This window comes from Phyllostomus discolor, chromosome 1, assembly GCF_004126475.2.
Source record: "Phyllostomus discolor isolate MPI-MPIP mPhyDis1 chromosome 1, mPhyDis1.pri.v3, whole genome shotgun sequence".
Taxonomy (NCBI): Eukaryota; Metazoa; Chordata; class Mammalia; order Chiroptera; family Phyllostomidae; genus Phyllostomus; species Phyllostomus discolor.
Window position 1 is genome coordinate 58,046,622 of NC_040903.2, and position 144,179 is coordinate 58,190,800.

Here is a 144,179-nt window from a genome sequence, read left to right on the forward strand (position 1 = left end):
CAAACCATTGATTCGATTCCTGGCTTCCTTCCTGTCACTGTTGAGTCACTGTACATTTTTCTTTATTTCACTTTTCATAGGCTTCACTTCTTCCTCTATTCTGTGACCATACTCAATCATTTCTGTGAGCATCCTGATTACCAGTGTTGTGAACTGTGCACCTGATAGGTTGGCTATCTCTTCATTACTTAGTTTTATTTTGAGAGCTTTGATCTGTTCTTTTATTTGGGCCATATATTTTTTTTTTGTCTCAGCAGGCCTATTATATAGTAAGGGGTGGAGCCTTAGGTATTCGCCAGGGGAGGGCAAACCACATTGTTGCACTGTGATGCTGTATGTGGGGGAGGGGTCCTAGATGGAATAATGCCACTTGCTCAGTTCTGGGCTGGCTTTCACTCACTTCCTCTGCTACCTACAAGCCAGCTGGGCCCTTCTGATGCTGATTCCCCATGTGCGTGGGTTTCTGTACATTCTAGGACCCTGTGGGTCTCTCTCCAAGAAACTCTCCGGTGAGGCTGGGGGTTTCTCCTTCTGCCCGAATCCTCACAGGCTTTACATTCAGAGGTTCTGAGGCTTTATTTCTTCACACTGGATCTCTGGGTTATGTAGTCTGTCTCACTCCCTAGTTGCTCCTCCCAGTTTATCAGTCCACAGATATGGGACCACCCAGTCCTCCAGCCACCACTTCACCTGGTCTGCTAGCCACTGCTTTGTCATGCATGCTCTCCACCCCAGCTGCCTCTCTCCTCCCCTGTGACTAGTCTGGATGAATGCTTCTTCTTTAACTCCTTGGTTGTCCAACTTCCATACAGTTCAATTTTCTGGCATTTCTGGTCATTTTTTTTTAAATTTGTTGTTGTCCTTTTGGTTGTGTGAGGAGCCAAAGTGTATCTACCTATGCCTCCATCTTGACCTGAAGTTCCAAAGCTATTTTTTGAAAAATTCCTTTGCACACCCTTTGGGGAATTAAAATACAGTGATAAAGCCTAAAAGACTCTGTTTTTTCTAAATATATTTTATAACATAAAAAGTAAAATAAAGAATGCACCAACATTCTAAGTTTTCACATTTTCTAATTATTTCAGCATGAGCCAAACAAGTTGATGACTATTGACCCTTATGCTTTTTAAAATGAAATAATATGGCAAATTCTCAAAAAGGAAAAATATAAACCAAGAGCCTTAATAGTATAATCTTACTTATAAAAGATACATTATTCTATCATTTGTTAGTCTTATGGTTCTAGTATTGTAAGTTTAAGTATATTTTATGTAATTATATGGTATTAACCCATCATAAGTATGTGGTTTTTTTAAGAACTCAGGTATTTTTCATGAAAATAGAATGGATGTATAGTAGGTGTGCAGATTGATATTATAATCCTGTTAATAAATACATTGAGGCTAATTTTCTTAAAATAGATTTTTAAACTATTCAAAATTTTTAGATTCTTTTCGAAATTCTTTTCAATAGTTATATCAGAATTCATATGTTCCAGATTATTTTTCCAGTGCTAAAGAGAAATTAATTATAAAATTATTTTATTTGCTAACCAATATTTTTCTGATGATTTTTGTCTCATATTGAACGTCTGCTTTTATATTTTATATTCTTAAGATTATATTTACCTCATCTTTCTCACATACCCATATCTCAATAAATCCAAGAAGCCATCATAATAGGACATCTCGTTATCTTATATATCTCATAAGAAAGAAAAAACTGTCACAGTACTTTGTTATCACTAAGAATTTTTATTTCAGACGTCTTAAAAGAGATTTTTTTGACTTAGGTGTAAATTTTTTTCATGTATTCCTATGTGACATAAAGAGATGAAGGTTAAGGTAATCTTAAAATGTCTTTGTATTCAGAGCTAAACTCATCTCTATGACTTTTCTATGCAGAATTTCAATGTTCCCATCTTACCATTTCCTGTGCTGTCAGCAGTATGGGTGATACATTAGACACAAGAGGTCTGAGATTTTATTCCCAGTCACTGACTCCTCTTCTGCAAGTTTTGATGATATTGGACTTTCATCCAATGACAACCACTTACTTCAACTAATATAATATCAAACTGGCCACTCTGCTCTGTTTCCATACCTTTCTATATATACAAAATTTTTATTTCAGGGATTAATGGTAGTCAAAATTTTTGTATGACATTTTAAGTGTCTATTAAACTCAACATACGTAGATCCAACAATGTACAGAACTCAGCTGAAGTGACCACGAGCAAGTTCGTGTGCATGTGTGTGACCTCACATCACAATTGCTACCTCGTTTATAGTGACTATGAGACACCATCAAATCTAAGTCAGCCTCATTTCAGAGCTGTTCAAATGTGAAAAACATACATCTTAAGACAGATGAAATATGGTAGTAGGCCTTCTATCAAAACATCCCTCTGCTTCCTTTATGTTACTTATCTTTTAAAATCTGGCTCAAATCCAGTTCATTCTGGAAGCCTCTATGATTACTGACCCACTCAACATATGGCATTGCTCACAGAACTCTACCATGCACCTATGCAGTGGTATGACACTTCTGCTTTTTTTCAGAATAAGTTCTTATGAACCAGTCTTAATCCTGTCTAATATTGCTTAGCTGAGAGCTAGGGCAATGCTCTCCTAGGAAATTAGAGCAGAATAAAAAGCAGTGGGCATCAAAGTGCCCATTTTGACAGATTATTTAAAGCAAATTTATAGTTTGATTGTTGGGTGTGCAAACATTTCTCTTACATTATAGCTGTTATTCTCCCCTTCTACTACCTGCCTATTAAATTCACAGTCTGTTGGATTTGACTCCCAACTGATGTTTAATTTGTGTAGCTTAGATATTTGTGTGGAAATTTACTACCATGATTACCCTTCCATCTAATGGGGGAAAGTTTTGTTTCTATGGTAACTGTTTTAGAAGAGTGTATACTTACTATACTTCTAAAATATTCAACCCGTCCTTATGGGAGTACACATCATCTTGAAAGGATTTTCCCCTTTCAATAAACATCATTTTTTTTCCTGTTCACCTGATTTCAGAATAAAATAAAACTTTGTTTGTGAGAATTGCTAAGGAAGACCTTCAGGAAATGAGGCCCACGGGTGAGCCTGGCCCTTTGCAGTTGTCATGGGAGAGCAGCAACACGGTCCTCAAGTGGCTTCTGGGAACACATGGCCTGTCTCTCTGTGGCTGTATTTCTCCCAGACCCTCTATTTCCCAGCATCATCATCATGTTTTCTGTGTCTGGGATGTTGCTATGCAAAATAATAATAAAAGGATGGTTTTGTTCCCTAAGACAATCAAGCTTAACAAATGCTACTTTAGAATGATGCAAAATTTGCTTAGAAAAATTTTTAGAATTCCTTGGGGAATGATCTAAGAATGTTAATGATAAGAAATGATAAATGTCAATGATGGCCTAAAATGTTATCCCACATGATAAAATTCATCCATTCCAGGGGTTTTGTAACTATTGATACTACACAAACTGCAATTTTAAAAAGTACTCTTATTTGTATTTTTGCAAATAAAAAGCTTTCTCCATCTTTCTCTTCAAACTCATTGGCCTCTATGAATTTTTCCCTTTAAAAATTATATGACACAATTTTATTAAAGCTCGAATGCACCTAACTTCAACCTTTAGTGTTTGTTAGAAAAAGACCTATGGATTCTGTAGCTCTGTGACAGAAATGTAGAAGAGAAGTTATAAAACATGTTCATATCTTAAGCACATAAAGCCCATCCTCAGCAAATATGACTTGGAGATGCTAAAATGATGAGTCTTCATATCTAACAGGGCAGCATAGGCTTACTTAAAAATTGGAAACATCTTGATATTTAAAAAGAAGTTGAAATTCAAGGGTTGGGAGAGAAGAGTGAGTGATCAGACCTGATTCAACTTTTGTGCCCCTCAAAGCAGCAGTCCCTGTGTGAGGTGAACCCTGAGCAGGATCCAGGCTTCCTAGGTGATATTATGGGTTCCCAAGGATCCTGCCTGCCACCATCAAAATGCTATAATATCTGAAATTCCACCATCAAGTCTATATCAGGTAATACTGAATTAGATTTCCCAAATAGATAGTAGAGACCCTGATGACGGAGTCAGAGGCACATAAAAGAGGAGTGGCAGCACAGGAGACTTAAAAGAGTGTTGGGTGTGCAGACTTTTCTGACATCCATTCAAAGTAGATCTGGGTATAGCACCACTAAGGGAGATTGAATAGAAGATATTATAAAAGATGTTAGAAGAGATTGGTAAAGAACCTGGAAACTTTTCCTATTTTCTTAAAAAGCAATTTACTTATTTATTTTTAGAGAGAGGGGAAGGGAGGGAAAAGGGAGAGAAACATTATGTGTGGTTGCCTTTCACACACCCCTTACTAGGCACCTGGCCTGAAACCCAGGCATATGTCTTGACTGGGAATTGAACCAGCAACCCTTTGCTTCACAAGCCCATGCTCAATCCACTGAGCTACACCACCCAGGGCAACTTTTCCTGTTTTGTTAGTTTGCCTTGTTGGCTCTGCAGGACAACTTAGAGCCGTGTCAGACCTCATGGGCAGGAACACCTCAGAATGACTGGGCTTAAGCCTCATTTTCTTTGTTCACTAGTTCTGGGAAAGGATTCTTGTCAGAGAAAAAGAAAGTGGAGTTCTTTTTCCTCCTGGGCCTGAGCAACCCCACTCCCTATACCAGGATGAGAAGGAAGAAGGAATAGCAGCCCAACATCTTATTTCCTTGTCTTAGTGATGATATAGCTTGATAGCCAGCAGTACTGGAAGGCTGGTCTATAGGCTATTGAAATCATTTTTCTACCCTGACTAGTGTGCCTCATTTGGTTGGGAGTCATGCTACAAGGTGAAGGGTTGCTGGTTCAATTCCCAGTCAGAGCAAACACCTGGGATGTGGGTTTGGGTCCCCGGTCAGGCAAGTGTGAGAGGCAGCCCATTGACATTTCTGTCTAATATCAATGTTTCTCTCCCTCCCTTTCTCCCCCACTTCCTTTCTCTCTAAAAACAGATGAAATCTTTTAAAAAATCATTCTTCTATAAGTTACAAGTTGCTTTACTACATTTCCTTATATCAGGTGAAACATATGTGTATATACACACATATATTTACATATAGGTGTCACTACTATTCAAGGGGATAAGACAGGGTCAGGATCATGATGAGACTGTTAAAAAGTCTCTTGTAAAATATTTGTTCAGGGGCCTAAATACAGAATTAAGCAAATAGTAATTTAATAAGAAATACTGGGGCTTAACCAAAAGGAAAAAATAGAATTCATGACTTTTCATGTCCTACCTCCACCATGAGTATTCAGTTCATTTGGAGGGATATTTTCATTTGTAAGTGCCAAAGGCTCTCATCACTTCTGGGTCTGGCATCCATTAAGGCAGACCAGGTGGTAGCAGCTGCATGTAATGAAAGAAATCACACGGTTTCGTTATGTAGAATAGTGACAGAAGAATGGACAATCTAAACCAGCTGGTTCCATCTCTGCCACTGTTTCAGCATGTGTGAGCCCTCCCACCCCATACACACGCACACTCCAGAAAAAGGACTCAGAAGCTCTGAATTTGTAGAGGCAGAAACTGAACCTGGTACCCATAGAATCTAAAATCTTCTTTGTTTGTTACGATGAGCGGACCAAGAGCAGTGGGTCTTGCTCATAGTAAAGAGTAAATCTGCTTATTAAATTAGGTAAAATAAAAACTCACTTAAATTATTATATGACTTTTCAAAGCCATGAATAAGCAATAAAATAAGAAACATATATTGCCACATGTTCTTCTCTATAATACTAATAATAGCAAACATATATAGCAGTCCTGGGGTCTCTGTTGTTCTTCACGCTTAACTTAAATGAATTCAATCTTCATAATAACATTAAGATATAAGTATGATTATTATCCCCTTTTAGCAACAGGAAAACTGAGGTACAGAGAGGTTAGGTAACTGTCCGAGATCTCACCATTTATGACTGGCACTGAAGTGCTGGGAGTGAGGAGTGTTTTTATTTTTGCCAAAAAATAAGGGCATACACTTAGGCACCTGAAGAGTAAATGGCATACCCCACACAAAGATTTCACTTAATCTCTAATATTTTTCTGGTACCATATTTTATCCACTTTAATGCCTGTATGTGTGGGGCAGCCCATTCTAACAGAGTACAATTGCATGATAGAAAAGGCACCCAGGGAATCGGGCTGGCAGCACAGGATGCTCAGTTAATGTCTGGAAGTGTCTCAGAGGAAAGTGTGTCTCATGTCCAGAAAAAGTCCATGACACTGGGAGAAAGGATGGAAGCTGAAGATACCAGAGGGTTTTATTATTTAAAGGAGAGTTTGCACTGTTTTTTAAAGTTAATGATAACATTGCACATACCACATATAATGGGCTTTCTTTTTTATTAGCCACTTTAGTAATAAGGGCTTTGCACATAGTTCATTTTTCTTCTCTAATGACAAAGGTGACATAGATGCCCATATGCAAATTACATGAATCATGTTCAAGTTTCTTCTGCTATTTTCTGGGCATATCATGGAGTTTCCAATTCATACTCACCTTGAGAGAGTGTTTAGCACTTAGTTTTCTGGAGGAGACTGTGAATCTGAATGTATTCTGGGGAAAGAATTCTTATGGGCATTCTTATTTGCATCCTAATACTGCAGACAAAACCAAATATAACTCATTTTCTCTTCTTGTTAGGGCTCTTATTCTGAAGTTTTGATGGCCATACTCATTGTAAACCTTTTATCTGAAGGTTCTGTAGTCTTTCTAGTTACATAACCCCCATTCAATGCAAGAAAGAAGACAAGGTTTCAGGTGGTTGTGTGACTGTAAAATGCAGCAAATGTATAGCCCAAGACGTATGGATAGCTGGGTAGCTCACTAGCGAACAAGAAAGGCAACACAACCACTATTGTTCCAGAAGAAAACCCAAAGGTACAGGTAGGACAATATCAGAACTTTCCAACAACTAGAATTTCTTAAAATAGAAATGAGGTGCCTACAAGGATCAAGTAGCTATAAGTGAAAGATTCTCAGCCACATATAAGGAGGGATATCTTAGGACTCCTCGCTGGACTAGAGGACCTCTAGGGTTCCTCCTACCCCAGCTCTCAGGCTTTGATAATTATTTTCACAGAGAATCTAATTTTTTATATTCATAGACACATAAGCACTTGGACATTTAATGAAAGAATTTTAAGTAGTAAGAAATTGAAAGAGAGACAGAGCTCTCGGTTAATTTTAGGAAGCCCGTGGACTTAATTTTCCAAAACCCCAGGTAGGTGTTGGCCAGCTCTGCCCTGCTGGGCCTCAGAATTGGACTGCGTGAGTACGCTGGACTGCAACCCCTGAGGGCCTGGGCATGCGCAAGGACAGACACAAGCAGAGGGGAATGAAGGGAAAGGAGGAAAAGTGCAAGAATTTGAATGACAGGGATTGTGATAGTAATGTAACCATTACAATAATCACATCAATTAATCCTGGTTGTTCCCATTTCACACAGATGAACTGATTGGCAGGGACATGAGTCCCAAGATCAAGTGTCAGAGGCAGGGCACAGATGTCAGTGCTGTGACTCCTGCTTCCAGGTGTGCCCATGTTATCCAGCGGCTCATCTGCCCAGTGGCTGCCTGAGCCTCACAGGAGCAGCTCTATATAAAAGGCCTAAGAAGGGATGCTCACTTCTGAATCCTTCCCTAAGCCTGATGGATTTGAAATAGCACTACTTTGGGCAGGCTTAGTGCCCTTGCTCAGCCTCCCCTGAGACTCATATTTCTTTATATGAAATGGAAATAATAAGCCTTAGAGGATATTAATATTATAAACTCAAATTCCTAATTTGAAGGACTAGGAGAAAATGGAAAACAATCCATTGAGTCTATATTGAAAAGAACGTGCAGCCCTAGCTGGTGTGGCTCAATGGATTGAGCACAGATCTGTGAACCAAAGGGTTGTTGGTTTGATTCCCAGTCAAGGAACATGCCTGAGTTGAGGGCCAGGTCGCCAGTAGGGACATCAAGAGGCAACCACACATTTATGTTTCTCTGCCACCCTTTCTCCCTCTCTTCCCTTCTCTAAAAATAAATAAATAAATTCTTAATAAAAAAAAGAAAGAAAAGAAAGTGCAGAAACCAAATTTTGGTTTGGGTTTTGACCTGAACTTTGATTTATATTTCTCTTTGTTTGAAACATATTCAATATTTTCATATGTTTGGTTATGTTTTGCTATTACAGAAAGTATAAATGAAAGAAAACCCTTCCACAAACTTTTCTCACATCAGTCCACAGCCAAGGAAGCTACAGACTTACTGTCTTTTCGCTGTTGAACGAATGGTTTCTGTTACGTCTTCAAAAAAGAGTCAGAAGCAATTGAGGCCAGCATAAGAGCTGTTACTCTCAGAAGGTGGTTCTTATCTGAAAGTGCTTTTGTACCCCCTCCCCCGTGGGGACATTTGGCACTTTCTGCAGATATTTATGATGACCAAAACTGGAAGTGCTACTGGCTTTTAAAGGGTAAAAGTGAGGGATGCTGATAAACATCCTTCATGCACAGAACAGCCCTGGCCACACTTATTCAGCCCCAAATGTTGATACAGCTGAGGCTGGGAAACGCTGATCTAAGGCCACATGAAAGCATGAGAGCTTGCATGCTTGGGCAACACTATTGGCAAAATCTAGGCCCCCAAACCTAGGCAATCTCAGCAAGGTGGTGTTGCCTAGAGTTTTTCACAAATGGAGAGGGAACATCTTCCCTGCATTCTCTACTAATTTTCACAAGTTTATAGGATGGGCTGTGTGAAATGGGAAGAGGGGGTGTTTGTTAGGTTATTATATCCACCATCTTCTTCCTCTATTTTGCTCATTATTCAAAGCAAACTGACTTTGGAGAATTTTTGCTCCACTGTCATTTTATATCATTTTCATGGTTTTCTTTAAGAGCAGAATTTTCCTTTTTTATTATGCTTTTATAAGAAGAAGAAAATGTGGAAAATTTGGAAAATCTTTTTTAAATGTCCAATCTCTCTAAAAATAAAAGCATTGGAAACCTGTGTTTCAGTTTTTCTGAATTATAAAGAACAGGGTTTTTGTTTTGTTTTGTTTTTTAAAGATTTTATTTATTTTATTTTATTTTTTTTAGAGAGGGAAGGGAGGGAGAAAGAGAGAGAGAGAGAAATATCAATGTGTGGTTGCTGGGGGTCATGGTCTGCAACCCAGGAATGTACCCTGACTGGGAATCGAACCTGCGACACTTTGGTTCGCAGCCCATGCTCAATCCACTGAGCTACACCAGCCAGGGTGAAAGAACAGGTTTTTTAATAACTACCAAATGATGACTTTTGTAACCAATCTCAATATTTATCACTTTTAAAGTTTTTATTTATTTAAAATCTATTTTAAAAAATTGAATGCAGTTGATTAGACAGCTGTACTGAACCCAGGAAATATGCCTAAAGCAAGAACTTAGAAACACAAACAAGTTTTAAGACCTAGAAAAAAATGTTGAAAAAGAATGCAGAGAGGTCACACGTAACCAAAAAAGTCATAATGTAAAAGGTAACATAACTTGACTATCAAGGTAAAAAGGTGATGAGTACGAAGTCCAGGTATGACATTTACAATTTCAAAGACAGTCTGTCTATATCACTGAAGCTTTGGCAAAATCCCCAGACTCATGAGAAGACTGAATCGCTCATCTTTCATTACCTTATGCTCTGTAAAAGCTGACCTGGGTATATATTCTACGAATGACTCTGCTGAATATGCTGAGAAATTTGAGAATAAGAAGGCAATGAGACCAATCCTAAAGTCAAAGGGAAATGATTTCTTGGTTAGCATTTGGCCTTACCATACAAACTAGGTTTCTCTGGTCTTTTATTCCTTTGAATGACCTTAATTTAAAGATGTGTTGAAAATTTTTCACTTTTGTGACTTTTAGGATTGTTTGCTATTTCTGTGTTTGGTAAGAACCTGAAGGTTATTTCTCGAGCCAAAGGACAAAGTTACATAATGACAACGTTGGCCTGAGCTTCAAGTTCAAAAAGATCACAATAGTTTTGCTGAGCTACAAAATAGTGGAGAATTTGAGGTACAGTGAGTGCTAAAGCAAAAAAAAATAAAAATAAAATCCACTAACCACAGTAACCAAATAGCATCCTAAATGGCCCATGGAAACAGAATACTGCTTCACCCAAATACCCAATACAATGCCCATTTCTGCATAGCGGGACAACTTTTCAGTATAAGGCTTTTCCCTATTGCTGCTTAGAGAAACACTTATAGAAAAATGTTGTGTTTTCTAAAAGAATTTGATCCATTTATACTTGTTCCTTAAGTATAAAGTATAAATATTGATATTTTTATGTACTTATGTTTGAGGTAAGCTTATTTGAAGCATATTCATTAATTTTGAAGTAAATTTTTATTTTTTTCCTTAATTTTCCAAACTTTAAAATCATTAGGTCAAGCTAATTTTTTCTTTCTAGTGTGAAATTTTTTAATAAAACAATAAATTAAAAAGTTGACTAATTCAGAATCCATCACTATTTTATTAACAGGGGCTTTTCTTAGAAATTTTGTTTAACACATACACAAACACACAATATAGAGAACAGGTTTATAACACAACAAATATAATTTCATGGAAAATATTAGCTCATTTACATGAAGAAACTTGTGTAGATTTTAGGTTTAGTTATTTAAAACTATTCAGCCGATCTGTTTACTACTTCAGAAATTCCTACTGAATTCTGAATTATAAATTCAGAAATTCTAAATTCTATTTAAAATTATTCTATTTTAGTAACAGATAAAATGTATTGGGCACTCCTTAGGTACTCAGTACTCTGAGCACATAATTTTATTTAAGTCTCAGATTATCCCTAAGAAATAGGAACTAACATTATCTTCACTAAACAGATACATAAAATAAAGCAAAGAAGATAAGACAGTTGCGTCAAGTTACGTGGTAGTTGGTGAAGTCTGAGTTTAAAGCTGAGTCTGCCTGACTTGGAGCCAAAATCCTGAAATAGAATGCCATAAACTTTTCATTAGTCTGGGGATTACTTTATGGACTACAATAATAAAAGCGCATTGTTTAAAGTAGTCTGTAGTTAAGAATTAATCACAAATTCAAACTGACTTTCCTTATTAGTTCTAATTACTCAGCTTTTAAAATGTTAACTAGTGCTCTTCTCCCTCAAACCTCAAGGTGTTTTACAATAAAATTTTATTCATGTTCAGTTAAAAATTTCATAAGGTTGACTATAACTTTTCATTGAGCACAGAAATTATTACTATAAGCTAAATTTAGCAATACATATATATCAAGAGCCTTAAAATATTTATACCCTCTTAGAAATTTCACTTCTGGAGAATTTATCCTCCAGAAATTGTTAAAATACATATAAGTGTTTTATTACAAACATTTATTTATACATATTTATAAAATCAAAACTTGGAAGTAATAAAATACATTGGGGAGTAATTAAATAAATAATGGCATTAATATTTCAGGTGATGTTTATTTAGAGCTTATTATACATTGGAAAAGCACCTGTGGTATAAGCTTATTGTACGTAAAGTATGAAGCGGAGAAGCAGGATATAGAAATACAGAACAAACATTTAGTCATAACTATGTATGATAAACTTTTTGGAAGCAGAAAATTGGAAATGACCAAAACATGTTTAAGATGCCTTTATATTTTACTTCTCTTTTTCTATATTTCCCAATTTAAAAAACACACACAAGTGGGACTACATAAAATTAAAAAGCCCTGCACAACAAAAGAAACAATAAACAAAATGAAAAAGTGACCTATAGAATAAGGGAGATTATTTGCAAACCATTATTGGGCAAGGGTCTAATTTCTGAAATATATAAGGAACTCATACAACTCAATAGCAAAAAACAAATGACTTGATTAAAAAATGGGCAAAAGACCTGAATAGATGTTTTTCCAAAAAAGGCATGTAAGTGGCTAACAGGTATGAAAAGATGCTCAACATTATTAATCATCAGGGAAATGCAAATTGAAACCACAATGAAATACCACCTCATACATGTTAGAATGAGTGATAGAAAAAAAGAGAGAGATAAATGTCAAGGATGTGAAAAAAATCAAATTCTTGTACACTGTTGGTGGGAATGTAAACTGATACAGTCATTACAGAAAACAATATGGAGGTTCCTCAAAATATTAAAAATGGAAGTATCACATGATCCAGCCATCCCATTTCTTGGTATATATCCAAGATAAACAAAATCAGTATCTCAAAAGATATCTACACTCCTGTGTTCATTCAAAAAACAGCGAGATATGGAAAAAACCTGTGTTCATTGAAAGATAAGTGGATAAAAAATGTGATATGTACATATGTGTATATATATGTGTGTGGGTATTTCAGCCATAAAAAAAGGAAACCCTGCTATTTGATGCAACATGCATGAACCTGGAGTATAGTATGCTAAGTTAAATAAGACAGAAACAGAAAGACAAATACTATATGTTCTCACTTACCTGTAGAATCTAAAAAAGTCAAATTCACAAAAGCAGAAAATAGACAATGATATCCAAGGGCTTGGGGCTGGGCAGATATGTTGGTCAAAAGGTAAAAACTTTCAATTATAAAACAAATAAGTTCTTGGATCTTACGTACACCATGGTAACTATAGTTAATAAGATTGTGTAAGCAAGGATCTACAACCAACACTACTTTACCCAGCAAGGCTATTACTTAAATTTGAAGGAGAAATAAAGAGTTTCCCAGAAAAGAAAAAGCTAAAGGAATTCATTACCAACAAACCAGTGTTACAAGAAATGTTAAAAGGGTCTTCTTTAAGAAGAAGAAGAAAAAACAGGGGAACATAAAGAATAAAATGGCATTAAATGTATACCTATCAATAATTACATTAAGTGTAAATGACTTAAATGCTCCAATCGAAGCACACAGGATAGCTGAATGGATAACAAAGTAAGAGACCCATAAATATGCTATCTACAAGAAGCCCACCTCAGGATGAAAGATACACATAGATTAAAAGTAAAGGGATGGAAAAAGATTTTATGCAAATGAAAATACCAAAAATCCATGCTGGCAATATTTATATCATACAAATTAGACTTTAAAATAAAAGCTATAATAAGAGACAAAGAAGGACACTGTATAATGATAGAGATCAATCCAACAAGAGGGTAGAACCTTTGTAAACATGTATGCATCCAACACAGGAGCACCTAAATATATAAAGCAAATCATGATGGATATAAAGGAGAGATCAACAGTAATACAGTCAAGGGAACTTTAACACCACTTTGACATCAATGGATGGATATCCTGACAGAAAATCAACAAGGAAACACTGGGCTTAAATGACACACCAGATCAGGTATAATTGATATCTTCGGAGCATTTCAACCCAAAGCAACAGAATATAGATTCTTTTCAAGTGCTATTGGTGGGAATGCAGTTTGGTGTACCTGCTGTAGAATCCTCAAAAAATTAAAAATGGAACTGCTATATGAGTCTGTGATTCCACTGGGGCAATATATCCAAAGAAACCCTAAACACTAATTTGAAAGAATATATGCACCCCTATGTTCATTTAGTGTTATTTACAACAGCCAAGATTTGGAAGCAGCCCAAGTGCCCATCCGTAGATGAGCAGATAAAAAAAGCTGTGGTACATGTACACAATGGAATACTACTCCACTGTAAAAAAAGAAGGAAGTCTTGCCTTTCATGACAGCATGGATTAACCTGGACAGTATTGTGCTAAATGAAATGAGTCAGTTAGAAAAAGACGAAAACCATATGATTTCAATTATTTGTGGAATCTAATGAACAAAATAAGCAAACAAACCAAACAGAAATTGACTCGTAGATACAGAGAACAGACTGACAGCTGTCAGAGGGAAGTAGGGCTGGATGGTTGGGTATAAGGTGAAGGGATTAAGCAAAAAAACAAAAACAAAACAAAACACCTCATAGACATAGACAACACTATGGTGATTATCAGAGGGAAGTGGGGTTGGGGGAAGTAGAATAGGGTAAAGGAGGGATAAGTGGTGACAGAAGGAGACTTCAGTTTGGGTGGCGAAAACACAGTACAATGTACATATAATATATTATGGAATTGCACACCTGCAATCTATATAATTTTATTAGACAATGTGACCCCAATAAATTCAATAAAAACTTAAAAAGAAAAAATTTGCTAGGAGAGTAAATATCAAATGTTCTCTCTCACACAAACATAACCATGTGATACTTATGTGGATATGGTAATTATTTCACAATGTATAGCTATATTATCACTTTATACACCTTAAGTGTATATAATTTTATGTCAATTATACCTCAATAAAACTGGAACAAAGCATTTATAAAATGCCTTTATTTATAAAAGGCATAAACAGAATTGCTGAAATTTATAAAATTTGCTCCTCTATAAGTTGGGCTTGACTTGCCATGAATCCTATAGATACAGCTGAGGTAGTGTAGTTGAGAGATACTGAGTCAGAAAACACCAAGAACATAGTTTCTTCAAGAACAAATCACAGGATTATTAATGCGAGTGCTGTCACAGATTCCCACTGACCTAGATGTGACAGAGAGCTCCTTAAAACAACCAGGAGCCCAGTGTGCCCACGTCCTTGCATGGCTTGCCATATCACATCCCAACTTTGCTTCTTGGTTCATGGGGATATTCTATCTCAATATATGCTGGCAATGTCTAAAAATAATTACCTTTGAAAGCCACCACACTATCATCGAGAGGGACAAAATGTAATAGACACAATGAAATGACTTTCATCTTTCTTGCTACCCAGAAGGCTGTTCTTTTGTTCATACCTGGAGGAAAAGGAGAAAGTACAAATGGAGGTGGGTGAGAGTAAGTTCCTTGTCTTCTAAGTTTCCTGTCAACTTGAAGAATGGCACAAATTGCAAAGCCAGGGCCTTTCAGAGGTAGAAAAAGACCTTAGCCATGTCCATTAAATTCTTACTGCATATTTTTGAAAAGGAAAAAAACAGTAATTCACACTTTGAAAATAATGTTATATTTAAAATATTTAGTCCTCTCAATATATTTTAAGACCATTAAAATCTCCTACTTTAAGATAACACTAAGGCATAAATTTAAATATTTCATAATTATGTAATTTTTTAAAATCTTTATAAACTCCTCCTAAAATGGTTTCTAAGATCAAAAACATTTGGGAAACACTGTACTCTGCCAGTCTTCTTGAATACCGGCAGTGCACACTGGCATTGGCTTCCAGAAGTCCTACAAACATAGATGTGTGTTTAACTTCATTTATCTTATCATTTCTCAAACTTAACAAATCACACAACATCATCTTTTTCAAATATAAAGAAAGTGAATCAAAACATACTTTGGAACCCTGGCTGGCGTAGCTCAGTGGATTGAGCATGGGCTGCGAACCAAAGCATCGCAGGTTCGATTCCCAGTCATGGCACATGCCTGGGTTGCAGGCCACGGCCCCCAGCAACCGCACATTGATGTTTCTCTCTCTCTCTATCTCCCTCCCTTCCCTCTCTAAAAATAAATAAATAAAATCTTTAAAAAAAACACACACACTTTGGGAAGTATTGCTCCAGGTAGATTAGTGTTGAGTCTCTTTTTCTTCTCAGTCTCTTTCTCCATGTGAGACAGCTCGAGACTTCAAACCACATTTCCCCAACATCTCTCCCAACTGCCCCAACCTCAACCCTAAAATACACCTGAGGGCCTGGCAATAACTCGATCAATTCCTGGGTTATTGCCAGTGGATGTTGTATATCAGCTTTGATCTGAAGAGAATCTAGGTACAGTTACAAGAACAAACAGCTCAGTTCCCATTCCAGTTGGTCCCCCCACAACCCAGCCACGGTCTTTGTTGACTAAGGGGGTCCCTCGGGTTTTGTTTTTTTGTGCTTTTTTTTTAAGTGAACATCTTTCCATTAGAAACTCAGCACTGGATGAAGCACCAATTAATTTTGCATAAGCTGCCACAGCACCATTAGATGCTAATCCACTCATTCATAACCGCAAGGTATTGTGTTAGGGTCATGTACATGACTTGTGCCTCCAGCCCTGTGGATTTATTTAGTGCTTAGTGGCTAGTTCCTGCAGCTGTGTCCTTTCAATGACTGCTTTATGGTGGCCAAGAGAGTTGAGGTTGGCTGCCAGGACTCTGAGATCTGGAGGAACACATGGACACATTATTCTTTTGCTCTGAAGTTACCCAATTCCTGTTCCGGTCAGATGGGGAAAGATTGTGGGAGAATATTTCTGAAGCAGCCCAGTACTTAACTGTGGATGGTATTACTCATGCCTGATATTATTGCAATCTTTTGGATTAAATCTACTCTGCAGTGGAAGATTGATTACTAATGAAAGTGTAATAATACAAAATATAATTCTGAGTTTAGCTCCTGGCTTTATGTGTAAGAACTACTATGGAGCCATTACTTTCTTTACTCTAAAACTACATATTGGATTCAATCTGCTTCACACAAGAGGCCGGGAAAGAGGGCTTACTATGCTAATTGAATACTAATGAGGCTTTTGCTTAAGTTGCTTTGTGTTACAGTTATTTGCAACTAGATTTCTTCCGTATCTATGTAGAGGGAAAAAAATACCTCAAAGGTAGCAAGATTCTTACTTATCCTGAACATTTGGAAGAAAGCACCTCACAACTTTTTCTTTTGTATTTGTAACATTTGTAAAGGGTTTGTTCAGTACTAAGGAAAAGCAAAATATCATCATCATTACGGCTGGCCTTTGTCCACAGTGGATTTCATCCAGCCCAACCAGTGACTCTGTGACTAACCATCTGAGTCACTAAGTTTCATATGTTTGTGTATTTCAACACAGTTTTCAGGCTGAGAGTTTTTTAAAAATTTATTTTCATGTTTTAGGACTCAAAGAATGAAATGCCCTTTTGTATTTTGAGTCCAGTGTCACTGGGAGACTGGCTTTGAGCAACTCAGTGCATAAATTGAATTGTGCCTTCAATATTTGCTGAAGTCAAAGAATTACCAGACTGTCAAAAGATTAGTATATACTTCCAGGACAAAAGTCTTCAGCCTAGTAGATAATTCATGTAAATATAAATATTTGTGTTTTCACCATGGTAGTGGCACAAGACAATTTCAGAATTTAAAATGCTGGGAACCAACAGCTAAAAGGGGATAAAGAGAATGACAGGGGAAAAAAATTTTAGTGTATTTACTGGTTATTAACTTTGTAAAAATGTATGAGTTTACTCTTACAGTTTCTTCAAAGGAATATCAGAAAATTGCTGAGCTAAAATACCTATCTTTATGGAAAAATTCTATCATTTCAGTAACTTTCTCATTTTACTGAATTCATTCTTATACTAGCCCAGATTATAACTGTCCCTGATTGATCACCCTGAACCCATTTTGAAAAAACAATTACCCTGCCATTTTCACACGGAGAGACTTTACAAACATTTGGTCATACATTTTCACAGCATCTCAAATTAATAACATCTTACAGTTAGTTTTATAGCATTTTTGAAAGGATTCTCTTGCTTGTTATCTCCACATCACATGCAGTAGAGCAGAAATGTACTGCCCCCTCTTACAGATGAGAAAATTGAGGTGTATTGTACTGATGCAATTGGCTTAGCCTCATTGGCTAAGGTCATATGGATTGTTACTAGAAAAAATTGGAATCCTAGTCCAAAGCTATTTCACTAGACACATAACAGAAATTTGAGATCTAAAAATAATTTTTTGTCTAAGACCTCATAATGCAAAATTAAGAATAACACCTAAACAGATGAGTTGTTATTCTCGGATATTGGCCCTTACAAATATTATTTGTGACATTATTATGTCTTATTGTCTTACAGTAAATGCTGTCCAAAGTATAGAAGTGTAATTAAATCACAAATGTTATCAACATATAAAAAGATAATAATAAAATGAATTTAATTTTAAAAAACAGTTTGCTCATCGTAAGATTCCTGTTGCCATCCAAGCAGTTATGTATTTTTCCATGTGAACCTATTAGGTTTCACATTGAAATTAATGACCTTTCTAAGGACTGAAGATTTACCATTTCCCTTATATCTTCCATGGTGCCTGGACGGGGTGCACAGTTGTTGCTATTTGACCTGCAATAGCAGCTACATTTGTAACTTATTTTGAAGTCTCATACGGTAATCTGGCCCAATCACCCACACCAGCCTCTTATGAGTGAGTCTGATTTTCTGGGAATAAGATGGAAATAAGACGGTAAAGTGGGATACCTGAGTCACACTCACCTGAGTGTCTTAGCAGTTCAGATTCCTGAACCCCACTAGCAGCTTCTCCACTAAAGCCTGCAGGTGCCTGGTAAGGTGGTGGCCAGCTCCCTAAGAGAGTCTTAGGAACCCTAAAATTTCATCATCAGCACAGTGACAGCACTTTTCACTCCTGAAGGTTTCAGTGACATTGGTTGTAAAAATGGATCCTGGGCTTCATCTTTGGTAATGAACATAAAAGATGGTCCTTTACGTTTGGAAAGAGAAGTGGGACTAAGACTACATAAATGACCCCAAACAAGAATTTCTGACAATTCTTAGAGAAAATGTTTACTTGTGAGCTAGGAAGCAATATCATCCAGGTTTATCGGATCCGGTGGACTCGCCTGGTGCTAAATCTGAGCAAAGCACGGAGCAGTCTCCTTCCACTGCCTGGAATTTAGGAGGGACTAAGTCCAAACGGTGTGCTGAGCACTGCCAGGGACCAAATCTGAAGGACATGATATTTTTCCAACCTAGAGCGACATTAACTGATTGATAACAATTTGCGCTAAAACCAGGCAAAATCAGCATTCCTTTCCTTGCCCTGTGCCAGAACCCAAACATGAACAAAATCGCCTTTTAGAGACACCCAAGTCAGAGGCCTCATTCGGCTCAGGGCTTCAAACCGGTAGCAGGGCCGTAAACGATGCGGCAGGATAACAGACTAGAGAATTGAATGCATATATAATGTAGGAAAGCAGGACCCTTGAGGAGCGGACAAAGACGTGGGACATTCGGTTCGGGGAAAGCTGGGATTAGGGTTGAATTAACAAGATTCATAAAAGGATTTCTAATCTGAGGAGAGTGATTGCTAAAACTGCAACCTGAATCAAAATCTAACCATATATTCTTACAGAAAGTGGTAAAACAGATACTTTGCAGAAGTCTCCCCCCCCACCCCCACCCCACCCCCGCCAACACCCGAGTGCTGTTAGGGAAAGGCTCTGTTTCCAAGTCGGGATTCTTAAGCGTCCAAGGTAAAAGCCAGCTCCTGGCTCTTTCAAACTCACGGCTTGACGGTTTGAGGATGTGAAAACACGTCGTGCACAGCCCTACTTTCTAGACCGCAGGCTCCTTCATGGATTTACTTAAGATAAAGAGCCCATAAAATTTAGCAAGGACATTGTTAGCCCGGAGGTGGGACGACAGTTCAGGGGGGCAGGGACCAGGGAACACTTTCTCTTCCTGCAGAAATCGAGCCTCGGGCAGCCTCGTTACCCCGGCGAGGAACGCGCCCAGGGCCTGCGATCTGGTGGAGCGGGCACTGTTCTGCCGCAGCTCCCAGTGCTCCAACCCAGCGTTCTGGACCCTGCAGCCCAGCCCAGACAACCGCCGGGGAAGGAGATCGGGGAGGGGGCGCAGCGGCGCAGACGCTGGAGTCAGGCCAGGCGGCGGGTCCGCAGCGCGTGCCCCTCTCAGCCTGCGGCCAGAGGCGGGGCCGGGCGGCCTCAGCCCCAGCCCCTGCCCCAGCCCCATCCCCCACCCCACCCCGCTTCAAGATTCTTCCCGCTCCAGTCTTTCCATCCCGCTTTTTCTGGGAGAAACATGGCCGGGAGCAGTGAGGAGGCGCCAGACCACGGGCGAGGCGTAGTGGTAAATCCCCATTGATTTCGGGGCTGAGTCGTGCGCTCTCCGCGCCCTCCCCTCCCCTCCCTTCTTGGCACACTCCTCTTAGATTCAGTGCCTGAAGTGCATTCGGGTGAGGGCGGGCCACTGCTTTGTTCTTCCCTGCAGGCGGGGATCGCTTCCATCCTCAAACCCCGACCTCCCTCTTCCCGCTTCCCACTCCCCGCGCTCCGCCTAACAAACACTTAACATCCCTGCACCTGATGTTCTCAGTGTCCTCCCTCTATCACCCCATTCGGGTCCCGGAATCCACTCCTCCAGCGTTAAGCCTGTGTCATGCTGGTCCCCACTCCTGCCAGCCTCCAAGAGTCACCCGTGGGAGAGGGTTGGGTCTGTGAAGACCTCAACTGGCGACTTTTGGGGGTCTTTCCTTCCCTTTGTGCTTCCTACTGAGCTCTCCGGTATGGGCCTCTCATTTTGTTTTCCAAAAAATACTGAGGATTCTCGAGGACAGCTAGGAAATAAAGTAGCTCAAGCAGATGGTGTTTGAGGTTTGAAACTGCGCTGGGACCCTGTCTATGGGGGCTCCGCCCAAGCTCCAAACAAGCTAGTGCCTCTAGAGTGTCAGTTTCCTCCTCTGCAAAAGGGACACAGCTCCAGAGGTCCGTTGAGTATCTGGAGAGGATATATGTAAAATATGTTGTAGTGTGACCTCAGGGGAGGATGTGGGAAGATGGTTCTCAGACCAGAGCGTCAGTATCCCTGATCATTTTTCCAGGAGTCGACCAGAGGGCACCCTTCTTTGAATATCCTGGAATCAAATCAGGTCTTGCTCTGTGGCCACAGGCGTCCACTGGTGGCTCCAGTGGAAAATGATTTCTGTAGAAGGTGATGGTTGTTACTGTGTCGGGTTTCATGTAAAACAGTGGTGAGGGTGGCATGGTGGAGGGGCAATTTACTACATTAAAATATTTACAAATTAAAATAATATTTAATTAAATTACATATTAAAATATTTTTTCAGAGATCACCCAGATAATCTGTGATTATGAGTATACTGCATGAGTAAGTGGGTTGGGAAAGGAAGCACCTCACACTAAAACAGAACTCTTCAGGTTAAAATGTCTTGCTCAGTTCTTAATTTAACAGCAGGGCCTCTGTTCTTAAAGGAGTTGAAGTTCATTTTTGTATTCATTCCACACACACATTGATTGGTCTGCAGGACTCCTGGCAGTGTTTTAGGCTCTAGGGACACAGCAGGGAACAGGACATGAAAGCCCGGTCTTCATGGAGTTTACATTCTAGAGAAAGGACGTAGGCAGGCAGCATGAAAGCAAATAAATAAAGGGATAATGTCAGACAGTAATATGTGCAATAAGAAGGAAAGAGGAGAACAAAGAGATAGTGATGGAAGGAGGGCTGGGGAGCATTGCTTTTGCTCAGGCGGCCAAGATGGCCTCTTTTCCATGACATTTGAGCCACCTTCTGAGGAGTAAGCAGGATGTAGCCCTGAGAAGGCTCTGAAGCAGAATACTCAAGACAGCAGACACCAAGTGCTAAGAAATCATTACATCCTGAGAAGAAATTATTATACCCAGTTTATGCTTTTAAAATGTCATTCCATGGAAGCAGATTTGACTTGGGATGATGAACACACTATACAACATGCAGATGATGTATTATAAAAAGGTACACCTGAAACATATAATTTTATTAACCAATATCACGCCAATAAATTCAATTAAAAAATAAATAATATTTTTAAAAAGTCACTCCAGTTGCCATGGAGAGAATGGTCTGGCCTGGACTTGGGGTTGGGGCGAGGGGGATGAAAATGTAAAAGGAAAAATAAGTTCCTTTCTGGACAGATGAAGTCTGTAGTGACCATAGGGCCTGTAGGTCAAGATGCATTGTAGGCAATTTGAAGTTCATATCTGGAATTTAGGAGAGTGAGTGAGTATATTTGGAAATCATCAGCAAGTAGAAAAATATCTGATTCTTGGGATTGGATAGGGATGCCCAATGAAAATGTAAAAAAAATTAAAAACTACCATTACAGGTAGAAACCTGGAAAGTCCCAAATGTAAGAGGCACAATGTCCAGGAGACAGATAGAGACACCAAGAATGGAGAGCAAAGTAGAAAAGAGCAGGAAGGCTGGTAGGTGCCTGGAGGGTGAGAGGCAAAGAGGTCATTAAGAGTGTCAGAGACTATGAAAGGCTAGTAGGATCAAGATGGAAAAGTGGCCATTGCATTTAACATTTACAAAGCGATTAGTTAAAAAAAAAAAGCCATCCATCCCATCGGTAGAATGGTGAAACTAATAGCACTACTATTTAATAATAGATACTCTTAAAAAGTAATGAGGTAGATTGTTAAAGTCTAGAAAGCAAATGATGGAACTGTGTAAATAACCCAATCTATTTGTGTCAAAAGAAGACCTCTCAAAAGGAAGGTAATTTTGTGGAAGATGCAGAGAGGCAGTGAGAGGGCCCACCTTGGTTGGAAATAATCAATGTATAATAGAAATATTTCCTGCATTTACATCATTTTCTCTCATAGATTTCAGGATAATTAGATTAACCTCAAGTTGAATATAGTCAGACAGGGCAAGCTCAGAGTTCAGTGTGCTGATGTTCAGGTGTGGGTTTCTTGGAAACAGAGCTGAGGGCCTAGACTCCCTTCCTCTTTGATGGTGGAGAGGTAGCTGTGAGCCTGAAATCGGCAGCAGCCATAGTGGCTGCCTGAAGGAGAGCGTGGGATCCAATGTGAGGGTTGTAGCAAGAGAGAAGAGCAGAAATTCACATTTTATATGTTTACAAACTATTTTCCTCCTGGTGGAAACCACTTGAAAAATAATGCAAGAAATACTCTAATAAAAAATTAAAAATGTTAAAAAGTATATATGTATACTTTTTAATGACTTAGAAAGAAGGTTTTCAATATATCTTCAAATGAGAAAAAGAGAATTGGAATGAGTTCCGGAATTTGATGTTGTATAAAATGGCTCAGTTGATGTGTTTGTCACTTCTCCAGCTTGGCTGTGTTTTTCATCTTTGAACAGAGAAAACATTGTTCTGAATAAAATTAGAGCATGTTATCTGTGATACTGAAACTATTTAAAGACTTCTTGTTTTGATTTTTTTAAAAAGCAGATTAATAACATAATTATCTACAGTTCACAGTGGTTTCCATTCCCTCAGGTTTATGACTAATTTACAATTCAATTTGCATGCAACATTAAGGAAACAAAGGTAAACCAGTAGTTCCTTTATCTCTAGTTGTCTCTTATCTCAATGAGGAAAATTCTCTATGCCAGACTCATTGGAAATTAGGACAGTTTTGATTATAGAATAGCTTTAGAGGAATAAATTTCTTCTGCTTTTACATTTACAGCTTTAACCAGAGTAATGAGACTTCAACAAGTAGATTTGAGGCACTTCTTTGAATTTGTTAAAACATATCATTTGTAAGTAAATGATTGATGTTTCAGTACACCTAAATGGTTAATATTTATTGCATAAGTACCATGCACTATATATGGATATAAGAGCTTTATACCATTATTTATCTCATTTCCTCCCCACAGTAACCATATGAGGCAGGCATTGATGCCATTTTATAGATGAGTACTTTGGGACTCAGAAGTTGAAGTGCCTAAGGTCTTATAATTAGTAAACTCACTTCCAGGTGTGCTAGACCTGTAAGTCTATGCTCTTGACTATTACTCCATCTGCCTCTGAGCTATGGATTACCATTACAGTTTTTATCTATAGGTTGGTTTAATTTGTAATTTTCTTATCATTCTTTTTTTGGCATCATTTATTAAGCACATACATCAGGAAGTACTAAGAATTCTATGTCCATTATCTGTTCTAAGCTTTAATCCTCACAACTACCCTGTCCACAGGCTTTATACGAGAGTATGTCTTATTTAAAGGAGGGGAAAACTGAATCTCAGAGAGGGTAAGCAATTTCCCTAACATGATAGCTTGTGAGTGTCAGGGGTGAGCTCTAGAACATGGAGTGGTGTGTCATCACTGAGATTTAGCCAGAGCAGAGGGCAGTAGAGGATTTGCCTGGTGGGAGGAATGGGTTCAGGTGACAATTAGTTAATGATGGCACCACATAGGAGGGCTCCCAGAAGTAGAGTGGTTAGTATGTGATCTGGAAAAGGAGCCAGAAAGTGTTGTGCAGTTGGATGATCTCCCTGGTGCTGGTCACAATCCCTGTCTGGTCTTTACCTTGACCTGCCAGTGGATCTTCTGGAAGCTGTTCATGAACAGCTGGTGGTTCCAGCTCTGAACAGCACTGTGCTATTGATGCTTACAGCAGGTCCAAGGGGTTCTCAAGGGTGGAAGCCAGAGCTGCTCTGTGCAAAGTCAACAGTTACACCGAGTTTGTTGGTGGAGGCAGAGCAAATGTGATACTCTTCAAATATGCAGATGACATGCACCTTTTGGTATTAGTCTGCCCCTGGTAGGTATGAATTTTCAGATCCTTGAACAATGGTGTACTTTATCACAGGCAAACAAGCAAGCATTGAGGTTGGAGGTCAGGTAGTGGGTAATCCATGGTGGAGACTGTGTCATTCATACACTCATTTAACATTTTTGAATACCTACCATATTCCAGGTCAGTGTTCTGGGCACTGGAGATTCCACCATGAATAAGACAAAGTCTTTGCCAAAAGGAGCTAATATTCCAGTGGGGGGAGATAAGACAAAACACATACACACACACGTCATATCCAGTGGGAATACATGCTATGAAGGAAAGTAAGGCTGGACAAGAGACAGATAAGGATGAGTGGGGAGGAGGTAGGTGCTATTTTATATAGGTGGTCAGGGCTGACCTCTCTGTGTAGGGGACATCTGCCTGGAGACTTGAAGGAAGCAAAAGGTAAGTCATGTGGATATCTGGGGGGAGTATATAGTAGGGAAAAGAAAGTATGTGCAATACTCTTGAGGCAGAAGCATGTTTGACACATGTAAGGATCAGCAAGGAGGACAGTGGCTGAAGCAGAGTGAGGGATGAAGAGTGAGCCTGGGGACAAGTCAGAGAGGGAAGCACAGTGAGAACTCTGGATTGTACTCAGTGAAATGGGAAGCCCTTGAAAAAATCTGAGCAGAAGATTGCTACAATATGAAGTACATTTTTGTTTGTTTGTTTTAATCCTCATTGCTTCTAGAGAGAGAGTAAGAGAGGGAGGGAGGACGGGAGAGAGAAAAAGAAAAAAACATTGATGTGAGAGGGAAACATTAATTGGTTGCCTGCCATACACATCCTGAGTGGGGATTGAACCCACAACTTTTTGGTGCATGGGTTGATGTTCCAACCAACAGAGCCACCCAGCCAGGGTTTGATGTGCATTTTTGAAGGAGCGCTCCAGCTGCCATGTGGGTGGGGATATGCATATCAAGGTGGAAGCAGGGAGGTGAGTTTGCAGCTCTGGCAATAGTCCCAGGAGACATAAGGTTGGCACAGACAGAGGGGAAACAATAAAGATGCTGAGGGGTGGTCCTGGTTACATTTTTAAGGAATTGACAATAGGATTTGTTAATGGGTTGCATGAAGGAGATGAAAGAATGGAGTCGATAACTCAGGTTTTGATCTGAGCAACTGGAAAAATGAGTTGTCATTTCCTGAGAGAGAAAAGGATAATTTTGAGGGAGCCATTACAAGTTTGGTTTGACTGGCATTCCAGAGCCCAGCATGGATGGGAGCAGGTGGGGGCTGGACCATAAGTTGCCTTTCCAAAACTTGAGCAAAAGAGAACTGGTTTCAAGTCTTGAGTGAGGAGGAGGGAAAGCATGAGAATGTCCCAGCTAATGAAGTTCAAGTGGGTTCTAAAACAACAAAAACCAAACCAGACTGAGTGAGCCAGAGGCTGGAAGGCACAGTCATCTTCTCAAGGAGGCTGAATGGGAGTCTCTAGGAAAACAGATAGCTACGAGGAGCACCAAGAGTCCAAGAAAGAAGATCAGAGGATGGGAGCGGACATCAAAGCCTCCAGAAAGAAGTGGGGCCTGACCTGAGCTTCCCCAGAGAGAGCTGATCTTGGCATACAGAGACAGAGGAGGAAGAGAGGGAGAGGGTATAGATGCAAGACAGATGAATAGGACTCAGAGCTGGGAAGGAAGATGACTGAAGACTAATCTGAGGGCAGGAAGAAGGTAGTTTAGGGAATTGGGCTGGAAAATTAAGGTAGGTCTACATTATGAAAGTCCTGGAAAGCTGAAAGCTGGACAGAAGAGTCTGGTGGAAGGGCAGGAGTAATTAAAGAGCCAGAATTAGCAGTGCAGTCATGGTATTGTTTGAGTGCATTAAAACTATCATGTTGCATCCTTTCCTGAAGATCCAAAAGTAAAAATAACACCCTCACCTTCATTGTCTCTTTCACCTCTTTACCATTTTAACCAGGAAACTTGTACATCCCTTACTAAACAAGAGGAAGACTTGCTAGCAGTCTTCCCAGTGCCTGAATACGCCAGTTTTTTTGAGCAACAGTTTCCCAATAAGACTAACTTCAGATTCCACCATAGCACATCCTATAGAAGTCTTGAGTAGAAGGACTAGATGACATAGAAGTGCGGGGCTACACTAATCCCTGGAAACATGTAATTTTGATAGGTAATCTTTTCCAGGCACATGAGGCATATACAATGCTTAGAAATGTAATAGTATAGATAATAATGTAGTAATATATGATATAGTATAGGTATTAATATAATTATAAATATAATGTTACATAAACTCATACTCATGGTAACATAATTTAAGTATAGATTTTATATATATATATGTGGTTTTTCAAACAATACTATCAGGTTAGCTATAAGACACTGAGTATATATTTTTACTGTCTGATACCAAGGGTTCAGAATGGAGTATATACTCTGTTCGGTTCCAGTACTAGGTCCTTTATCAGGCTGAATGAAACAGCCCGCTAAGCTTTTCATAGGTTGTCCTACTGAGCTTTTCATAGGTTGACAGAATATAATTTAATGCCATTGATCATAGGACCCACTCTCTTTTCAGTGTTATTGTTTTTCAAATGCCACTTTTTAGTATTTATGTTTTAAAAATAAATTACCAATGAAAAATACCAAAACCAAAATATTTTGATTTGCAGATAATGGATGATTGGCCAGGGTATGACTTGAATTTATTCACATACCCACAGCACTATTATGGAGATTTGGAATATGTCCTCATACCTCATGGCATCATTGTGGACAGGTGAGTGTTACTTCCTTTGTCGGGCTTTGTCCTGCCTTGGGCCAGCTGTGTCTTGCATGAGTCATGCAATATACCTTAGGGCCCTATTCCTGGATCTCTTTCATGCAGTGGTGGACAGCACTTTTTAGGACAGAGAATTTGAAAGAAAAAGAATCTGTGTTCTAACTGAACTGTTTACCTGGACATTGGTTCAGGAAAGACAGTAAAAAGGATACATATACACATAAAGTATTAATACTATAAAAGCCTCAAGACAACAATGTGCTGGACAAAACTGATGAAAATGCTTCTCACACAAGGACCTTTGTCTCATATTTTTTAAACTCTTGAGTTAACCAGGGAGAGTTAAGAGATGACCTTTGTCCTCATAGGACACACCCCTAAAGCGATGGCTTTTCCTGCAACTTGCATTTATTTTCGAGCAAGTAAGGTATCATAGGCTGACCAGTCTGTGCACAATTTTATTTTCCATCCAGGGGTAAAGTTTCAGGAATAGATATATTTGCAGTTTAAAAAGATCTGCATAAAACTCTTTCTGGCATACTATTTCTAGTTCTTTCTGATCTGTCTACACAGATATCCTCTGGCTCCTTCCTAACTGACTGGTTTTCCTAAAGCCAACATTTTCCCTCCTGTTCTAAGCCCCTAAGTCACCCCTGCTTGACCACTGGTTTCGAGAGCCCCTACAGTTCAGCCACCACAAGTGCCAGGATTTATAGGTCATGTCCCTTTCAGAAAATAGTCCTAATGGCCAAACAATTACATTTCCATGTACCTCTAAATTCTGTACAAAGGTCAAATACTTAAGCCTTCACATTTATATCGAAAGCAAGCTTCATGAATTTCACAGTGCATTCCCAGGAATCAGAGATTCTTCAGAGATCCCAAAATTGGGGTGAGGGAGTCCCTGGGGAGTAGGAACAAATAGGGGCTTTGGGTTCCCACCCTACCTTTTCCTTAAACATAAATGTCTGGCCCTACTTTTTTAATCTGTTATGTTCTTCTGAGTTAAAATTTAACTTTATGAAATAGGTCCTCAGCCAGAAGAAAGGTTGAAATAGACTAGGTGATTACTATTCCCAGGATATTATTCTTCTATCAATTTCTATCTGTAAGCAAAAGGAAATGGCATTCTTCCACTCAAATTCTAAAATCTTGCACTGGATAAGACTTGAATGTTATGTGTTTTCTCTCAAGCTACAGTATATTATTAAAATAAGGTCCAGTTTGGCATCTTTTGTGGCCCAAGATGGCTTTCTATGGAATAAAAGTTCTGATTGCCAGAGGGCAAAAAATGTTTAATGATCAAATAAACTTGAAAACTTTGCACCTCCCAGATTGCTAAATCTTTCTAATGACAATTCATATTTAAATACATGGAAATTAGGAAAAAAGGAAAGAAATCTGATTGACTTTAACAATTAAACCAATTTTTGCTGTGCCCTGGGCATTGTTATACTTACTCACTTCACCATTTAATGCCTCTCAGAAGAGTTTTCCCTCATCATCAGTTTTGAAACCCCCTGGCTTAAACAAATTCCTACTTTTCTCACCTGAATTTTATTATTTAAATTACTTGCATCCTGATCTAGCACATGATTGATGCCTGGTAAGGTGATCTGAAGCCAGATCCCTGTACAGGAGAATCACTCAGTGAACTTGTTAAAATGAATATTCTTAAGCTTTATGTCCAGCAACTCTGATTCAGAGGTCTGGGGTGGGGCCCAGGATTGTCCATCCCCCCCTTTAAAATGAATTAATTATGATACAATTTACATACACCAGAATTTACCCACTGTAGATAAAAGATGTAATGATTTTTTTAGTAAAATTTTAAAGTTGGGCAGGCATTGCTACTATCATTTTACAATATTTCTATCATTTCAAAGAATTTGCTCTTTGCTCCTACCTTCACATTAGACAGTCACTACTCTGATTTATTTCTCTATAAACTTACCTTTTCTAGGACATTTCTTATAAATTAAATTATAGAATATTTGATTATTGATGCACCAGTTGATAGACATTTGGCTTTCTAGTTTTTGGCTATTATGAATAATGCTTCTATGAACATTCTTTGTGTGGATATGTCTTTTCATTTCTCTTGGATGTATTCCTTGGAGTGGAATTCTGAGTTTTATGGTAAGTGTGAGAAACTGTCAATTGTTTCCCAGAATGGCTCTACCATTTTACATTGCACCAGCAATGTATGAGGTTGCTCGTTTCTCCACACAGTTGCCAACATTAGCATTGTCAGTCCTTCTGATTATAGCCAGTCAAGTGGATATACAAGAGCATCTCATGGTTTTAATTTGCATGTTCCTAATGATTAGTGTGCATGTTAGTTATTTATGTCTTCTTTGGAGAAATGTCTATTTAAGTCTTTTGCCCATTTTTAAGTTGGGTGGTTTGTCATCTTATTGAGTTAGTTGTAGGAGTTCTTTATATTTTCTGGATGCATATCCTTTATCTCCTGTGGCTTGTCTTTATTTTTTATTGACATCTTTTGAGAAGAATGTTAGGTGGAGTATTCTATAAATGTCAATTATATCCAGCTGGTATGGTATTTTTCAGTTAGTTACTGAGATCAGGGTTTTGAAGTCTCCAAATGCAACAGTAGATTCATCTACTTCTCCTTGAAATTCTGTGAGTGTTTTGACACTCTGTTATTAGGATTGTTATGTCTTCTTGGAGAATTGACCTCATTATTACATAATGTTTCTCTTTATTCCTGTTAATTTCCTTGCTGTGAAGATTGATTTGTCTGAAATTAAGATAGCAACTGCAGCTTCCTTTTGATTAATGTTAGTGTGGTATATCTTTTTCTATCTTTTTACATTTAGTCTATCTGTGTCTTTGTATTTAAGATGTGTTTCTTGTAGACAACATATATTAATGTTTGTTTTATTATCTACTCTGACAGCCTCTGCCTTTTAATTGCTGTATTTAGAACATTCACATTTAAAATGACTATTGTTACATTTGGTTTAATATCTACATATATGTAACTATTTCCTGTTAATTGCCCTTGTACTTTGTTTTTTTCCTTTTGTCTTCTACTTTGTGAAATATATCTCCCCCACAATGTGTGGCCTTTGATGATGTACAGTTTATTTCTCATTTTCTTTGTTTTTTTCTTTTTCTTTTTTCTTTGTTTTTTGTTTTTATCCTGACCCGAGGACATGCTTATTGATTTTACAGAGAGGAGAAGGGAGGGAGAAGGTGAGGGAGGGAAACATTGATGTGAGAGGGAAACATTGATTTACCTGTCTCTTGCACACACCCCTAACAGGGACTGAACCCACAACCTAGGCATGTACCCTGAATGGGAATCAAACCTGTAACATTCGGTTTACAGGACAACACTCCAACCAAGTGAGCCACACCAGCCAGGGCCTTGTTTTTATTTTTAAGACTCACTTACTTGGGTTCACCCCTGTGACTGAATAGCTTAGTTTTCAGCCTGAGATTGCTTAGAAATTGTACTTTAACAGCTTGAGCCAGTAAGGCTCTCTGCTGATGAATGTGTATGGGGGTTGGCAAACATTCAAATTTCTAGTCTTCTTCAAGTCTTCCTGGCTTTTGCATTCCACTGGGCTTTCTGTGTCTCCTCTGCACATACTTACAGGCTCCATCATCCAGAGATGTGTGGGTAGCTTAGGCCCATTCTAGACTCTGCTAGACATACACATAGCCCTGGTCAGTTTGGGATAAGCAAAGAGTTTATTGTGTAGCCCTCTCCTATGACTCTAACCTCCTGGAATTACCTATCAAATCCCAGACTGGTCTAACCAGTTGCTCAAACAGGACTGCAAATACTGGAAAATGGGAGCTACTGGCCCTCCCTGCTCACATGCTGCCAAGATAGCCATTTCGGCTGACAATGCTCCCAGTCAGGTGAACTCTCTCTGGCAGTGCCCCACCCTGGCTGAACTCCCTGGTTGAACAGCAGAGTTGGTGGGGAGGCCAAGGGGCACAATGGGGGCTTTCTTGGGCAAGAATCCATAGCCTTGCTCTGTTTCTACCCAGTGTTCAATGTTTTCACGTACAAATGGTTCTCACGTTGTTGTACGCGTTTGGTTGATTTCCAGAGTCCTGAGATGTTTGTTGGGGTTTTCTTGATCCTGTTGTCCAGCTTTATAGTTACTGTTTGTGGAGAGGATGCGTTGACCTTCTCACTCCATCATGCTGGAAACAAATGTCCCTTTACATAGAATATCTGGCATGCTCATCTACATTTTTTGATGATCATATTATGAGCCTGAAACCGTGTGTATACACACAATTATGTAAGCATTTATAATAGGGTAAAAATGGTGGAGGGATTAAGAAGTAAAAATTGCCAGTTATTAAAACAGTCACAGGAATGTAAAGTACAGCATTGGGAGTGTAGTCAATAATATTGAAATAATTATGCATTACAATACATAGTGTCAGATGGGTACTAGACTTAAGGGGTGATCACCTTGTAAATTACATAAACATGTAATCACTATGTTGTACACCTGAAACTGATGTAATATTTTGTGTCAGCTGTAATTGAAAAATATTTTGACCTAAAATTTTTCAAAAATAAAACAAGAGATCTGCCCTGGCTGGCGTAGCTCAGTGGATTGAGCTCGGGCTGGGAACCAAAGTGTCCCAGGTTCGATTCCCAGCCAGGGTACATTCCTGGGTTGCAGGCCATAACCCCCAGCAACTGCACATTAATGTCTCTCTCTGTCTCTCTCTCCCCCTCTCTCTCTCTCTTTCTCTCTCTCTCTCCCCCCCTTCCCTCCCTAAAAGTAAATAAATAAAATCTTAAAAAAAAAATAAAAAAAAATAAAACAAGAGATCTAATATATAATATATAAAAATGTATTATGTAATTATATATATAGATTATATGTAATATAGAGATATATATATATACACATATATGTATATATACACACACACATATGTTTAGATCATTCACTTCATTTACTTTAAATCTATTTCTATTTGGTGTGCCAGTGGGATTTTTTTTAAGTATATACCTTAGATCCTGCCTCTGTTCAAGGTTTAATTTTTTTTTAATTTTATTTTAATCATTGTTCAAGTACAGTTTTCTCCCTTTTACTCTCATTCCAGCCCACCCACCCAACCCTCCCCACTTCCCTCCCATTACCACCCTACCCCTAGCTTTTGTCCATGTGTCCTTTAAATTTGTTCCTGTAAACTCTTCCCATTCTCCCCTGAAATTCCCTCTTCTCTCCCCTCTGGTCATTGTCAGTCTGTCCCGTATTTCAGTGTCTTTGGTTATATTTTGCTTGTTTCTTTGTTTTGTTGATTAAGTTCTTGTTAAAGGTGAGATCATATGGTATTTGTCTTTCACTGCCTGGCTTGTTTCTCTTAGCATAATGCTTTCCAGCTCCATCCATGCTGTTGCAAAAGGTAGGAGTTCCTTCTTTCTTTCTGCTGCATAGAATTCCATTGTGTAAATGTACCATAGTTTTTTGATCCATTCATTTACTGATGGGCATCTAGGTTGCTTCCAGCACCTAGCTATTGTAAATTGTGCTGCTATGAACATCGGGGTGCAAAGGTTCTTTTGTATTGGTGTTTTAGTGTTCTTAGGATAGAGTCCCAGCAGTGGAATTGCAGGGTCAAAAGACAGATCCAGTTTTAGTTTTCTGAGGAAGTTCCATACTGCTTTCCATAGTGGTTGTACCAGTCTGCAGTCCCACCAACAGTGCACTAGGGTCCTCTTTTCTCCACAACCTCTCCAACACTTGTTTGTTGCTTTGTTTATCATGGTCATTCTGACTGGTGTGAAGTGGTATCTCACTGTGGTTTTAATTTGCATCTCTCTGATAGCTAGTGATATTGAACATCATTTCATGTGTCTTTGGATTTTCTGTATGTCCTCCTTGGAGAAGTAAAGTGTATGTTCAAGTCCTTTGCCCATTTTTTAATTGGGTTAGTTGTCTTCTTAGAGTGGAGTCGTGTAAGTTCTTTATATATTTTGGAGATTAAACCCTTGTCTGAGGTATCATTGGCAAATATGTTTTCCCATACAGTTGGTTCTCTTTTTATTTTGATACTGTTTTCTTTAGCTGTGCAAAAGCTTTTAATTTTGATGAGGTCCCATTTGTTTATTCTTTCCTTTATGTCCCTTGCTCTAGGAGACATGTCAGTAAAAAAGTTTCTGCTTGAAATATCTGAGATTTTCCTACCTATGTTCTCCTCTAGGACTTTAATGATGTCACGGTTTATATTTAAGCCTTTTATCCACCTTGAGTTTATTTTTGTATAAGGTATAAGTTGGTGCTCGAGTTTCATTTTTTTGCACATAGCTGTCCAGTTCTCCCAACACCATTTGTTGAAGAGGCTATTTTTATTCCATTTTATGTTGCTGCTTCCTTTGTCAAATATTAATTGACCATAGAGACTTGGGTTTATTTCTGGGCTCCCTGTTCTGTTCCATTGGTCCATGTGCCTGTTTTATGCCAGTACCAGGCTGTTTTGATTACAGTGGTCTTGTAGGATAGTTTAGTGTCAGGTATTGTGATCCCTCCTACTTTACTCTTCTTTCTCAAAATTGCAGCAGCTATTCGGGGTCATTTATGGTTCCATATAAATTTTTGAAGTGTTGTTCTATGTCTGTGAAATAAGCCATTGGTACTTTAATAGGTATTGCATTGAATGTGTAAATTGCTTTTGATAGTATGGACATTTTGATGATATTAATTCTTCCAATCCATGAACACAGTATATGTTTCCATTTGTTTGAGTCTTCCCTGATTTCTTTCCTCAGTGTTGTGTAGTTTTCTGAATACAGGTCTTTTACCTCTTTGGTTAGGTTTATTCCTAGGTATTTTATTTTTCTTTTTGCTATTTCAAGTGGGATTTTTTTCTTGTTTTCTGCTTCTGCTGTTTCATTGTTGGTATACAGAAATGCCTTTGATTTCTGGATATTGACTTTGTATCCCGCTGTTTTGCCAAATTCATTTATTAGGTCAAGAAGTTTTTTGGTGGAGTCCATAGGATTTTCTATGTACACTATCATGTCATCTGCAAACAGTGACAGTTTTGTTTCCTCCTTTCCAATTTGGATGCCTTTTATTTCTTTTTCTTGTCTGATTGCTGTGGCTAAAACTTCCAGTGCTATATTGAATAGAAGTGGTGACAGTGGACATCCTTGTCTTGTTCCTGATTTTAGTGGAAAAGATTTTAATTTTTGTCCATTGAGTATGATGTTGGCTGTAGGTCTCTCATATATGGCCTTTATTATGTTGAGGAATGCTCCCTCTATTCCCACTTTGCTGAGTGTTTTTATCATAAATGGGTGCTGTACCTTATCAAATGCTTTTTCTGCATCTATTGATATGATCATGTGGTTTTTGTCTTTGCTTTTGTTTATGTAATGTATTACATTTACTGATTTGCGAGTATTGTACCATCCTTGCATCCCTGGAATGAATCCCACTTGGTCATGGTGTATGATCTTTTTAATGTACTGTTGGATGTGGTTTGCCAGTATTTTGTTGAGGATTTCAGCATCAATGTTCATCAGCGATATTGGCCTGAGTTTTCTTTTTTTGTTGTGTGTCTTTATCTGATTTTGGAATTAGGATGATGTTGGCCTCATACAAAGAGTTTGGGAGTCTTCCATGTTTTTGGATTTTTTGAAATAGTCTGTGAAGGATAGGGGTTAGTTCTTCCTTAAATGCTTTGTAGAATTCTCCTGTGAAACCATCTGGTCCAGGGCTTTTGTGTGTTGGGAGTTTTTTGATTACTGCTTTAATTTCTTTTGTTGTTATTGGTCTGTTCAGACTTTCTGCTTCTTTTCCACTGAGTTTTGGAAGATTATATTTTTCTAGAAAGTTGTCCATTTCATCTAGGTTTTCAAATTTCTTGGCATACAGTTCTTCATAGTAATTTCTTACAATCCTTTGTATTTCTGTGGTATCTGTTGTAATCTCTCCTCTTTCATTTCTGATTGTGTTTATTTGGGTTTTCTCTGTTTTTTCCTTGATGAGTCTGCTTAAAGGCTTGTTGATTTTGTTTGTCTTTTCAAAGAACCAGCTCTTGGATTCATTGATCCTTAGAATTGTGCTTTTAGTCTCTATGTCATTTAACTCTGCTCTGATCTTGGTTATTTCCTTCCTTCTGCTTCCTCTGGGCTGTCCTTGTTGTTGTTCCTCGAGTTCTTGTAGATGTAGGGTTAGGTTGTTTGTTTGGAATGTTTCTAACATTTTTGGGTGGGCCTGTATCGCTATGAACTTCCCTCTCAGGACTGCCTTGGCTGTGTCCCATCAATTTGGGTTGTTGTGAGTTCGTTTTCATTTGTTTCCCAAAACCATTTGATTTCTTCCCTAATATCATTCTTGACCCATTCATTGTTTAATAGCATGCTGTTTAATCTCCACGATTTTGAGTGTTTTGGGTTTTTTTCCTTGGGGTTGGTTTCTAGCTTCAGTCCCTTGTGATCCAAGAAAATGCTTGGTATGATTTCAATTTTTTTGAAATTGTTAAGGCTTGTTTTGTGTCCTATCATGTGGTCAATCTTTGAAAATGTTCCATGTACATTTGAAAAGAATGTGTATTTATCTTCTTTGGGGTGGAGGGTTCTGTATATATCAGTAAAGCCCATTTCATCTAGGGTATTGTTCAATGCCACAATATCTTTGTTATTTTGTTTGGAAGATCTGTCCATTTTTGATAGTGGGATCCAAAATCCCCCACAATAATTGTGTTGCTGTCCATATCTTTCTTGAAGTTCTCTAAGATTTTCTTTATGTATTTGGGTGCTCCTATGTTGGGTGCATTTATATTTACAATATTTATGTCTTCTTGGTGGATTCTTCCCTTGAGTATTATGAAATGACCTTCTGAATCTCTCTTTATGGTCCTTTTTTGGAAGTCTATTTTGTCAGATATGAGTATTGCTATCCCAGCTTTTTTTTTCCTGTCCATTTGCTTGGAAAATTTGTTTCCAGCCCTTCATTTTCAGCCTGTGCAGATCTTTTATCCTGAGGTGGGTCTCTTGTAGGCAGCATATGTGTGGTTCATGTTTTCTTATCCAATCAGCTATTCTATGTCTTTTGATTGGAGCATTTAATCCATTTACATTTAAGGTTACTATTGATAGGTACTTATTCATTGCCTTTTATGTCCGTGTGTTCCTCTTTCACTCTCTCTTTTCCTTTCTTTCCTTAAAGCAGTCCCTTTAGCATCTCTTGCAGAGCTGGTTTAGTGGAGGTGTATTCTTTTAGACTTCTTTTGTCTGAGAAGCTTCTTATTTGGCCTTCTATCTTGATTGAGAGCCTTGCTGGGTAAAGTAGCCTTGGTTGCAGACCTCTGGTTCTCATTACTTGGAATATTTCTTGCCATTCTCTTCTGGCTTGGAGTGTTTCCATTGAGAAGTCAGCTGTTAGCCTTATTGGGGCTCCCTTGTATGTTACTTCCTGTTTCTCCCTTGCTTCCTTTAAGATTCTCTCTTTGTCTTGAAATTTTGCCATTTTAATTACGATGTGTCTTGAGGTGGGTCTCTTTGGGTTCCTCTTGATTGGGACTGTCTGTGTTTCTTGGATTTGTGTGACTTTTTCTCTCATCAAATTAGAGAAGTTTTCCATCATTACTTTTTCAAATAGGTTTTCTGTCCCTTGCTCTTCTTCTTCTCCTTCTGGTATCCCTATTATATGGATATTATTATGTTTGTATTGTCTTGCATTTCTCTTAATCCCTCTTCACTCTTTCTGAGCCTCTTTTCCTTTTCTTGCTCTTTCTGGGTGTTTTCTTCTACTTTGTCCTCTAGTTCGCTGATCTGATCTTCTGCTTCATCAATCCTGCTTTTCATTCCTTCTACTGTGTTCTTCAGTTCAGAAATTGTATTCTTCATTTCCTCTTGGCCCTTGTTGAGAGTTTCTATTTCCTTTTTCATGCTGATGTAGTTTTCAGTGAATTCATTGTAGCTTCCCTGTAGTTTCTGGTAGCTCATTGTGAGCTCATTGAGGTTCCTGACGATCGTTGCTTTGAACTCAATATCTGACAGTTGAATTGCCTCTATTTCATTTAGCATTCTTTCTGAGGCTTCCTCCTTTCCTTTCATTTGGGGATTGTTTCTTTGTCTTCCCATTGTTCGTGAGACTCTTCTTGTTAGCCTCAGCTTCTTAAATTGATCTGTTCTGGTTCCCTGGGTTTGTGGTGTGAATTTCTTTAGTAGAATAGCAGTGAGTTTCAATGGTGCAGTTTCCTTGATCTCCCAAGCTCACTGGTCTTTGGCTGTCATTTAAGTTGGCTTTGTGTTTGCCTTTGGGTTTTGATTGTTGTTGAGTCTTTCTTTGGTGGTTCCTTCCCACCAGCTGGTTAAATGAAGGTCACTCTGTCCACCACCTTCTGTATTTTGTTGTGCTGGTGAGGGCAGGTTGTGTTGAAGCTGGTTCTGTGTGTATAAGGTTTAAAGAATTCTCTCTTTCTCTTGTTCAATTGTTTGTATTGAGTACTGTCTCTACTGTTTAGTTGTATTTCCAGATAGGTCCTGATTTGAGGTTTGTGTGGTTACTACTCCCTCCTTCACCTTCTTCTGTTGTTATCTGTTAGTGGTTCCTTTGTTGTTGGGTTTCCTCTTCCAGTGGGTATCCTGGTGTTCACCACCTCCACCTGTTCTTTTTTGTCATCAGTTGGAGGGGTAAGGCAAAATGGTTTAAGACAGCAACAGAGAATTCTATGATATTTACAGTAGTAGCAAGTAGGGAAGAGATAGGAGGTCCTTTGACTATGTATAGTGTTAACCATGACCTTCTACCCAGCCAGCTGATTTTTAGAAAGGATGGAAAGAAGATAAGACTCTTGTTGGGGAAGGAAGGATTGTGAGTTGGATCTATAAAGCAGGTAGGTTGTGGGAGGTCAGATTCTGAGGTAAGGTGAGAGTAAAGGATAGTAAATAGGTGTAGTGTGTGGGAGAATAGAGTTAACCCCTACAGTAATAGAGTTCAGGAAACTTTGAAATGGGCTAAGATCTGGGGGTGGGGGGGGGGGGAGTAATTACAATTGCATGGAACAGCAGTTATTTACAATAATATTATGTCAACAATCATATGACATAATCTATGAGATCTAGGTAACAAGAATAGGGAGTACAGAACCTCAAGTAGTGTGCTAATGAGACACAGGTGAGTTAAAGGACAGTAGATTAGCAATACAGTATGGAAAGAGATATCAGGGGAAAGCTGTCAGGTCATACAATATATCCAGCCTAGCAAAGCAGACTACACAAAAAGAAGAGGGATACAAAAATACTATTAAAAAAAGATGTAGGAATACTGGAAAAATAATAATAATACAAATATGCAATAACTTGCAGGTTCTCTGTAATAGCAGAGTGAAATTTATCTCACTGTCCCAGATGTTGTGATGCCCCTTCTTTGGGTTCAATTTTGATCTTTTCACAGATCCAGGATTTTGTCTCACTTGTAGGTATTTAGAAAAAAATTTAAAAAGTAAAAATAGAAAAGGCAGACGAAGAAGAGATAAAATTGGAGGAAAGGAAGGAGGAAGGAATAAAACAAGAAATCAGGAAAGAGAGGAAAAAGAAATCAAAAGAGAATCAAAAACAATAAAAATTAAAAAATTAAAAATTGTTAAAAAAATAGAATCAAATTAAAAAGTCTCTTGGTTTCAAAGTGGCCAAACCAGTTTTTCTGCTCTTGCTGGCTGCAGCAGGCTGAGGGGTGATTGGTATGGCTTTTCTTCCTCAGCCAGCAGAGCTGGCACTGTCTCCTCAGCCTTGCATCTTGGGTGTGGGAATCAGGTCTTTCCCCAGGGTTATTGCTGTGGACTGGGGTGGGGGGATGCTCTGTCTGCACGTGCACCCGTGCGCCCATGGCTGGGTGGCAGGGAGGCTGGAGCGACTGATCAATTTAGGAGAATTCCCTAAACAGTGTCTGTCTATTCACTCCTTCCTCTTGAGAAATTCCTCCTTTTCAAGCCTGCTACTCCCCACAGTGGCCTGGCTTCTCCCGCCGCCGAACTCTCCAGCCAGACAGGTGATTGTAGGGGTTGGGGCCTGCTTTGAGACCCAGCCTCTCTGGTGTCCACAGCCTCCAAAGGTGCTCACAGCCCTTGTGTGTTTGCTAGCACCTAGATTCCTCCCAGTGCCACTCAGACCTTGTTTGGCTGGGGAGAGAGCAGTTGTCCTGGCTCTCTCCCAAGGACTCTGTGGCAAACCCAGCAGCGGGCCCTGGGCCTGGGGTTGCAGCCCCTGGACCACATGTTGATCCCTGGGACCCTACCTTGTTGCAGCACCCTTCTTAGGGTCCGGTTTTTCGGTTCCATCACAATCCTTGGTCCCATATTTTCACATATGCTGAAGTATGTTGGTTGCTTGCTTCTCTACTCCATAGATCAGTCAGGATTTTCTCCTCTGAGCAGAGGGAAGCCGAATCTGCTCCTTCCTACTCCGACGCCATCTTAGCCCCCCTCAAGGTTTAATATTGAACAGGTACATGGGCAATGGATTTCTAGACATGAAACAACTAGAACAAAACACAATGGCAGTTCTGGATTGGGTACTGGGTGCCAACCCAAGGTTTCATCATTGGGTAACTCCAGGAGGCATTGTTCACTTTGCAACCCATGGAAACTGTGCCTGCTGGGATGGTATTCTGGGGAAACTTTTACATAGATAATGTGCTATCTTTGTGAAATAAAAGGCAAATGTTATTATCTTGATAGTTACTGAGGGCTTGACTTTTCCTCCATTCTCCTCTAACATTGTAAGGTGGATGAGTCATCCTCCATTTCCTTTTTCTCTGCTATAAAACAAGCATACTATCAGCATACGCCATCACAGCATTAAGGTTAATGACCAGGCTTGGTGGTAGTGATAAAATAACAGCATCCATGATCTTTGACTTTATGTATTATACCTTAATCATTTTTGCGACACACAGGAGCAATGCTGTGCTATTGATGATGTGATTATCAAAAATATGTTTTGAATACTTCCTCTTTGTCCAACTTTAACAACACTTCTTTATCTGTAGGCTTCTGTCTCCCCAGCTCTTCTCCACATTCCCTTGTGTAATCTAATACGTATCATACATCATGTGTTTTGCTAAAAGGAACAAAAATACTTAGCAGTAGGTATGCTTTAATACATCTTTTTAATTCCTTCTTTCAGAACTGAACGGCTGGCTAAGGATATTATGAAAGACATAGGCTGCTGTGACATCATGGTGCTGTGTGTGCTTAAAGGAGGGTACAAGTTCTGTGCTGATCTCGTAGAACACCTGAAGAACATCAGTCGAAATTCAGATAGATTCGTCGCTATGAAGGTTGATTTCATCAGACTAAAAAGTTACAAGGTAAGTTATTTGTTCTATTTTCATTATAAGACCTTTAGAATGAACAACTTTATGGAATAAAGGAATTAATAATACAATGAAAGTAACAATTGTAATTTTTTTTTAATTTGCAAGATACCACAACCTGTCATTCAAGTAGTGTTCTGTGAGGTGAGGGGGTGGGGCTCCTGCTATTTTCACCTATATGCAAAGATGCTTCAGGAATGATTCATGCTTTCTTTCGTGGTTGTAAAGTTGAGTGGTTATTTCCTGGTGCCCAGCTTCACAAGTAAGTGGGTTAAGAATGAGTGTTAAGAAAGTCTGGTGAACACCAGGGTATCTCTGCCCTGGTTGTTACTGTTAGCCTGGGGACCTGTGCAGTCATGGCCTTGAAGTAGAGAAGGGAAGGAGGCCTGTAGGGACAATGAGTCAGCATGTGGGATAGACAAGCCCAGGGACCTGCAGTGGAAGGCCCCTCCAGTAGTCTGTGCCTGGCTCTCTTGGCCACCACTGAACTGAATTGAAGGAGATTATTCTCCAAAGACATCACCCCTTAGCCTTTCCCTCTTCTTTCTACGATGTTACCTTTTGTGATGCTTTTTGATTCAATGTATGTAAGTTATTTACACTGGCTCACAATCAGGTGAGGAGCTGTTGGAGTCAAAACCATGAGAGTATTCACACTGATTAAACTGGCTTGCACATTTTAATTCCCTCTTTGAATTGGTTTTCTACAGCTCCATGACAAAACCACCATGAACCTAGTGGCTTAAACCAGCACTCATTGATCTTATAGTTTCTCTAGGTCAGAAGCCTGGGCATGGGTTCTCGTCTCAAAGTTTTCCCAAGCTGAAATCAAGGTGTTAGCCTGGACTTTGATCTCATCTGAGGTTTGGAGTCCTTTTCCAAGATCACTGGTTTTTGGCAGAATTCAGTTTCTGTTTCCCTGCTGACTTGAGGCTGGAGACCTCTCAGCTCCCAGAGGCTGCCCTGGGTCTTTACCTGGAGACTCCCCCATGGCAGTCCACAGCATGGCCGGAGACCCTCTTTCGAAGGCCAGCCTGGTTAGGGCAAGCTTAGCCAGGATAAGCTCCCTTCTGATGAACTCTGAGTCAGTTCAGTAGTCTCCTAATCATGGTAGTAAATTCCCTTGGTATTTACAAGTCTCATCCACACTCAATGGAGGAGATTATAGAGCGGGTGTATACCAGGGGACAGGAATGGAGTGGGGACATTTTAGAATTTTGCCCAGCCCTCTCTGTAACTCAGTTTCCTCAGCTATAGAGCCACTGGCAAATTATTTCCAATTTTCCAGGCCATGATGAAGCTGTCTTTTGCAGACACCTTAACCATAATTTATTATTACCATTGTCTCTTTAAAAACCTTCCTTTTCTTTAGGTTCCTTTCATCCTGGATTAAGTAGCTGTGCTTCCTTCTTATAAGTTTTTTTTTTAACTCATTTACTTGGCTCTGATCCTCAATATATTTTTCCAAGTAAACAGGTTTCTAAAAAATCTTTTTAAATCTTTTTAAAATTAAGGTCAGCTTTATTGAGGTATAATTTACATGCAGGAGAATTCATCTCTTTTAGTTAATAGTTCTGAGGTTTGACAAGAGCATGTGGTCATGTAAATCACCACAATCAAGATATAGAACAGTTTCTTACCACAAGAAGAATACCCTTGTGTTCTTTGAAGTCAACCCCTCCGCTAACTCCCAGGCCCTGGCAACCACTGATATATTTTCTGTCCTTAGAGTTTTGCTCTTCCCAGAATATCATATAATATAATCATATGCCATGTAGTCTTAGTAAATCTTTATCTTAGCACAATTCATTTGAGATTCATTCATGTCCTTACATGTACCAGCAGTTCATTTCTTCTTATTGTCAAGTAGGATTTCATTACATGGATATACCACAGTATAAACTCAAAGATATTTAGTTTATTTCCTTGTCAAGGTCAGTATGAATAAAGCTGCTATAAATATTCACACAGAGGTTTTTGTGTGCATTTATGTCTTATATTCTCTTGAGATTGCTGGTCATATGATGAGTGTATAAAGAAATTTCCAAACTCTTTTCCTGAGGGGTTGAATAATTTTGCATTCCCAACCTCAGTATACAAGATTTCCAACTCTTCCACGGTTTCAGCAGTACTTAGTATTGCCATTTTTTCTTTATTTTTGGTTATTTTCTTTATCTTACTCATTCCAATAGATAATGGTATCTCATTTTGGTTTTAATTTGCTTTTCCCCCTTGAATGATAATATTGAGGATAATTTTATTTGCCTATTTGCTATTCATCAAGCTCCTTTGATGAAGTGTTTGTTCAAATACCTTACTTCTTGTTAAAACTGGGTGGTTTATTTTCTTATTGTTGACTTTTGAAAGTTGTTTATATATTTTTGGCCACAAATACTTTATTAGATAAAGGAATATTATACATCTGAGCGTATTTTGAATACATTTTCCAGCTGGTGGGTTGTTTTTTCATTTTTATAACAGTGCTTTTAATTCAAAGAGAATGCTTTAAAAATTTTATTAACTCCAGTTATCAATTTTCCCTTTGTGGATCATGCTTTTTTTAATGTATCTATGTAACCTGTGCTTAATTCAAGGCCACAGAGATGTTCTCTGTTTTCTTTGAGAAGTTTCATGTTTTTAGATTTAAAACTAAGTCTGTGGTTCATATTGTGTTAGTTCATATGGTAGAGGTCAAGGTTCTCTTTTTTTTTTCAAGTGAATGTCCAATTATTCTAGGATCATTTGACATTCACCTGACTATGTGTGGGGGTCTATTTCTGAACATTCTCTCCAGTTCTGTTCAGGCCTGTGCTTATGCTTTCATCAGTATCCCACTATTTAGATTATTATAGCTGTATAATGAGTCTGAGAATCAGGTAGTATGTGTTCTCCCAACTTGGTTTTCATAACTGTTTTAGTTATTCTACTTCTTTGCCTTTCCATATACATTTTAAATGTCAATTTCTACAAAATAACCTGTTAGAATTTTTGTTGCTTTGATTCTGCAGATCAATTTAGGGAGAATTAAAACCTTAACACTATTTAGTCTTCCAATCTATGGACAAGGTATACTTTCTAACTTATTTAGGTCTTATTAATATCAGTTGTTTTCTAGTTTTCAAGAGTCAGATCTTAGACATACTTCTTAGGCTTATACTTAAATGTTTATTTTTTTTGGTCCTATTATATTTGGTAAGTTCTTCTTTGAATTTTAATTTCTGATTGTTTATTGCTAGTCTATATTGTAGAAATACTGTTGATTTTTTATATTGAAAACTGACTTTTCAAAATTCTTACTAGTGCCAATAGTGTTTTTGTAGAATCCTTTGGATTTTTTATAAAGAAAATAATTTCTTCTGTGAATAGAGATGGTTTTACTTCTTCCTTTCCAATTTATATAGTTTTAATTTCTTTTTATTGCCTTACTGTACTGGCTAGTATTTCCTATACAATATGATCAGTGCTGCTGAAACTAACAGCATTGTAATCCATGTCAGATTAAACAATACTGCTATAATCTCTCACTGTCTATTTCTTTAAACATCCTATTTTGTCAATGTTTTAATTTAAAGGCACACATTCTAACATTTATTAACAGTCATTAAGACTTATTAACACTTAATACTGCTCTTCACTCATGTTTATGTGATACTAGTTCAGAACAAACATTTGCATTTCTAAAACTCCAGTAACATTGTGATCATTATTGCTGCATCTAGATTGATATTTTCAAATCAACATATTTTTCCTGGGGATATGGAACCTCACCCAGGGTTCTGATGGAGATAAACAATTCTAGACTTAAAATCTTCCCCAGCTGCATCCATTCTACAGTGTATTTTAGCTTTCATCCCACACTTGCATCTTGTAGGATGCAGGAATGATGTGGTGTCTTTCTCTTCCCTGCTAACAAAATGTCTATCACCAGAGTGACACAGATCATTTCCTAAGAGATTACCTGACACAAAAGCCTACCTGTCTGTTCTCTGGAGAAAACTTTTCTGCTAATTAAATATCCATAGAAATGATGGAAAAATCATAAGCATAATCTAGGGTAAGAAGGGAACAGTTTTTTTCTCATAGAACATAAACTGTCCTTATCCAGAGATGAATTAATTGCTCTATTTGGTTAGGCTTGAGCTGACCTTCTTTAACATACTTGAGCAATTTCAACATTCCTGAGGGCAGAGGCCTATTAAAAAAAAACAACTAATAAACATCACCAAATAAGGGGAGCAAGACTAGGTCATTTTCCTCTGAGGCTGATTGGTGCTCCTGCATACCTTCAAACCTATTCATAGGAAGCAGACATCTCCAAAACATCTCATCAGGAACAATGGCCACTAAAGTTTTCTTTTTCTTCCTTTAGAAATTTCTGGAGGGAGATCAGGATGCTGTGTACTGTTATGGATTCTGTTAAAAAGCAATGGGTAGTTTTACTCTCTCCTACCCTTCTGCTCTGTGGTTCTTTCTAAATTTCTTTTTTGAGGGGAGGAAAAGATAAAGTTCAGTTTACTTAGAGGCACAATTTCTCTCATTGCAGCCATAGCATTAGGAGCTCTTGCCCCAGTAGAGTCTCATTGTTCGATGCCCTTCACTGTTTACTAAGGGACCTTCCTGGGGGATGGACGGCTCCAAACATCTCGGGGCCTTAGGCAATGTGACTTGTCTTTTTGTTAACTTCCCATAAGACAGGAAATAAATTTACATAAATGATAGCAATCTAGACAAAGAGTATTTAGAAATTAGCATTGGGCTAATTCATTTCAGAGTGGGGGGGCAACTTTCTCCTATTCTTTAATGAAAATGAGAGGCACTGGCAACCTGAATTCCTTAATATTTCAAGATTTTCTTCCCCCCTTCCTCTTTTTCTGTTTCCTTCTGTCTTTCTACTAATGTTGATTCAGCATTTGCTAGATGAATTTATTATCTCATTTAATCTGGACTACAAATCCTGCCAACATATCTCTCATCTCTTCTTTTATTGATGAAGAAAAGGAGGCTCAGAGAAGATAACTGGCTCGCCTAGTGTGACACAGCAATAAACAGGAGAAATGGCGTCAGAGCCCAAACTCACCAGCCTCTCAAGCCTGTGCCCTTTGCACCACGTCAACATTTCCAGCAGAATTTTCATGTCAATATGTTTGTTAACATTGATAAAGGAGTTGGTTATATTTTCCACCAAAATACATGTCAGAGAAATTTTAAGTACCTGCATACAATTATTATTCTCATTATGTAATAATTTGTCTTTACAAAATGGTGACCTTAATTGAGAAAATCTGCAAGTTGTAGGTGAGAGAGAACTAATTACATGTATGACATCTCATAGGCACGTAAGTGGCTACAGTTTGGAACTTGTCTTATAAGATCAGCAAATTTTTAAAAGTATTTCATGTTTATTTAGAAAATAATCAAATGCCATTTTTCTCATCAGGATGTATTTAGCTATGGGACCTAATTTTTCAGCAGCTCTAATCCAAGGATGCATTGCATCTCATGAATACCTATTTGTGTTAGCACTACATTGCACACTTGAAAAAAATTTTTTTCCTACAGTAATACATTCATGTGGATTAACAGATCAAAAAGAGACTTTGATTGTGGCAAGTTTATGGAACAGACAACTTGAAAACCTCTTGCTACAAAAATGCTATGTGATATATAATTTAAAGGCCTTTTCAATGCTTGCTGGAGTTCACACCAAGGTAAAGGGTACCTTAGAGGTGGAAATGAAGTATCTGAGAATCAAAATGTAAGTGTGCACTGTTGCCTCCCAGGAATAGGGCTGGAGAGGAGTGTTAGCCTCAGTAATCTGGTTTTCACACCCATGCAGAGGCAGATGATAGAGCCTTGGACCCACATGAAGTGGGAAGTTCGGTGAGACCCTTATGTAAAGCCCATGCCTTCAGAGATGTATGCCCTTGGGGAAAAAATTCACCCATTAGTAATGAGATGTGCAAAGAAACTGGCTTGTCCTTCACATGGGCTGTAGTGGAAAAGTAAACTGTCACAGTAAACTGTCACCCTTGGGAATTTTTAAACATGATTCTGTACCACATGTGAATTTGAGATTTTTAATTTACTTTACCTGCATAGCTTGGGAAACCCCCACCAGAGTATTTACTATTAAAATTGATCTCAGACTGAAATAACCCCCACCCCAGGTGCCTGGTAGAAGCAAGTTGCGAGCCTGCCTAGAGAGAGAGCACCACAACCTCAGCAGGATTCCTACAGATAAGCTTCACTTAACTTGAACTCACATACCCAAAGCAAAAAGGATGAGTGAAAGCAATCCACATGGGCAAGATCGGCTACCTAAAATAAATAGCAGAAATAGATAAACAAACTGTCTTAACGAGAATGTAAAATAATTCTACCTAACATGGTTAAAGATATAAATGTCAGTATTTAAAGAAAAGGTAAGATAACATGAGAAGAAGAGATAAAAGGACTTTTAGAGCTCTGACCAGTATGGCTCAGTTGGTTGGGTGTTTCCTCATGAGGCAAAAGGTTGCAGATTTGATTCCTGGTCAGGGCACACACCTACCTGGGTTGAGGGTTTGGTCCCTGATAAGGGCATGTATGATAGGCAGCCAGTCAATGTTTTTGTCTCACATCAATGTTTCTCTCCCTGTCTCGCTCTCTCCCTTCCCCCTCTCTAAAATAAATACCATATTTTGTTGTGTATAATGCACACTTTTTTGCCCAAATTTTTGAGGGAAAAATAAGGACATGTATTATATATGGGAATTAGTACAAAATATGGGTGTGTATTATACACAGCAAAACATGGTAAATAAAATCTTTTTAAAAAGAATTTTTAGAAGTAATGAATGTCTAGCAATGAAAAAGGTAGTAACTGAATGGATAGGATATGCAACAACAACTCAAGCAACAGGATATGCAGAAGATTGAATGTTATTATGGATGTGAATTTTGAACTGGAAGATAAATCTGAGAAAAACTATTCAGAAAGCAGCATGGATATAAGAGACAGAAGATAGAAGATATGAAAGATTAAATGAAAAGACCCAAAATGTGTCAATAGGCATTCTAATAAGGAAAGACTATAGAGAATTGAGTAATTTTTTTAAAAGCTAAGGCCTAATCATATTCTAGAGTTGATGAATATTCAGATTCAGGAAGTATAGTGAGACCACACCTAGACCCGACAGTTGAACTGAAAAAAAAAAAAAGAGTCAAATAATAGGTTGTAAAGACAAACAAGGAGAAAAGAAAAATTGCCTCTATAGGTGTTACCACTATCCAATCAACAGTCTTATCAAAGGCAATAATGGAAATCAGAAGGCAGGGTGTAGTATTGTCAACAATACTGAGAGAAAGTAACTTAACTAAAGTGTGAGTGCCAGCGAAAGACATCAGTAGTCTCATTCTGAAGGAGTTCTTTGATAGCAGATGCTGGCTAAAAGCACCTCCCGAGGGGTATATGTTAGTAAGAATAAAATTGAACCCCAGAGAATGAATGTGATGCAAAGAAATTAACAAGCACATAGGTAAATCAAAAAAGTTTTGATTGTTTAAAATAATAATTGATGAAACAATAATACTGATTATGATGCATTTTGGTGGTAAAACAAAGAAGACAGAATTAAAATACCAGTTCCACTCAGTTGTAAATGATCAGAGTAAAAACATTCTACTGTCCTTTCACTCTTTAAGAGAAGCATAGAGATATTGATGACTTCTGAACTTTAACATAGGCATACCTTTAAAAGTTTAAGGATAACCAATGGAAGAATAGAAATATTGTGTATGTTATGTTTAACCTCCAAGTAGGTAGAGCATGGAAAGTAATATGGCAAACTTAAAACTTGATTGATTTTTCAATATTAGACAGAAAATAAGAAACAATTAGGTAGCCTTGTTATACCCATTCTACAGATGAAGAAACTGAAACCTGAAATGTTAAGTAACATGTCCAAAGTGAAAAGGCTTGTAAATGGAGGATCTAATATCCAAGTTCAACTCCAGAACCCAAGACTGAGACCATTAAAACATTCTGTCTCTGTAGAGATCTGTTGATATGTTGGGATGTATTAGGCTGAAGGAGGAAATTTTCACCAAATGAATCAGGATTCTTTTTTCCTGAACTTAATTTTGATACTTATTGAACCTGGTTAAGCCAGCTCCCATAATTTCTGGATGAATGGCAATATCTCTAAATAAATAACTGCTCATTTTTCTGAGATATTTTATATGTTATATTAGTAAACTATGGAGAATTACCTTCCAAGAAAATAAATAATATTGACACTTGGTTTTCCTGTAAGTTATGGGAGACTAGAACTTTCTTTTCATCTTTCCCCCTACACCATGGGGGTCTTCCAAAGATATGAACCTTGGTGACACTTGCTGCCTCTCTGGGTTCATTTCAAACTGCTGCTCTTGGGAAACCAAACCCAGCAGAAGCGCACAGGAGCCTTGAGAGCCAAGCTTCCTACCAACTCCCAAGGTCTAGAAACCTGAATGAAAGAGAAACAGGTGTAATTCAGCTGCCCCTTGGCTACCCAATTTAGGATGTTTTGAGAAAGCTCTTTTGGGGAAGGGATGGGAGGCCTTTTGGAATATCTATGCTAAGGGGTTTGGGAATAGAGAACTACGAGGATTTCAGAAGTTGGCAGAGAGTAGGTGCCAGCACATGACTTCTCAGCCATCCTCATGACAAATTTTTGTATGGGGATGTATTTTTTGCTAACCCCCCCCCCCCCCGCTTTATTCCCTCTTAAACATCACCCTCAATTAAAGGTTTATTACACACAAGCCAGTGTGAGGATAAATTATAAGTCAGGATGCAGTGCTTACATTTCTTTGCTTTCCACCAGTTTTGCTCTGAGCAAAATAAAATCTTCATCAAACTTCGAGGCTTTAAAAAACTGAAGAAAAGTTTTATTTTAAGCAGCTGCTGTTGCCCTGGATCCCTCCCTCATGCTGTTGGAACATGCACTGCTTTGTATTAATTGATACTTCCTGTGTGTTGGCAGCACCAAGAGAACGCTTTCTGGAGATAAAATACAATCCAAAATGTGGCTGCAGTAAGATTGAGATTTGCCATGCCAGGGATGAGGGCCCCTGGGGAAGCTGGCATCTCCATTAAAGAAGTTCATGAGAGCTAAGGGTTGGCTACAAACCTAATCCCTTGAGGGAAGAGAAAAGCTAAAATATATGTTTTTTTCTCTCTCATCCCCACAGTTCAGAACAAAGGGTCTATGCCAATGCTTGATGATTCGTGCTAATGAGGACAGATAAGCTACACCGAGCATCCTTAGTTGTAGTGAGTAGTTTTCATTTTACTCTACTAGAGGCCTCTCGCTGAACTTCTTTCATGTAATAGAGGGCCTTGAGAGAAATGATCCCTTTTCTTTTAGAGACAGGAAGTTCACTTTTTTCAAAGTCCCATCTTGGGCCTAGAATGAGGGGAAGGACTCCTCATCTTTGGAGATAGGTGGGTGGAAATGAGAGGTACCCTGTTCTTTGGGGGTGCTGAATGGGTCCAAGACAGGTATATATTTGTGTGTAATTATTTATAGTTTATATATGTCTCTCTATACATGTAATTCATGTGTATGTGTATATATATCTTCTTTATAATAACTAATAATGTTTATTTATTTTTTGTTTTTTAATTTTTTAATTGTTGATCAATTACAGTTGTCCCCATTTTCTCCCCATTACTCTCTCCTGCCCTACCCACTGCCACTTCCCACATTCAATCCTCCCCTCCGCCATTGTTGTTTTCCATGGGTCCTTTATACATGTTCCTTGATGACCCTTCCCATTCTTTCTCCCATTATCCCCCTCCCCTTCACCTCTGGTGACCATCAGTTTGTTCTTTATTTCCATGTCTCTGGTTATATTTTGCTCGATTGTTTGTGTGTTGATTAGGTTCCACTTATAGGTGAGATCATATGGTATTGGTCTTTCACTGCCTGGCTTATTTCACTTAGCATAATGCTCTCCAGTTCCATCCATGCTGTTGTGAAGGGTAGGAGTTCCTTCTTTCTTTCTGCTGTGTAGTATTCCATTGTGTAAATGTACCACAGTTTTTGGATCCACTGATTTATTGATGGGCACGTAAGCTGTTTCGAACATTTGGCTACTGTAAATAACACTGCTATGAACATTGGGGTGCATAGGTTCTTTTGAATTGGTCTTTCAGAATTCTTAGGGTATAATCCCAACTGTGTGTATATATATTTTTAAGTAGAAAGGGAGGAAAACTAAAGGAATAAGAAAGATAAGATAAGAGACAAAAGAAATGATAAAACTTTCCTTATCTCATTAAATCTGAGACATAATAGATTTTAAAGTGCACCATTATTTTATGTACCATTAAAAAAGAAAAACTGCTATAAATTAAACCATGACCTGATATGGATTATAAGATGCATCCTGATTTGGGGTATGTTAAAATGTGAAAAAATGCACCACTTGAAACTGATGAACTGGTAGTTCCCCCCTTTTCCCTTCTTTTGCAACATCATTTGTGAGTGTTTCAAATAGCTGAAATACAACAGAAAAGATTGTCTTTGAACTTGGCTATTCCTAAATCTTGAGTTCTGTAATATTATCCCAGTGCTCTTTTGCAAATGGTAGGTATTCCTTTGAGGCTGCAGATTTTTTCCACTTAGTTTCTAAAAAATGTTTAACTTCCTCGTAACACTTTTGCAAACTTCAAAGGGAGAGATAGATACTAAAGAATAAGTCAGAGAGATGCCTGGGTGGTTTGAATCAACCCACATAAATTCTTAAAATTAATCAAGATCATTTATGAAAACTAGAACATAATTTCTATGCAACCTCTGGAAAGAGAGGCTCATCCGTCATGGTCATATGTGTCCTGAAGCAAAGAGTGTTGACATTACCTGTTTTGTCTCTGACCTTTAGTCTTTAAGATACATTTACTACTAGCTTTCAGCATGAATGGTTGAAAAACAAATTGGCATGAGGCAAATCTCTATTTTAGCTTAAAAGAAATCATTTAGCTTTTCCTAGATTCCTCTGAGAAAGTTATTTTACTTTGAGATTTTTAATTCAATTGAATAAAAGGTTTTTTAAAAAGTAAAACCATAGCCTATTTTTATTTGTTTTTCAATTTTATTTTTCAATTGCAGTTTACACTTACTATGATTTTGTATTAGTTTCAGGTGTATAGCATTGCAGTTAGACAATCATATACAAAGCCTGTTTTTATAATAAGGTGAATGGTAGGGTTTATAGCAACATTTTTAGTTATCATTCTTTGCCATTTTTATTTTGTAAATATCTATGCATTTTATTATTACACACTCTTCTTTTTTAATCCTCACCCAAGAACATTGTTTTCATTACTTTTAAGGGAGAGAGGAAAGTGGGGGAGAGAGTAAGAAAGAAATACTGATGTGAGAGACAAATATCAATTGGTTGCCTCCCATAGGTGCCTGGACTGGAGATCAGAACTCACGACCTAGGTACATGACTGGGTGGAACCTGTAACATTTCAGTTACCAGAGAATAACCTAACCAACTGAGCCACACTGGCCAGGGTTTCATATACATTCTTTGTACTCAAATTCAGTTGTCTATAAATGTTGTACTTATTAAAGGGTTTATCTTTCCTTATGAAAAGAAAACTCTGAGAGGCCAAGTAAAAGAACAATGCAGAAATAATTATTAAATTATTGAGGCAACCAAATTATCAGAGACCACTCTGAAGATAGAGCTGTGCTTAACTCAGTGACTGCCACAGGCTGGGATTGAATCTGGGCTAAGGAACGTGACCCAGCCTGGAGTGGGGTATATTGGGAATACTCTCTGCTACCAGTTCAAGTTCAAGTTCAGTGCGGCAAGTGTAACAGGCAGTTAAGAGATGGGATGAAAGATGACAGCCTTAAGAGCTACAAAAACTAGGCGGGTAGTATCAGCAAGCTTGTGTTTTACTATTGGTTTGACTATTAGTAAAATCTAATATTCACTGAGTACTTTTATATTATGGCCAACTATTGTTCTAAGTGTGTTATAAGTATTAACTCATTATACCCTCACAAGACCCCTATGAAGTTGGTGCTACTAATACACCTTTTCATAGGTGAGGACATGGAGGCCAGAGAGGTTAGTTGGAGCCCCTGGAACATATGACTAGAAAGTAGAAGTTGGTGAGACTCCCAAACTAGGGCCTTTAATCTTGACACCATGGCTGCCTATTGAAGCTATGGGTGAGAAAACGGGTCTCAATGCCTAGGAAGTAGACAAGTAGGAGAAGGGAGCCTCCCAATTTTCTAGAAATGCTGGATGCATTTCCAGGAAGGGGCTTGGGCCTTAAAGACAGGACAAGGCAAAAACCCAGCACACATGAAGGCCTCTGGATCTTGAGAACAAGGCAGAGTGCCAAAGCCAACAGGAGAGGCAAATACTGAGTCATGGGGTATTAGGTTCCCTTGCCTGCCAACAGTTCCAGAGTTCCAATTTGTCTAACTTTGGGTTTGTTTCTAGAGATTTGCTGAGGTTGAGCTAGTAGATGAGGTGGGGGCCAGGGTCAAGTGACTTTGCTACTAGGAGAGAAGGCTGCAGAACCTGGGAACTAGGCAGGACCTAGCCCACCAGTCAGTGTGCACAGAAAAGTACTGATCCCATCAAATGCATCAAGGTTCTAATTATAACTCCTGTCCCTGCATTGCCCCATTTAGCTTTCCCATGCATACTCTGGATCCCTGGAACTTAAACATGTTGCACCAATATAGTAAGAATGCTGTTAATAATTTTCATTTATTTGTACCAGTCCTTTCCCAACAAGGATACAATGTGATATTTTATTAATTATGTTTGTATATTAATTATATAGTAATATATTAATTATATAATATCGGTTCTATATTAATATAGTTATATATTAATTATATAATTTATAATTTTGGCATAAAAATCATTGCAAGCAGCAAAAATCCCTGCCCTTACTTTATATAGCCTTGTTAGGCTATTTTTAATCAACATTTTGCAGCCGACATAGAATATAAAATGTAGCATCAAGGCCATAAAAGTCTATAAAATTACATATTCCATATGTATTTTATGAAACACATGGGCTTTTTATGCTAAGAGAGTTACCAGGAAATTATTTGGATTTAGAGGGAAAAAATAGTTGGATATAGTAAAATGACTCAGGCAAAGTATTTATGGAAAATTAATCATTTTAAAAATCTTTTATGGTGGTCATTGTGGTATAATACAGTTTGAAGTTAATGTTTTTATTCTCATTTTAGATTATATAAAGAGTTATTTTATGGTGTGCATTTTCATTATTAAATATAATATTGTTAGCAATTTAGGTAATGTCAATTTATATTAAAATACTTGAGACTCATAGCTTTCAAGGATAAGAATTATTTAATTTTCTTTTTTGTGAATTTGGCATTCAGTTAAAGGAAGTTTTGAAAATCTTTCTTTTTTTATTTACCTAGCATTATTTTCTTTTCAGCAACAGAAATGGAATCCAAACAGACATTGAAAAATTAGAGAATAATACCATGAAAACAGAATGACTCTTGGTGAGAAAAAGGGCACAATAATACATCAAGGGCCCCATAGCTCATGCCACCAGAGAAATGACTGGGCAGAAATGCCTCAGGGAAAGGCTGGCCAGTCACGGTAGACCTGGAGTCTGATGAATCAGCAATGCCTTTGCTAAAAATGTCCATCTAATACAGTAGTGGGAAGTGCTGGTAGGGATGTGACATGCAGAAACCCAAAATTAAATTTTTCCTCTCTCCTAAGCCCCTGCTGAAAGTACTGACATGGACTTTGGTGTCCTACTGACCTCTGCATGTTGTTTTTGTTGAAGACCCTTTTCAAATTAGGAAAGGCACTAACTGGAAGGGACACTCAACACTGCTCCAACTAGAATTCTGGTATGGGAACACTTCTGAAGTTCACCATGGTCTGTGTTTAAGAGAACTAAGAAGTGCAAATGTATTCTGTTACCTCTCCTCCTCCTATTAAGATAATTTCTTAACATGTAACTAGGTTTTTTTCCCTCATTCCACTGTTTTCTGAGCCCAAGTCACTCAGGAAGATGCTAGTTATGCCTCTGTTGTTTAATCCCTTAAATTACTTTTAACTGTTGTTGAATTATAGGAAGCGAAATACTGAATTATGAAGAAACACATCCTAGCTTTCTATCTTTATTTAAAGTAAAATCCACTCACTTTTAATGCAGATCAATTTGGACCAGCAAACAGGGATAAAACCTTAGATGATTTTAGATAGTGTTCTTGTAAGGATTAGAATTGTTAGTAATTTTAGAAGATGAATGAGCATATTTTCATTGGAAAATCATTAGGTATATTCAGTTTGTTTCTTTTATTGGATAAATTTGAACACATGTTAAATGGATTAATGTGGGCTTTTTCCAAAGATAATGATTTTTCTGTCAGCATCATTAAGCTATACCTACATGCAAAATACATATACTAGAATAAATATCCCTAAAATTATTTGTACTAATTCTTAAATTCAGATCTCTTTATACAGGGTGGTTTCCTCCTGTGGAGTAAAGCCCTTTGTGTAGACCATAATTCCAGGCTCTTTTCTCTGGAACTATAAGGTTCAGAAAACACATCTCAGAGATATGACTCCAGGGCCATTATATTTTCTCCAGGAGTTTGTTTGTATCAGATTGAATATGCCATAGAGGCAATTGGGCATGCAGACACCTGTTTAGGAATTTAGCAAACAATGGTGTTTTGCTTGTAGCAGAATGACACAATATCCACAAGCTTCTTGATGATGAAGTCTTTTTTTTCCGAAAAAATTTATGAACTCACTGAGGACATGGCTTGCAGTGTGGCCAGCATAACTTCTGATGCTAATGTTCTGACTGATGTACTGAGAGGCTCATTGCTCAAAGGTATTTATTACAGTGTCAGGAGCCAATTCCTTGTGACTGGTTGGTTACAGCACTGTGTGGTATCAAATGAACTTATATATGGTTGGAAGGAAAATGTCCCTTTGGTGTCTCACTGCTCTCCATTGGCTGGGATAAGTATTATGGCTTTCAGCTCTATCAAAGTCAGCCTGGCTGAAATTATGGGGATGGAAAGCCACATACATTGGAAATAATGATGCAACAGCCATGTTAATGTTCAAACAAGACTATAAAGAAGGAGAAATGACGCTGAAGTCAGCACTTGTTTTAGCTATAAGAGTCCTCAAAAAACCATGGATGTGAGCAAATTCTCTGCTGAAAAAGTGGAAAATGCCACACTAATTAAAGAGAATTGGAAAGATGGTCATTAGTCATCAGAATTCTCAAACAGAAGGAAGAGGAACAGTTGATCAAAAAACATGAGGAAGAAGAAGCTAAGGCTGAGCATGAGAAGAAAAAAGAGAACCAAAAGCAAAGTATAAATAAAAGACAAAATCCAGGATTTTATAACTTGTTTGGGCACCATGTCAGTGTGAAATCTGTCCTCTTCCACACTGAGAAAACATTAGTTTTCTTAACCTGCACAGTAGAAAAGTAGGATGGTACCATCTGATTTGGCCCTTGATTTTTCTTTCTTTTTTTAAAAAAAGATTTTATTTATTTATTTCTAGAGAGGGAAGGGAGGGAGACAGAGAGAGAGAGAGTGAAACATCAATATGCAGTTGCTGGGGGTTATGGCCTGCAACGCAGGCATGTGCCCTGGCTGGGAATCGAACCTGCGACACTTTGGTTCACAGCCCGTGATCAATCCACTGATCTACACCAGCCAGGGCTTTGATCTTTCTTTCAAGTTGAATGATGATTGCTCTTCGTGGACTTTTTAATTCTCCTCCCCCTTTTTGGGGAATAAACTTGGAAAGAATGGCAATGGTGAAGATCTCCTTCTATTACAATAGAACCATGCACGGGTTTTTTAAAAGCTAAGTTGTATCTATTCATATAATATAATATGATGGATTGGTTCATCTAATATAATAATATCCATTCATTGACTACTGTGTGAAAGTGCTTTATTAAGTGCTTTGCAAATATTAATGCCAACCACAACCTGATGAGTTAGGTAACTATTATTATCCCCATTTTCCCTATGAGAAAAGGGAGCCACAAAGAGTTTAAAAAACGGTTCCAAGATAACAGAACAGGTTGAAACTAGAGCTGAGATGCAAAACTAGGCAGCCTGACTCAACAGCATGAAGACCTGACAATGTCTCCACAATGCCTCCCAGAAGAAGGACCCCATTAGGACTACAGTGCACTTGAACAGGCACTCCGTTTTCTGGCCTTTGCTTTCTTTTTTTGTGAAATGATGAAGTCAGCTTTCAAGATCAGTAGGATCCTTGACAGTTTTGAATTTATATAACCTTTAAAATTCTAGAATATCTGTAAGAATGTCAGATCGATGACACATATATGATTTGCATTCTCCACTAAAATGACATTTAAATTACACACACACACACACACACACACACACAGAAAGGGGGGAAAAGAGAGAGATAACAGTTTCTAAGATAATGGGCCTAATGGCATGGAGGTGAGCAAGATTCAAGTGCCTGCAGCACAGGGACACCAAAGAGCAAGTTAAGCAGGTTCTTGAGAGATTCATTGCTCTGGAAAAGTCAGGTGCATCAGATAGTGTGCTGATGCCTATACAGACCATTTGGACTTCTGGTTACCCAACCTCACCTCCATTGTTTGAAGTTAAGTAACTGCTTTCCTCCCCTCCCAACTAGCCCTCCTCTCCCCCTTCTACTGTTGCAGGAAATTGAAGATTTATTTTTCAGAAACATTGAACCAAAGAGGTATAAAAATGTGGACACCAAGTAAAGCAGAGATCTGGGAGAACTCAGCTCAACTTTCTATACAAGATCTTGGGAATATCATCTCCTACCTTAGCAGCCCAGGCCTATGACCACTGCCACTCTTACCTATGAGGTTTGAGAGTGAATATTCTTTGAAGAAACTGGATAGTTCTTAAAAAAAGACCTCTGCATGTTATTTATTGCCTTTGAGAGTTCCACACTGAAAGGGACATGACTCCTCAGGGAACCCTCTAGTAAATACATCTGTTATCATTCTTTGGCCTTAATGGACACATAACTCTTTCCAATCAGCTATTCTGGTGTCTTTTAAATAGGAAAAAACAACCAAGAAGAACAGTCTCTAACATGGATGAGAAAGACCACACAAAACAGAACAAAATAAAAACAAAAACCATATAAAGGGAACTCTAAGAAAAAAAGAGATAAAGGAGGGAGAAGAAGAAAACTTCAAAATATTTTGTTTAACAATATTAAACATAAGAGACAAAATAAGATATTGTATCTCTAAAGCCACAGCCACTCACCTGTTTCTGTAACAGAAACAGATGAATAAGAGGAGAATAACATTTCTTGGAAGTCAAAAATATGTGCACTGCATTCGATGTTTTTGCTTGCTCCTTTAACAGTCATCTCTACACCTGACCATAATTTCTCTGCCTCACAGTACTGAGATTACTGATGTCAACAACATGCTTTTCCAGCCTCCTTTGCATGTATGAACTGGGCATTCAACACAGTAAAGGGAAGCCCACTGCACTGTCTTCCCAGAGGGAATGGTTTGTTTCCCTAATGAAAAACAAACAGACCCTGTGAGGAAATCTCTCTTGTTGCATCAAGATGTTGTTTTGTCATAAAATGACCCCTGGAACTGTGGCAGTCTTGGGATCTCACTGAAACAAGTAAATGGCTTAGCTAATTACTGAGGATGGTGAAGAGGATAGGGGTAGAGCCTGGTCTTCCATGGCACCACTGAGCTCAGGAACTTACTTTGAGCTATAGGATAATGGGAAAAGAGGAACATAGTGCAGTTAGATCATAAGGAAAGGTCCAAAGCTTAGGTCAAGGAGACATGAAGCCTTGTCAGGAAGTAGGAGATGATGATATTGGCAGTTCTATGAGCACAAAATAGCGATAGTTCAGTCATTCAACAAAGGATTTTACTATGGATCAGGTCCTGATGTAGGTGCTAGTGAGACATGAGTAAACAAAATAAATTTCTTGCCATTCTGGAGCTCAAATTCTAGGTAAAACAGACAGGAAATTAAAAATAAAACAAAAACAAGAAATATGAAATGTGTCAAATAGTGAAAAATATTGTAAAGAATAGTAAAGTTGAATCAGAATGATAAAATGGGTTAAAAGGTGTTGTGGGTGCAGTGGTCAGGGAACGCAGTCTCTAACTGGGAGTCATTTAAAGCAGAGACTTGAAATTAACAGGATTGCACACCATGTAGACAAGGGAAGTGAGTTCTGGGCAGAAGAAATAGCAACTGCAGTGGCTGTTAGGTGAGAATGTGCTTGGTATATCTGAAGAAAAGCCAGAGAAGAGTAGCAAGGGGAGATTAACAGCAGATGATGTCAGAGAAGTAATGAGGAATAGAACCATGTTAAATCTGACAGGCAAAGTGTGGACTTTGCCTTTTGCTCTGAAGAGGTGACATAGTCTTATGAATGTTTTAAAGAACAAGTCTGTCTATTGTGTTGAGAATGGAATGAATGGGGGAAAGGTTGAAGGAGGGATATTTGTAGGGTCATTGCCATAATAGCTTGAACCAGGGTGGTTACTGAACAGGTAATAAGAAGTATTTGTATTCTGTATGTATCTTACAGCAAAACCAAAACCATTAGCTAGATTGGCTGGTGGATTTTCTGTTGCTTGTCAAGAATGACTAAGGCTTTGGGCCTGAGGAAAAGTAAGAACTGAGGTGCCATTTACTAAAATATAAGAAAGTGTAAAAAAAAGGAGGTTTGGAAGGGGAAACAAATATGGATATTTAACTTTATAAGAAACTTTGGACTTCTGATCAAGATGGAGGTATAGGTAGACATGCTTTGCCTCCTTGTGCAACCACAAAAAGGAATTACAACTAAATCTCAAAACAAATAACACCCAGAAGTGTCAGAAAATTGAACTGTATGGAAATCTGACAACCAAGGATTTAAAGAAGCCACATTCATCCAGATGAGTAGGAGAGATGGTGATGCAGATAAAGGGTGAAGAGGAGAAGAGAGTCTGTGCAGCGAGGAGAGGCAGCAGCAGCAGTGGTGGCAGTGGCAGAACTGTCATGGGTGGTCCCACATTGATGTGTGATAGATAAAAATTAGGAGGGATACCTTGGGAGCAAGTGATTCCAGCCCTGAGCCAGACCTCACAGCCCATGGCTCCAGTGCTGGGAAGATAAATCCCCATAACTTCTGGCCATAAAAACCAGTGGGGGTTGGGGCAGTAGAAGAAACCTCTGTATTTTCAGAAAACTTCACTTAAAGGGCCCACACAGTCTTAAAACATATGTAAATCCACCCACTCTGGAACTCAACACCAGGGAAACAACTGGAAGGGTGCCAGTTGCATACAGGAAGTGGGTGAAGTGCTTGGAAATGGGGTGAGTGCAGGGCAAACCTCCAGAAGCCAGTCAGTGACACAGTCCCCTCTCCAAGTCCTCCCCCAGCACAGACCCACAAACAGGTGAAGCGGGTTGTCCCAACCCTGGTGATTACCTAAGGCTCTGCCCCACACAATTTACAAGTGCCTTTTACAGGGAGTCAAAGCAGCTCTACCTAATACACAGAAACAAACACAGGGAGGATGCCAAATTGAGGAGATAAATGAAACAACAGAAGGAAACCCCAGAAAAAGAACTAAACAAAATGGAGATAGCCAACCTATCAGATGCAGAGTTCAAAACATTGGTGATCAGGATGCTCAAAGAACTCATTGAATATGGCAACAACATAAAGGAAGAAATGAAGGTTACACTAAGTGAAATAAAGAAAAATCTACAGGGAACCGACCATGAGAGAAAGGAAGCTGGGATTCAAATCAATAATTTAGGACATTAGGAAGAAGTAAACATTTCAACCAGAACAGAAAGAAGAAACAAAAATTCAAAAAAACAAGGATAGTATAAGACTCTCAGACATCTCCAAACATGCCAACATCTGAATTATAGGGATGCCAGAAGGAGTAGAGGAAGAGCAAGTAATTGAAAACTTATTTGGAAAAATAATGAAAGAAAATTTCCCTATTTTGGCAAAGGACATAGACACAGAAACCCAGGAAGCACAGAGAATCCCAAACAAGTTGGACCCAAAGAGCACCACATCAAGATATATCATAATTAAAATGCCAAAGTTTAAAGATAAAGAGAGAATCTAAAAGCAGCAATAGAAAAGCAAATAGTTACCTACAAAGGAGTTCCCATAAGACTGTCAGCTGATTTCTCAAAAGAAACTTTGCAGACAAGGAAGGACTGGCAAGAAATATTCAAAGTGATGAACAGCAAGGACCTACAACCTAGATTACTGTATCCAGCAAAACTATGATTTAGAATGGAAAGGCAGATAAAGGGCTTCCCAGACAAGGTAAAGCTAAAGGAGTTCATCATCACCAAGCCATTAGTAATGAATTGTTAGCAGGGGTTTCCAACCTGTGGCCCATAGGTCACATGTAGCCAAGGATGACTATGAATGTGGCCCAGCACAAAATTGTAAATTTACTTAAAACATTGAAATTTTGTGTGTGTGTGATTACATGTCACAATGTATTTAATGTGTGGTCCAAGACAATTCATCCAATGTGGTACAGAGATGCCAAAAGGTTGGACACCCCTGTAAGACACTTATTTAAGAAAAAAAATGATAAAAACTCTGAACATTAAAAAGGCAACAAATTCACAGCTATCAACAACTGAATCTAAAACAAAATAAAACAAAACAAAACAAAAACAAACTAAGCAAACAACCAGGACAGGAACAGATCATAGGCATGGAGATCATTTGGAGGGTTATTAGCTGGGAGGGGGAAGGAGAAGAATGAGGGAAAAGGTGCAGGGTATAAGAAATATAAATGGTAGGTACAAAATAGGCAGAAGAAGGTTAAAAAACGTAGAGGAAATGGAAGCCAAAGAACTTATGTACATGAGCCATGGACATGAACAAAGTGAGGGTATTGCTGGAGGGAAGGATGGTACCTGGCGGAGGGAGGCAAAAGAGGAAAAACTGGGACAGATATAATAATCAATAACACATACTAAAAAAACACTTTATGTTTGTTTTTGCACTATGTTTCCTCTTGAACATCCAAGATAAGCAGTCAGTTGCATATACCAATCTGGAGTTCAGGGACTGTGTTACAGATGAAGATGTTTAGTAGGTCCTTGAAAGATGTTGTTTTATTATGATGTTGATAAGAGAAAAATAATCTATTTCTCAGGCCACTATGTGGTTTCCAGGTTCTCCCCATGTCTGTGTGGGTTTTCTGTGGGTTCTTGGTTTCCTCCTACATCTCAAAGATGTGCAGTTAGGTAAAGCGTCGTGTCTAAATTTTCCTAGGTTAAGTGAGTGTGGGTGTACATGTGTGGCCCTGTGATGAAAGGTGCCCTGTCCAGGGTTGGGGCGGGGGGGTCCCACTCTGAGCCCTTAGCTGCCGGGATAGACTCAGGCCACCCATGACCTGAACTGGAATAAGAGGATTGGAAAATAATTAGCTTACTTGTTTTTATTAATCTTTCTTAAATGTATGCAGAGCTCACATTAATTTCAGCATTTAGTATTAGAAGTACTTGGAGTCTTTATTTAGAAATTTGGTAATATTTTTGTGACCAAAAATATGCCAAGGGAACTTAACTCTTGTTTATATCAATTAGCTTGTGGTAAAACTGGCATACATAGTTCTGCTTAAAGTTGCAGTTTCCAAGAACCTATCAAGATTGTTAAGTGAGGACTTACTGTTATTTGAAAGTGGTCAATATATAGTAGGGACTTAAAGCCATGTTACAGGACCTGGTCACCTGAGGAGTGAGAATAAAAGGAGAAGCGATCTAAGGACTGAGCCCTGGAACATCCCAATATTTAAAAAGTAGGAGGACAAGAAGAAACTAGCAAAGGATCCTCAAAAGGAGCAGTTTAGGGAAGCAGCTGATAGATCAAACAGGAATACTGAAAAATTGACCACCAGATTTAACAAGGTCCAATTTGGTAGTGACCTTAACAAGGGTCCATGTGTCTTTAGGAACAAAGAGGGAAGGACAGTGTCAGCAAATGATGATCTGTCAGCAAAAGCAGCCAATCTAGATAACCAGTCACAGGAAGTAGAATGCAACATTGAAAATGACTCCTTGCCCGGGAGGTGTGTGCAATTCTAACATTGCCTGTGGATGTATGGAAGCCAAATGTGGGAAAGTGTCATTCAAAGGAAAATGAGAAGCTCTGGTTTTACCATCTAAGTTGAATAGGTATGCTTTTTGCAGCTCGCATTTATTTGGAAGCATGGTAGAGGAAGTTCTATGACCCATTTCCCTGTCCAAATGTCAGAAGTCTTTGAAAAGGCAAGCATAAAAAAGAAAAAAAGAATATGAAGCCATAAGCACAAACTTGAATGCAAATGTATCATATACAAATTCCAATATTATATTCTAATTTTTATACAAAGTTAATGAACCATTTTGGATCTTAATATTCTCCTCTGTAAGACAAGGCCAGTTAGTCATGCTTATCTCATGAGATTTGATGAGGAATGAATTGTCATATGGAAGGCCACTAGTACAGAATCATACAAACAGATGGTCAATAAATTCAACTATTACTATTATCAATATTATTAGATCCATATTAGGCCTGAGGTAAAGGCCGCTCACTGTGATGTGGCAAAGATGAAGTATTTGTTGACATGAACCTTGTTGGAGAAGGGGCTGGCTGTGCTTGCAGTTTTAACAAAATTCTTTGAAAGGCATTTATTATGGCCTAGACCTTGTAAGAAGCAGAGCAGGGCTCAAGGCCATATTTTCTCGATATATTCCAAAACAAATTTCAATGACTTCTCATAAACTCTGCTATTTAAACCAGATCATAGCATGTGTAAGGTTAAGATAATACCACACCCTTGGGATGCTGAGGGCAGAGAAGAGAACACCTTGCTGCCTAAGAATGCTGCCTGCCAAGAAATACATCTGCATGAGGCACTAATGGCCCTAAGCTCACCTTCATCCTATGTTTTCGGTCTAAACCTTATGTATTCTTACTTTAGAACACTACGTGCACAAGGGTGTTGGTCTTGCTCTCACTGATTCACGAACTGGAAAGCAGATAGCAAATGCCTAAGACATAATTTTGTGAAAGCACATCATGACTTTCTTTTTATTTTCACAGTAACTCAGACTGAATTGGAATATTTCTAGTGGAAATAGTCACATTCTTCACACTTGAATAAAATATTTGGAAATTGAGCAAATGGGTTCTCTGTCCTAAAACAATGTTTACTTGTAGCTACTATTAACTTCATTTTCTTACTTAAACGTATGAATTTGAGTCCTGGGTCTGTGATTTATTTTTTCTAGCAGACCTTACTATGAAACTTTAAGGCTTGAAGAACTTCAGCCAAGAGATTCATAGGGCAGTATTAGTTTTGTATTACAGTCCATGGTCATTTGATTTATCAACATAAAAAAAATGATTCAACAAAATGGGCATTCCCAGAAGTCAAGTAATTTCCTCAGAGGGAAAAGAAATTTTTTTAGTTCCCAAATTTAAAAAACAATCTCCTGCTTCTATTTAAAACTAACCAGGGAAACACTTTTCTTCACATTCGACTCAAAGAAAGATTGGTTTGTGCATAGGTTTGTGCACATTGGATGTGTGTTTCCTGACCTTTGCTTACATGCATTCTAGTTCTTATGTTGGAGGTAAATAGATTGTAAAATTGCTTTAAAATCATTGCCCTAGTAGTCTTCCCCTTATTAGCATCTAACTATAATCTGAATGAAATTACATCCTAATAGGGGCATTGAAAATCACTTAAGGTCATTTCTGCCAGAAATGACCGTTCCTAAACACTCTAAGATGAATTAGCCTGTCTTAATTATAACCTCTCTTTATTGTGAAGATTGTACCGGAATTTTACTTAACAAATTCTCTGAGCATGAGGAATTGTCAGCTTGGGCCTGAAATATGTTTAAGTATTTGGAGACACAGGAAGAAGCATGTCAGTGATACCACCCAACAGACATAAAGTTCTTATTACAACTAAAAACTGTGTAATGGATGAATCATCTCGTAAACCTAACAAATACACATGAAGTTACTTAAAGGGTCAAGCTAAAAGGAGCAATAAGATTGCTTGCGATTATTTCCTGACAGCATTATACTCCCGTCTCTTTGCTAACCTAACTTTAAATGTATTAAAATGATGCCAATTATATTGTTAACCTTTTTCAGCTCAGTTTACTAGGTGACTCTGCCTTGGAAGCTGTGCAGCTCTAGAAAAGTTAGTGTTTTCTCCATAAAGTGTCTGAAATTTCAAGAGCAAATGGTATTAGAACTTCTAGATGCCATATTGAAATGCTTTATGTTTGATTTAGTGAAAATACTTCATTATACTGAATATTTTGAACTCAAATCTGGGTTCAAAAAATATAAATGGCATTTTCTCTGTTCTTATTATAACTCTGAAGTTTTTGATTTAGTAAAAGGAAGGCTTTCAAGAATTCCATGTAGCAAAGTGATATGATCTGATTTATAGTTGAAGAGCATCACTCGGGAATCTATGTCCAGAACAGAATGAAGGGGATGGGGCAAACTCAAGGAGACTAGTTTAGAGGTTACTGAGTAATCCAGGTGAGAGACAATGCAGCTGTATGGCAGCCGTGGAGGTGGTGAAGAGTGACAGGTTCTGGGTACATTTTAAGGTAGAATCAGGGGTAGTGAATGTAAATGGAAACAGAATAAGAGTTTTCAAGGAGGAGTCCTAAGATTTGGGACTCAAGCACCAATTAAAAGAAAATCTTTGTAAAATACATCTGCTAAAGATCTTATATTCACATATAAAGAACCCTTACAACCCAGTAATAAGAGGACAAATAAACAGTTTTTTAAAAGGCAAAAGATTTAAATAGGCATTCCTATATATATATATATATATATATATATATATATATATATATATGAATATATATTATATATAAAGACCATACTTCTTTACTTAGGTTTGTGTGTGTGTGTGTGTGTGTGTGTGTGTGTGTGGCGCAAATGAGAACATAGGAACACTCCTGGAATCATTAGTCAGCAGGAAATGCAAATCAAAGCCACAGTGAGATGCCTTTTTACACCATTAGAATGCCTATGGTCAAAAAGTCAGATAGTGACAAGTGTTGGAGATGATGTTGAGAAATTGGAATCCTCATATACTGCTGGTGGGAATGTAAAATATCTAGCCCCTTTGCAAAACTTTTTGGCAATTTCTTATAAAGTTAAATATATACTGGGTGATCCAACAGTCCTACTCCTACGTATTTATAAAAGTGAAATGAAAACACTTTTCACATAAAGACTTATATGCAAATGTTCATAGAAACTTTATTCTTAATAACTCACACTAGAAACAATCCAAATGTCTATGATGGGATAACCAAACTGGGATACATCCATGAGTAGAATATTACACAGCAATAAAAAGGGGTGAATTACATGCAAGGAATAATACAACAACATGGATGAATCTCAAATGCATTATGCTAAGTAAGAGCCAGACTTAGAAAATCTACAGACTACATAATTTCATGTAAATGAAATTACAGAAAAAAACAGAACTATCATAACAAAACATATCAATGTTTGCTAGAAGGTGCAGTTGGAAGGGAGGGGAAGGTAAATTCTATATCTTGATTTTAGAGATGGAGACATGACTGTGTATGTTTGTCAAAACTCACTGAATTATCTGCTCAAAATATGTATATATAAATTAAACCTCAAAGGAGCTGATTTTTTGAAAAGCAGTGCTAAATATTACTGTCTTTTTTTTGTCTTTACTGGTGTGGCTCAGTTGGTTGGGCATTCTACCACAAAACAAAGGGTCACTGGTTCAATTCCCAGTCAAGCCACATGCCTGGGCCACACATCTCGTTCCTGGGCAGGACACATATTGATCGATGTTTCTCTCCCTGTCTTCCTGCCTCCCTTTCCCTCTCTCCAAAAATAAATGAATAAAATCTTAAATAAATAAATAACCAAATAAACATTACTGCCTTTTTTGATGTTAGCACATTTTAATCGGTTGGGATTTGGTAAATAAATGTACAGCTATACTGTGCATAAAAAATCTTGGGGGAAAAATAACCCCTCCAGGCATGTCTTTTCAGCCATAAATTAGAGACCATAGTTCTTTACTTAGTGATTTTTAAAATCTGAAAAGTCAGATCTAATAGGTCATTTTGTAAATCATATTTAATTTTAATTGCTTTGAGTTCAGTTTTTATTTAATGGAATCCAATGGTGATTCATTTTGTAAAGTAATTCAATCCCACTTATTTCATTTTTTTCTATTTTATAAACTTGTATCATTGAATACCAATTTTTATTAAAGCTGGATGTATATAAGATGATATATTCCTGAGGGGAGAAAAATGCTTGCTCTTATACCGACAACCAGAAATTCTGGTTTCTTATTTATTTCATACCAAACATTTATTATGGTATTTACTGTGATCATACATTGTTTTTTTACATACATTATCTTAATCTTCCACAGCCTATTGAAATAGGTATCACTATCCCCATTATACACAGAATGATATAAAAATTTTGAGTTGTCAATGACTTGCTTGTGGTTACCTTGCTTGTAGCTAGTAAAATCAGAATTAAATCTTAGGTTTTCTGGCTTTATGTTCTTTCCTCAGCCAAAGCTGACTTATTCCCCTGGTCCTTAAAATACATGTGAGTTGTGCTGAATCTCTAGCCTCTACCATTGTTCAGCTCACTGAGCAAATTTATGCATTTTATTGGAATATATCTACATGGAAACCCAACAATATTGATAAGGTCTGGCCTTGGGCATTGGGAAACATACAACTGCTAATCTAGCTCCCAACCTAATTTCACTGAAGTGTTAAGGGCCTCATGGGCTTCTAGCAGGAGGCAAGGTGAAACAGATGGCATTTTTCATGTAGAAGGTAAAATACAGAATAAGAACATTTTAAATTTATATTTGGTGTTAGGTATAGCTTATTAGTCTTTCACTACTAGAAAAAAGTGATATTTTTTCTATAGAAAGTATAAATATTAAGAAGAAATATACGTAATATTTTATAATCCATCCATTCAATTGATACTTGCAGACAGTGGGCATATCAATGATTCCACTAGATCCTGTGAATTCAGGAAAACATAAGCCATACTCAATCCTCTTCCTTAAGGGGCCTGTAGCTGACTAAGGAAACAGATGTGCCAACAAATGAATGCTGAACAGTGAGACAGTGGATAGTGGATATTTTTGTAATAAAAAGACAGCTTGCAGCCCAGCTACTTATTAAAGGCCCTACAATACTGCATTTGAATCTCTAAGGTATATAGTCTTATCTCCACTTAAAATATGAGATGACCAAGGCTCAGGAAGGTTAGAGGCCCTGTGTAAGGTCGATCACCCCAGAATGGGAGTTTATGTATAAAGCAGGGGTCCTCTCGCCTACAAATGCACCCCATCCAGAGATCTTCTATTTTTCTCAAAGTAGCTGCAATGGAAGGGACTATTAGGAAGAGAGATTCTCTGCAAGTGCTCATCCTGCCTCCACACTCCACATTGGTTACCAGAGCCAGAGTGGAAACAGATCCAGTGAGGGGCACAGCAGCACAGGTGTTCTAGCACTCAACCCCTTCCCAGCTACGGCAAGCCCTGGCTCTACCAGCAGTCCTGAGGGGGAAAACCAGATGCTTTTCACTTGATGGCGTATTTCTTCCTGCCTGAGAGTGTGAAAAACATTAAAATATGTGAAGAAACATTGTTTAGACATTAAAAAGATTGCCTTGAAACACATCGTGGTAGTCTTCCAACTCTTTATTCAGTACATAGTAGAAGGCACGTTCAATCAAATGCAATTTGATAAAAATGTACTGAGGATGCTCTGCACCACAGTGGTGGGGACAAGCCCTCCATGAAGCCCTGGGCCTCAGGAGATTTCATTGCAAGTCAATGAGACTTCATTGTAAAAGGCCCTATTCATCATTCACTTTCAATGTCTTGGATCAAATCCTAGAAAGCAGGGTTGCCCTCAAGTAAAATTTTCCCACATTTAGCGTTCAAAACACTTGGTTGCTAGAAAACCCTATAAAGAAATTTTACTGAAAATCAAACTCTTAGGGCAAAGGTTATGACATTTTATTGCCTGGTTCCAAAATGAAATAACCTTTTGTTCTGTGTCCTCTATTTATGCTGGGTTAGAATACTTTGCTTTGAAATACATTTGGTTGTAGTTTTAAAATGAAAGATGACAGAAAGAAGACAATCACTCCAAAGATTTATTTTTAATTGTTACGTATTATATTTGAAAGGATTTAACTTCTGCAGTGGTGTTGGTGAAGCTGCCCAGAATTTTCAGAACTCAGATGAAATGATGTAATAATTCCAAAAATGACCATGTTACTATACTCACAAAAATAATTCTTTGAAGAATTTGCCCTGAAAGGATTCAAGTCAAATGCTTTTATCCTGTGGAAATTCTAACTCATACAACTTTCTCTCCCTCAGTCTCCATTTCCTGGGTAATTTTCCATTTTTATACTTATCTACACCACCCTATTTTCTGCAATGTGTTCATGTGACATTTCTGTTCAGGAAAGTAAGACATAAGCTGCTTTATATTCTAAATGGATATAACTATAACATAACTATATGCTTAAATTCCAAAGAAATCCATTTAAGGAACGATAAATGAGCAGTAAAGCCTGGGAGAGAGCCAAGATCTCCTGACATCTTGTCCATGTCTCCTCTGCTTTGGCCCCATGCCTTTTAGAACTAGAGCCTGTGATACTCAAGTGGAAGCAAGCTGCTGGTAGCTCTCAGGATCACTAAGGAAAATTTCTTACCTATGAACTTTGTAGCCACTCTTGCTCCCGTGAAATGAGATCTTGTAGCAATTTCACTTTTACTTCCTTGATAAATAAAATTGTTCCAATTCATTGGTTTATTAGCAGAAATGCCAAGGATATCAAACAAGAAAAGACAACCTGTAGTGTTTCCTCTGTATGGTCTATATTCTGTCCACTTACCAAAAGAGATATAATTTCCTTTATTCTACATGATAAGACATGTTCATTTATACAAATTGATTTTGTTTAGGAGTGTATGTGTGTGTGTGTGTGTTAGGTAAGCACTTAAATTATAACACATTTCAAGATTCTTATATTTCTTCATATTTAATATATCAGGATCCTCATAAATGGGTGGCCCAGGCCTCTCTTGATGTCCAAGAGGACCTGTCAGTCACAATGCAATCAGCACTGTAATGAGGCATATATACAAAGCGTGGGAGCAGAAAGGGGTTTGGGGAGACTTCCTCAGCTGAGTCATGAACATGGAGTAAGGCTCTCCATGGATACAAGAGACAATGGAGAGCTTGGGGCTGGAAAGCAGCATTTACAACTTTAAGGAACAGGAGGAAACCTGATTTGGGATGGATGGATGGATCACCATGTACATGGGATATGGTGGGAAGCAGATCTGCAGAGATGAGCCTGGTCTGCCTCTGAGGAATTTGCCTTGACACTCTGGTTCTGGAGGATGGGAAACCATGGAAGGATTGTAAGCAGGGAATTGATATAGTCAGCTGTGCCATGGAAAGTCATACTGAGGGCAGTAGACCATTATAGGCAGAAGAGACTAGGGATGGGGAGGCTCCATACCTAGGATAGATAGACTCCAGTTAGGAGTCTGTTGTGATAATCCAGGCAAGACATGACGAGGGCCTTGAACTAAGGTGAAGATGGAGGGGAAGGCTCGGATACAACAGGCTTAGCTTGAGTTTTTGTGGAAATATTTTGTAAAGTGGATTTAATAACTCTTACTTTGAGGAATTATCATCAAAATCACATGAGATAATGATCACTACCAGTGAACTTTCCATAAAAACCCACCATAAAACCCCAAAGGACAGGTTTTCAGAGCCTCAAGATCAGTGAACCCGAGTGCATCCATGTGCCACCCAGCTTGGCCCAAAACTCCACATTCCTGTGTTCAGGACCTTGCACTATGTAACACTTTGTCTGCCTGTTGATTCATATCCTTCAATATCCTTTGTGAGAAACCAGTGATCTAGTGAGGAAGCTGGTTTCCTGAGTTCTGTGTGCTGCTCTGGCAAATTAATCAAATCTGTAGAGAGGGTAGTGGGAACCTCTGATTTTTAGCAAAAGCAAAACCTAAACTTTCTATTGGCATCTGAAGTAAAAACAACCTTGTAAAACTGAGCCCTTAACCTGTGGAATCTGATGCTGTCTCCAGAAAGCTAGTGTCAGAGTTGAGTTTAATTGTAGGATACCCTGCTGGTGTCACTGTGTGGTGACAGGAGAAAGCTGTCTAATCTCCAGTGTCACTCTCTCTGGTCCAAAGTGTGAAGAAAAATGTGAAAGTCAACTTCCCCTGGGACTTCTAGGAAGAGTCTCCTTTCCTAAGAGAGGTAGTTTGTACAGGATTAGATTTATGCGTTCTAGATTCTAGTCCTGGTTCTGATGTGACTGACCTCTTGAATTACAAGGTCTTGGACACAAGTTGACTGGATCTCTCATCTGTGAAAGGACAGAACTGGACAATTGCTAGAATTCACTCCAGCTCCAAGATTCCAACAACAGACACTTTTCACAGTGACTGGCTGTAGCGAAGGGTGCAGCCTGTGGCCACAGAGCAGATAAAAATAAACTGGGGCCCTGCAAAGGTGAGCCCTTTGGCCTGGGTCCACAGCTCTGTCAGTTGGCCGATCAAACAAAACAGGCAGAGATTAATGCCTAAGTGGAAATGTGAACTGTTGCTTTGTAAAACAGCAATTTAAACCTTAAGAAAAACAGTGTTGGGGCAATCATATTGTTCTACTGTCCAGCAAAATGGGCAGCTGCCATGAGTAATCCCTCTGTTACTCTAAGCCATCACTTTCTTTTTTCATCATCCTTTGCTTTGGCAGTTTCTTCACTGCCAAAAGCAACTCCAATTCAGTTGACCACTAGCCTACCAACCACCACTCACTCCATGTGTAAATGATATCGAAATTGCATTGATATTCCCGGGGGGGAAGCCTAGGCTTTCGCCCTTGTGGACAGACACCTCTAGACCATCTCTGTTGGGGGAGTGGGATGTTTATAGATGTTCAGGAAAAGAAATTCACTGCAAATGCAGAGTGATTTGATAGAGCCATTAGACATTATAGGTGTGACTAGAGCAACAATATGGGAAAGATTAGAAATGTTCTATTTCAGCCTTTTAAACAACATATTTTAGTGTGCATCAGTGAGGCTAGGCCATGGCACTCATTTCTCTTAAAAGCAACTTTCCATCTATAACTTCTGTTTTTATCTTACAGTTACACATGGACATGGTCTCACGCAGCTTCCCTTACTCTTCTAATCACTGGCATTATGCCAAAAAAGAAATACCCACTTAGTTTTTTTCCCCAAACAGTTGCGGGTTCCTTTTTTCTGACAGTCTTCATGTTACCCTGCTTGGCCATTTGAGAAACAAGAGCCTGACAATTGAGAGATTTTATTTTATTTTTTATTAAGTTAAATTTACTGAGGTGACAAATGGAGGGATTTTAACCGTGACGTTCTGATCAATTACACATGCATAAAAAGAACCAATATAGAATTTTCTATAAATTGTGTGATGATGGCTGAGACATAGGATTCTGAAGCATTTTAGAAGACTGGACACCTTTCCAATGCTAAAATGTCATTTCCAGATTATAACTTCTTTGCGCTTTGATAATTCAAGGTTCAACCTTGAGACTAGAAATATCCAGCACCCATTAGTGACAGGTGGCCATGAAATAATTTTCTTTTTTAGGGACATGCACAAAAAGCAAGTTTCTTCCTTTTTAAAAATGGTATTTATGCATAGACTTTATTTACATAAAATGTTTATCCAAGTCATTATAAAAAGCACTCATCCTAGTTATTGGTTCTTTAATGCTAAAGATAAACATGTACAAAATTTAGCAACTGAAATCCAGACTCACTAGGCTTGCAAACAATGTTACATAGATTTGCTGATTTGATTTGTAGGAGAAACAATTGATTTTTTTTAATCCAATGAATGGATTTGATGAGAATATTTAAAAGAATAAAGAGATATATATCCTAAAAAGCATATTTTTCTTCACTCTCTGTCTCCTCTCAGGATTCTAGAAGGGTCTGAAGTGTTGGTTCTCTGTTAATTTACCAGAGTAAAAGGGCCAGCTTCTCTGGAGCTGCAGAAGATGATGGGGGAAATTTAGTTGCAAAAATAGCAAGTTATTAAGGTTATGTAAAAAGTCAGTCGCAAAGCCATGATTCAGAGTTGCTGGTTTTGGGGCTTCCACCAGGCATGAAATGGTGTGTGAACTACACACCCAGATCTTGAGGGGGATCTGGGTCACCACCACCACTATGTTCTGTTTCTTACATCTCCTCAGTATTGGTTTAGGTTGTCACAAGAATTTATATTGGAATGAAACTCTGAAGAGGCAAATATTTAAATTCTCTCAACTTAGTAATGTGAAAAATTATGTAAAATAAATGGTGTGGTTTTCAAAAGGGTGATTAGGTTGCATCAGTGCATTAGGTAAGCTGTGGCATTTTGCCTGTCAATGGGCAATAAGAATCTCTAGTAGATAGCAATCCATGCTCTCCATGTCTATGTAATAAAGAAAATCCATGAAGGCAACATTATTGTTTAATTCAAAATGCTTTCTGCAACATTGCTGGCCACTATCTGACCAAATTACAGCATTTCATTGTTGTGGTAACATATTTTAAATTACTATCATTTGCCATAGTCATCTGTCTCTATTATCTTGAAATCTGGGGTTTTTTAAGATTCATGTTGTATTTCTCTCTTTCTCTCTATGTAAAATATATGGTTCAAATATGGCATCTCTAATGATAGCATCATGGAGTTCACTTTTTGGTTAGCTAGAAATCGGTATGTTTTAGAAATGCTCTGCTGGGTTTCTACATAATGGATAAATTGTTGTTTTGCATAACCAATTTTTACCCACTAAGTTTCATGCAGACTGTGAAGTCTTTTGTCAACGGTAGCAGCTCACCTGCCTGGTCCCACTCACACTGTGGCTGGGATAGTCACGCGCAGTTTCAACAGTGTGACCCCTGCCCAGTGCCCTGTACTCCAGAGGACTTCCCAACTGCAGAGTCACAAAGGAGTCCCTTTTCTTGAAATAAAGTGAGACGAAACTACTCTTTGACCTCATAAGAAGACTACTAGGTCCAACTTTTGTGGAAAGAAAGCACTGATAAATAACATTATAAACAGAAACTGTGGGAGACCAACTGAAGTGGCTTCCCTGGTGCCAGCCCCAGAAGCCCTGACTGTGCTAGTCTGTCCCCTCCCCTCCTCTATCCACTCCACTCCTCTCACAGGGGGTCTACCCTGTCTCTTCCATCACAGCAGCTGATCTAAGGGTAGGTATCTGATAAAAGGCAGATTAACCTTACACTTCAGGTATACCTGGCTCCAGTCATTGGTCCAAGAGGTACACGTGTGATCCAAACCAGACCAATCAAGTCTTCTTTGGAGGTTTTCACACTGGAGTTTTCGGAGACAATTCCTTTTTTCCTCTTGGGTGATGAGATCATTGGGATGTGAGCCTATAGGTGAAGTAGAAGCAGAGACAAAAGATAGAGAGTCTTGAGGCCATCTGGGTCCCTCTGTCTCACTGGCTCTCAAACTGCCCTGTGTCCTACCTGCCTAAGCTTGGTTGTTCCACTCTTCCTTTCCATCAATCACCTTTCTGTTTAAATTCACTCAGATGAGATTCCTATCACTTGCCCTTGAGAAAGTCCTGAATTGAATACATCGAAAGGACAACAGTATGGTGATTGCAGGAGGAAGGAAGGTATAAGGGGACTAAATGGTAATGGGAAAAAATATAAAAACAATCCAAAAAAATACAATTAAAAATGAAAAAAAAGTACAATATCACTTTAAGTAGTTGGTAAGCATCCTGTTATGTGCATATATTTACAGGTTTGTTAAATAATCCTCTATTATTGGACAGTTAAACTGCTTAAGTCTTCCTGCATCATAAGCAATGTCATGATAAACATCCTTATTCATAAAATGATGTTCATGTCTCTGACTATTTCATTACACTTGCTCCTAAAACTGTAGGTACTTTGAAAGCTTTTGATGTATTATTACCAGATTTCCAGGTCACATTTGTATTTAATGTGTATGTCCCACAACAGCTCGCAAAATGCCTGTTTTTTTTCCTCGTTGTCACCACCTCAGAATATGCTCATTCAGTTTCTTTCACGTTTCTCAATTTTACAGGCGAAAAGTGCTACCTCATTGTTTTTTTTTTTTAGTTTGCACATCTGGGAAAAAAACAGGTCATTCTTATGAAGAAAGCTGGACAGCCATCACAATTTACAGTGTCATGCTCATGGTTCTCTTCATCACCAACCCGGCCTTGACGCTGACTCACTTACTCTATCAAAGAGCTCACAGTTTCCTGCCTTCGGAGGGTTTTGTCAAAACATCATGTTGCCTCATTCTGATCCCACATACCAACAACCTTCTTCATTCTGGGAAGAGGGGATGATAAGTCATCAAGTAAACATCCTAAGAGATGATAAGAGGCAGAAGGAGTATTTTTGCTTTATTTTGTTTGGTTTTGTTAAGTTTAGACTTAGTGACTGAGGAGATGGGAAAAAGCCTTTAACTGACCTGGAAACTGACTCTAGGGAGACTTTCTTTTGACTCAGATTGCTGTCCATTTTTTTTAATGCACTCACAGTCATTTGTCTTTTGGTATGGAGTTGGAATGACCTTGAACTTCACAGAGGCGCTTTTCAGGATTCTTCCACGTCATCTTTTTGCAAAGCATTTGCAATGCTTGACCGCCCAGTGCTCCTCACAACAGACTGAATGACACACTTTCTGTCTTTCCTCTGTAGTGGTTCCAAATAGGGTACATTTGCTCTCATCTTTTTCTCCCCTTCCATTAGCACAGACTAAAACTAGCATTACATTGTCAGATTTTGAATTTAGTGAACTCTGGGGTTCTCTTCAAGAGGCTCCAAGTGAAAACAGGCCACGTCCCATAATTAAAGGCTTGCAGGAGCAACCTTCAGAGCACATACTACTGACTTCTGTCGTCTAGGACCAAAGCCCTCTGTGCACACGTGGTGTGAGTGTGATGTGCCCACAGAGTTTGCCGATGCTTCAGATTTTTCACCAGGTCAGTGTAGTAACAGAAAGAAGGGGAGGCAATATTTTCATCTTACTTTTAGATTAAGTATGTGTTGACCTAGTTTTCAGTGGTCTGCAAATTATGACATGCAAATTTTTTTAATACAGTAGGGTCTATATTAATATATCATTGTTGTTGATGTAATAAGTTAAAAAGATTGTATTGAGGCACATTGGTTTTCATTTTTAATCATATATATTTTTTGCCAGCCTCAACTCCAACTCTCTTAGATTTTAAGGTTTTCTTTCACTTGTATTCCATTCCTATATCTTTTCCCTAAGTTTGCATCAACCTCACTCCCACCCTTCTCCCCCCACACACCGTGTATATAGAAAATAACTATTCATTTGAGTCAGAAAGCTTAGAAGTTTCCAAAAAGAAACAAAAGCTTATGTAGATATCGAAATAAAATGGTTTCATTTAACCTCGGGACAAGTCACAGCTTCCCTAGACCTCTGTTTGCAATGTTTATAACAGGAGAGGGATTGAATTTTCTCTGTGGCAGCATCCAGTTTTATAATAAGAAGACAAAATACAGGTGCACCCTTCTCTTTACTTCAGACCTGTCTGCAGAGCCAGGCTCCCAGTTCTTTCTTTCATAAACAAGTAAATATCTCCCTTCTCTTTCTGGATTTTAACCTGATTCCCTTCTAGTTCCTCACCCACTAATGGGACCAGACAGCAGTTAATAACTGACATTTCCTGGTGCCAATTCTGAGCCAGAAAATATATGTGAGGTTCAAAAGGATGGACTAATTTGCTGTGAGGCACATAGTTCAGGGATGGTTGAGCCTAGATTTGAACCCATTTTGTCAAGCTCCAAAACTATGATCTTAACCACTGTGCTGTGCTATCTCCCAGTAGGCTTGTGGTTTTCAAATATTTTAAGTGATATTTTCCATAAAACCTCAAGAGCAGAGGTCCTCTGGGTAAGGCAGAGTGGGAGCCTGGGTGCCCATCACTTTGCCTCATCTATAAGGCTACATTGGATCATGGTGCTTTCATACAACCCCAAGCTATGTGAAGTTGAAAAAGAAACCACTACACTCCCATGATTAGACATGACCATGACAAAGCAAAGCCCACTTTGCCTTCTCTCCAGTCTCTGGGTGAAGATCAGCTGATCATTGTCCACAGAGCCAGAGGCCCAAGAGCATGACTCACAGCTTAAGCAGCAGCAGTTCCACCAACCAGCAGAGCTGCCTTATTTTAATGCTTCCTTTCAAGGCCACAGTAACATTATCAGGAGACAGGCTGTTTCTGCACTTCCTTTGTCGTGACCCCATCATGTTTCCAATAGACATGATAATGCAGGGGCACACAGGCCTTCCTTTTTAAGCACCACTTCCACTACCACTGCCAAATTGATTACTATTAATTTGTATTGTTTTCATGAAGTTCAACATAATGGTTAAGAGAGGGGTTTGCTATGAGCAGGCCTGGCTTCCCATTCTAGCCCTGCCAATTTCTGAGTGAGCTTGGGCCACCTATTTAATTGATTCCATTTTTTTTTCATCTAGAAAATAAGTATGTAAAACCCAACACAATATCTATCAAAACAAAGGTTGGCTATTAATATTGATATTTTAAGTTCATGAAACATATCCTTCTAGTTATAAGAAAATGAGAAGAACCAGTGTTTTCAAAAACCTTCTTAGTATATATGGTTACCTAATTATTAAAAGATGGGCCCATGAACCTTTTTTACCTTAGTTTCCTTCTGAATGTCATTTGAATTTTTTTATGATCACCACAGTAGGTCTAGTTAACATCTATCACCTCACATAGTTACAAATGTTTTTCTTCTCATTATGAGAACTTAGGATCTACTCTCTTAGCATGATGTAATAATGTACAACATGGTGACTATAGTTAACAACAATACTGTATCACATATTTGAAAGTTGCATTTGAATTTTAAGTGAGCTACTTTTTCAAATATTAACATCATGTAGTATAGAAAGTGCTTCTTTTTTCTGTTCATCAGATGTGCATGACAAAGACAAATGGTAGATGATCAGGGTTTGGGTGGGTTTTGTTATCTATTAACCCAGGGGTTTTAAGAGAATTTGGAAACTCCTTCTTTTCAACCCTCTTGGCCAAATAACAAACAGAGTTATAAACATCAAATATTGTTTGGCAGGTTTGAGAATCATTACTGTATCCTGAATATGTAGCCATGTCTGCCAGTGGTCACAAAATATGTTTTTAGGTCTTTAATGCTCCAGAGATACCTAGTGCTGTAATAGAATCTGAAATGTCAGTTTTCTAGTGAAGGATATTGCCTTCATTGCCACTTGCCTCCTGAGATACCTCTGTCTCTTCATGCTTGTGAACCAGTGTGTTTACAGTACCCAAGATTTGTTACTGAATTTCAGTTCTGGAGTACATTGTGCTTGAAAGGAATGTGGGCACAGAATCATGGCTGCATCACCTGATTGGTCCCAGTAACATTTATCATAAGTTAAATGGGAGAAGTAAATCTATTTTGACTGTGAGAGGAAAAATAATAGTGCATAGCCAATCTTGAGCAGATGAGAATCAGGGGTGAACATGCAGAAGAAACATGGTGATGAGTAAAGAGAAGCAGGCTGGAAGGTTTACATAAGAAGTGACAATCAAAACTTGAGTGACTTGGTTGAATTTAAAAGGACCACCTGAAAGAAGTTTGACTTGTTGGTCTCTATGGTGGAAATGGACTTGAGGATTTGGAGCAAGTTCTGAGAACTTGTGGCTACAGTAAAGTGTAAATTATTGAAAATACTCAAATATGTTTATTAATTTTTTAAAAACTGAGCTTTATGAAAAAAACTTACAAATACTGAAATCTGGTGTGAAATACTCTTTGAACACAGCCAATCAGCAATTCGTTTTCCAGTTCAGCCCCCCTCTGAGCCCACCTGCACCTATGATGGACCTGTGGGTAGTTTCCAGTTCAGGGGCTATTACAAATAAAGCTTCTATGAATAATTATAACAGGTCTCCATAAGGGCATATGCTTTCTTTTATCTTGGGTAAAAACTATGCATGAATGGCTGGACTTTACAGTAGATGTGTATTTAACTTTCTAGGAAACTAACTGTTCCCTAAAGTGACTTTTTTTATATCTCCACCAGGGATATAAAGTTCCAGGGGATGTAGGGTTCCAGGTTCTCTACATCCTCGCCGACACTCAGTATGATAATTAAGTTTAGCCATTCAAAGAAATAGAGGTATTTCATTGTGGTGTTAATTCATATTTCCCTAATGATTAGCATGATTGCTCACTATTCATATGTCTTTTATAGAGAGATGTCTATTTAAGTCTTTGGCCAATTTTTGCTTTAGACCTTTCACCCCTCCCAGAATCTTCCAGGCTCTAATGAAAGCAGTTCAATCTTCTAATATTAGGGCTCAATGTAGTCAAATGAATCAGACAAGGAACAGTGTTTGTATGACCCTGCATCTTCTCTTTCCTGCCACCTCTGACTCAAACTTCATCTCTTGCCTACTCCCGTCCCCTTACAAAATAAAGGTCCTTATGCTCATCAGTCAATGACAACAAATATTTGACAGAGGCAAGGAGAAGGAAGGTTAGGTATTTTGTGCATTAGCAGTATCTAGATGCAAGAAACAGACAGCCCACATATCGTGTTCCATAGCTGCTGGCCCTTTTAGGCCACGTTTTGTGGACATTCTGACATTCTGAGCCTGGAGATCGTCAGATTTGGAGCCTCAATTGAATGTCTCATTGAGGAGTTTTTCTTCAATCATTCAGCAAGAACTGAGAGTGAAAGGCACCCTCCATGGGTGGGTTTTCATTCCTCATTGGCAATCAAGAATAAGGTACAGTACAGTAGCCTTTTACATAGAACCCTACATCTCCCATATTTAAGAAGGTGCAACCACTCTAAGTCAGACACATCTGTGGATGGCTTCCATCTCCCACTCCACCTCCAGGCTTCCACCAACACACTGGTACAGCAGAGTCTGGTGTTCTGGGCCTTCCTTTCACTGTGATTATAAAAACATTTATTGGGGAATAATTTATCCCTCAGGCACATTAATGGAGTCCAGATTCTGTTTGTATAATATGGACAGACAGATGTGCAGTATTTTGTGTTACTTTTAGATGAGCAATGCTGTTTACACAGAACTTTTCTGAGACCACCCAACTCTATTCACATGTAGCCTTCAGCTACTTCCAAGCCCTGGCCTCCAGAGGAAAAGGGAAAATTTAATAACTCAGAGCCCCACCCAGTTTTGAAGACATGACTTAATACTGAAGGAATCTGCAAGCCTGCACTGCCAATCAACATGCCTACATCACATAAACCATCTTTTCTTATTCTAAAATATATAAGGTGGCTCTAGAAGCATTCTACTCTTGGACCTCCTTACATATTACTCATGTTTCACTAGATATCTAGAGTAGGTTGAGCAAAGACTAAATCTAAAAAATAATAATAGTACATGAAACATTTGACTTTTGGCTCTCCTCAAGTCTTCTACTTTCAGTTTTATTTCACATAAATTGCCTTTCCTCCTAGCTCTGTGTTATGCCTAAAGAATATTGCTAATAATTTTTGTACATAAAAAGTTTGCTTTGTTTCATAGTATTTGCCAACATTGGCAATATGTTTGCTCTTCACATGAACTCTGAAAAGCAAGTAAGGCAGTCAGTCCTAGCTCCATTTTCCGAGGAAGTCAATGAGAAATCAGGCCAGTCTGCCAAGATCTCTCAGTGAGTAATCGGTTAAGGCAATTATAATGGCTGATCATAATCATTTCTTTTTTTTCTTGTATGATCAAGTTTAATCTGAAAACTATTACCTATTTTCACATTTCGTTGTTTTGAGTTGCATAGGCATACCATTATAGATGTATAATAAATATATTATGTTGTAACTTTGGTTTGCCAAGATGTAAAGCTACATCATTGCCTATTATTTCTAAGCCTTATTTGAATTTTAGTCAGTGATTCGCATAGAAAATGTGAACCAGGAAATAGTGTTTTAGGTTTCTTCTGTAAATACTGATCCATTTTAGTTACATCAATAACTAGGAGTTACATAACCAAGCGTAGATAGAGTGGAAAAATTATTTGCATAAAAGTTAAGATACCTGGTGCTATGCCTGGCTCTGTCATTAATTTTCTGGCATGTCCTCCCCCTTCCCTTATATGAATAATAAAAGAGGAAAATTGAATTCAGGAAATATTTATCAAGGGCCTACTGTGGGGGAAGTATTTTATAAATGACATTTAATTTAAACCTCACAACAATTCTAACAGGTAGTTGTTATTGTCCCCATTTTACAGAAACTGGACCATTATCAGGGAGCTTAAAGAAGGGTCAAAGCAGCCCCTTTTCTTAATACACCATGTTCCTTTCTGCACAAAAGGCCCAGCTCAGTGATGGGGGTCCTATAAAATGCATGACAAAGTCCCTATCCTCGGGTGGATTTCAAAATTGCAGAAGATTCAGATGGAACGAGTGAGGAATAGCCAGTTTAACAAGGAATAAACAGGAGCTGCATGAGCTGGTGCTAAACGCAAAGGAAGCGCATTGGCAGAAAAAAAATCAGTTCCAGCTAACAGTGGCAGAGGCGGTGAGCATCAGGTGATGATTTATCATAAAAGTCAACCTTCATTTGTATGTGTCAAGAAGATTATGATTCTGAGAGGCAGAGATTTAGCAGAAAAACATTCTGGGTAAAAGAAGCATTGTAAGACACAAAGGTGATAAAAAGTAGGGTGTACCCTGGACTCAGCCAGCATATTGGCTTGGGTGGAACTTAGACCCTGGTGACTCTGAGTGTGGTCTATGGAACCTGCTCCACCACCATCACCTGGGAGCTTGTTAGAAATGCAGGTTCTCAGGCCATGCCCCACACAGGACCATAGTCTGCAGAGGTGATTCAAGTGCACATTATGAAGCACTAGGGAAAAAAATATAGTAGCAAGTCGCATAGAAAGATAGATTTTGATCAGACTCAAGAGAGAAGCTGTGGAATGTATGGGTAGGTGGAGGCTTGGGAGCAAGACACAGGGTTAATCTCTGCTCACCCTTCAGCTCCATCGCTTTCCAACTGTGGGGCCTTGAGCAGTTACTTAAACTGAAGTGATAACAGTACCTGTTACCTCATAGGATTTTTTAATGGGCTTTATTTTTTAGAGAAGTGTTAAGCTCACAGCAAAATTGTCCCCACACACCCACTGCCTCCCCCACCATCAAATTCTGCCCCAGAGTGATATAGGTTACAACTGATGAACTTACTTGACATCTCATGCCCACCCAGTCTACAGTTTATATTAGGGGTCACTCTTGGTCTACATTCCATGATTTTGGACAAAGGTATAATGACATGTATCCATCACTGCAGTTTCATGGAGTATTTTCACTGCCTTAAAAATCATCCGTGCCCCACTTATTCATCCTTTCCTCCCTCAACCCTGGGCAACCACTAATCTTTTTACTGTCTCCACAGTTTTGCCTTCTCCACAATGTCATATACTTGGGATCATATAGTATGTAGTCTTTTCAGATTGACTTCTTTTACTTAGTAGTATGCATTTAAGGTTCTTCCAAGTCCTGTCATGGCCTGATAGCTCATTTCTTTTTAACAGAGTAATATTCCATTGTCTGGATGCATCACAGTTTATTTATCCATTCCCCTACTAAAGGCCATCTTAATTTCTTCCAAGTTTTGGCAATTATGAATGAAACTGCTATAAATAGCCATGTGTAAGGTTTTTTTATGGACATAAGGTTTCAGTTCCTTGGAGAAATGCCAAAGAGCATGACTGCTAGATCATACCTCATAGAGTTTTGTTAGGATTCCTGTAAGTTATATGCTCATTTAGCATCATGCCTGGTGCTTAGTAAGTTCTCAATAAATGGTTCTCAAAGGCAGGCTTGCCCCTAATATTTAAGGGGCTCAGGGCAAGAATACAAATGCAGATCTACAACCATACAACTAAATAGTTAACTTTATACTTTAAATATTTAACTTGAAAACTTTATAGCTTTGTCCCTGGCCAGCTCATTTTTCTATCCAGATCCCCTGAGCAGGAGACTGAAGGAGCCGTGCTCAGCCCTGCAAGCCTGAGCACAGCCATGTGCCTGCTGGGCAGGACAGGGCCTATGTTAGGCCCAGAACCATCTCCTGGGGGACTGAGCCTGCCTGAACCATGCACAGGACTGACCTGGTTAAGCTCTTCAGGGGTCTGGGGCAGCTAAGTTCTTCTCCAGGCATAGCTTTCCAAGTCAGATACCTCCTTCCAACTCAAACTCTACCTTCTGAACTGAGAGATAGGACGGAACACAAGAGTTATCTGGGGAGTCTTGTCTCTTATTCACCTGCTTGGCCAGTTTAGGGTGGCCAACTTGAAAAATATCAGCCACTCTTTGGTATCCCAAAGTAACTCTGTACCTTTCTCCACCACCTCCTCCCCACCAAAAACTTAGCCATGAAAGATGGGTGGGGACAAGGGGCAAGTCCCAGTTCAGCATACATGTGCTTGTTGTAGAATTCTCATTAACTCACATTCTTACAGAAACTTCCAGAAAACCTCCTTGTAAAACCAAAAAGAAAATAGCAGATGTCTTTGTGTTTCAGTATCTGTGATGTTCAGGGCCACTCAGGCCTAGCTGTCAGGGTGGTCCTGCCCATTGTGAAGACAAAATTGGACTTTATTTTGAGAGCATGGCCATCTCCCAAAATATTTTGAGCTGAGAAGTGACACAAGATAACAGAACTTTTTAGACCCAGAGCACCACTGGTTGGGAATGAAGACAGATGCAGTCTAGTGCCAAAAAGCAGTATGTGAGGTTTCCCCAGCGTGGGCCCCTCCAGTGGCCCATCCTGTTCACCGTCCCGTCCCCTGACAACCTTTAAAAAGGTTCAGTAGAACTGATTTAAGATATCATTACTGTTGAACAACACTTTTTATTTGATTATTTTTTTTGAGAGTTATAAATCTTTTCCAGGTTTTTTAGGGGGGAAATGTGGAAAACAATGGTCTTTCAAGAAAAAGTCACCCCTATTTATGGTGGTGTTGGTACACATTTTAAAACAAAGATTGTACTGCAGTCTTGTGGGGCCATTCATATGTGTTAAGAGGCCCAGCTTGTTTATCCTTCTCATCCATAATTTAAAAACATAATTTAAACCAAAACAAGTCCATACCAATGGATTTGTCTGCTCAAAACAGAAGGATATCCTGCTTTGAGGTTGCAAACAGAGTTCATGTAAAGCAAAGTCACTGAATCTGTTTTTAAATTGAGTTTCCTCTTTACTGGGGTCTAAATGAAGTAAAAGACTATTTTATTCTTTCTCCTCCATGCTGCCCCTTTTTTGATGATCCTGCGTTATTCCTACTAGCCTGTAGCTTCTTTTTATGATTGTGGTCCCTTATTCTGACCCACATCACTTTATTTCTCATAAGAAAAGTGCCTTTCTCTGTTGGGTGGGGATTACACTTAACTTACCAACACTGCTTTGGGAGACTGGGAGGAGCAGAATACCAATCACAACAGAATAATAAATCACTGTCAATAAACAGAAAGCCATGTTGTCTTTGAATAAAGTCACATCATGTTTGCAAAATTAGACACAGCAAATTGGGGAAATGCAAAATGTATGTGTACTTTCAAATGAGCTAAACTGTATATGCTAACATATATTTTTTTCTGGTTAAAATGCTAGTTTGAATTTAAAATGTATCCTTTACTAATCATGAAATGAATTCTTGGTATTAAAATATCTTATTGCAAATTTTTATATTTTAGTGTTCAGAAATCTTGTGGATTCTTGCACCCAAGTGTTTTAAAATGTAGAGGAGTCTATTTAGGAACTAAGATAATAAAATAAAAATCATGAGAAAAAAGTGTAGTTTGGGTGGGAATCACTCAGACATAACAGAGGAAGGTCAGTTTTGTTTTTTTTAAGTCTTCCCATCTGCTGAGTTACTCAAGGCAGTTTCATTTATGTCCCTCTCATTTGGGTTTCATAGATATTTTTCATATGTGTGTATAATTTTTGTTTGTCCTTTGTCTACCCCTGGGCATGAAGCTCCTTCAGGCTTCAGGGCAGCTGGTAGCAAGAAAAGAACTTAAAGCAAGAAAAACTAAGTTCTTAGTATTAAAAATATAACTAACATGTGTACTCAGATGCTTAACATCTAACATCTCAGCAAACACTGGATGCCACAATGTGCCAGCCCCTGGGACTATAGTTAGGATGAAAATAAGGCTCCTATGCTGAAGGGCTTTTCATTCCATTAGCAGTTGCTACATACACAGAACATTCTAGTTGGCCATTTTCTATTAACATGCAGATATGCAGAGAGTGTTACTGGGATGCAGATGAAGTCCTGGGGACTCCAGGAAAGCTTGATGATGCCTGAAATGAGTCTTGAAGAAAGAGTAAGAATTATCCTTGTGAAGAAAGACAGAGAGGTGTGGCAGGAGCTACCGTGAGCTAAGACATAGAGGGTACCGCAGTGTGTTGTGTACTGGAACTGGCACTGGTGCAATGTGACATGATTAATTTTTCATTAATAATATTTACCAAAATTCTCAAATATTCACTTTTCCTGGAAATTAGCATGATATTGTAGTCAAGGTTATTTTGTGTACAGGTAGTATAAACCTATTTTAAATGAGCATAAGCTAAAATGGTGGATTTATAGGAAAGAATTGGGGTATCTCATGATCTGCAAAGTAAATATGCAGCCGGGCCTGGAAGAATACAGCATTCCAGCCATTAATTCTCACGTTCTGCCACCAGTCACGTGCCACCATCTCATAGAGCAGTTTCAAGGTTAACTCCTTGCTTAACTGACTATAAATGGCTCCATGGAATAACAAACAGGATCTGATAAGAGATGATGGGTTCAAAAGTAGGTCAGAGCATGATGTTCAGGTGACTTCTGTCTGTTGAGGAAAAGGATGGAAACAACCAAGTGGAATTGTACAAAGTATACCCACCAAATGGTCCACTTTAAAGCTTTAGATACCACAGCATGTGAACTGGAGAATCCCCCAGAAATACACAGACAAGGTTGTTTTTAACCAAGCCTCTCACCACAATACAGAGTGGCAATGGCATTACATGCGTCCTTCTTAGCCACAGCCTCAGTAAACCCAACCCCAGAGTACATGGCATGCACATATTAGTAATGTACTGAGTTAGCTGAGCAAAGGGTATATCACAAGCTGATGTTAGAAAACTGAGGTAGATGTGCAAGCTTTTCAAGACTAGAGGTAGATGGTGAGAACACAGGGCCTACTTTATGTTCTGTTTATTATTATGTGCCAGGCACTTTTCTAAGTGCATAACACACATTCTTTTAGTCCTCCTAATAATCCTATAAATTGGAACTATTAATATACTCCTTTTATAGATAAGGAAACTGAAGCACTGGTCAGTGAAGTGACTTGCTAAGTGTCCTACAACTATTAGAAGGTGGGGCTGTGCCTGGAACCCAAGTACCAGAGTGAAGGGGACACCAGCTGCCTCTATACTTCGTATCAATGATATTCTTCCTCATAACTCACCCCACACAGGGTGTTAGAATGAGTTTGTAAACATAAACAATCTCAGAAGCAAATGGATAATTAAGTGAACAAGAAACCCAAAAGAAAGTGAGTCAATTTCAAATGAAGAAGACATGATAGTTTTCAAACTTGTTTTGTCCCTACCATCTTCCTTTCAATCCAATCAATATAACAGAAACAAGTAGAGCTGGTCTGGTGGAAACACAAACGCCACACCAAGTCTGGTGCGCTGTGCTCTCCACTCTAGCATCAGCAGCTTGAAAGACTAAGGGGCTCAGTTAAGAGTCATATCCTACATCAACCACTGTTTGAAATAGGATACTGGTATCAATTCACCTGTCCTTTTTGACTTGGTATCAAGTATTAGAGTAAAAGAATTTTTTAAGATTTTATTTATTTATTTTTAGAGAGAGAAAGGAGGGAGGTAGAGAGAGAGAGAGACATCAATGTGCAGTTGCTGGGGATCATGGCCTGCAACCCAGGCATGTACCCTGACTGGGAATCAAACCTGTGACACTTTGGTTCACAGCCCGCGCTCAATCCACTGAGATATGCCAGCCAGGGTAAAAGAATTTTTTTAGCAGTTTGCAACATTTTAATTAGTTTGATCATTACAACTTCTTATAATGAACTGGTGTGATATTGTTTTGCATTCCTATCCATTTTATATAATCTAGGTGACCTTATTAGGCACAGGAGAATAGCTGAGAGGAAGGATTAGGCTGAAAAGGTGTGAGCAGGAAGCAAAATTAAGGCATCTGTGGAGTATGAGAATATTGAGAAAGCTCTGGCATGTATAGATCTTAAAGCAAGTAAGCTCTGACTCGAAATAAATAGCTGAGAGAGTGGTTCTTTTGTTTGTTTTCTTAACTTTTCCCCTTCCAGTTCCTCAAAAGGACAGGAATTCAGGATATTTATTCTTCCTCCATTACATTCTCTCTAAATATTGTCTAAGCAGTCCAAATTCCCTGCATGAGGCATCACCACATCTGCTGGGCTATTTGATGTGCTTTTTTTTTTTGTACCTGGAAATCAGGTCACCTAAGCTCATATATTTTCAAAATATTTCTTGCAAGGATGCCTAGACTCAATGACAGAGGTTTCCTTTACTACTTAAATAAATTCATACCACTTCTGTCAATACTTCTACCAAAATATTGGTTTCTCCTAGTCATTTCAACTCATGTATTTACTTCATTAATACAACCAGGACCCACTTTTTCTCTGTGTTACTCTCAAAGATGTACAATGTGCTTCTTTCTTCTAGGAATATTGAGGGTGCAGGGTTTCACCAGAATAACATGGAGGCAGGCAATTCTAGGATTGAACTGGATTTCTTCACTTACGAGCTACATCTCTTTGGGCAAGTAACTTAAACTTTCATTGCCTCAAATTTCTCATCTATTAATTGGAAATTAAATAATATTTATCCTGAGCTTTACTGAACCTTATGTAGCACAACAGATAAATCCAGTCATATGCAAACTGTTTTAAACTATAGGAGAAAAAATAAAGAGGAAGATACAAGGTGGTGGAGTAGGTAGAAGTTGCACTCTCCCCCTCCCGTGAACACATCAAAATTACATCTAAATTACAGAAAAATCAACCTAAAGAACCAGCTGAACACTAGCTGAACAGAAGTCCTATAACTAAGGTTATAAAGAAGAAGTCACACTGAGACTTGTGGGAGGGGTGGATATGAGAATGGATAGACCATGCACACACACACATGCAGTGGTTGAGAGTCTGGAGGGATATCTCAGCTGCAAAGTTCCTCCTGGAGGAATGAGGGCTCTCAGCCCCATACTGGCTTCCCAGCCCAGAGCACCAGTGACAAGAAAAGGAACCCACATTAACAGCAGACTGTGGAAATCAGTGGGGGTTTTGTTTGCCTAAGGAGATAGAAGGCTGCTAGAAACCCAGGTGTCCTCTTCAATGGCCAACACACAACTCACTCACAGACACTCACCCTGGGCTCCAGCAGAGGAACAGCAAACTCAGGTGGGTGCCAGAGTCATACAAAGAGAGACTGAGTTGTGTGACTTCAGGGCAAGGGCTAAAAGGACAACCTTCCAATGTTCCTGTATCGGTTCCTCCTACTACACAGCACATGGACACCATCTTTCCTGGGGTAAGCACTCTCCCAACAGGTAGTAGCCTGACACTGGCTCCGCCCTGAAGCCCTACGCTAACCAGCTTGAACATGGCTGAAGATGGGGGCCACCTTCTCATTCTGCCTCCAGGCTTCACCCATTTTTGTGTGAAGTCCTTCCCACACATGACATTAGCCTGGTGAACTACACTAGCTCCTTCTTGATGACTCCCTAACCTGCTCACACACTGCGAGAGGCTCTGTCAGTGGTGGCTACTGGCCTGGGCCCATGTTGCATTCCTCCTTAAAAAAGTTTCCGGGAATTCTGGTCAAGTTCTGGAGTGCCAACGCTACAGGAAGAAACTGAGTTGTCTGACTTCAGGGCAAGGGCCATCTTCCCACAGGTCGCCTTTCTTGTGTTAAGCCTTTAGTCCATACCGCCAAATCTTAATCTGCTTTAGCCTGGTGAACTCTACCAGCTCTACCCTGATGACTCCCTGGCCCCACCTGTATCACAATGGTCCAGGTAGGTGGTGGCTGGCCTTGGTATACCCTGAGACTTTTACTAAGTGGTCTCAAACCCAGCACAGGTGCTGAGTTTGAAACAGTATTAACCTGGTAAACACCACTTGCCCCTACCTGGTGACTCTTTGAGAAGTAGCCACATGCAACTCACATATAGCCCAAGGCTCCTACAGTGGTTGAGCCTAACCAGTAGATGGCAGCAGGTATTGGGTGCCTTGAGCCTTTTGCTCACCTGCCCCAGGACCAGTAGGGGTGGCTGATGGCCTCAATTCACAGCTTGACCCCTTTCACATACACCCAGGTCCAGCAGAGGCAACTATAAATCATGGATCACTTTGTAGTCTGTAACAGGTAGCCCAGAGCTGGTAACTGGCAGGGCCTGACATTTACCTACCTGGGAGACCCCCAAGAGACCCCAAAACAAACATAACTAGAAGATTGCTTGAGACTACAACAGAGTACAACCCAGTTAGCTCCACAAGCAGCACACTGAAAGAGAGGTCTTGGTAGGCACTGGATCCTGCTGGGGAAAATTCCATTTTGTAGGGTCAGCTCCTGCACAGTAGCTCATATACTGTTGTGGCCAGTCCTCACAGCCAGCCATCCTGAGGGTCAACCCCACTCAAAGATGTGACAACAGCAGTCAAGACTCAACTACAATAGAAGGGATCACATAAACCACACAAGGAACACTTCTGGAGCACTCAGCCAACATGATCAGGGAAATGCATGACTGTGCCCCACAGGACACCTACTACATAAGGCCACCCTACCCAGACTGGGAGACATTATGGATCTACCTTATACACAGAAACAAACAGAGAGGCAGCCAAAATTGAGGAAACAAAGAAATATGCCTCCAATGAAAGAACAGGGGAAATCGCCAGAAAAAGAACTAAATAAAATGGAGGCATGCAATCTATCTAATACAGAGTTCAAAACAATGATTATAAGGATGCTCAAGAAACTTAGTGAGAACTTCAAAAGCAGAACAAAAGACATAGAAATAATAAAAAGAGAACTACTCAGAAATGAAGAATACAATAATTGCAATGAGGAATACACTAGAAGAAATCAACAGCAGATTAGATAAAATAGAGGCCCAAATCAACAATTTGCTAGTAGAAAACACCCAACTGGAAGAGCAAAAAGAAAGAAGAATTTTAAAAAACAAGATGAGGATAGTTTAAGGAACCTTTAGGACAACATCAAATGTAACAACGTTCATAAGAGTACAAGAAGGAGAAGAGAGAGACCAAGGGATTCAGAACCTATTTGAAAACATAATGACAGAAAACTTTTCTAACCTGGTGAAGGAAAAAGACACGCAAGTCCAGGAAACACAGAGAACCCCAAACAAGATGAACCCAAAGAGTCCTACACCCAGACACATCATAATTAAAACGGTAATGGTTTTAAAAAAAGAATCTTAAAAGAAGCAAGAGAAAGGCAGTTGGTTTCCTACAAGGGAGCTCTCATAAAACTGTCAGCTGTTTCCTCAACACATCTCTTCAGGACAGAAGGGAGTAGCATGAAATATTCAAAGTGATGAAAGACAAGGGCCTACAACCAAAGCTGTTCTACTCAGTAAATCTATCATTTAAAATTGAAGGAGACATAAAGAGCTTCCCAGGCAAGAAAAGGTTAAAGGAGTTCATCATCACTAAAGCAGTATTATAAGAAATGATAAAGGGATGTTTTTAAGAAGAAGAAATGGAATATATGAGTGTGTATGAGTAATATTGCAATAAAGACATACCTATTATTATCACTTTAAATGTAAATAGATTAAATGCTGTAATCAAAAGATGTAGGGTAGCTGAATGGATAAGAAAACAAAACCCACATATATGCTGTCTACAAGAAACCCACCTCAGATTGAAAAACCTAAAGGAATAGAAAATGATATTTCATGCAAATTGAAACCAAAAAAAAAGAGAGAGCTGGGGTAGCAATACTTATATCAGATAAAATAGACTAAAACAAGGCTGTAAAAAGAGACAAGGAAGGACATTACATAATGATAAAGGGATTAATCCAAGAAGAGAATATAACCTTTGTAAACATTTATGTACCCAATACAGGTGAACCTAAATATAGTAAGGAAATGTTGATGGACATAAAGGGAGAGGTGGACAGTAATACAGTCATAGTAGGGGATTTAACACTCACATTGATGTCACTGTATAGATTTTCCAGATGGAAAACCAACAATGAAGCAGCAGCCTTAAATGACACATTACAGTAGATGGATTTAATTAATTTGTTTTAGCATTTCACCCCAAAGTAGCAGAATATACATTCTTTTCTAGTGCACATGGAACATTCTCCATGATAGATCACATGTTAAGCCACAAAACAAGTCTCAACAAATTTAAGGAGATTGAAGTCATATCAAGCACCTTCTCTGATCACAATGGTATGAAACTGGAAATCAGTTACAGGGAAAAAAAAGAAAACACGGAAACATATGGATGCTAAATAACATCTTACAAAACAATGAATGGGTTAACAATGAGATTAAGGAAGAATCAAAACATACCTTGAGACAAATGAGACACCTTGAGTGAAAATGAAAACAGAACAACCCAAAATGTATGAGACACAACAAAAGCAGTCCTAAGAGGGAAATTTATAGCAATACAGGCCTGCCTCAAGAAGAGGAAAAATCTCAAATAAACAATCTAACCTTACATGTAAATGAACTAGAAAAAGAACAGCAAAAAGCCCAAAGTGAGTAGAAGAAAGAAAACAATAATGAAATCAGACTAGAAATAAACAAAGAGTCTAAGAAAACAATACAAGAGATCAATGAAACCAAGAGCTAGTACTTTAAAAAGATAAACAAGACAGATAAACCTTTAATCAGACTCATCTAGAAAAAAAGAGAGAGGACCTAAATAAATATAATAAAAAATGAAAGAGAATTGATGAATGACACCAAAGAAATACAAAGGATTATAAGAATATACTATGAACAATTATATGCCAATAAGATAAATTCCTAGAAACATACAACCTTCCAAGATCGAATCAAGAAGAAAGAGAAAATGTGAACAGACCAGTCACAACCAACAAAATTCATTCAGTAATCAAATAACTCCCAACAAAAAAAAGTCCTGGAATGGATGGCTTCACAGGTGAATTTTCCCAAACATTCAAAGAAGAATTAACACCTATTCTCAAAGTATTCCAAAAAAATTCAAGAGGAAGGAAGGCTCCCAAATTCATTTACAAGTCCATTATCATGATTCCAAAATCCGACAAAGACATTACACAAAAAGAAAATTATAGGCCAATATTCCTTATGAATATAGGTGTAAAAATCCTCAACAAAATATTAGCAAACTGAATCCAGCAGTACATCAATAAGATCATACACTGTGATCAACTAAGATTTGTTCCTGGGATGCAAGTTTGGTTCAATACCTGCATTCAATTAACATGGTATACCACATAAACAAAATGAAGGATAAAAATCAAATGATCATTTTAATAGATGCAGAAAAAGCATTTGACAAAATCCAGCCCCCATTTATGGTTTAAAAAACTCTTAGCAATGGTGGAATAGAGGGAACATACCTCAACATAATAAAGGCCATATATAGCAAACCTACAGCTAACATCATACTCACTACCGAAAAGCTGTAAGTGGTTTCCTTAAGATCAGAAAAAAGAAAAGGACGTCCACTTTCACGACTCTTATTCAACATAGCACTGGAAGTTTTAGCTACAGTATTCTTATCTATTCAGAAGAGGTCTATTCAGGTAAGAATAGAGAGCTCAGAAATAAACCCATGTCTATATGGTCAACTGATATATGACAAAGGAGGCAAAGAACATGAAATAGGGTAAAGAAAGTTTATTCAACAAGTGGTGTTGGCAAAAGTAGATGGATATGTGAAAAAAAATGAAACTACTTTCTTATGCCGTGTACAAGAATAAACTCAAAGTGAATTAAAGACTTAAATATAAGGCTTGAAATCATAAAAGTTTTAGAAGAAAACATAGCCAGTAAACTCTCTTACATTTCTCTCAGCAATATTTTTTTCTGATATATCTCAGGCAAGGAAAACAAAAGAAAAATAAGCAAATACGACTACATCAAACTAAAAAGTTTTTGTACAGCAAAGAAAACCATCAACAAAATAAAGACAACCTACTTAATGGTTGTCAGAAAATATTTACCAATGATACATCTGATAAGGGGTTAATATCCAAAATTTATAAAAGACTCATACAACTCAACACCAAAAGAAAACCCCTAACAATCCAAATAAACACAGGCAGAGGACCTAAGTACTCACCTCCAAAGAGGACATAAAGATGGCCAGTAGATATATGAAAAGATGCTCAGTGTCACTAATCACCAGAGAAATGCAAATTAAAACCACAAGAAGATACCACCTCACACCTGTCAGAATGACCATCATCAATAAATCAATAAACAGCAAGTGCTGGTGAGGATGTGGAGAAAGGGAAACACTCGCACACTGTTGGGGGAATGCAGATTGGTGCAGCCAGTATGGAAAACAGTATGGTGGGTCCTCAAAAAATTAAAAATGGAACTGCCTTATTACCCGTCAGTTCCACTTCTGGGTATATATCCAAAAAAAAAACCAAAACACTAATCCAAAAGGAAATATGCACTCCTATGTTCATTGCAGCATTATTTGCAATAGCTGTGATACGGAAGCAACCCAAGTGCCCATTAGATACGTGGATAAAAATGTAGTGGTACATATATACAATGGAATATTACCTAGCCATAAGAGTAATGAAATCTTACCATTTATGACACAATGGATGGACCTAGAGAGTATTATGCTAAGTGAAATAAGTCAGGCAGAGAAAGACAAATACCATAAGATTTTACCTGTATGTGAAACCTAAAGAACAAAACAAGCAAACACAATAGAAACATACTCATAGATTCAGAGGACAGGCTGATAGTTACCAGAGTGGAAGGGAGTTTGCACATAGGATGAAAAAATAGAAGGGATAAAGAAGTATAGATTGGAAGTTACAAAATAATCAGAGGGATGTAAAGCTCAGCATAGAGACTGTAGTCAATAATATTTTAATAACTAAGTGTGGTGCCAGGCAGGTACCTGAATCAGAGTTATATATCACTTTGTAAGTTAATACAGAATAATATTGAATGTTGACTATAATTAAAAAATAAAATTTAAAAAACAGAAATATATATAAATAACCACTCTACTCATAATATGAGGCCAATACCACTTTGCTTTAAAACTGTAGGCCAATGTTATGAAAATAAGATGAACAGTCTCAAATAAAATACTATCAAATCAAAACTAATGACAGTACAAACCAGTAGGGAAAAAGTAAACAATTCAATAAATGTTATGAGAACAATTGACTATATACATACTTGGAAGATATAAGGTACAGAAGAATTAAGAACAAATCTAATATTAAGAGCATGTTATAAACTTGGACTAAGTAAAACCTTCTGAAATAAGACTTGCTTGGCAATACACTACTGTGTAACTTAGAGCACATTATTTAGCTTTCTGATGTATTGGGTGCTCTTTGTTTTGAATCAATAGAATGGAGATGATAATGGAAGTATTGTGAAATATACTGTGATCTGGCAAAGTACAAATCTAATTTGTTACAATAAACTTTGTGGTTTAATAGTTGTATCCAGTTCTGCATAACTCATTCCTCTGGAGGTACTGAAATCTTATTTTTCCTCCTGCTATTAAGAACATATTTGAACCTAATATGCAAAAATGTTCCTTATGTTAACTACTATGATAATTCCTAATTCCTACATCAACTCCTATATCTCAGCACACCTCTAGAAAACTTTCTCCTTTGACATATTTGACAAGTTCTTGACCTATTGACATGACTGCTTGTGGATATATGCTTATATACGCCTGTATAAAAACAGAAAAGACCTGGGAATTCTAGGTATTCTTTGATTTTCTCCTTTTGTGACCTATTCTCATAAGATGAAAATTATTGATGTTATCCAACTTAGTGGGCCACTTTCAAGCACTCTCTCCACTTCCTTCCTTCCTTTCATTTCACCAAGTGGAAATGAAAACATTTTAAGGTCATTTATTTTTTTTCTCCTGAGCAAAGGAATAAAAAGACAAAAACCTGTTTCATTGGTAACACTGTTATATATTGGTTGTTTGTTCTTTCCATTCCCATAAGACCAATTCTATGACAAAGTAAGTCCATGTTTAGATCAGCACTCACTTTCAAGTGACAGAATCCAATTCAAACCAACCCAAGAACATTCCTAAGGAAATGAATTGGCTTCTGTAGGTGGAAAGTTCAGGGTTGGATATATCTTCAGGCATACTGGTTTGCATGGTTAAGGCCTAGCCTCATCTGACCTGTATGGAATGAACTCCTCCCAGGAAGAGGTGGGGCCTTCATTCCACACTTTGGAACGTGTACACTTGGTGCCTACATCATCATCTGCTCCCTTAGGTTATTGTGTGCATCAGGAGGTTGCAACATTACAGCAGTCTTGCTTGGTCACAGAGCCAATTGTCTGTAGGATATCTGCTTCAGTTCCTTGAATGTGTCTCCATAATGAGGCTAGAAAACAACTTGCTTTCTGTTTCCTGTTTCCTTTCTGTGAAAGCAAATGCTCATAATCTCTTATGGGATTTGAGTGAAAAGTCATCTACAGAGGGCTCTGAGTCTCATTTTCCTGGGACTGCAGTAGGTTCCTGAGGCTTTGTCATCATGTCTGAAGGTCTCAGTGTGGTAGTTCTTGATCCGTGGCCTGTTAGAATTGCCCTCGACATCAGCTGAGGGAAAGGACCCACACTAGTAGGAAGTGGAGGAGGCCTCTAATTGCTTTGGGAACCACAATCTAATTGTTCCCCACTGAAGAGCTATGACCGTGACATGTTGGCACAGTTGGCAAATGCTTGGCCCACTCTTAGGGCTCCCATGGCCCCCTCCACCCCAGAGAATTCTGGGGTTATAACTGTCATCTCCAATTCCATCTGCCTCAGGAGAGTTTGTGGCACCTTCCAGATTTTTGTTCCAAAATTAGGTTTGTTTGTCCTCTCCCACTCCTTCCATCCCCTCTCTCCATGGTTTCTCCCTCAGCCATTAGAATGATTTGTCTCAAGCACAGGAGCAGCAAGTGGCTATTGGTAACCATAGGCAACCACGAACCTGCGCTAGCTATTTGTGCTATACTGCTGTTTGTAAGGCGCAATCTAGCCACTAGCTGGGTGGATGGAAAAATGTGTTCTATGAGTTTTCTTGTACAGTAAAATATTGGCTTCTCTTTTTTTAGAATGACCAGTCCATGGGCGAGATGCAGATCATTGGAGGCTATGATCTTTCATCGCTGGCTGGAAAGGTTTGTAAATGTAACTCTGTTCAGTTCACACTGATGTCTGATGTTGTGGGGAGATCAGTGACCTTCATGTCAGGTCAGCACTTGCAATACATTTCAGACACTCTCCAGGGTTTGCTAATTCATGCAGATGGATGTGTGAACTCTTTGAATGATTTCTCCTTTATAAAACACTCCTTTTATAATGCTTCCTGGACATGATGCAGACCGTATCTCTCATCTGTGAGCTTCCTTCCAATCTCACTTCAGACAACCTCGTATTACAAACCCCCTTGGCTCTCCTTGCTCTTTGTTTTCTACTCACCCTTTCAGGTACCTCCTGAAAAGGACGTTTTCCTTTTACTTATCTGTTTTATGTCTCTCATCCATGCCTAAGAACCCAGGCACTTCACTAAAACATTTAATAAACAGGTTTGGTGAAATGTATAAAATTTGGGCAGAGAATAAAAAAGATTTTTTATGACAACCCATTTTTCAGCCATTTGCCTTTTTTCCCCTATTAAAATGATCTAACCCATTAGATGATAAGGGAAACACCTTCAATTTTAATATGGAATTCCAAAACTCACCAATACTTAGTAATCAAGTGAAAAAAGTGTTTGAATTCTGACATACATGTATACATCAGGAGGAGCTGTTTCATAAAGCAGGCACTCTTTGTGGCACTGTGACCTGAAACTAAAGTTTTGCTGTAAATGAAAGCAATGCAGAATTTGTTTTTGTTCAGCTCAACTGACATATCCTGTATTCACTGTCTCGGAACAGCTTCAGCTTTCTAAATAAAATGGCCCAGTCTGTTACACAAGCTTAATCTCTCATATTTGTGGTTGTTATTGTTGTGCAACACCTGGATTGTGAATAGGAGCACCAGTCACGTTTAATGAAAAGATGAATAATAACACAAGGGACACTCCAATGCCACAAGGACTCTCTCTATTAAAACAGCTTACTTCCCCGAACTCTGAAGGCTGCATAGCCTTAAATTACTATCTAGCAGTAAATTATGTTCCATAGAAATTGAAATTAACTTGTTAATATATTACTAGACCACCATTTGATGTTACTACTTCAGTGCATAGAATAACATCCTAGAAAACTAAAATACTCCAAGCAATTTCCATAAAGTCATAATTCTTAAAACCCTTGAAGTGGTCTTTAAATGATGTCATTTTATTTTTTTATCTTTTAACTTACCTTTATTTTATCTCTATGAAATGTATCATTTTATCAATATTCAAAAATCTACACATAGTTCAGAATCTCTATAATGTATCAATATATGTATGTGTATGTCTGTAACAATATGTTTAATTGACATGTGTGATATCATATCACCCAACTTAAACATTACATTTTTGTGAAATGGGGAACTACAAATCAAAAATAAAGCTAGGATGCAACCTGTAACACTGTGGAAATATATCATCAGTATTCCTGAAGGCCAAAAGTTGGCAAGTGATGCTGAACACAGCTCAATATTATACTACATCAGTTTTATGTTTTTATATGCAAATGTTAGTTGAATAAGAAGTACTGCCTTTATTTAGGAAAAGATAAGGCAAACATAACTTAAGTCATCATACCAAACTAATATTATGACTGTACTTTTTTCTCCCAAGATCTGAAGTCAAAGCTCAGGTTATTAGGTTTATGAACAGCAACTGTATTCTAAGTTAATGCACGTTCTTAAAATTGAGATACAATTGACATATACCATTATATTAGTTGCAGATGTACAACATAATGATTCAATATTTGTATATATTATGATCACCACAATAAGTCTATTGAACAACTACTTAACATGAGAAGACATTTTAGTACTTTGTTGTGTGATGTTGCCTTTTACAGGCTTATTACACAAGAGGAATATACCTTGTGCTTTTACCATGGGGCCTGTCAGAGCGGCAACTCTGAGAATCCCAAATGAATGCCTCCATGAAAAAACTGCACATAAAATGGTGGTCCTTCTGTTCCTCCTTCTAAAATCATGTTTCCTTTTAGAGTGATTACCCTCTTAGGTGAGCAGTGGATAGTCCCTTCCTCTAAGAGATAGAAAGGAGGTCAAGGAAAGGGTACTTTCTTACTGGGAAGAGAGTGAGCAGAAGGGCTGACAGCACTGTGCCTCAGTATCCCCTTCTATAACTACTACGAAGACCCTCCACCACCACCATAAGAAAGAGATCATGGAAGATCATGGAAGTTCCATAAGAGATCATGGAAGTTCAGATAGGAGAGATGGAAAACCAGCCAGCAGTGAGAATGACAGGAGTCAGCTTTAACCTTTGTTAGCATGACAAATGATTCTTTTAGGTTACCAGGTACTGTTCTGTGAAATCTTTACACTCTCCATGTATACAGAGATGCCTTTCTATATATGTTTCAACATATGCCAAGTAAGATCTCTTGGGCTTGGAACACACTGGGTTAATATTTCCAAGATGAATCAACATTGATTAACCAGGTTCTCAACTGTCACAACAGCTTAAGGTTAAAGCTCCTGCAGTTCACGGCACCTAGGCTCACATCAGAGAGGAATGCTGAATATGCCAGTGTAGACCACATTCTGTGCCTTCAGCTATATCTTGAATCTGCCTACTTCTCTTCATCTCCTTGGTTATCTCCCCAGTCTAGACCTTTGGTACTCAAAGGAGTCGGCAAACTTTTCAGTAAAGGACCAGATAGTAAGTCTTTTAGGTTTTGTGGGGCATATAGTGTCTGTTACAGCTGCTCAGCTCTGCCATCATAGCATGAAAGCAGCCACAGATAACATGGAAACAAGTGGCCATATTTCAATACAATTTTATTTACAGCAGGCCAGATTTGGTCAGTGGGCCACAGTTTGCCAACCTTTGATCTAGGAACTAGCAAGGTGAATGCCATCTAGAAGCTTAGTAGAAATGTAATATCTCAAATCCCTCCCAAGATCTTCTGAATTAAGTTCATTTTAGCAAGATCCTTAGAGGATTCCTATGGACTTGACGGTTTTAGAAGCACTGGTCTTCTAGGGTGAGGCCACCGCCATCCCTCCTCTGGGTTGCTATGTTAGACTGACTCATCTCCTTGAACTCTAGCCTTTATTTAACTTCTGCCACCCTTCAGACCATTTCCACAAAGCAGTCAGGGGGATCTTCTTAAAATACAAATTGGATCACATCACTTGCCTACCAAAAACCTTTCAGCAGCCTCTCAGTCAGGGTTATCAGACTTGGCAAAAACAATGAAAAAAGCAGAATACCAAGTTAAATTTGATTTTCAAATAAAGTGTGAAAACATTTTTAGTATAAGTATGTCCCATGCAGTATTTGGAACATACCTAAAATAAAAAGCTAGTAGTTATTCATTTGAAATTCAAACGTAACTGTGTTCTGTATTTTACCTGTCAGCCCCATACCCAGTGCTCAACATTATAATCCAAACTCCTTACAGCTGCTTGCAAAACCTGTGTGATCTGGCCTCATCTCCTTTCCAACATCATCAAATGCCACCCAAATGCCGTCCAACCTCCTCACAGTGCTATAACCACACTGGCTAAGCACCTTTCTGCCAAGACCTTGGGCAAGCTGTGGTCTCCACCTGGAACCCATTCTCTTCCTAGCCTTCAGGTCTCAACCTAAAGGACTGCCTTCTCTGACTCTGTCTAAAATGAGCACACACTCTCTACACAATACTCTTTTCTTGACCTTAAAGAAATCCAAAGATGGAATGATTCCTTGGGGCTGTCATTGCCTTAGTGAGAAGAGGATGAGGTTTCCCTTGGGGCCAGAAGGTCTGGGAATAACGCAGAAGAGGGAAGAAGAACAGCATGGAATGAAGGGAGAGATAACAGAGCCAGAGGACCACATGACTAAAAGGAAATTAGTCAGAAATAGAAAAATAACGATTTTAAACGCTGAACGTGTGAATTGCATTTGGTCTGTAAAATATACTGAATTTTTCAACAAAGAGAAATTCATTTGACTTGCTCAGAAAAGCAAAGAGGAGCCACAAAAATTGTTGAGCAGAGGTGACATCATGAAGCTGTGTTTTGGGGAAATGAACCTGGCAGGAGGGTAGAACTGACAGAAGGAAGGGAGAGAAACTACAAGTAGAGAGGCCAGCCAGGAGGGATGTGTGTGGAGCAAACCCTGGTGTGTAATTGACCTACATGAGCAAAGGAGTAGTGTCCTCCAAGGAGCACAGAGTTAAATGATTAAATGAAGGCAGGAAGTTTTCAAATTTGTTTATGAGGGAACTTTTAGAAACATGGGAAAATAGCTTACCTGTATAATTTTCCATGCTATGAGTTAGAGGTATTATAAGCCCCGAACTTCCCTATGTAACTCTTAAACCCTCTTAAAGGCATGTCAGGTAAAAGATTTAGAAGAGGGATAGCCTAGACAGCCCCCATGCACACACCTTTCTTTCTTCCATCTTTCCTTTTCTTTCTTTCTTTCTTTCTTTCTTTCTTTCTTTCTTTCTTTCTTTCTTTCTTTCTTTCTTTCTTTCTCTCTTTCTTTCTTTCTTTCCTTTTTTTGGAAGCAAGGAGAGAGAAGCTCACAAGGGAGGCTGGCTGAGTCATGGTTCTAAATAGGTCATGGCTGTTGAATAAAGGGAGCCCTCAATGATGAAGTTAAATGGCTTCTTCGTTCACAATGTTAAAAGCATTTTGCTCAGTGAGTTTAAACTGTCTCTGCACCATGCTCCTGGCTGATTCTTTTCAAAGTTGATTTAATCCTGGCACTTCATAAAATTTGTGTAAAGCAAGAAGATTTTATTCATGTTCAAGCGAAATCTCGGAAAGGATGAAATAAAACCAAATGCATGGGAACAAGCTCAAACCTGGCAACAAGAAAACACAGATGTGCAGGTTAAGTGCAAGATTCGGGAGACATGCCTCCCTGCCCCCAAATAAGTTTCTAATCAAATGCCAGAATGAAACATTGGAACTTGCCAAAATTTCCTACTTGGCTGCCTTTACTCTTGAAATCATTCCTTCTTATTGCATCTGACTAGGCTGAGAAAAATAATGGAAATGCCCACCAACTGATGATTCTGGCAATTTTGTGAATTATTACATAAAATGAAATGCTAGACTACATTCCTTACTCCATGGGGTTTATATTTGCACTCCTACTCATGCTCCGCATCCACAATTAGCTCCTCACCCTACTGCCATCCCTCTGCTTGGTGTGACCACAGCCAGAAAAACTGCACTGCTGAGGATTAGACTGTGGTACACTAATCATTTTGCAGTTTGAAAGAGTAAAAGAAGGAATAACTTATTTAAGAAAACTATTTAGATTTGTGTAATTCTTTCCTTCTCTTTCTTTTTCTTTAGTAAGCTTGATGTGATAAGATTCAATTAGGATGTGCAATAGCACAGAAAGAACACACTTCAGAGATTCCTCGTAGAATTTTGCCAGTGGCCCCCAGGCTGCAGATTTTACCGGCTTTCTGGGAGGAAATGAGCTAGGTGTAGTGAGATGACTAAGACAGAAGCTGGCGAACATCTCAGATTCAGTGATCACAGTTATCAGATTGCAAGTGTTCAAGAGGCACAATGTGTTCTGAAGATATTTCCAAGGCTGCCCACTCAAAAAAAAAAAAGAGAGAAAGAATTTTAGGAGATTTCTGAGAGCCAAATTAAGAGCAATAGACATTAAGTATAGCTCAATTAAGGAAAAGTTGTACATCATTAAGGAAAAAATGTATCAAGTGTATCATAATGAACTAGAGAAAGTGAAAAAACTGGCTCAAAATGGTTGATTTGTTCCACAGGCATTTCCTGAGCAACTAATGTATACCTGTCCCCATGTTATATATCGATTGTTTAAAGATGAGTTACTCTTTGTTCCTTGTCTCTTGGTTAATCGTGGTGCGTGAAAATGTAAAGAGATTAGTTCTTTTAGACACTTGTGAAAATGCTTCCAATTTGGAGCAGCTGCTTTCCCTTTCCTCTGGGGCTACTTCTTGTTTCAAATGACAGTCAAGCTTCCAAAGGGGCGAAAGGCATTGCTTTGGTTACAGGTGAGCTTTCACATAACATGTGGGCCACTGAAAAATCCAGATAGTGTGGCATATGTTACTAATGAAAGAATTTGAAAACATAGTATAATGATCTATAAGGGAAAATAAGTATATATGTAATGACTGCTCTATATCTCATTAAATGACTCGAGATATTTCCATAGTTCCTTTTCAAATGCAGTCAGTCTGTCTGAATCAGCATTGCCTGCCCTTCATTTATGAACCCACCAAATAATTTTACTTTTTAATACTGTACAATATGGTACATAACAGAGAGAGCTTTGTATTGTTACAGATATCATCAACCCATTCCTTAATCCTCCAAAATCCTCCGAGAAATATAGTTAAACCATAACTAACCAATGTTTCCTCATAATAATCCTTCCAAGAAAGAAAAGCTTGCTTAAAAAAATAATAGAGAATTGTTTCAGCATAAAACACTGGAAGATGATAGAAAACCAATTAAGAATTCTAAGAAAAGTATAAACGAGGTCTAAAAGGAGATATAATTATAGTACACTGCTTGACCCTTTATTGGGAAAAATGTTAGCAGCACAAAAGGAGTCATGCCCTTGCTGGTGTGGCTCAGTTAGCTGGCTGGAATATCATCCCATAACCAAAAGGTTGAGGGTTTGATTCCCAGTCGGGGCACATACCTAAGTTGCAGGTCCCCAGTATAGGTGCATATGATCCCAGGTCCAGCTTCTCTGTCTCCTTTCCTCTCTCTCTCAAAAGCAATGAAAGCCCTGACTGGCATGGCTCAGTGGGTTGAGTTCCAGCCTGCAAACGCAAAGGTTGACAGTTTGATTCTGTCAGGGCATAGGCCTTGGTTGCAGGTCGGGTCCCCAGTTGGGAGCATGTGAAAGGCAATTGCTCACACACCAATGCTTCTGTCCCTTTCTTTCCCCCTCCCTGCTCCTCTCTCTAAAAATAAATAAATAAAATCTTTTAAAAATTAAAAAACAAAAAGCAATGAAAATATGTCTTCAGGTAAGCATTTAAATTTTTTTTAAAAGAAGATAGTCATAACAAGGTAACTTGCATTGCGGGATTGGGGAAAGGAAGTGAGTTAGTGTGAAAGAACTAAATTCTCATCTATTATATAATATAGTAAATAGGTGATGTCTAAAATTATTAAAGTGAGAAATAGAAGTACAGAAAAAAAGAGTATTCTAAATTAAAAGAGACTTAAAAATCCAATGCATGGTCTTAGATTGACAAACAAGCAACAAAGTCTATTTTTGTGACAACTGGGAAATTTAAATATGTACTAAGGTTTATATGATACTAAGAAATTGCCATTTTCATTAAATGTGATAATATTTAGCTATGCATAATAAAGGCTATCATGATAACTTTAATGTATTTTAAAGTACATAAGCATTTGAAGTATTTTAAACAGGGACCCATCAGCGATTAAAAAACAGGCTTTCTTATTTGGTTTTGAGCATGTGTACATATTATCTGAATTTTAAAATGCATTTAAGTTATTTTGATAATATATCTCTGGATTAGGACACATCCAAGCTCACTTTCCAGCTACCACTATATCTTATGGTTGAAACTAATCTTTTCAAAGGTGACTTTTGTTTTGCAATGTTCTGAACTTCCAAAAAACAGATTTAATCACATTCAGTCCACTTTACTTAATTAGGCAAGAATGCAAACTAACAGTTTAGAAAGGTTATTCACTATCAAATTAAAACAAAAAGAGACTGTGAACTAGGAAATTTAATTAACCAAGTATTCTTCAAGTATTCTGGTTGGTTAATAGACACAGTTGGTAAGTCTCAATTAAACTAAAACTGTACATCTTAAATAACTGTTATGGATTGGTGGTTAAGACAGAGAGAATGTGCTTAGAATGCCAAGGGGACTCCTCTGTCAGTGTGATTTTCAGGGCAGAGAGCATACTCAGAACATGCCCTACTTTAAACATTGACAAAATTATCTTACATTTTAATGACAAAATTAAGAGTTTTAAAAACAGATTTAATGAAAAAATACCATATACCTGAGAGAAAAACATTTCCAGAGAGAATTTCACCTCAAAATGCTTTTGACACATAAAGTCATATGGTGCAAAATTAACAGTTTTTATTGGTTGGTTAACATTTTTCTCACTTAAATCTCTTTTGCATTAGCTATAAGTAAGATACCTAAGGTGTAAGGCTTGATCCAATTTTTTAAACTATTATATGAACCCTTGGGGTAAGTGAAAAGTCATCTAGAGAAAGAAACCATTACACTGAGGGAATATCCACACCATTAAGTTAATTGGAATGGCATATTAACACAGTCATATTTTAATTTGGTGAGACAGTATTGACATGTAACTACTAATCCATTTAATTGGTTGATTTTAACTTGTTAATAAGTATAATTAGTTATTATTCCTTAATTCAACAAATAATTACTTAGGACCCATACACAGGTATTTATGTCCACGACTGAGAATACAGTAATAAGCAACTTAAACATGACTCTCACCCTTGTGGACTTTATACTCTAGTGAGGAAGACAAGTATCAAACAAGAAATTTATGTGAAGCATAACCAGTGTTCTTAGGAGAGAAGGCAGTGAATAATATCTTAAGAGCACAGGGCAAGGAGTCTAACCATGTCTCTGAAAATATAAACTAGGCACCTATCTATCCCACCCCCCTTCTTCAGGGTTGGGAATTTGAAAGTACAGAATCCCCACTGATGTTGATGGCTCCGCAGGAATAGGGCTGTCCTATCTGAATACATAACACCTCTACAGAATACACTCTCCATTAGCAATGCAGTTCATGTTGGCTTTGTTTCCTTGAAAATGCAAAGTAAGCTTTGTACCCCAGACAATGCTGGGTGGGGCACTTGCCAGAATTATGAAGGTGGAATGAGTATGAATAGCTCTTCAGACAAGCAACTGGGTCAAAGATAAGCCTGCTCTTAACCTGAATATAGATATTAATAAATATTGAAGCACCAAGTAATTTCAGAGTCTGTTAAAACGAGTCTGGAACACATAGATTACCGCTAAGCATTTATTTGGGTTAGATGGATGGCGGGGGGACCAAATAAATAAATCGCAAAATTTCAACTGTAAGCAAAATGTGTGTTTAACTTGTGAGCCAAATTTACATTCGATTCTACATAACTGGTGTTTTTTGTATTGTTTTTTTCTGTTTTGTTTTTCAGAATGTCCTCATTGTTGAGGTAAGCCATTGTTGAGGTAAACTTTTTAAATCCGTATTTGGACGTCAAAAGGATGAACGATGAGTTGTAAAATAAAGAACTTTTTATCTAATAAGCCAAGGATTTACTGAATTTTCTCTGTGCACACAGCTCTCCAAATTTATTGACCAGGAGCCAGCTAGAATCACTGACTTGAAAAAACTTAACGAAAAAGCTTTTTAATATTTAATTTCACACATGTCCAAATTGGTTATTATCCCTATTTGTGAATCAGACATTTTTACAGAAGAGAAAACTAACGCACAGAACCAAATGTGTTTAATAGTTAAGCCAAGGTTAGAACTCACTTCACCCTTAACTCAATGTTCTTTCTAATGAACTCTAATAACTTTAAGCAATTCTGCCTTCAGCATCCAAATCATAATCAATTTAAAAAATGGCAGTCCAAAGGAAAGCTATGAATTGATTTATTTGGCTCTGTTTAAAAAGGAAGGAAGAGAGGGAGGAAGGAAGGGGGAAAGAAAGAGAGAAGAAAGGAAAGGATGGAGGGAGGGAGAAAGAGAAAGAAAAAACAGGCCCCGTGGCAGCAGTGGACTCACACAGCAAATGTCCATGTTTCCTTCAAGAGCACACCTGCCTTATCAGCTGGCACAAATTCAGGGGAGCTGTTTTCACGCCTTTGTTACACAATTGCCTGTGTGCCATATGTATCTGCAGTTCTGGCTCAGACATAATCCATGAAGTAGACCCTCTAACCAAATGAATTACCCAACTCTGGCTAAATTCAGACCTCTTGTTTTGATAATCAACCCCTGACAGCTGATTTCTGTCCTGAGGACAATAAATTTCTGCTGCCCATTCTACTCTAATTGCGTAGCAGCTCATCAGCAGAGATGAGGCTCAGCTCACTGCAGGCTTGCACCCTCAGAATTCAAGGGCTGTCACCAGCTGCTGTCCAGACACATCTCACTTCCCAGCCATAGAATCCCCAGTTGAGTGGGGAGGGCAAGGGGGGAGGTGTTTATCCATTCAGTGTATTCAGATGTACATCCCATGTCCATGAAAATTTATGCGTCCTGTATTGTTACATAACCTCAGGGCCAAATGTAGTCCTTGAATGCGTGTGAGCAAGTCCAAATGTACTCAATGAGGAGCCCCACATGCTCTCCAAAGGCTGAATTTAGCCCTTCAACCTAGCTCAAGGACTCAAGGAAATACTCACCAATATATTTTCCTAAACCCAGCTTCCAAAAGGAAGCACCCGTCTAAAAAATAGAACTAATTCTGTCTCCTGCTTTGATTCCAAGTTGATTGCAATTCTAATCACGATGCATTATTAATAAGAAATATAATTATCTGTCTGAATGAAAAATCTATTATGCTGCCCAAATGTGTTTGGTTGAATTTGTTCTCTTTGCAAAGGATGTTGTTGGAACGGGGAGGACCATGAAAGCACTACTCAGCAACATAGAGAAATACAAACCCAATATGGTTAAGGTGGCCAGGTAAGTAGGATACACATGATCATTGTTTCTGTCTTTCCAAACCAGTCCAGGAGTGATGCTAACACAGGATGCTGTTTTCAGAGAGTGCAGTCTGTTCCAAACCAGTGACCTTTTGCTCTGGGGTGTTATGGTTTGGCCACACTATACACATAGCCCATTTGACTGCTGGCCTGAAAGAGGAAAGGGAAGAGGATGTGCTTTGCTATGGCTGAACTCCTCTATATGTGCTTCTAGCTGTTTCCAGGAGCAGCTGGCAGGGCCCTGGTACCAGTGCCTGCTTCCTTGCTTTCAAGCAGAATCACTGAGTTGGTACGCAGTAGCAGAAACATGAGGTGGGGGGTCTATGATGATGCCCCATATGCTTGAGGAGAAAAATACATATTTTAAATACATATTTTAATAATGTTTAATTCAATTTGCAATTCACAGAGATTTTATTTGGATCACTAAAACTTTTTTTTTTAATGGTAGTTTGTTGGTGAAGAGAACACCTAGAAGTGATGGCTTTAGACCTGACTGTAAGTGGTTTTTGTTTTTGTTTGTTAATGGGTTGATTGGTGGTGGTGGTTCATGTTTAAGAAATTCCTATTTGGCGGCATCCTGTGTGAAGTGGAAGCTGAATAAGTTTGATAGACTCACGAATTCCCCCTGGTCTCCTCAGCCTTGCTGGTGAGGCTAGAACTCTTTACAACAGGGGCTTAAATTTTCTGATTTCCATCTTTCACAGGCACTCAGTCATGTGCATGAATATTTTGATTTGTAGGTTTTCCCTAGTACCTTAACTCCAAAAATCTCAAATAATAGGTTTCAGGTGGTGGAGGGAGACTTGACCTCTCCAGACTGACTCAGACGCAGGGGACTCCTGCCTTCACCGCTGTCCCCAGCAACCACACGTGGAGAGATATTGTAATGGGTTAGAGGTATTCTCATTCCATATCCAGGAACTGTCACCAAACCATGCACAATGCTGACCTTCACTGAGCCTGGATTTTAGCACACAAAAGGGGAAATCCCACCACCACCTCTAAACAAAAGTTTAGTAACACAAACAATTAAATGCACAGCATAGCGAAGATAGTCGATATTATAATAACTTCGTATCATGACAAATAGTAACTAGACTTATTTTATTCATTTTGTAATGTATGAAAACATCAAACCACTATGTTGTATGCCTAAAACTAATATAATATTGTAGGTCAACTATAATTCAATTAAACAACTAAAAAATAAAAGAAAATATAACTTCACAGAAACAAAACAATAACGGGATTTGCAGAGCAAATATCTATAGATACTATCTTTACACTTGTCTTCAGGCATGTGTTCTGGAAGACTCCTCATCTAGGGCAGAAGGATAAACAAGCAGCTTGATTAATTATTATTCTAACACTGGAAGTGATTTTTTTCACTTGCATAGGCAGACTTCAGCTTGAATTTTATAACTTACATTTGCTCTAAAGCTTCTCGGATAATTTGGCTACAGTTCTAATTAGCAAGCTGAACAAACATTATAGCAAGAAAAACATGCTCTATGGATGGGTAATGTGCCAGTGATGTTTAGCCAGTGACTCTCTTCTAAAAAACAAGTTTCATCCCTATGCAGGATGTATTAAATCTAGACAATGTCAGTTCTGGGCAGATAGACACAAATAGTGTGTTTCTATCCAGTTACTGGCTTGGAAAATATAATCTGAATGTAGTTAAAGTTAGACAAGACTAGTAAACAGAAATCTAAGGAAATAATGTAAGACACTGTATAGAAAAGTTTTAACTGAAACTAAAAGACATTCACTTCAGACATCCAGTTAATTACAAATTTCTTGTGTCACTTATACTAACAACATTAATAAAGTAATAACAGCAAATAACAGTAAATAATAGTAAGAGGTTATGATGTACTCCAACACTGTTCTAAGAGCTACACAGAGATGAACACATTTAAAGAAGGTGCTATGGTTATGCCCACTTTGCAGACAAGGAACTTGAACATAACCAAGTTAAACAGCTTGCCAAGGTCATATAGCTTTAGGTTTCGAGTCAGTATTGAACCAGACAGTCTGGTTTTGATCACTGCTCTTGTGCTTGCACATCTGCAATTGCGAACAGAAGAGTGGGAATTGCACCCATTTATCAGCTGGAGATAGGTCCCTCTGGTTCCCGTCCTTCTCCTCCAAGCCCTCCTGTAATTCTGTGACAGCTCTACAGGTTTGGCTTTCCCAACCCTCTCCTTCTGGGCTGAGTTGCCATGCCTATTCCAGAGTTTGCATTGCTCACTCTGAAGTTATTCTTATTGTTACAGCCAGGTTTCTTGGGGTTTACTAATATCCTTTTACCTAGCTCAGAATCTCTGTCTCTTCCTTCTTCACAGATTTCTGAGGCTTTGTACTTTTTGTTCCTTTCTCCTAATTGACTCTTTCCTCTATGCTCAATGACATCTTTTCTTCCGATCATCCATCTCCTCTGATTATTTTTTTCAAGAACCTACAGTTTGGAGGATCAAGTGAGCTTCCTAACAGTGGCATAATGTCATCCCCCAGAAAGTAAGTTTCTCCCTGCTAGCATATCCGGCATGCATGAACCAGTTGGTTTCTGCCTGTGAAAGCATCTTTGGTCATAGGGATCAAAATGGTGTTGGGCAGTACCATGGAGGTAACTTTCTCTGTGCTGTGCCACTGTAACTCTCCACTGGCTGCACCGAAGTACAGTTTCATAATAGTAAGCAAGTACGTCTTCATCTGCAATACTGTGATAAACAAACATAGATTCCAAATAACTAGAAGGAGTTTGAGAAATTATTTGACTGTAAACACATTTATTCTGTTTCAAGACTTTCAAAAAGGAGAGCTGTGGTCTGTGTCTTAAGGATTGTTTTCATTGAAAATCATCTTCCTATCCATAAATTTTTCTTTTGCTTAACCTAAGTACCTGCTACTACATTTAAATCCATTTCCTCTCCTTCTGTCCTTCATAGAGGTAAAGAGCTAATTACTGTCACTTGCATTGTGTACTCCATGCATTCTCTTCCTTAAGCTCAACCATCCCATTTCCTTTCATATTACCTTCCAAGTTTTGCTTCCAAGCCCTTTAATCCCATCAAGGACACTGAGTACAGTGAGAAGATAGACTCTCAGTTGCAACAGCCTGCACACCTATGCATGTAGTGTAGTATCGTCACACCTTCTGTGTGAACTGCATTTTGTGCTGTCAGAAGGAAAGCAGCACTTTGTGTTTCCTTTGTCGTTCTACCTTTGGAACAACAGGGCTACATAACTAACTCAGGCACACTTCCAACTCTCCACTGGGCTGCCTGTGCCCTTTCTCAGCTCTGGATACCAGGAGTACGGTCCTTCTTCATTGTATGCCATTTGCTTTGTCTCCCTGAGTGCTTGCTCTGGTCCGGGTTCCCGCTGGGTTCATCCTATGCATTACTCGTCACTTTTCTCATTGCTTCTGCCTAAATGAAAAGTCCTTAGCATTGAAGTGTCACCAATAACATATGGTGGCTTTATACTTATGTCATCTAAATTTTATTTCTTTTTTTTTTCTCATTCTCTTTGCTCAGATGCTGGATTTGAGATTCCAGACTTATTTGTGGTGGGTTATGCTTTAGATTACAATGAATACTTCAGAGATCTCAATGTAAGTCTTGCATATAAATCCCTACCTCCTCCCTGTTCACAAGAACTTGACAGACGCATCATTTAACAAACTATTGAAATAGGAGTAATGATGGCTGCCATTTATTGAGTAGCTTCTATGTCAGGAATATTCTGGGTATTTTGTACACATAAACTCAATTCATCCCCCACCACTACCCTGCAAGTTAGGAATTAGGGTGATAGAAGTGATTGTCATTATCTCTAATTTATTTATTTTTTGTACTTTTTTGTTTTTTCTTTTCGGTTATCTCTATTTTATACTAAAGAAATAAGAAAACTAAAAACAGAACTATTGATATTGATTTTCTCCAAGCCATTGACTATATCCACCCACCCACAGTAATAGTCAATATTCTATGAACAGTTTTGTGTCAGTGCCTGAAATTGAGCAGGTCCAATTAGAGTGACATGCAGCTAGCTCATAACTCTTCCCAATTTGGGGTGGGGAGGAAAGACAGAGAGACATTGATTTGTTGTTCCACTTATTTATGTATTCATTGCTTGTTTCTTGCATTTGCCCTGACCAGAGATCAAACCCACAACCTTGGAATATCAGGATAATGTGCTAACCAACATATAGACCTGGACCCACCCCAGCTGTGTGACCCTGTCCATTACTGAATGATCTAGAAGTAGACATCTTATCCAAAATGTACCAACTAGTCTCTCTCTCTCTTAAGAATTAGAAACTTAAGCCAAAATTACAGAGATCAAGGGGTAATCAATGGGATGAGGTCTGGGGCTACCCCTGTTTCTGCCTTCCAGCTCCATCATTGCCTGGCCCTTTCTTTGCTTCTGTGAGCTACCCCAGTATCGCACCAACAAATCCCCTATTTTGCTTATGCTAGCCTGACTCTGTTTCTGTTGCTTACAATCAAAATATTCATGACACATTTTTGATACCCAAAAAGGGCCAAATAAGAGTCAATATTATTTTTATTATGACTATTTCTCCATCCACCCTGGCAATTGTAATTTTACCAGTAGACTTCTATCTCTGTCCCAGCTAAGCATACTGTTCCCTCAGAATTCCTAACTGTTACAAACCTGGGGAGCCAAATTCAGAAAAAGGCTCAAAACTGAAACAATTTAGAAATTTTTATCAAGAATTTAAGTGAGTCTCTTTAGATTTTCCACATGCACACATATACACACATAAATATACACATATATTTAAAGCAACAGTAACAAATTACAAGGTGATAGTCTGTTATTATTGTATAACATTTTCTGCACCTCATACTTTGTTAAGAAACTGATGCATTATTAAATTCTTTATTGTTTCAGCATATATGCGTGATCAATGAGAAAGGCAAAGAAAAATACCGAGTGTAAAGAAGTCAATTCTCACCCTCCAATCTCCAGATAACATCAGATTTAGAACTACACTCAGGAAGCCATCGCATAGAGTTTGTCTCCCCTGGCGTTTTCACTCAGCAGAAAAGGAAAAAAATGTTTTAGTGAGAGAGCTTTCTTTTCTGAGATTATAACATAAAGAATATCAAAAGTGGTTAAGAAAAGGAAAACAATGTTTTTATTTGACTGGTTCCAAATTAAACACTCCGCCTGTGACTCACGAATTTTATCTCCCTTCAAACTCCTGCAACACCTTTTGTTTTGACACAGTCATTGTGCTCGAATACTTTATCCCCACCTGGTTACTCAAATACTTCTCACTGAACTGCTTTTTTTTTTTTAAATATACTCAAGTAATATTTTGCAGTCTTAAGAAACTGGAAACTTTTAAGTTAAGTGCTGATCCCACACACTGGAAATGCAACTAGATTCCCAGGCTGAATAAAGAGAGCAAGGACAATTTAATATAAATTTTTGTTTGCGCTTTTCTGACAGGCCATTATTATCTGCTTTGACAAAGCCTTTCTGAACCACAGCATACAATGAATGTTAATGATGTTATGAAATGAGCCTTGCTTAGTGTTCTTGATTGAAGCTTCCGGTATGCGATAACGGTATGTCATGGATGCATGGATGTACTCAACTGTGCTTAATACTCTGAATTCTAATTAAGAAAAATACAATGGCAGCAAAGCCCTGGTTTCTAAGTGGCATCTTTTTATTCATGTGGGACATGAGCAAATGGCAGGGTTTGGGGGAGGGGCAAGTGCTTTCACTGCTGAAAACTATGTAGGAATAAATTTTTCCTCTTATTTGCACCGAAGGAAAACCATTATTATGTGTTATCCTAGACAGAAACACAAAGGTTGAATTATTATTTTGAGCGGCCTTATAAGACTGATCACACAGTTCAAAGCACTATAAAAAAAACATACTCAAGGAAGTTTTTTTCTGATTAATATTCTTTCCTTTTCCCCTGTGTTATGAGATGTTTTATAATTTATGGGGGTTTTAATTGAAAATAAAGTTGAGTGTCAATAGAGCTGTTTTTTCTCACTTCCTAAAAGGAGCAAATGGAAAATAAATAACTCAGCAGCCTTTGTTTGGTTCTGAACTGTATGTGGCATATTATTATCAGGTTCTAGCTTCCTTTAAACTAATAAAGACTAAGAAACTATGTTATGTTTCATAACTGCTTACTGTTTTTCTTCCGCCTTCATATTTTTATATACTTTCAGCCATTAAAATGTGTGTGAGCTGGTAGCTTAAATATGCTACTGCATATATCTTCCCCATGGCTTTATTTTTGTTAACCTGGAAAAAATCCAACGTATGCACCAGTATAAGCAAATGATTAAGCTAGTTTTGATCTGCTGCTTTTTTTTCTCCTTAAGTTTGTTTGTAAGAACAAGGAATTTTAGTCCTCGAAGATTTTCCTGCATATTTTTGTCCTAGCCAGAGAAGAAAATAAACCACACCCAGATATCCTCAGGGGGAAACCAGCAATGGGAATTCCTTCTAGCTTTGTTGCATAAAACAACCAGGATCAAAATTATGAACTGATAAGTCTAACTGGCCTATTTCTTGATCTATAAAAAATAATGTTCTAAACATAATAATAATTTTTACTATGTCACATTTATATCCTAAAATAATCCAGACACATTTAATTTTAAATTTAAAATTATCCATGAAGTATGATTTATTGAAATATTTTCTTTAAATTTTTGAATTTTAGTAACCATCAGTATCATTTTTGAGGGCTTTTATATTTATTCAAATTAAAAAGGAAACTACACAAGATTTTGAGGACTTGTACTAGTTAATGCTAAAAAAGAAAAAAATCATTAAATAAACAAGAAATTTAGATTCTTGCAATACTTTTCTATCAGATAATATTTTGAAAGTGATATCCAAGAATGTCATCTTGGGAAAAAGAGCATTTCCTCTTCTCTTGCAAAATCTAGTCTATTTAATACCACTGAGTTTATTCGACCTACACCAAAAATATAAAAGCTTATTACCTAATTAATAACCGCTGAATTCATTAAGTTTGTGTTCCAAAACTGATAAGTAGAGGGGAAAAGATTGTGTGGTATGTTTTATTGAAAAAATTTGGATTTAGTTACTAGAATTCACAATACTTTTACTACAGTCGTACCGTAGCAAAATTAGTACTACTTTGGAGTTTTCCAAATATGTCAAAGCCCCTCACTGTAAATTGGACCTTTCTTTCTGGACAGTACTGTATCACATATTGAACCATGTAGCTACCCCCAATGTGAACTGCAAATACAGTTAACTCCTGAACAATAAGGTTAGAACTGTTCAGGTCCACTCATCTAAATATTTTTTTTAAATAAGTATATTAGAAAACTTTTTTGGAGAGTTTTGACAATTTGAAAAAATTATCAGATGGGCCTTATGATTTTCTTAATAATGTTTTCTCTAGCTTACTTTATTGTAAGAATACAATAAATAATATAAGAGGTCTGTCCAGAAAAAGTCCAACCATTGTTGATATAACCAGAATAGTTTGCTTGACATCATTGTAACCTGGCAGCCAAGGAAAATGGATTGGAATGCTCATGTGTGAGTCATGATGACTTCACTATACCAGTTAGTAGGGGCGGAGGATGCCCTTGAGTGAACATGTGTACTGTGTGGCTGTCACACTCAAAATGACTGAGTGAGTAGAGCAACAAATCTGCAACCAATTTTGCATTAAGCTTGAACAACCCTCCATGGAAACTATTCAGATGATTCAAAAGTCTGCAGCTATAGGCAACTGGTGACTGGCAGCTTCATCACAACAACGCACCCACTTATGCATCACGTCTCATGCAGAGTTCTTTGATGAAACATCAAATCATTCAGGTGACTCGGCCCCCCTACAGCCCAGATTTGGTACCCTGCAACTTCTGGCTTTTACCAAAACTAAAATCATCTTTGAAAGGGAAGGGATTTCAGACTGTCTGGTAAGATTCATGATAATACAATGGGGCTGCTGATGGCAATTGGAAGTGTGTGAGGTCCCAAGGTGCCTACTTTGAAAGGAACTGAGGTGTCATTGTCCTATGTGCAATATTCCTTGTATCTTGTATTTCTTCAATAATTGTCTCTGTTTTTCATAGTACATGGCTGGATACCTTCTGGTCAGAACTCACTGTATAACACACAAAATATGTGTTCATCAGCTGTTTATGTTGTCAGTAAAGCTTTTGGTCAATAGTAAGCTATTAATAGTTAAGTTTTAGGGGAATCAAAAGTTATACATGGATTTTCAACTGTAAGGGGGCTGCTGCTCCTAACCCCAGCGATGTTCAAGTGTCTACTGTAGTCAAATCCTGATGTAACCCATCTAACTTTTGGATGTCTTCAGGTATAGCATGTTTGCCAAGTTTCAGGCCTTCTGAGAATGAAAACAGCCCTTCAGAGCACAAGGGAGAGAGAAGGTGACCTATCCCACCTCTGGTGCCATGCAAATATTTCCTCACTTTTGCAATAGAGGCAGTGTGTTATAGGACACTGAAGCCCTAAAGCACATTCTCCACCCAGATGTCTGGTAAATTTGAACAAAAATAGCATTTGGGGGTTTTACTTACTTTGCTATCATAAAGTTACTTTGGCATTCCCCAGATGATGTTTGAGGGCTGGAGGCAGGCTAATTTCATGAAGGGGAAGGGGATAGTGAGAGGGAAGTTTGCACACTGATGCTAGGAGTTGTACAGAAAGGAAAGAGGGTGTACATAGAGAGTGACGCACTGTTTCCAGGCCCCAATCCTCTTATTAATGCTGAACCCTATGAAAAGAAATACACAAGGATGCCAGCTGAGAGAGCTGTTTTCATGGTAGCCTCTGTGCCACACATTGGGGCAGACAGTTCATTCTCTATGTTTCATTGAGGATCATGGCACAGCTCTGGTGCAGGAAGGAATGGGAAAACAGCTTCATTCCAGGATCCCAAGGATTCTGTAGGGTTTTTTTTTGCAGGGGGCGGGCACTCTGGGCTGCAAAGGGTATCAACATCCAGGATATTTCACAAAATACCACCCTCCAAAGGTTTCATGGGCCAGTGGCATCCATAAGGAGACCAGAACCGCCCATGAGAGGAAAGTTAATGGACGTAAGTGAGAAGTTTCTGAGCATCCCAGAAGCACAGCTACTGCATACAGTTGTACTGCCTATGCTGCTGGCACCCTGCACAAGGACACCTGACTGAGGGAAGCACCAAGGTACTGACACCCTGCCCTCGCTCTACTTGTGAAGCCATGAACCCTGGCTGAGGACTGCATCAGCCCTCCAGAAATTCCTTTTCTAAAAGGGGTATCTTTATCTAATCCACTCAAAAAAAGAGATGTTTTGTTTGTTTGATTGGTTTTTGTTTTTTGTAATTTGTCAGCCAGGAAGAGGGTTATTTTTTGTGCCAAAGTGGGCTTCACTCAGAAATAAGTAGGGGAGAACATAAATGCAGGGTGGGGTACTGAAGTCCTGCATTTTCCAAGTGGGAGAAACAAGCTTGAACTAATGTCACTGTGACCTCATTTGTTTCCAGAGCCTAGTGGGTGTTGACTAATGAAGAAGTTGTGAGTAAAGACTGTAAGTGTAGACGACTCATTTAAAAACTGGCTGTAAAAAGAAGAGACACGTAACCATTGCCAGAGGACTTCTAAAAGATGGAAGATATCTGTGCATTTTTATTTGCTGTAGAGAACGTAAAAACAATCATGGGGAATAAACCATAGAAAGTGTGTGTGTGTTATGGATTGCTGTGTCACACTAACCCTAAAACTGAGAGACATAAACCAACCATATTTATTTATTATCTCTCATGGTTTACAAGAGCTGGAAATACAGGGAGGGCACAGTGGGAATGGTCTGTTTCTGCTCCATGATGTTGCTTCAGCTGGAAGACTCAAAGGCTGGGAAGATAAACTATCCAATGTGGCAGCCATTAGCCAGATGTAGTTTTTAAATTTAAATTATCTAACATTCAATAAAATTTGAAATTACTCCCTCAGACTTATGTGTGGTAAGTTATCACATTAGACAGCACAAACAGGAAATTGCCATGATCACAGAAAGTCCTACAGGGATTTGCTCTGGAGGCTTGTCTAGTGGTTGATACGGGCTGTTAGCGGGAATCTTAGATGAGGCTGTTGGTTGGGATTTTTATGTGTGTTCTCTCCTTGTTTGGGCTTCCTCACAACATGGTGGCTGGGTTCCAAAAGCAAATGCAGAGAGAGACAGAGACGGAGAGAAGCAGATCGACATATTGTCTTTTATATGCCAAGCTCACTCCCACCACTTTGTTAGTCAAGGCAGTTACAAAGGTTTGTCTGAGTTCAAGGGGAGGGATCACCACTCAATAGGAGAATAGCAGCATCGCACCATAAGGAGATCAGGTAGAATGAGATACACACTGCTGTGGCCATCTTCAGAAAACTGAAGATGAAATCTGCCACAGAAAGGTTATGTGCCCTGCATATTTTTCTGCTAATCAGATTAGTGAAGGAATTGATTATTCAGTGGTCACAATGCATCATTGAAAACATGCCTACTTATATAGCTTCTTAAAAACTACAAAATACTACCTTGCCACAAGGGAAAATGTGAGACAATATACAGAAGAACACCAGATAATAGCACACCTTGATTATAAAGATAGAAATATATGTTTGCACACTTTATTTCTATTAAGATGGTTAAGTTTGAAACATTAAAAATATAATTAGTTTTTGCTTGCCAAGTGTTCCATAAATGTAACATAAGGAAATTTTGAAAGTACTCCTACTTTTATTAGAAGAAATTACATAATAATTTTGTCAAGAAACTCAACCAGGGTGAATGCACCTTAAAACACAATAAGTAAAACTATGTGAACTGAACTATATATATATAGTTCAGATTTTATATATATATATAAAATCTGGATATATTGTGTTGGATATATATAAAATCTTATACTTGAAAGCAGTAATCAAACCAATTAATAAACATTTTTAAAACAAGAGATTACTGAATATCAACCAACAAGGCTTTAGAATGAAAACTGCTCATTTTGATTTATCTAATCTAATGTTGAGTGACAGAGTTGGCTGACTGCAAAAAGACATTGATGTAATATTGTCTTACCTTTATTTTACCAGGGCTTTCGTTTCTGCCAGATAAAGAATATTCATCAATGGTCTGAGAAAACGACTTATACTACATAGCTACTGAGTGACGGCACAAATGCTTAGAGCTGTATTCAAAAGAAACTTATCATGGACATAACAAAGCATGTATTTGGGAAAAGAGGAGGCACACAGATGTTCATAGCAGCTTTATTGGTAAGGGCCAAAACTGGGAACATCACACATGCCCATCAATAGGTGAACAGATAAGAAACTGTGATATATACATTTAATAGAATACTATTAGCAATAAAAAAAATTAAGTACTGATACATGTTAAAAACATAGGTGAGTAATAAAATAATTATGCTGAATTTAAAAAAACAGGTAAAAGGGAACATACTGTGTGATTCTAGTTAACACTCAAGGAGCTGTAGGCTGGTGTACAATGACAGAACATAGATCAGTGGTTGCTTGAGGACGGGGATGGGAGAATGAAAGCAGGAAGGTGTGGGAGGAGAGGGCTAGAAAGGGGCAGGAGGAAATTTTGTTAGTGTTGAATTATCTTGATTTTGGCGATGGTTTCACAGACATACCCATAAGCTAAAACTCATCAAATTACATACTTTAAATATAAGCAGTTTATTGCCTATCAATTATATCTCAAGCTGTTAAAGAAAATAAAATTAGGTAATTAGGTAATACAATCCCAAATCCATCTAATCTGAAACATATTATATGTGACATGTGCTTTGTATTGTCAACCCTTCAACATTAGAGGCTCCAGCTCTTTTAAATATTGTACCTGACATGTGACATCAGACACATGGGCTAAGTGAGGGCTCCCATGGCCATCCATATGTTAAATGCCAGTAAGACTTAGTTTCTTATTTTTAGATTTAAGAACCATTAATGGAAGTTGTAATATTTTTTGTCCATCCTCATGAGTCATGTGTCTCCATCCTGAGATATGAACATCCAGCTCTGGAGACAGCTGCGTAAAAGATAGAGCAGGAAATGTGTCATTTCATCTTTGTCACCAGTGTCTGCACGATGGTACATAATAGGCACTTGATAAATACATGTACAGTATTTGTTAATTGCGTGACATGGTGCTAGCAAAACTATTTTGTCCTGTTGACCTAGCAACCAATACTCTTTCTGGAGTACCAGCACTAGTTCTGGGAATGACAAGTTTTAAAAAGCAATGTAGAAGATAAGGAGAGAGCAGAAAATTGCAAAGAAGATAAATGACATTAGGTGTCTAAAGACAGAATAAGGAGCTTAGAGAGAAATCTAGTGCTAAGATAGAGGTTTCAGCTGTAGGGCTTAATTCCTATGTTTAGGAGGTGAAGGGCTGGACCCCCACTCTTGGAAATCAAGTCCAAGGGTTCTCGATCTGCACTGGAATGAAAGAGAAGGGATGGCCTAATGTGGCACCTAGAATTACTTTGATATACAAAGGACATTTTCTCCATTCCTTGTCTTATCTGGTACTACTATAATACTAAACTTGGGCGTGAAAAAAAGATTTCTCCAAAATGTGCTTTTGGCGTGCAGAGAGAAGTGGGTGGAGGGTCATAGAAGTGATGGTCCAAACCTCTCAAAGTCCTTTCAACTATATCAGGCTATTAAGATTCTCTAAATGAGCCAGTAAAAGACATTTTTCTCTCATGTTTAAAATATACATGCTGATGAATTTGTCTATGTCACTACACACTTGATAAACAATCTTGAGGATTATCAAAATCCAAATGTCTCAGAAGACATGTTTAAATTGATTGGCCCTAGTAGGGTGTTTTGGGGTTTTTTTGGGGGGGGGTATAGTTGACATATAACATTTACTAGTTACAGGTGAACAATATAATGATTAAGCATTTGTATGGATCTCAATAGGTATAGTTACCATCTGTCACCATACCAAGTTACAAATTTACTTTTTCTTGCAATGAGAACTTGCAAGATTTACTCTCTTTAGCAGCTTTCAAATATGCAATGCAGTATTGTTATCTATAGTCACCACGTTGCTCATCACGTCCTCAGGACATGTTCATTTTATGACTGGTAGTTTGTACCTCTGGACCCCCTTTACCCATTTCACCCTCCTGAACCTTCCTTCCCTCAGGCAACAACCAAGATGTTCTCATCCATTTTATTTTGTTTTGTTTTTTAGATTCCACATGTAAATGAAATCATACAGCATTCACCTTTCTCTGTCTGACTTATTTCACTTAGCATAATACTCTCTTGTCACAAATGGTAAGATTACACTGTTTATGGCTGAGTAATATTCCATTGTATATATCTACCACATCATTTTTTTATCCATTCATCCATCAATGGCCACTTAGGTTGTTTTCATCTCTTGGCTTTTGTAAATAATGTGGCAATGGACATAGGGGGGCAAATACCTTTTTGAATTAATGTTTTCATTTTCTTTAAATACCCAGAGTGAAATTGCTGGGTCATATGGCAGTCCTATTTCATTTTATTTTAGGAACCTCCATACAGTTTTTCCAAATGCAATTTTATACTCACACTGTGTATGTAATCACTGTTCACTTAAATGGCATCTATCTTCAGTACCATTCAAATGGCATCATTTTCAACATCATTATGACTTAAATAGTATTTTAAATACATATATTTAAGTTTCCATTCAGTAAAGAATCTACATTTTCTCATTTTTAACACTGTTTATTACACATACCACAACATCGTTTAATTAAGAGAGCTGCTAAACTTTGCTTAATTGTGGTTGCACCCTATGACTCATCAGCTTTTTCTCCCCTATTTTAAATTCAGTTCAACAACATCTGGTAGCTTATATAAGGAGAGAGGATGTTCTTTACAATCAGTGATTTTTCTGGACAACATGTTTCTGCAGTTGGCAGACTTCCATTTCTCTCTGAGTTGCTCTCTTCATGTAGTCCAACGCAGGCATCTTAATTTTTTTTCCGAAATAAGTGTAGTTACCATCAGTCATGTACTGGAATTTGGTCTAATCTCACATAATAAACTTTATAATGATTGGTTTCTAAATCTCTTTTATTAATATCTTCTGAGTTGGTCCAACCTTGAAAAGGGAAAACTAGAAATAATTGTGAATTAATTAGAAGACAGTAAAAATATCAGTCATGTACAATTCACATGCAGAGTAGCATTTCTTTTAGGGAATTTTTATTATGAAATCTTTTTAGTCTTTTTGATAAGCATTAAAAAAAGATAAGAATCAGATATTGCAAAATGTATCTCTAGATACTATTTTTTCCTACGCAGATGTTTTTCACATCCTTTCTAACTCAGTCCTTCAGACAAAGATAAACTATGCATGATATTCACACTACTGAAGGTTCTTGAAATATGTCCCTGGGTTTTTAAATATTTCTGCTTTAGTGTGGTCTTTTTTTTTATCTTGGAAATGGGAATGGAGAAAATAGTCCTCTTCTCTGCAACAGGACTACACTAAATGAATGTAATTCACTACATTAAGTGAATTACATTCACTTAAATGAGATTCTTTTAAATTTTCCTACTATTGTTTCTTCAAGCAGAAAAAAACACAACATTAGCCCCAGTTATTTACCCTCCATCTGTTTGCATTTGCATTCTGCTGAGGGAAAGAAGTATTTCGGGAGTTTAAAAATGCACTGTGATCAAACTGGGCAGACAACAAGATAATAATTGACTCCAGATACTTAAGAGTATCAAATAACTTTTGGAAAAAAAGATGTTGACATCCAATATAGATTAATATTGATTATAGAGAAGATGCTGTTCAAAAAAGGCTATTTAATACTTTTCTTTGCATGAAACTATTCTAACTTCCAAATAAATGGATGGTTCACTTGAATATTTGGTGGTTTGCAGGGTTTTAATAAATATAACATTTCTACTTTCTCTTTCAATTTTTATTTCTGAATAGTTCATTAAAGAATAAGTATGGTTCTCAAGCCCAAGAACAAAAAACTCGGTTTAAAATTTTTGTTTTGAAGAGAAACTTTGAGATACAGCAAAGTAGTTTGAGGTCTTGGCATAGTTTTCAAATGTTAGTAATGTTTCAAAAGGTCACCAGTAGCTCCACTCCCCATTTCCACGCTCACTGAGTCCTTAAACCCACTCATTCTCTGGGCAACATAATACCTACCTCAGGTTAAGAAATTGCTGTTTCCTTGCACACCCACGTTCATTGCAGCACTATCCACAATAGTGAAGAGGTGGAAACAACCAAATTGCCCACCAATGAATGATAGATCAGCAAAACGTGTTGTATACATACAATGAAGCAATGTTATTTAGCCTTAAAAAAAGAAGGAAATTCTGTCATGTGCTGCAACACAGATCAGTCTTGAGAACACTGAGCTCAGGGAAACAGACCAGTCATGAAAAGGCAAATGTTGTGCGATTACATTTATATCAGGTACCTGGAGAAGCAAAATCATAGAAACAGAAAGTAGAGTGGTGGATGCCAGGAGGTGGAAGAAGGGTGAAAGGGGATTATTTAATGGGTACAGAGTTTCTGTTTTGAGACATGAAATGAGTTCTGCAGATGGTGGTATTGACAGTTGCACTTGATGTATTTAATGCCACTGAACTGTACACTTAAAAATGGGTAAGATGGTAAATTTCATGGTATCTGTTTTTATCACAATCATTAAGAAATTAAAAGGTTATTGTTTCCTCAGAAAGATTTTTAATTCCAAAAGCTGATTAAGTTGATTTTACCTTAAAATTTCCCATTGTAGGGAGAGAAGAATCAAAATCTTCCGCTGTCTTCGAGTGCCTTAAAAATAACAGATGTCTCTGTTTCTTCTTTTCTTGCTTCAGAGTTGTTACCTAATTTTTCCTGTCAAAACCCGATTGGGTTTTAGAAGTACTCAGATTTCAGGCAGAAGGATTTTTAGAATTGAAATTTGGAAGGAATTCTGCACTGTATTTCTTTAAAAGTTTTGGAGACTTGCCATAGCTCCCACCCTCACTCACCTAGAGAAATGTAAATTCTCATGAAATGCAATGGGTGATTAGTTTTTAGATAAAGAGTAAGGCACTTGGAAAGAAGGGAATGGTATGCTGTACAGACACCAGAGCATCTTCCAGGATTCTCCCAGTGGCTCTGGGTTTCTCTCGTGCCCAGGCAGTGCACTGGGAGCCATTTGTGTTGTGTGGGTGTTTAAGGCACAGTCAAAATGAGTAAAATCTCGATTTTGGATACTCCTACATGCAACATTTAATAATCTGACATTTAATCCATTTCCTAACCTACTGCTGGTACACACAGACGTCAGGCAGCTGAATAAATCTGTTTCTGCACTGCAGTCTGTAAGCAGCTAAGAGGCAGGAAGGCTGAAAGTGACCTTCATCAAAGTGTTCTATGCTCCCTCCACTTGCTGCCCTCAGCCAGGGTCTTTCATAAGTCTAAATTTCATTTTTGCAGGGAGGGTGATGGTTTCTCCACTTTCCAAATATACTGAGTATTTTACCTATGGATTAGTTCCTAGTTTGGGGGGGATTTGAGTAGGCCTCCCAGTAGAGTTCCAAATATTATGCAGTTTCACTCATTCACGTAACAAATATTTATTATTTAGTATAAACTAGGCATTGTCCCTTAAAAATACATGTCTATTTAATATAACCCTTTAATATCTTAGATATTGGCCCTTTAAGCGACTAGCTTGAGATTTCTCTTTCACATCAATGTTTCTCTCTTTTTCTTTCTCTCTCCCTTCCCCTTGCTCTATAAATAGATAGGTAAAATCTTTTTTTTTAAAGTAGCATAGATTTTTGAGTTGCTGGGAATAAAGAAACCAACTACCCTTCAAGTCTGATACTTCCCGACATACATTTGGAGGGGCTGGTCCAAGCTTGCTCACAGAAGTCTAACCTGGCCTTGAGCACTGACACCTATGACCCAACTCTACCTTGGGGCAGGCATGTGCAGGCCCCCAGATAGGAGCAACATGCAGACAGCCTCCAGACTGGTCCTGCTGGGTGCTGGTGCCTCAGGGGCTGAGGTCAGTCCTGGTTGATCAGCGGTTTTCTGGCCACCTGGCCTTGGCCTGCAGAGACTCTGTCTGCTCACCTTCCTTCTAGACCTGAGCTCACCCCACAGGACAGGCCCCTTGGCTTCTTAGTATTCCCAGCCTGTGCCTGGCTTTGTGCCCTGCCTCCACAGTCCACTGCTGCTCAATGCTATGCTTGACAGTTGTGACTAATAGGGGGCAGGTCATCCTTTCAGCTCTAGGACAATCTCCCATCTACCTCATTCCAGCCCGTCTTACTCAAACCAAGGCATTTTCTTCCCAGCCCCAGCAACCCAGAGCTTCCTTAGAGTGTTAGTTTTCTTCCTAAGTCTAAAAGCTAATAGAAAAAAGAAGTTTCCTTCATATAATGGTAACAGATTTACTAGAAATTACTCTACAGTTTTAATCACTGTTCACTGTCTATGTTAGTGACACATCATTTAACCTCTCTGGAACTCACACTTAAAATGGGGGAGCTGAACTAACTCTGTTCCTCCATCTCTCAGAGTAAAACACTAGAATGGGAGTTAAAAGCACAGGCTTTGGAGATATGCAGGCCTGTGTTTGAGTCCAGATTTCCCACTTACTAACTGTGAACCATGCACAAACAGCTTAACTTCTCAGTTAAATACAGAAAACATTAACCCCCTCCCCGTACTATGGTGATGATTAAATGAGATAATATATGTAAAATTCTTAGCACTTGGTATTAGTCAACACAGTTATACATAATATACAAATACGTGGTTATATGTAAATGCTTATTGCTGACATTTTTCTTGTACTTTGATTCGGAGCATTCCCTTCAGCTCCATCTCAATCCTTGCATCTACAACACATTTAAAATAATTAGTGAATATTTCTGTGGCCAAGCAATGTTTGCCTGAACCTTAATTTTGTTACAAGGGTCTAAAAATCTTAGTTGTTGAAATTATACTAGTCAAAACTATGGTTAAAATAATTGTGGTGCTGTTCTAACTTGAACAAATGGGTTTTTTTTTTTAAGTACAAATTATTTTGGCAACCATCTTTGAACTAACTGTAGTTAAAACTTTTAAAAGAAGTTCCAATTTTTAATCAGAAAGCCAAAATGACTTGGCAAATTGTTTCCACACCGGGGAGAAACCTCCAGAGAGGGGCTGGGTCTCCGCTAGTTTAGGGCCATGAGTTTGTGAACAGTCTCTTGACAGCAGCCTTCAAGGAAGCGTGCCAACAGTGAGGGGAACAAAGAGAAGTTTGATCTCAGCATGATTCTAAGCTATAACTTCAACAATTAAGACTTAACAGGTTCCACTCTTCCAGTCAGAGGCAAAGAAGTGAATACTGAGGCCAAAACTCTGAATGCAAGAAGTTCTGACATGTACAACATAGAGCTATAATTCAGGGCCCCAGGGGATCCTCTCTTGGCCTTCCATTGCTCATACAGAAGGCCAGGACAGACAATCAGTCCTATCATAGAGTAGCTATGATTAATATTAGTTAATAAAGGAAAGGTAAATCTATTGACAATAATAAACATCAAGATGCTATAATCATTTGGGAAAAAGAGATGGCTGAGATGCCTACCTCAATCAAGGCCACAAAACTGCTAGCATTTGGAAATAACAAACATCCTGGAAGTTATAGAAGGTCCAGGACATAGTTGTTCAACATGAGACAGATTGGGCAAGGTCACACGGTGAGCAGAGGCCCTAGAAGTAAATGCTGACGTGCAGGCAACAGATCAATGGTCCCCAGAGATATCCATGTCATACGTGGTAAAAGGGACATTGCAGCTGTGATTACACTAAGGCTTTGAGGTGGGGAGATTATCCTGGATTGTCCAAGTAAACTCAATGTAATCACGAAAGTCCTTACCTGGGAAAAGCAGGAAGTCAGGCTCAGAAAAGGAGATACAGTGGCAGAAGTAGGGGATCAGAGTGTGAGGAACTTGAAGGTGTTCCACTGCTGGCTCTGAAGATGGAAAAGAGGGAACCATCTGGGAAATTCAGGAGTCCTCTTGGGACTGGAAAAGGCAAGGAAGTGGATTCTCCACTAAAAGGAATGCAGCTTGATTTTAGCCTAGCAAAAGCTGTTTTGGACTTCTGGTTCCAAAACTGTAATGTAATAAATTTGTGTTGTAAGTCACTAAATCAATGGTAATTTGTTGTATCAGCCATATGAAACTAATACACTTACTATATAGGGTCTGGCAGAAATAAGGCCTGCTTGAGTGTGGTTGGCAGGATAATAATATGGGTATAATAATTTATCGTTTTAATTTGAACATTTCACTTAAGATATCATATCATGTGCTTGGGTGGGATATTGTTATGTTACAGAATTACATGTCTATGATTTTGTAATAAAAGTGTTTATACTAAAAAAGGGGCGTTATTTGAGCCAGACCATGTATACCAGTGCTAAGTACCAGAGAGTCAAAGATGAAAAGACACATTTTTCCTTTGGGTGTTTATTCAACAAATATTTATTTATTAGTTGCTCAAAATCGCATGGTATCTAATATTTATTAACCACCCACTATGTGTCAGAACGGATGTTAAGTGTTTTGCATGCATTTCTCTAGTCCTCCTACACATACTATTATAATTGGTAATAGTTATTGAACACCATGTGCTAGACACTGTCTCAAACACTTACTTAACTTGCATTATCATACTTAATACTTAGACTCTTTGATATAGATAATAATTATTCTTCCCCATTTTACATAAGAAGAAACAGCCTTAGGAAGGTTGAAAGTAGTTTCTCAGGGTCTAACTGCTAGAAAGTGATAAAAATTTAAATTGATCTACCTCCAGAACCTGCTCTGCATTTTCCCCATTATCTAGATGAGTAAACTGAGGCTCAGAAAAGTTGAATTATTTACCAAAGCCAGACAGCTGATAAACAGCAGGGCCAAAACTGCTTCATCATCCACTGACTAGCTCTGACTCCCACTGCACGCCTCTCCCACTTGCCCTGAGCCTTCTGATTCTAGTCCGAAACCTTTCCAGGAAACGACGTGTTGTGTAGTAACTAGATCCCTCCTAGCCTGATACTCAGCCGACCAGTTCTTGGTACAGAGATTTGGGGGCAGGGTACCCGGGATGGATAGTCCAAGTCCTCCTTGCTGTCTTCAGCTCCTTCTAAGCTGAGACTAATTGAACTGCCCTGATAATGCTTTCTGCCTTTGGAGGAGAAGCCATTACTCTGATAAAGTCCCTTTTTTCCTTTTCCTTCCACTCTTGTCCATAATCCCTTTAGGACCAAGAGTTCTCCATACAGAATTCTCCATGCAGATCCTAGGAAGCATTGGTTTTCAGAACTGGGAATACCCAGATTAACATACCCTCCAAACTGTGAATCTGCAAACTGCCATGGGGATTGAGGAGGAAGAAGGAAAGAAGCTCAGCTGCTCCACTGCCTTCAACCCCCTCACTCTCACCACATCCTGACTGTTCCCTCCATGTGTCCTTGCTGGTGGACACACAGCAGACCACAGAGCTGGCCCTTTGACTTAAGCTTCTTGGCTTTCCACGGGAGAAAACAAGGTTAATGAAAAACTAAAGAAAAACAATAAGAATAAAAGGACTAAATAAATGCACATACCAATTTCTAAACATATCAGTTTCTATACTTCAAGTATCTGATAATGGTAAGAAATGCAGTTTTGGAAAAGAAAAACAATAAGGTACTCCGGACTTACAACAAATGGTTCGAACATATGCTAAGTACCTAAGAAATATTTATTTAATTGAACTGGTTTATTCAAAATAAAATGATGTGCTGGTCTAGCCTATTGTAATCTAGACACACCCCCTTTTCCCACCACCAGCCCCCTCTCAACAGGATGGAGTCTGTCTAGTCCTTCAGTAAAGACATTTTCCTTGTGAAAATCCAAACCCTGTCCTTGTTCAACCTCTCTCCCCCGACACACACACACCACCCCTACCCGCCAACTACCTCACTCCTTCCTGTTGGTTCTAGTTTACAGCTTAAGGGAAATGCCTGGTCCCTGACTGATCCAAAGGAGAAGGCAGATGAGGAAGATTAACCAAGGCTGTCCTCCCAGGGGTTCCTCCCTCGGCTCAGGAGCCCTTGGCCTGACTTTTCCAGGTGAGGTCCAGCTAAAGTCTGCCCCTGATGTCGTCTTACAAAGTGGTAGCCAGGAATTTCCACAATAAGAACAGTCCCATAACCAAAGAATGGCCTTGCATCTCTGCAGGGAGAGCCCACCTAGAAGTGGGGTCAGGCATAGGAAGGCTGCCTGGGTCCCAGCAGAGCACAAAGAGTAACACATGGAGGCCTGTTTCTCTCTCGAGTGAGGGACAGGGCAGCAGGTCCCCAGTGGCTTCCTTCACCGGTTGAAACATCTATAAAACATATTGATTATTTACTGCTTCTGAGAATTTCTAGGCCTCCTTGCGTTTGACACACAGAGTGCTGATTTTTCTCCTGAAACTGGTCAGGACAGAACACCACTCTAAAACACATGCTCTGAGTCTGTCTTGCTCACGGTATCCCCGGACCCCAGCAAGGACATGGTAAGAAGCCCATCACCAACATTGACTGATTTTTATGTAGCTTGGTAACAGCATTATGATCACTAAATTGTTGTTAGTTTGTGCTGGGAAACAATGCCGGTAATCCCATTGTTTTGCCTACAACTGGTTTTGTTCCTTAGCTGTCAAATCAGGGCAGATTCTTCAGATTCTCAAATGTCAGACAGCCAGCTGCCTCAAAGTATGACAGGAATGTTTTTAAGGTTTGGTCTCTCTCCATGACACCATTTCTCATTACTTGTTGATATATACTGTCCTGGCCAGTCAGACACCAGTTTTCTGCCTGTATTCATGACTCTCACTCATTGCCCCTTTGTCCTTTAGCACAAGTGGTATGTGTTCCCACAGAATGCATTTTACTTTCTCTCTACCCATTCACATCCCTCTCATCTACGTCAGTGTAGAACAGGGCACACTTTCAGAAACTCTTCTGAGAAGGGTTACTCCCACCCTACCCTGATTAGCCTTTGGACATGTCTCTCTGTTCTTCTGTGTGCGCTGGATCCATGAGGTGAGTGGCCATGTTAGTCCACTGGAGCTTGAATTTATGTAATCCAGTGTATCCCCAGGGAAACTGTAAGCTTTGAGAGGAGAAGAATCATCTCTTCTATTTATTTCCTGTCACATCCCCGCCAAGACATTCATTAGTACCGCTTTCAGTTTTCAGTAAGTTCTTAACAAATGGTTTTAACTGGGCGTGTTCTTTTATTCAGGCAGAGAGAGACCTCAGTTTTCCTCTTGACTCCGTCTGGAGTCACCTGAGTGGTATTAGCCAAGGCATTACACCACCCTGACACTCAGCCTCTCAATAATAAAGTAAAGAGGTGGCTGAATGATCTCTAAAGTCTCTTTCAGGGGCCCTGGCAGGGGTGGCTCAGTTGGTTGGAGCATCATCCCATAAACCGAAAGGTTACAGGTTTGATTCTTGGTCAGGGCATATGCCTGGGTTGTGGGTTCAGACCTTAGTCAGGGCATGGGCAAGAGGCAACCAATTGATGTCTCTCATATCGATGTTTCTCTTTCCCTCGTTCCCTCCCTTCCCCTCTCTCTAAAATCATTAACCATGTCTTCAGGTGAGGATCTAAATAGATAAATAAATAAATAAATAAGATCTCTTTCAGTTCTAAAGTTCTCTCTCTCTCTCTCTCTCTCTCTCTCTCTCTCTCTCTCTCTATATATATATATATATATATATATATATATCTGTTTTGGTGATGCTCCCTGCAACCTGAACAATCAGGAATACTCTGTGGGCAGGGCCTGGTTTTCTGAGAAGATTCATGGAGAATTTCTTGGTGTCTAATTAACTGTCAACCATGGAAGTAAACTGTCTTGTTGGGGCTGTGGCTCCAAATACTTTCTCTTCTCAAACTCACACAGAAGAACACTGGATCCCCTACAAAAACCAACATAAGCTTTTTTCCTCTTTCTCTTTTGTATCTCCTCAAAACACTCACCATCTTGGGAGCCCTCTCCATGAATACTCAAAATATGCTTCTCTTGTGCAAGATCTAGTAATGCCATTTCATCACAGATATGGGGTGAGGCAGTTACCTGTACAGGTAGAATGCCACCCAGCAAAGTGGATTCATGGGGGGCTCTGAGCATGTTATGAGCTTGGGTAAATTGCTTAAACTCTGCCTCAGCCTCCTCATCTGTAAAATGGGACTAATGATGGTACCCACTTTACAACGTTCTCAAGAGGGTTCAAGCAATTAGAACTGGGCCTGCTGCATAGTAAGTGGTCAGTAGATGTTAGCTCTCATCATTACCACTATCATTATCATTATCATCACGATGCTATATTAAACCAACTCTCAAAAGGGCTTCTTCTTGCAAGAGGATAGAAGCTCACACAGGGTGGAGAGGTGAGGTCACGTTAGAGCCAGCTAGCTTGCTAGGAAGCAGAGAAGCCCAGGGTGCAGCACAGTAGTATTTTTAGCAGTGATAGTGAATCATGAACATTTAATGTCAGAAAGACTTAAAATTGAAATAGCTTCTAACACCTCTCTAGTATTTTTACCACGCTATTTTATCCAGGCATAACAAAAAATAGTTTTAATTATATCTTGCTCTGTAAGGGAAGGGGAAAAAAAACAAACACTTGCCATCTCTCTTCTTTTTATGTGTGTCTTTTATTCTGAACAAAAAGCAGGCCTCTAAATGACGGCATGACGTGGAGTGTCTCTTGGTCAGGTGGAACCTGCCTCCTGGGCCTTGTTTAGCCCAGTGTTTTTACAGGAAATGAATGCATTGTACTGAAGCTGTTTGTCACCCCATTGTTTCCCAGGCCCCAGCCAGTGTGGGACTGTTTGTACTCCAGCACACACAGCAGCCATTATGTCCCTGCAACATCCTTCATGCAGCTGTGAACACTGGTGCCCAAGCCAGTTTGTCGCAGCGGCATCACTCAAAAAAGGATCGTGAGCAACATACCAACTCAGGGCCCTACTTTGCTTTGGAAATGTCCTAAACCTCTCCAACATTCCTCCTCCCACTTGGCCAAGAAAAACAAACAAATAGAGATTCACTTTGCTGTGCGTACCTCTGGGGCGTGTGGGTTAGTGATTTCCAATCTCCACATGGAATCTCCATTCACAACTCTCTTACCCAGAGTAGGAAACAGTGAAGCCCCTTGCAGGAGATGACTTTTCCCTAAGGCAACAGAGTCTAGTAACTGCAAAGCTCTGTGTCCCCACTGTCAACAAAGTTCAGGGGTGCCCGCCCTGGCCATTTAACTCTCTGATAGACTTAACTTGTGATGTGAGTCCATGAAACTGTGTGATTCTCTCAGGTTTCCTTTAGCCCACCTACCAGAGGACACATTTAAATAATCAGGATGAGAAATATTGGCTTCCCAGCTAGATATGAGTGTCAAGGAAGACCAAGGGAGTGGGTTCAGAGATGGACATTTATTTCAGGTATCAGAACGTTCACCAACTACCTCTGAATGTTTAGAAGTGACAGCATTTTGCCCTCACCTTGAGGCTTGGGTTGGCAAGGGCAGCCCTAGAAAGTGATCATTTCTTCTTAGGCACGGTGCCTACAATTTTGGTTGATAAACAATGATGTTTGAAGACTTGGTTGTGTAAAATGAACTAGCCATCTCGGGCTTTCCTAGGACTACTGGACAGAACATTTAGCACAAGGAGCTATCATAAGTTAAACATTTCCCATAAAATGTACGTGTGTATGGATATGTATTTACATAGAAATATAAAACTGTATGAAGTTACCAGGATAAATATCTAACAAGCACAATTTATCAACCTTGGTCAATAAATTTTGAAGTAGATGTCATTTAGAACATGACATATAAATACAAATACCTGGATGTAAGTTAAATTTCTTGCTGGCTAAATGTCCCATTTTCACTATTAAATAGAACTGGTGTTTATTACCAGGATAAGAGGAAACAAATTTAACTTGCTCTTAACTTTTTTTAAAGAGTCTGGAGCCCTTCGGGGCTTATGCTTAGTTCCTGTGCAGCAGTTTTGGTGTGAAAACTTGAAGGGAACCAAAGTTTTGCCACCCGAAACTGCTTTTGGGGATATTGATTTAAAGCTGTTTATTAAGAAACAGGACTCAGAAAGAAACTTTGACCCTCCCCCCTTGCCTTCCCCGGGAGATTCAGGCAGAGCAACCTGCTTCAGGGTATGGTAAACAAGAGGGCTTCAGGCAGAACTGTTTCCTACTCCTGTATCACATCATGTCTGAGTCACCTGGCATGGATTTGCCTGGCATATATGTTCTTCTCTCCCTCAACTACCTGTAAATCGCCTCTTCTCACTTCTGAAATCGAATATACCATCCCCCCTTCTTTCTCCTTTGTCCAAAATGTCTTTTTTTTTTGTCCAGTTTTCTTTCAGAAGACAACCACTGTTATCAGTTTCTTTTGAATGTTTTCAAATGTGTCATATATAACATTAGTAAAAACATACCGTTCTGCACCTTTCTTTTTTGTAGTTTTACTTAATTTTTTTTTTTTAATTTTTATGGAATTTATTTGGATGACATTAGTTAATAAAGTTATATTGGTTTCAAGTGTACAATTCCATAATACATCATCTGTATGTTGTTTTGTGTTCACCACCCAAAGTCTCCTTCTATCACCATTTCTCCCTCTATCCTCTTCTACTTTCTCCATCCCTCTTCCCCTCTGCTAATCACCACACTGTTGTCTGTGTGCATAAGGTTTTTTTCCTTTGCTTCATCCCTTCACCTTTTTCTCCCAACCCCCAAATCCCCTCCACTCTAACAGCTGTCAGTCTGTTCTCTGTATCTATGAATCTGTTTCTATTTTGTCTATCAATTTATTTTGTTCATTAAATTATGCATATAAGTGAAATCATATGGTATTTTTCTTTGTCTGACTGGCTTATTTCACTTAGCATGATACTCTCCAAGTCCATCCATGCTGTTACAAAATGTAAAAATTCCTCTTTTTAAAATATATATATAACAACTGAATAGTATCCCATTGTGTAAGTGTATCACAGCTTTTTTATCCACTCCTCTACTGATGGGCACTTGTACTACTTTCAAACCTTGGCTATTGTAAATAACACTGCAATGAATGTGTAGGTGCATGTATTCTTTTGACTTAGCATTTCATGTTTCTTCAGATATATTCCCAGAAGTGGACTTGTTACAGTAGGTGGTGAGTTATTACAAAGGAAGAGAGCAAATGACACCAGACATTAAGCCTGATTAACTAGGAAATAACAGCTTCCCAGAGACCCCAGGAGATAGCCACATTGCCTCACCAATGGAATTAATGTCCCTCCATCCCTTCAGGTAAGGAGAAAGGACTGGCTTTCCAATCACCCTAGTCCTTTCACCCAGGTTACTGAGAGGATGGATAAACAACAAGGGGGAAATTTCTCTGCTGAGGCATGCACAATAGAAGCCAGATGACAAGGCAAAACTAGGAGAATGTACAATAGGAGACAAAATGGTGACCATAAGGAGGAGGAGTCTAGCCTGGGAAAAGGCTCTGATAGGATAAAGGCATGAAACCCCAGAAGATCCAGGAAAAGGACTGGATAAGGGAAGGCACCAGTGTAGCCCCAGAAAGATCCAGGAAAGAAATTGGATAGTTTGAAAGAAAGCCTGCTCTCTCCCTAGCCCATGGAAATATAATCAAAGCTTAACAAAGGCTTGTCTTGACAGTACCCATGCATGCTTCCTCTCTCAATAGCAGCCAGGCTGACCACGGCACAGTGCTGGCCATGGGCTGGACAAGAACAGAGACTAAGCTAGACTACTGAGGCCTCAGATGCAGCGGATATGGCACAGTGCTCTGGGTCCTGGCTTAGTGGGGACAAGTGTGGGCCTGCAGCCCCAGAGGCAGTACTTCTTCCACAGCAATACAGAGCTGAGCCACCTGGTAATGGATGAGACATCGGGCATGGTGTACTGAAGGCAGTTTTTTGTTTTTGCACAATAAATCTTACCACAACACCTCAAATCTTCCTATATGTGTGTCCTTGAAATGCATTTCCTGCAATAATGTGGAAGAATCCTATTTCCTCCAGCAACAGAATCACTGAGTCATAAGGCAGTTGCATTTTTAATTTTTTGAGGAAACACCATACTGCTTTCCACAATGGCTGTAGCAGTCAGCATTCTCACCAACAGTGCACAAGTGTTCCCTTTTCTCCACATCCTCACCAGCACTTGTTTGTTGATTTATTGATGATAGCCCAAAATGTCTTATACACCCAATGTTACCTCACTGTCTTTGGAATTTTCATGCTTATGTGAATTCCCAATATGCATATATTAAAACTGCTGTTAATCTGTTTTGGTTAATTTGATGAGTAGCCCAGTCAAAAGAACTTAGAATATGGGGGGGAAATGTATTAATATGTTTTTACCCCCAAACTTGTGATGAGCCTTGACAGAATGCACTGACTGAAACACAGCTAACTTCTTGGACTGCTGCAGTTGAGAGATCATGGACATCTGCCCACAGCTGGTAGAGGTGACAAGCATTTTGTCCTGTCAACATCTCTAGTCATTTGTCTGCAAGGTTTGGTGGAATTTGGAAATGGTGAGTTCTTTTCTCTCTTCTAAATTTAAGTTGGCAAGAGAAAATATTTATGAAACTTATTTCTTGGGCAAATGTGCTTCTGGTAAACACTTAGTTTGAGTACCCTTATATTGATCCCATTCCTTCCAGAGCTGATCTCTCTGCCTCCTGGATGATGTATATACATCTGGTGGGCAGCATCACAGTCTGTGGATCCAAGTTTAGGGGAATCTTAAACCCTATTCTGTTCAAAGAGGGGAAAGCACATGATTCCCTGTGTTTAGGAATAGCTGTTGAAACACAGGGCTCCCCATCTTTCTCAGACTGTCTCTGGGAATAGACTGTGAGGGTTATATCCTTTGCTTTATGCTCTTTATGGAAGCATTTTGCTTCCCTAGTTAGTACATAAAATGCTTATTGATTTGGATTGCTGTTAAAATCCTACTGTCTCTGAGTGGACGATGGATGTTTTCAATTGGAAAAATTTTTAAATTAAAAAATTTCAAAGAGCTCTCACATTGATATAATAACTAGCCATTAAGACACCCTTAATAAGATGGAAGCACAGAAATTAGAACAAAAATCAAAGTCTACTCAGACCCTTTCTTATTTACCTTCAGATATTTGCAGATATTTTAACAAATTAGGACGTTGAAAATACAATTGCCCAGCACTTTAGATGAAAAAGAAAATAACAGACACACAAAAATATAACATGTCTTAAAACTTTTATATTTGCTAGTTAGTTTTTTAGGTTTTACAGATGCTAGTTGGGTTAATTAACAAGAAATTTAAGGGGGAAAAAGGCAGAAGGGAAAGTTAGAGATTTCCCAACGAAGTGAAAAAAATTATGTTTATTGAGATACAATTTTATAAGAATTAGTATATTTGAACAAGTTTTAAAGGATTCAATGACTGATAAGAAATTTGACAAAGTTGGAAGTTTATTTTTTAAAGTCCAGTAATAATTTTGAAAATGTTGTCAAGGACAAATAAAAAATCTTGTAACTACTCTACAAATATTAGTAATTATTTATTTTTATCTGTTTGCAATATCTGTTTGTCTGTTTGTATATGCATAGTATGATGTTTTCTGTCCAGATGATATTACTAGTTTATACTATTTAATTGGCTTAAAAATTAAATACTTATATAAATTAGGAAATAGAAACTAACACAGTTGCTTTTTAAGATCATATGATCTGGGAAAATATTTGGTATTAAAGCTAGTTTAGGTTTAATTTCATTAAATAGACATGTCTTTTAAGACTTACTAATATATAATATGCTATGTTTTGTTTTACCTGTGTTTACAGAAATAAGTTTATGTTATCTCTGTTACAAAATTTGTGAGGAAAATAGATTGATTGGGTAATAATTTGAAATTGCATAGAATTATTAAGAATTAATGAATAAATATAACTAAAATAAAAGGTTTTTGATATAACTTTTCAGTAATAATTATATTATATGATACATGTGCTTAACTATAGTTTCCCAAATTCTTTTGGTAACTTGAAATTTTACAGCTTTAATAATTTAAGTGATAAAAATTATTGAATATCTAGGTATCTCAAAATAACATTCTATACTGTAAAATTAATTGTTGGGTTATTCTAAGTTTACTTATTTTCAGCTTGTTATTACAGAGAAACTAAAAGATAGATTTGAATCTCATAATTAAGATGGGTTGTACTTTCTTAAAAATATATGTGTCTTAAGAAGTCGTGAATATATCTGCCAATGAAAGAGCTGATGATTCTAAAGATTATAACATGTATTTATAAATTTGCGAATTTGAAGAATGCTGATTGTTTACTTTTTAGTTGTTACTAGAAATTAAAATTTCTAAGAGTTTAGAATTCTTATTGAGATGGATAAAAACTATGTTTTTGGTATTAGAAGATATATGGTACACTTTTAAAGAATTAAAATAATAGTTTTTATAACATTGGTTATTCCTGAATAAATTTGGAAGAGGCAAAGTAAAAGGGCAGTGGGAAGTTGCAAAAGGTTTTTGAAAGAAATATTGAGAGGAAACTTTATATATGGTTAATCTGAATAAGATTGGAATAAATGTGATTGAGTAAATAAATATAAATATCAAAAGTAAGGTAATACAGTATCAGAATTTGGTTCTTTTTCAGTCAAGGGGCCAAAGTGTCTTTTTTGTATTATTATTCTGCTCCAGGTATTATTTAAAAAATGTTTTGCATAGAAAACAAAGTTTTTATGTTCTATTAAGATTTTTGTGTTGTCTCAATGAGTTCATTCATTACTTAAGAAAACAATTTTTCAATCCTAAGAATTAAAGTTTTGCTAACCTGTATTTATGTTTAATGTCTTTTATTGTCACTTTGGGTAAATAGATAATTTAATATTGTTTCATAATGATATATGATCTTTTTGGTCAATATGTTTGGCAAACTTCCCAGGATTCAAATCGTAAGAGACTTTTTCTTAAGCTGAAAATGGCTTTGGGTTATTTCAATGAGCCCCTGGAATACCTCAAAGATTTGTTCTCTTTCTATTAAAAAAATTTTTAAATAAATTAGGCCAATTTGATATGCTAAAATTATATGTGAAAATTTGTCAAATAAATAATAATGTTATTACTAAAATGAATGTTCTAGAGATTATATCAAAATCTCCAAATCTACAAAGTTCTGATATATTTTCATTTGTAGTTCTAATTGTTATCTTAATATACTGTTACAGAAAAGCAACTTTATTTGTCAATTGCATTATAATCAGATGTATAACCATGTGTCATGTTAAATTTTGTCATCAACAGACAGTCACTGTTTTACTCCAATGCTTTTGTAAATATCTTCATAAAGAAACACGGAGAGGACTAACTTATTCTAAAACACAGGTTTCTGAAAATAAATTTTAATATTACATCTTTAAACTGGATGAAGATTTATAGAACTCTAAGGAATAACTGGATTCATAAAATGCTGACAAATGATCAGGATAAACAGGAATTGATTATATGGGACTGAGTGAACTGAGGATGATTATAATTTTATGACTTCTTATTTGAAGTATTGCTGATCTTTCCAATTGTGTTTTTTTCTCCAGATATAAGAAAGCATGTTGTTCTTAGAGCAATTTGGTAAATTTTACCTTTGTAAGCAGTAATGATATATATTTTTCTCCTTACTTGATCCCTTCACAATTTGAAAACTCTTAATGAGTATTCTTTTCATGGATATATCTTTGTTTGTATAAATTCAATAACAATCTGTTCTTTTAATAACAGGACACAATTGGTAATTGGTTTTATTGAGAATACTTTGACTGGAATATCATGTTTGAAAGACATGCACAAACTCTGGGTGTCACCAGAAAGCTTTAAAGAATTAAGACTGACTTTAGAGGCTGATCAAATCCCCTTGTAAAAACAGCCTGGTACCTGGATTACATGTTAAGCAACAGTCTTTCCAGGTAAGAAATGGAGGTTTCTTCCCTGGGAGATGGCAAAAGAAGAACCTCAGCATATTCAGGAAGACTACAAGAACCTGGGGAATTCACTGAAATATATAGGTATTGCAGGCAAAGTCATATAGCAACTATGTGGTTTGACTTCTTAGCCTTAGAGGCTAATTAAAGTTAAATATGGAGATTTCCTATGAAATTCCAGCAAAATGAGTTTAAAAGACCCTGCATGATTAATTAGTATTCTTGTTGTGTTTATGAAAATAATCAGGCCAAATTTATTGAAACTAAGCTTATGCAGTAAAATAGTCTCAAATTGACTTCCCTTTTTTTTAAAAAAAAAGACTTTTTTTGACTTTCTTTAAAAAAAAAGAGGGTGATTTTAGGGAGAAATTAGTGAACTATAGTTTTTGTTTTGTTTTGTTTTTTTAGAGAGAGGGGGAAGGAAGGAGAAAGAGAGGGAATGAAACATCAATGTGTGGTTGCCTCTCATGCTCCCCTACTAAAGACCTGGCCCACAGCCCAGGCATGTGCCCTGACTGGAAATTGAACCAGTGACCCTTTGGTTTGCAGGCCCTCACTCAATCCACTGAGCTATACTAGCCAAGGTGTGAATTATAGTTTTTAGTGAAATCACATTTCAGTAAATTTGTGGATATTGGATTCTAATAAAGTTGTCTTAAGTTTTTATTTTTCACCTATAAATTGAACTGGATCCTGAATATTTCTAGTTTTTTAAAATATTTGACTATTATTCTCTGAACTGTCTCATTTTTCTCCCATCCTTTGACTTGGAACTATTAAGAAGTAAAACTTTTTTTGCTGAAATTACATGACATAAACTTTAGAAAAATTGCCACAACAACTCAGGCTTAAATAATCTCAGTGACTGATGCAGTGTAAACCATGCAGAATTTACCTGAGAATGTGATGACATCACCAGAGACATTCAAACTGCAGACCAGGAGAAACTATCAGATTGTCACTGCCTGTCTTCATTCCAGCACAAAAAGCTGAGCCTTTTTAAAATCTTCTTGACTGACAGCCTTAGAGACTCAGAAACTGGTTTATAATTTGCTCTGATCATTAACCTTTGTTTTTATTTTTGTGTTCATAGACATACTCTTATTAAATACCTGATTGCTTTAACTGACCACTGATCCCAGGGACCCCAATACTCTGCAATTCCTTTGCTAAAAGGAATCCTTGTCCCTCTGCCAACAACAAATGCAGCTGGCAGAAGTTACTCTTCAGTTCCAGCCATTGAGTGCTATCTCTCTTGTAACCAACAGAAAAGTGCATAAAGATGTTTATAGAAAGCTCATTCCCATAAACCAATATTTCCTCAGACAACTATCTTTTTTTATGATCAGGAAAGGGTTATCTTAATAATGAAGATACTGATTTATTCTCAACTCTTCCCTCCCCACTGATATTTGAGACTTGGGGTGGCCATAAAAATAACTTCACAAAGAAGACTAAGGATTACTCACTAACTATGTTCCTTTCCCACTCATTCTCCTTACTAAGTAATCTCCAGTTTTGCCTCCTTCTTCCTTCCTACCTTCTTTCCTTCCTTCCTTCCTTTCTTCTTTGTTTCCTTCCTTCCTTCCTTCCTTCCTTCCTTCCTTCCTTCCTTCCTTCCCTCCTTCCCTCCTTCCTTCCTTCCTTCCTTCCTTCCTTCCTTCCTTCTTTCTTTCTCTTTCTTTGTTTCATAGTTTATTAAAAAGTTGAAGGGGACAGCAAAGAATGAGAACAGATTAGACTTTAAAATAAATATGTTAATGTGGTTTCCTATAATGAGTGTTCCTTCATCTAGTGATCATGGTAATATGAGGTATACTTGCTTTGAGCAAGTGTCTATATAGCAGTAAGTTCAGCAAGGATGAAGGGTGAACCAAATTAATGTACCTGTCTAATTTAATTATTGTTCTTAAGGGTTTACAATGAAAAAGTAAATTTTAAACAAACATAAAACATTTCAATGAAAAAAATCGATGAAATAAAATTCATAGAAATCCATTGTTCAGAATATATTTTCAAAACACTCTAAATTGAAAGTCCTCAAATATTTTTGCTCACAGCCTCTTAGCCCTCCCACAAAGAATTTTGAAAAGCTATGCACTTTCTCACCTGTTTTAAAGATAACATCAAAAACTTTCTGACACTTTGTCTCCTCGTACAACCAAAAGAAGGACAACAAAGTTTAAAAAAAACAGAACTGTCAGAAAATCAAACTATATGGAAGTCCATATAGTTTGGACTATAAAGAAGAAACATTCATTCAGACTGGTAAGAGGGATAGAGATGGGCAGCCTGGGTGGAGAGAACATGCAACAAGACAGCACCTGGAGAACTGGGCAGGTGAGACCACAGCTAGTGGACCAGGTGGACCAACATTTGCATGTACATAAACAGGGAGGGACAACTGGGGAGAGAGACAAACTGCACAACCCAGGATTCCAGTGCAGGAAACTGAAGCCTCAAAACTTCCAACTGATAAAACCTGTAGAGGTTGAGGTGGTGGGAGAAACTTCCAGCCTCACAGGAGAGTTTGTTGGAGAGACCTACAGGGTTCTAGAATGTACACAAGACCACTCAGCTAGGAATAGGCACCAGAAGGGCCCAATTTGCTAGCAGGGGAAGTGACTGAAAGCCAGCCGAGAGCCAAGCAAACAGCATTGTTCCCTCTCTGACTCTCCCCCCACATACAGTACCACAATGCAGCAATGTGAGTTGCCATGCCCTGGCAAATACCTAAGGCCCTGCCCCTTACCATGTAACAGGTGTGCCAAAACAAAGATATATGGCCCAAATGAAAGAACAGATCAAAGCCCCAAAAATAGAACTAAGCAATGAAGAGATAGCTAACTTATCAGATGCACAGTTCAAAACACTGGAATTCAGGATGCTCACAGAAATGGTTGAGTATGGTTGCAAAATAGAGGGAAAAAATGAAGGCTATGCAAAGTGAAATAAAGAAAAATGTACAGGGGACTAACAGTGAAGAAAAGGAAACCAGGAATCAAAACAGTTTGGAGCAGAAGGAAGAAATAAACATTCAGCCAGAACAGAATGAAGAAACAAGATTTCAAAAATATAAGGGGAGGCTTAGGAACTTCCTGGACAACTTAAACATTCCAACACTGAAACCCAGAGATGCCAGAAGGAGAAGAGGAAGAGCAAGTAATTGGAAACATATTTGAAAAAATAATGAAGGAGGACTTCCCCAATCTGGCAAAGCAAATAGACTTCCAGGAAGTCCAGGAAGCTCAGAGAGTCCCAAAGAGGTTGGACCCAAAAGGAAGCACACACCAAGGCACATCATAATTACATTACCCAAGATTAAAAATAAGGAGAGAATCTTGAAAGCAGCTGGTGAAAAGGAGACAGTAACCTACAAAGGAGTTCCCATAAGACTAGCAGCTGATTTCTCAAACGAAGCCTTGCAGGCAAGAAGGGGCTGGAAAGAAGTATTCCAAGTCACAAAAGGCGAGGACCTACATCCAAGATTACTCTAACCAGCAAAGTTTTCATTTAGAATGGAAAGGCAGATAAAGGGCTTCCCAGAGAAGATCACGTTAAAGCAGTTCATCATTACCAAGACCTTATATGAAATGTTAAAGGGACTTATCTAAGAAAAAGAAGATGATCAAAACTATGAACAGTAAAATGACAACAAACTCACAGCTATCAACAACTGAACCTAAAAGAAAAATAAAAACAAACTAAGCAAACAACTAGAACAGGAACAGAATCACAGAAATAGAGCTCACATGGAGGGTTATCAGTGGGGAGGTAGAAGGAGGAGAATGGGGCAAAGGTACAGGGAATAAGAAGCATACATGATAGGTAGAAAATAGACAGGGGGAGGTTAAGAATAGTATAGAAAATGGGGAGAATCAAAAGAACTTATATGTATGACCCATGGGCTTGAACTAAGGAAAGGGGATGCTGATGGGAGAGTGGGTGCAAGGCAGAGGGGAGTAAAGGGGGAAAAAGTGGGACAACTGTAATAGCATAATCAATAAAATATACTTTAAAATTCTTTTAATATATGTTTAAGTAGTTGTCAAGGATATAATTTTTAGCAGATTGTAAATGTTAATATATTAAACCAAAAGTACACATTACTTTATAATGTATCTGATGGAACCTAAGTATTTGGACAATTTGACACTCATTTTCATCTACTTAAAAAATATATGAGCCCTGGCCAGGTAGTTCAGTTGCTTAGAGCATTGTCCTAACATGCCTTGGGGGTTCAATCTCCAGTCAGGGCACATACAAGAAGCATCCAATGGATGAATAAATAAGTGGAACAATAAATCAATGTTTCTCTCTCTCCCCTTTAATATATATAAATAAAAATGTACATGAAAAATTTATTTAATATTTAGAAATGATAGCTTTTATTTTTCTTCTTGAACTAAATCCATTCCACTTCTCCACACAACCCTATGCTAATGTTCTTATTTTTATTCTTAAAAGTCTTTTATTAATCATACTATCACACTTCTCTGTGACAAAATAGGTTTACAAATGGTTTCTGGCTAGAATATGGAAGGAGGCTGAGACATATGTTTATGGTTTAAGGAAGTGAAGTATCCCCAGGAAGCAGTCTCCAACTTGGTTCACCATGTTCAGTGTGGGAGGAGCACTCAGCTTGGTGTCTGGGACATATATGATTCATTCCCAGTATCAGCACTGAGAAATTCTCATTTTACCAATGAAGAAACCAAAGGTCATAAAGCTTTGAGAAGTTGAATCAGGGGTTAGGAGTAGAATTTGGATCTGACAGACTCTGGATCCTGGGCTCTTTTCAGCACAACACAATTCTCCTTAGGGAGAGAATTCAAGGTTAGGGCATCTTCAGGTCTTTTCGCACGTGCTGACCTTTGGCTCCTGTGTGCAGCACCCTCTCCCTGCCAGCCTTTTACCTTCCCTCAACATCAGGCAAGGGCTCAAGACTGCAGATAAGCCAGAGCAAAGTATCTCACCTTTCACAGAAGCTTCACATCCGAATCCACAGTTAGTCATGGTCTTCCAAGCATACTGTGTCCATTTATAGAAAAAGAATCAGATAAGAAAGGCAATTTCCTGAAGAGAAGGGAAAAGGAAATCTGGGGATATCACGTGGGCACATAAGGAGTTCCCTTGACCCATTCTTTTCACATATGGAGTACTTGCTTTATTAGGCAAACTTGAACTTTTGCCTTGGAAACACTGACAACCAGTGATATAAAAGAGGAACATGGTGGGTCTTCAAAAAGGAGTCTCTTGTATGTCATTTGAGGCTTGGTTGCTAAGGAATTAGCTGTACATCTTGTATTTGATCAATGGCTCTGACTGCAGATCATTGGGTTTTGTGTTTCCCTTAATGCTTAATGAAATTTTCTTTTTAAAAAATTTAAATCCTCACCTGAGGATATGCTTATTGATTTTAAAGAGAGAGAAAGGGTGGGTGGAGAGAGAGAAATATTGACGTGAGAGAGAAATATCCATTGGTTGCCTCCCATACTTGTTCTGACTGGGGATCAAACCGATAACATAGGTATGTGCCCTGACTGGGAGGGATTGAACCTGCAACCTTTTGGTATACAGGACGATGCTCCAACCAACTGAGCCACCTGGCCAGGTCTCTAATGATTTTCTTTAAAACCACATTAGCAATCCCAGCATACTGTCATTTGAAATAACAACAATAAACATAGCAAACCCTTATATTTAAAATGCATGAGATATTATGTTAATTTTAGTCTCACAATTACCCTATATGCTAGTTACCATTGTATCCCAATTCACAGATGAGGAACTGTAGCATGAGAGATTAAGTATTTTCCCCAAAGTCACAAGGTTAATAAGTGATGGAGCCAGGATTCAAACCTAGGCAATAGGGCTATAGCCTGGATTCTTAGAAACTCTAGGAAAGATACAGTACTCTGAATTAGAAAGACATCCATTATAGGACAAATATCAAATGCATCATCAGAAATATAACAGCTGTGGTGGTATCACAGTGTCAGTATGTTAACTTTCTTCTTGCCTTTGCTGAAGGTTTTTGTTGT

General features: G+C 38.3%; 1 protein-coding gene and 1 pseudogene across 1 annotated transcript; both read left to right on the forward strand.

Annotated features, from left to right (window-relative positions):
- Positions 1-19,807: 19,807 nt before the first annotated feature.
- On the forward strand, positions 19,808-113,145 carry PRTFDC1 (phosphoribosyl transferase domain containing 1). Its single transcript, XM_028507820.2, has 9 exons — positions 19,808-19,930; positions 27,038-27,144; positions 40,292-40,475; positions 96,183-96,248; positions 105,437-105,454; positions 106,856-106,938; positions 107,410-107,456; positions 110,504-110,580; positions 111,888-113,145. Exons 1-9 carry the CDS (start codon positions 19,883-19,885, stop codon positions 111,933-111,935), a joined length of 678 nt encoding a protein of 225 aa, XP_028363621.1. The 5' UTR covers positions 19,808-19,882; the 3' UTR covers positions 111,936-113,145.
- On the forward strand, positions 53,855-56,018 carry LOC114491422 (annotated as a pseudogene).
- Positions 113,146-144,179: the final 31,034 nt, after the last annotated feature.

Excerpts from the sequence above, each read along its gene's own strand:
- PRTFDC1 (XM_028507820.2), top strand. The coding sequence starts at position 19,883 with ATGGCCGGGAGCAGTGAGGAGGCGCCAGACCACGGGCGAGGCGTAGTG. Across the intron at positions 40,476-96,182 it reads TCAGACTAAAAAGTTACAAG|AATGACCAGTCCATGGGCGA; the intron begins GTAAGTTATTTG and ends CTCTTTTTTTAG. Across the intron at positions 110,581-111,887 it reads AATACTTCAGAGATCTCAAT|CATATATGCGTGATCAATGA; the intron begins GTAAGTCTTGCA and ends TTATTGTTTCAG.